This window comes from Anolis sagrei, chromosome 1 (genome assembly GCF_037176765.1).
Source record: "Anolis sagrei isolate rAnoSag1 chromosome 1, rAnoSag1.mat, whole genome shotgun sequence".
In the NCBI taxonomy this organism is placed as follows: domain Eukaryota; kingdom Metazoa; phylum Chordata; class Lepidosauria; order Squamata; family Dactyloidae; genus Anolis; species Anolis sagrei.
The window spans coordinates 326,120,548-326,264,726 of record NC_090021.1 but is presented as its reverse complement, the minus strand read 5'-3'; positions in this window follow the sequence as shown (position 1 = coordinate 326,264,726).

Below are 144,179 nucleotides of genomic sequence, written 5' to 3'. Positions count from 1 at the left end.
TTTAATAAAAAATATGGTTCAAAACTCATTTCGGATGTAGGGGGCACTGGCGATTCGATTTTGAAATGATTTCTGAAATTTTCTGGAAAAAAGATAGGAAATATCAGAAATTTCAGAATCGCTTCATTAATGGCCGGTGTCTTGGCAACCCTCCGTGCCCCCCCCCCCGTTTTTGACGTTTTTGTCCCTGACCAGGATTCAAACCGGGGAGGCTTTTGTTTCCAAGGTGGGAGCTCTGCCAGTAGGCTATTTTGCTGCCACTGACTTGCATGGGAGAATAGGAACCTTTATCTTCTCTCTATCTCCATCCCCTGCGAAGGTGTTTCTTTGTATGGTCTTTACTTTGAAAATAGTTGTTCTACTCCAGAAACTTTGTATAGCACGAACTGTGTTAATTTGGGGGAGAACAGAAATCATATACAGAGCAGACCTCATCAAGGGACATCTAGACTGACCCCCTTCTTTGGGATCAAGAACATGGTTTCTCACCAAAGGGAAGGGAATGGGTTTCAGAACCATTAAGCAAGCAACTTTGGTAAAGCCTAAACAAACGGTTTTAAAATCTTGTGGTTTCCCTTCCCTTCCAGTGGTGAGTGGCGATGCAAAGACTCTGAGATGAGGTGGGTGTGGCTAAGCACAGCTCTTCTTGAAGGCCACACCCCCAGTGGTAGAGATTGCAAAAGGTCCTGTAGATTAACAGCAGGACCTTTTGCAATCTCTACCATTGGGGACGTGGCCTTCAAGAAGAGCTGTGCTTAGCCACACCCACCTCGTCCCTCTTTGCATCACCGCCACTCGCCAGGGAAGGAAAACTGCAAGATTTTAAAACCGTTTGTTTAGGCTTTGCCAAAGTTGCTTAATGGTTCTGAAAATCAAAATAACTGTGGGAGACATCCGAAAATAATTCCGAACAATGGGTAAATGGTTCAAATTTGGAATTGCTCCTCCCACTATTCCTGCATGGTTTGAAATTGGTTCAAAAGTCCAACTTCGGTAAGTTTTTCTGAATTTTAGGTTTTTCCGAACTGAACCTAACAAGCTTAGTAAATAGGGTAGAAAATTGCAATAAAAACACACAAATGTTATTCTTAGTAAAAAATTTACTATCTTTTCTGCCCTTTGATTATATTTGGCCACACATGTTTCAATTTCCATCCGGAAATGTTGGAGGGTATCCAAATGCACTAGCACCACATGCATAACAGCTTCAAAAACAGAAAGTAAGTGCACTCGAATCTTTCATACAGTATCTTTTTACATATTTTTTAAAAATACTGTCTGATCTATTTTTCAGATAAACATATCTATCTTTTTCATGAGGTTGGGTTTGCAGATCCTTTACCAACTTGGTTATTCTCCTCTGAATGCATTATAGCTTGTAGATATCTTTCTGAAACTCAGCATGTAGTCATTCAGAAAAGGACATGGCTGTCTTGCTCAATTATTAGCAAAACTTCTTACTCTTGCTTCTCCGCCTTTTCTATTTAATAGCTAGAGAAAGAGGGAAATGAGATCACGGAATCCAAAACTAGCAAGATGTTCCAGAATTGCTAATCTGGGTACAACTTGACTGCATCATTTGAACTTGGGCGAAAGGCACCTTTAGAAAGATTTACATTCGCTTAAAGTGAGAGATGCCAGGTGCTATAAATCTGAGAGCCACCATCTCCAGTAGCTTAAACACCTCCAAAAGGTTAAGTTGAAGATATAAAAGTGTTATGATGTGTTTGTGATGGCCCTTCAAAGAAAAGTAACGAAGCAAGGAGGACAGCAAGGTTACTGAAATAGCAGCCAGGCAACAAGAATGTAGGTACAGGGAAGTAAGTAGCACAGCCTCAAAGACTAATTCCACAAACTCAGCAGAAGGAAAATTCATGAGAACATGATCCTCTATCCTGGACCAGACCAAATATGAATCTGTCCAGCATTCTGTTAATAAGCAAATTGCTTATGAGAAGCCTAAGAAAGCTTGATCCCGAGTCTCCAATTTTTGTGGGTCATCTCCAGATAGGAGATGAGGGTGCAAATTCTCCACTTTTTTTGGGGGGGGGGGTCACTTACAGAAAATAGGAAAGAGTGGTGTGCAGACCTCCAGCTCTGCTATTAGAAGGAGGGTAATTTGCAAGACTTGATTTATTGGTACAACTTACATAGACACATAAGGGTCCTACATTCCTATCACTCATGAACGTGGAAAACCTATTGTACAACACCTCTTCCTTTCCCTCCACACATACTGCATCAGACAAATACTGCATATTCAAGAATCTCTGTTGGATATCTAGTAAAGGTTTTGCCAGAGTTCCCCTGGTGGATGGGAGATCACTGGGCATGGCATTTGGGGGAACCTGTGAGCCGTCCAAAATAGTTTTTCTGCTACATATGAGAAAAGTGAGTAAATCGATTCCCTTTGCAGCTGAACCAACCTCAAGATATGTACATGTATAAAACATTAAATGGTGTCAATAGACAGCAAAATCATAAACATTGGCCAGTATTGTACATTGAAGAGATATATAACCTTGCAATCACAAAATTACATAGAATTTGCACAATGCCACATTGTTAATTAATTGTTTCATTGCACAACAAAATACACATCCAAATGCAGAATGTGCATCATTTGCAATGCATACCCATGTACAATGATACACAATGTAAGTATGCAATGGGCAACCACGGATAATGGTACTACAATGGTTCTACTTCCACAGCCTCAGTGCAGCTGTTTTAGACAAACCATTTCTGTAGGTGAATGTATACTTGTGTAAAAGTCTAGTGGCATTTTGGCCATTATATTTGAGGCCACTTCATGAATGTGATGGAGAAAGTCACCTGCTGGTAAAGTTAATTTAAGCCTAGATCATATTCAGTACATGCTAAGTCTCAAAGGGAACATCACCACTGAGAACATCTTGCCTTTTAAACGTTGTTGTTGGCTGAAAATTTAGTGGCTTGGAGGCCCTGTTCTAAACTGAATCAAAAAGTGTGTTTTTATGCTTTAATCAAATCCCCACATAAAAATTCACTCCCCTGGCAGGTTAAAGAAATATACGTTTTGCATTTTAGGGAAATACTGTTCACATTTATTTTTATGGTGATTGAGAGTCCCTCTTGGAGAACAAATTGATTTCTGAAGCATTTGCTACAATAAAAAATGAATAATGCCTCCACGAATACAAACAGAGGGCTTGAGAAAGAAGTGCTCCCATTCCACAGCAAACAGAAGGGAAACAGGCCTGGAGGTTTCCCCCTTATCCTTTACAATCACACGTTAGTCATTCTATATTTTTTCCCTGGCATGAATGCTAATTTTTGGATGTGTTTTATTTCTGCAATTGGACTTTATTCATCATCTTGCCACTTGCATTATCATTTTTTGAAAACAGGTCTGTACCTTCCACTATTTCACAGACAAAACCCACACCACTGGTGGCTAATACTAGCAGAGGTTGATCAATGTGGCAAGCACTATTAATGAGAAGGAACACACACAAGCTCAGAGAGGCTGCAGAAATTTGCTTTTATCAGAGCCTATTGGGAAGGACAAGACTTCATCCTGTCCTCCTTCACTGAATTAATTACAAATTACTTTGTACTTTGAATCTAGTTTGTAGCAACTGAAATAATCTGAGAAGGAAAGTGGGAGGAAAAAGAAACCAGGACATTTTGAAAACATCTGGAAAAGTAGATCAACAAAGGATTAATCAGGACTATTCCTGCCCAATGGAGGCAGTGGGAGGGTATGTTGGTTAGCTGATGTTTGGCCAATAAGTAGCCATATAGTTAGCTAACAAGTGTTATTTACTGCTTTTTAAGGCCTTCTGAATGGTATGAAAGGTTATATATTATTTTGAATATATATTATTAAAACAAAAGTTTTGACTTCCTCATCCATTTATCCATCCATTTATGTATTGTATTCAGATCTCTGCTCTAGTGAGCTCAAGATAGCATATCTGCTTTTCCTTCCCAACATTTTATCTCCACAGTAAGTGTATGTTATACTGAGAAGGAGCAACTGGCCTAAGGTTACCGAGTGAGTTTCATGAATCAATGCACAAGCACCATTTAGAAAAATGCATGCAAAAAACAGGTTCGTAGCCCTCAAGGTTTTACAGCCTACATTTTGACCATAGAGAAGTTAGTCATGATGAAGTGATAAGGATCTTATATGACTTTTAGGAGTAGAATTAGTGGTTTCTTCCATTTTAGTTCAGTGAACACTAAATGTGTATGTGCCTTCAAGTCCTCTGTTGAGTTATGACAAAGATTTTGTTTTGCAAGTGTTAAGAAACATTGATGAGAAAAATTCTGGACTTGTGAGCATCTTTGCAGTTTGGAGCTAATTCTGTTCAAAATTCACATATAACTAAGTTGCATAGAAAACAGCAGTTTTTGCTCAGGGAGCAGCATTTTCTTTACAGGACATGATATTTCAATATGACACCATCATTTCCTTTGCAGAAAAAGCTACTTCTCTACAAGTCCATCTGCTTTCTCCATAGAAAATTCTGAAATTGTGGAGTTTTTCTATGAAAAACTTGTACATGGATTATTTGCAAGAAAACAGTGTTCTGAACAGAGGAAAAGATTTTTTCTGCACATGAAATAATATTTCTACATAGACAGATCATTCTCTGCACAGAAAATACTGATTCTTTCAAGAAGATGGTGTTTTCAATACAAAATAGTTCTGTGTGATGTTATGTAATGGTCCCATCCCTTCAATTTTGCTCTCAATCACCATTCTACTAATTCCTAGACAAAAAAACAACAATGCATGGGCTTCTAGAATGCACATGGTAGCTCTTACATCTCCAAGGATCTTGTCCAGATATCCCCAGGATGCACAAATCAAAACATATCCAATGGACAAGAAATTGACAAATTGTTATCTTTTTATGAAGATATCCATTTGACCTGTATCAACTTCAAAAGTTAAATTAGACGTGATCTGGGAAAATTTATAATGAAAGATTAGAAGGGCTTCATAGGGTATTGTCCAACTTTTTGCTCAGTGCAGGATCTCCAGTTAAAGCATCATCAGAAGTCAGATAGCCAGTCTCTTTTTGAAGTTGTCAAGAGAAGGAGACTGTACCATCTCACTAGATGTTTGGTTCCATCGATGAACTGTCTTTACTATCAAGAAGTTCCTTCTGTGTTCAATCAAAATATACTTTCTTGTAACTTAAAACTATTAGACCTGGTCCTGACCTCTGGGATAGCAGAGAACAGGTTTTCTCCCTTCTTTCTGTGACAGACAGCCCTTGAGATAATGAAAGAGTCCAACAAATTCACCAGTCAGTCTTCTCTCCACCAAGCTGAACTTGCCCAGCTCTTAATGCAAACAGAATGCCGGCTATTGATAATCACTTACCATGATCTTGTTTCATGTCCTACAGCAAAGATTGTGGGGTGTTTGGTGAGAGGAGATGAATAGAGAGAAATGTCTAACTTAGCATCCTCTGGGAGACATCACACACCACTCTTTCCATTGTCAGAAAGTGAATGAGTAAAATCTGATTGTTCTGAAGCTGATTATGTGGACATAATCCCTGAGCAAACTGTGCTCAGTGACCAGAATCCTGGATGAATATGCAAGTGAAATGCAAATGATATTTGCTTCACAGTGACAATGAAAACAATCCTATGAAAAGTAGGAAAGATATATAATTTGCGAGTTTAGACTTTGCCTCCCATAGAGCTTTAATCCTAGCTGAGGAATTTGAGTTTAATGCTGCCTTAAGTCTGCTTCAGGAGGAGGCCTAGGAGATTTCTTTATAAAAAAAAGATAACACAAGTTTTAAGTATGAATAAGTACCTTCATTAAGTCCTTACCTGTTCCATACTTTTTCTAGGCCTTGTGCCTTATACCCTCAAAATCTCCTGATTTGATAGGGTAAGGTCCTCTTCACATGGGGAATTTTTGCCCAATTTTGCCATTTTTAATTGCGGCAAGGATGGGGCCTGCCATGCGCCATCACACTACGCATGGCAGGCCCAACCCACATACTTCCCAAAGTGGAGGAAAAATGCCAAAAGGTGCTTTCTCCTCCAGTACAGGGAGGGAAGTGCAATTTGGGTAGCTCAGATGGAGCTACCTGCACTTTCCTCCCTTTTTTGCCATGTGATGGCAGAAAGGCCAGTGGAGCAACACTTGTTGCTGCATGCTGCCACCCTTTCTGCCATCTGATGATGGCGCATGGGAGGCCCCATCCTTGCCGCAATTAAAAATGTCAAAATTGGGCAAAAATTCCCCATGGCTGTACACATCACATTCAATGGCTGTACACATCACATTCAAGCAGCCAGATATATGCCAGGCAACAAACCTGCAAAATTAATACCAAAGTTATGGGAGACCTTTGAGGGATGAAAGGAATCATAGAATCATAGAGTTAGAAGAGACCACAAGGGCCTCCAGTCCAACTGCTTGTCATGCAGGAAGACTTTAAATGTGGCTTGCTGTAATGACATTAATAGCTGGCATATCCCATATTAGCCGTTGTTCTCAAATGCTGCAAACTGACAGCGTAAGTGCAAAAGTAGTTCACACTGGATTAAACCGAGCAGGGGAAAGAGAAAAGGAGGTGGTAGAATCAGATGCTTCCCAGCAAAAGCAAACTCCCACATCCTTTCCTAGAGTGTGTGTTCCTCCTCATTAATAACTTATTCCATCTTGACTACACTTTGATGTCATTTATTCATAAGCGTTGTAGTTTTCACCTGCAAAATGTTGGAAGGTAATTTTTTTTTGTAGATGTGTGTGTATTTAGGTAGTGTGCATATATGCAAGTTGTTTCAAATGTAAGTTTTTCACTCTCTACTTAACCCTCTGGACATTTATGTTTGGCAGTATCGTGGATGCAGCATTTGTGTATCATAGGATAAAACGAGGGCATTTTAAGTAGGAATTATTAGTAGGAAAAGTATTTGCATAAATATGTGACATGCTGTACATCATCACCATAGTCTTAATGAATATGATCACATCTCAAGGATTTTGTATATTAATTTAAATAAAACCCAGGCAGCTCAGTCTTTGCTCTTCTTTGCATGTCACTACGCTGGCTGTCTTGAAATAAGGGACGTTGTGCACAGTCAGCTTATTCAATGAAATGGCTGTGATTTAATGACCAAATGCAGTTTGTTACAAGAGATGGGAAAATTCAGGCTCAGAAAACCTTGCAGTTTGGCTATGAGGGATGAAGAGTTGTGTTCTGTTCAAAGAGTCTATAAAAGCGCTGCACAGCCAGCTGCCCAATCCCTGAAGCAGAACAAGATATAAACTAAAGCTTCTAGTAGCGAATACAACTTGGGAAACATGGATGCAGAACATGACATTCTCCATTATTTGAAAGAACAGATTTGGTTCACTCCTGACATGATAAATAAAAATAATTTGGTGCATGCCACATTATCTCATAATACTCAATTGATTCCTAACTCTTGGATAGATTTGAGCTACTGATAGTCCAAAACCCCTGTCAATAACACCTGTGTCATCATCACACTAGAGAATGAATCCACTTTAAATCTGGTTTCTGCCTCCTGCAGAATTCTGGGATTTGTAGTTTAGTGAGGCCATTAGAGGCTCTTCCCTAAACTACAAACTACAAAATTCTGCAGAATGCAGCAACCGGATTTAAAGTGGATTTACTCTCTAGTGGGATTAAGTAGCTAGTAAACTGTGAAACCAAGATAAGAGAAGGGGGTACACCTGCTAACACTTGTCCAACAATTCTATTGATTTCTGCCATTGGGGTACATTTTTGTCTCAGATGATATAACATATTGGGTTAAAAAAAACCCCAGTCTTTGATGCCTTGAGGCAGAATTAATGTGCTGTAGTTTCCAATATCATTTGGGAAAAACCAAAATTTCTTCCACAGGGGAAACACTGAAACTCATTAGGGTCAGGACATATCCCTCAATATGAGAATGTATGCTTTGTCTTACTTTATTTTATCTGATTGTATTTGCCTTTTTATTCCATCTTGTCTTTTCTGGCGCTGAGGTATATGCATCGGACTTTTCAATGCGGCCAGAAAATCCCCCATACCTCAAACAATATAAATTCCTTTATCCCAGTGAAAGAAAATTAAGTTTAGCTTTGTCCAAATCTTTTTTGCGATATTGGAACCTCACTACTCATCGAAATACAATATTGTACTGTGCTAGTTTTATTAATACTTAATAAAAATCCGACCTTAGTTTGCATTCAGTGTATTTTTATAATTTCATTTTAAAGGGGTATTTTAGACTGCTTTGGGAACAGTTGTTGCATGTTTTGTATATAAAATCAAATCAAAGATGCTTCCCAGGAGAACATGAGAGACTGAAATGGAGAAATAATGCCAGCCTTCATGTGGAGAGGCATTTGATGTCTCCAAATAATAATAATAAAAAAGATATTCCTATGCCGGGGGAAAGGCTTGAAATCTACCCTGCTCTCTGATGTATCTGAAACAGAGATTTTGATATGGGGTATTTTCAGAGGGATGCCTCTCCATGGGTAACTGGGTGGTAAACCCCTTTGCAAGGAGTGTATCAGAAAAGCATGAGCAAATTACCCCTCAAGAGCCTTGTTGTACCGTCTGAAGGGCCACTTGAGTATATATTTACTGACCCTTTCACCTAACCGAGGTTGGTTCAGCATCAAAGGGACAGCCATAGAAATTCATTAAAACCAAGTTTCAGTTGGATACTGATTATTCAATTATTTATGTTACAACAGTATCCATTTGCAAGCAGAAAATGAAGGGCACTGGCTTTATAACCATCAGGGTATTTATGGGGGTGGGGAGTGTCCAATTCTCACAGATAAGGGAAAAAATAAATTTCCATTAAAAAAAATGTATCTGGGAGGCAACTACTGCGAGTAATAAGGCATGGAGATTCCAAATGGAAAGCTTGGAGTGCTGAGTTTTCCCAGTTCCCACTTCAATCAGCAAAAAGACTATCTTTGTTGTAATGACGGGATGAGTAGATGGCCGCTAAGATAGAAGCAAGATAAAAGGCCCAGGAATCCTCAGGGAAAACCCCTAGCCTTCTTGTGAACTGCTGGAAATGCAGTCAAACATCAAGTGTATTGTGTGGAGTAGGTGCCAATTATATGAAAGCCCGTCTTTCGCCGGGATCTGTTGCTGGCCTGCGCTAGACGTCTCTTGCAGCCCCGAGGATAATAGAATATGCTCTTTTTCTTCCCTGACTAGTAAAGCATCACAAACTAGAATTATTAGTCTAAATACGCATTGCCTACAAAATGTAAATCCAGCAATTAGGGGCGTCCCTGGTGCAAGCCTCTAATGAGTGTTACCATATTCCGTGTATTGCTGTAGGGAGCCCGCAATGGGAACCGGGGCATCCGGGCTCATTTGTGGTATGAATCCTCAGGATGCAAACAGTTTTCCTTGATACAAAATAAAACGAAAGAAAAAGGAATTGCTTCCCAAGCAGCATTTATTGCTGTCAGTTTTGCTTTTTGGAATATACAAGTGTATGTAGGTATTTGAGAGAGAGAGAGAGAGTATGTATATAACAAAGTTGTGAAATGAATCAAATGATAAGAAAAGATTCCAGTCCATTTAACATGAAAAAGCCAAAATATTTATTTATTTATTCACAGTATTTATATTCTGCTGTTCTCACCTTGCAGGGGACTCAGGGCTGATTACAATGCACATATACATGACAAACATTCAATGCCATTTAGACATACAACATATATAGACAGACACAGAGGCATTTAACATTCCAGCTTTTCTGACTTCATGAGGATATGATAGATTCCGACCACAGGAGGAGCTGCCACTTCACCGTCCACTTGTGACACCGAGTCCTTTGATGGAGTACTTCTTCATTCTTATGCACACTGCTAGAAGGTTTTATAGCGTCATAAATTAGTTAAATTAGCCTCCCCGCATAAAGTGGTACCAAAATTTCCTACTTGATAGAAGCAACTGTCTTTTGGGCTGCATAGGTCAACAGCAATCTAGACTATTAATGGTCAGGAGCTTACTCAGACCCGGGCTGGCTTTGAACTCATGACCTCTCGGTCAGTAGTGATTTAATGCCGCTGGCTGCTAACTAGCTGCACCACAGCCCAGTTTGGAGTCACACTATTGTTCTTATTTTCAGGCACTCCCATGAGTGCCTGATAGAAACACCTTCTTCTATATTGCTTAGAATTATTTGGTGAAGTAGAGTATCAGACCCAGCAGGAAGTGGCCAGGACAGAAGGCACCTTTTAATTTTTTTGCATCTGCCATCTCAGAGCCATGATTCATGCCCATCTCTTAATGAAACATGTCAAAATTCCAGCTATAAAGTCACAATTGAAAACCTTTCAAATCTAAATAGGACCTGTTGGGTCAGCCTTGTTCTTCCTGGCTCTGGGAGTGTCAGGTACCCTGGTGGGAGGCCCCCTCGGAGGGCCGTTTCCCCCCTCAGATTATCTGATTATTGTTTGTCATGATGGACAATTAACAACTTAAGTATTAAACCCTTCAGACTGCCATCTCCACTTCAAGGAAGAAATCTTGACAGTATTGTTACATCATATAATATGCTCTTGCACTCTCCGGGTTCTTTTCAGTGACTACATATTGAACGGAGAATGTAAAAATAGCATCATTGGTATGGAATAGTTTTCACTGTTATTAATTGCCATCAAGTTGTCTTTGAGTTATGGGACTTTCAATGAAAGAACTCCAAGATAGTCCTGCTTGAGTCCTGTAAACAGATTGAATCTATATCCACCTGTAATTCATTCTTTGTCTTTTCCGACAGCCTCACACTTTAGCAAGCTTTATTGATTTTTAATGTTGTCTCATGACATGGCACAAGTATAATGGACTCAGTTGGGCCATCTTAACTTCTAGGAAGAGTTGAGACTTGGTGTGATCTAGGGCTCATTTACTGGTCTTTTGGACAGTCTTGAGAATCCGTAGAACTCTTCACCAGCACATTTCAAATGAGTTGATTCTCTCCCTTCTAGCTTTATTCCCTGTCCAGATTTCACAACTATACACAGCAGTCAGAAACAGGATGGCCTGGACAATCCTGATTTTTGTTTTCAGCGATATATCATTGTGGCTTTTAAATATTTCAGAGCCTGGGAAAATTCAGAGAGATCAGTTTTGAGGTCAGAACCAACATTTTTGTGCACAAAAAAGTGCCAACTCTAACAATTCTTCTGAAAGACCTTGACATGGATCTGAAAACATGGTCTATTTTTTTGTTGCTATTGTGTGCTTTCAAGTAATTTGCAACTTAAAATGAACTAAAGTGACATATCATAGATTTGTTCAGAGCAGGGTTGCCATTGCCTGAAACCATTTGACTTGTCCATGGTCACCGGTGGGATTCAAACCGGGTCTCCCAGAATTTTAGTTCGAACCTCAAACCACAACAATGCATTGGCTTTCTATGGTATATTAAAATATCCCAAATCCAGATATCCTTTCTAAAAGAAAATGCTTATTTTTCCTTTCTTCCCCCCCCCCCCCCCCAAAGCTGATTCAGGTATTTCATCAACAAAGAGCACAAGCCTTTTTTTTTGCTGGCTGAAGAAAACTGGGGATGCAGATCAAACAGAGTTTTCTACGGCGATGAAAGCTGTGTGAGTTTCCTCTTGACTGTACATGAGGACAGATAGTAATATAAAACTGGGATGGCAAATGTTGCTCATGTGGGAGGAGTTGCATTTCAAAAGAGACTGGTTACTTCTCCCCCTCCACTCCATTCCACATCACTAGACAGCCAGACGGTGGGCATATGGCATCTCTGAAGTGTGCTCCTGCCCCCTGCCCGCTATTAAAAATTGCTCAGCGAGCTTGGCTTCAAAGAGCATGCAACGAGTTACTTTTTCTGAATATTCTCTCAACTTCTGGGGCCCTGAGCTGTGGAGAAATGCACAGAACAAGACACATGATGGAGAATGGAACTGTGAGGTGATCTAACATCCTTGTTGGACACCGTGCCCTACCAGTCTCCCACTTGCTTGAAAGCTTTGCTGAACGGATGCCAACGCCTTTCAGGGTGGACATTTTGAAGGCCTTCTGTGTTTGTCATTTGCTTTATGGCCTGTTATTTACTAGAAGGGCAGAGCTGGCAAAATGCATTATTTATTGTGACCCCCCTCTGGTATGTATCTCCTTAGCTGACACCATCTAAGCAAATGGAGGAAAAAGTTTTCTTAATGAAATAATCATATGCTCTCGGCCAATGTGGCGACAGGCGCGGTGGAAACCGCTTGAAAAGAAGAGGACATAAAAGCGAACGGCTGGAGCCCTGTGAGCCTTGGTGGGTTGAAAAAGCTTACTACCTCTTGTCTGAAGACCAAGAAGCAGGGGAGTCCAGGCAACGGAAAGCTTGTGATTGAAAGGGCCGAACGGAGGAACAGAAGAAAGACCCCGCAGCTGCGGAGAAGCGCTTGCGGCCTGGATGAGAGGCCTGGCAACAAAAGGCATTGATTTGTATTTTGTACGTTGAGAAAATAGTTTGCTTTCACTGGCACATTAAAAATAAAATGAAACTGAAATAAATTATTGAAGGCTTTCTTTTCAGGGGCAAACAGAAAAAAGGGAGGCAAAGGAAATAAATCATGGCTTTGGCCCTGAGGTAGCTAAAGTTACGAGAAGCAGACATGTATTTTATTAAATGATCCTCATTTTCAACATTGTGCATTGATAATATCCAGCTTCTGTATTGAGAAAGGATCATAGAATCATAGAATCAAAGAGTTGGAAGAGACCTCATGGGCCATCCAGTCCAACCCCCTGCCAAGAAGCAGGACTATTGCATTCAAAGCACCTCCGACAGATGGCCATCCAGCCTCTGCTTAAAAGCTTCCAAAGAAGGAGCCTCCACCACACTCCGGGGCAGAGAGTTCCACTGCTGAACGGCTCTCACAGTCAGGAAGTTCTTCCTAATGTTCAGATGGAATCTCCTCTCTTGTAGTTTGAAGCCATTGTTCTGCGTCCTAGTCTCCAAGGAAGCAGAAAACAAGCTTGCTCCCTCCTCCCTGTGGCTTCCTCTCACATATTTATACATGGCTATCATATCTCCTCTCAGCCTTCTCTTCTTCAGGCTAAACATGCCCAGTTCCCTAAGCCGCTCCTCGTAGGGGACAATGGAAGGCAATAATGAAAGAGGCCAGTAATACCAGATTTTCCAAAAGTTAGGGGGTACCATTGGCGATTTGAATACTCTTGTTTCTAAAACAGGATCTGCTTGCCGCTTCGTTATGAGAAAATTATTCTCCTTGAGAATTTGTGGTTTATTCTGCATTTGTAATTTGACCTTATGTGATGATTTTCAGACTTTCTTTTCCTTTTTTGCCTCTTTTAAAAGGAGGGAGATATTTTATTTTTTATTTATTTATTTATTTATTTATTTGGGGTTCTTGTACCCCGCCCTTCTCACCCCGAAGGGGACCCAGGGCGGCTTACAGCTGCAAGGCGCACTTAGAGGCCTGCTACACAAACAATCATCACAAAAATATAACAGTACAAATTCCCACAATTCAACATTATCCAATAAAATCAGTAAAATGATAAAATCAGTAAAACAATACAAACCTGGATCTTCCTCCTACCCATCAGTGTACATTAACTCAAAGATCTGTTTTTGGTTCCATTTAGACAATCCTGCCGATCTTACACATCTGATTGTCTTATTTGGTTGTCATTGTCTAATTGCCTGGTTGCCCAAAGGCCTGGTTCCACAGCCATGTCTTCACCCTCCTCCTGAAGGAGAGGAGGGTTGGTGCTGTTCTGATTTCCCCCGGGAGTGAATTACCCCACCCCCCACCCCCGAATGCTTTGGCACTTCATGTGTTCTCTAAGGCAATCGTTCCTATTTGGACTAAGGACTTTATTGTGTTAAAAGAGCACTGGTTTTGGTTTCATTGGTATTGTTCCTATCACAGGATGCCATGTGCAACCTGTTGCCAGTCTGGCATCTCCCCTATGACTAGCTCTGATTATGTCATAGTCCAGTCATTTTACTTGTGCTTGATTCTAATCTGCAATCTGAAGTGGCGTCATAGTCCCCCACTTCTATTTGCAGTAATCCATCCATTTAAACCAGTGGTTCTCAACCTGGGGTCCCCAGGTGTTTTGGCCTTCAACTCCCAGAAGTCCTAACAGCTGGTGAACTGGCTGGGATTTCTGGGAGTTGTAGGTCAACAACATCTGGGGACCCCAGGTTGAGAACCACTGATTTAAACTATATATAAGCTTTTGCTGGTATTGCAAATTTGTTTGTAATTTTTAAAATAAAAAAAAACCTGAACAGAGTAGTGGAATCAGAAAGTACCACCATGGGACACATGGAGCGGTAACTTTTCATAGTTGTGCAAGTACGGAAATGTGAAATAGCATGGGTGATCATCCCAGTAAATTGCCATTCTTCCTAATTGCACAAATGCTATGGGATAATAATAATAATAATAATAATTATTATTATTATTATTATTATATAAAACTTTATTTGTATACTGCCCTATCTCCCCAAGGGGATTCAGGGCAGTTTCCAACATATATTCAATTGCCTCAAAGGAAAACCATACAGATCAATCAAAATAGTGGTTAAAGTCATTAAATGTCTCAAAAATGATAGCCTGAGATATTGAGTAGCCCTGCCTTTTTCATTGTGAGTGGTTAGCATTTTATCATCCTTATTGAATAGCGGCCCCACTGTCTCCTTGGACATTCACCTGCCTTGAATGCATCCGAAAACCCCTTTTTGTTGCTTCTTGATTGCATAGCCAGTCTCAGCTCATTCAGAGCTTTAGCTTTCTTTACGATGTTCCTGCAAGCCTGGGCTACATATCTGTACTCTTCCTTGGTGATTCATTCTTCCTTTATTCATACCTCCCTTTCCCTTTTCCCTTCCTCCTTTGAATGTGCCATGCAACCAAATTGACTTTTTCAGATGTTTCTCATTTTTCTTCTTCCATGGGATTCTTTCTGATTGTGCTTTTTGAAACTCCTTCTTCAAGAATTTCAATCCTTCTTGGTGTCTTTTTTCTATTAGCATGTTTAGCCATCCAGTATTTCTCTGAACTTGTTAAAATCAGCTCTCCTGAAATCAGAGGTCCATATTTGACTATTCTGTTCTTTGACCTATTCCATAATTGGGAATTCTAGTATTACATGACTACTTCCCCTGGCTACTTTGATTTCAATGACCAACTATTTCTTTTAGGTTAGGACTACCAGAATTGCTGATCTCATTGTTCCCTCTTCTGTCTTTTGAAATTTGATATTATTCAGTAAGACAATGGTTCTCAACCTGTTGGTCCCCAGGTGTTTTGGCCTTCAACTCTCATAAATTCTAGATAGTTTACCAGATGTTAGGATTTCTAGGAGTTGAAGGACAAAACATCTGAGGACCCACAGGTTGAGAACCACTGCACTAAGACCTAAGTAACCTAAAGAAAGTAGATTTTACTGCTCTTGGAAGCTCAGCAGGTTCAGCTCTGATTTGGACATGGATGAGAAATCTATATAAATAAAAATGTAATGTTTGTTTGTGGGATTAACATAACTAAAAAACCACTGGACAAATTGACACCAAATTTGGACACTACACCTCTAACAGACCAATGAGTGACCATCACTCATAACCCCCTCCCCCCAAAAAAGCAGTGGAAAGGACTTAAAAACCCAAAAAAGCTAAATGACAATACAGTACATGTGTGAAAATGACTCCCCTGCCCCCTCATGAGGGAAAAGAAAACAAACAGCCACCCCAGTTCTCCTTTGCCCTGTGCTACAGTCACATCAGAAGGCAGCAGCCCTCAGTGGGCGACCTTGGCCCACAACAATTTGGCCCCCAGTCCTGAGACCCCGAAGATGGTGGCAGTTGGGAGTAGTGATGAGCAGACCTGAGGGTGACATGAGGGCACAAGGAAAGTGTGGGGGTGGGGTGTGAGGGTAGTCACTCACTTTGAACATGAGCAACCAGGAAAACTTCACAAGTGACTCAGAGCATGCCTCAAGCCTGGGCCACTGTCCACAGGCATCACTGCGGCCACTTGGTTGGCTGGCCGTCTGGCCACAGGCCCCGCACACTTGCACTTAACCCTTCACTTGCCAGACTGGGCCCACGAAACAGTCCCCCTCCCTTGTGGCAGGAAGTCTCCCACAGACACCTGGCTTACTAACCATGAAGCCTTTGATCTGCATATAGCAGGGACACACCTCTCTCAAGTGCTGCCTTCAAGCCCAACTCTTTTCCAGCCTATGTTTAGAGGGAAAGAATGAAGGAGGGAAAGGGGAAAGGAAGGAGAGAATGAGGGAGGGAAAGAGGGAAAGAAGGAGGGAGGGAGGGAGGGAAGGAAAGAAAGAGGTAGAGAAGGAAAGAAGAAGAGAACAAAAGAAGAAAGAGAAGAAAGGAAGGAAAGAGAGAGGGAAGGAAGGAGAGAAGGAGAGAAAGAGGGAGGGAAGTAAGGAAGGAAAGAGAGAATGAAGGATCGAACCAAAGAACAAAGGAAGGAAGGAAAGAAAGAGGTAGAGCTGGAAGAAAGAAGAGAAAGAAATAAGGAGAGAAAGAGGGAAGATTGGCCACAGCAACGCATGGCAGGTACAGCTAGTCACCAATGAGTATCAGGTGCTGTAGGCTCTATTTCAGAGGAAGGAACTGGCAAAACTGCCTCTGAGTATTCTTTACTCAAGATAACCCTATGGGGTCACCATAAGTTGACAGGTGATACACATGCACACATACATTTAACCACAAAGTGCTGCAAAAATTATTCACAGTAGGCTACCCCCATGTAAAAAGATGTAAATGTGCATCCAATTTGATTTTTTCAAAAACACTTTTTTATTTCTATATATAGTGTCAGTCAAATTGTGTAGCCGTGATTTCCAAAGACTGTTAAAATATGTACACAGGGGCAAAAACCTTTCTGATTTCTTTGCAGTCAATATCCCACTTGCCCTAGAAAGAAAATGGCTATCAACCACAAGTTTGAGGACAAAGAAATAAAAGGGAAATAAAAGAACAACAAAATGCAACCTGGTAGGGTGTGCATCCCAAATGACAGGCACAGTGATTCTTTTATTCAATTATTCTTTGGGGAAATGAGTTTTTTAAATTTGTTTGTTTCTTGCCTTTTTGAGATTCAAAACAAAGTAAGGAAGAAGCATTTTTTTTAAAAAAAATTATTATAAAGAACAATGTTGTATGAGGGAAATGGGGATATTTTTGCAAGAACAAGCATATGTTGAGAGACTGGAAGTGTTGTCTTCTTTCCCCTCTCATTCCCTTTGGAATGTATAGCTTTGTCTCCTGTGTTTACAATCAAAGGATAGAAATCAATAGAACAGTTTTCCCCTCCCTCTCTACAACAGTTCATAAGCCATTGTTTTAATGGTGCAAAATAATCACAAGGAAAAAAAAAGACCTTGAATGGTTTTTAAAGTGCTATGCTACAATTTTTTTTTGAGATGATGAATACTCTAAGTGAACTAGAATTAGTGTTACCAGGATCTGGAAATAGCAATAAGGGGCTGTCAAAATTCATGGCATGCAGAGCTGACAATCAGGAAGAAGCAATTATCAAGCTTGTCCTCCACCTAAATACAAATGTATTGATTTCAATTAACTCGGGCATGTTTCTCTGTATTGTCCACATTCATAAGGTGCACAATGCATAGATTCCTGCCTTAATGAAGGGTCTACATGTATGTAGAAGAAAATGCAAGCTTATTTTCTGTAGATAGAGACTAGAACCCGTCGATGGATGCAAATTACAAAAAACAAAATTCCATCTAATTAGGAAGTAGGAAGATTTTTTGACAAGATGGAACATGTCCAGAGAAGAGTAACCGAAATGATCAAAGGTCTGGAAACCAAGGCCTATGAGGAATGACTTAGGAAGCTTGGTATGTTTAGCTTGGAGAAGAGAAGGTTATGAGGGACATCCTAGCCGTGTTTAAATATTTGAAAGGACATCGTATTGAGGAGGGAGCAAGGTTGATTTCTGCTACTCTAGAGACTAGGGGCACATCTACACTGACCCTTTTTTTTCTGTGCTGATCTGGTGTACCCTATCATCAATCCACAAATGTAAATCCACAAAATGTGGTGTGTTTGTGTGTATGTCTGGAGCCCGTTTGGCTGGGCTTTAGCACAGCGGGTTAAACCACCAGCTAAGTCATAATTCATGTTTATATGTTGGGTTGTTCAATTTTGTTAGTATGTATTATTGTTGCATTGTACTGGGACTGTGGTGCAGCTGGCTGGGAGTTAGCTGCATTAAGATCACTACTGACCGAAAGGTCATGAGTTCGAAGCCAGCCCGGGTCAAAGTGAACAATTTGTGTAGCTCGCTGTCGACCTTTGCAGCCTGAAAAACAGTTGTATCTGTCAAGTGGGAAATTTAGGTACTGCGTACGCTAATTTAACTAATTTACAATGTCCAGAAATCTCCAGAAAGCATGCAAAGAATGAAGAAGTACTTAATCAGAGACACAAATGGACGGTGAAGCGACAGCTCCCCTGGGGGCCAGAATACCCTCATCAAAAAGCTGGAGTGTTAAGTAGACTCTGTGTGTCTGTCTATATATGTTGTGTGTCTATGGCATAGAATGTTTGCCATGTATATGTACATTGTAATCTGCCCTGAGTCCTCTGTGGGGTGAGAAGAGTGGAATATAAATACTGTAAATAAATACATAATAAATTCAGGCTTTGAATGTTTGCCTTTTATGTTTGGAATCCACCTTCAGTCCCTCTGGGGAGATAGAGCGGAATATAAATAAATAATAATAATAATAATAATAATAATAATTATTATTATTATTATTATTATATAACTGTAGACAATCTTACCGACAGATAGGCTGACGGTTCAAGCCCAGGTTGGCATGAGTTCCTAACCATCAGCCCAGCTTTTGCTCACCTAGCAGTTTGAAAACTGTAATATGAATAGATAAATCGGTACCGCTTTGGCGGGAAGGTAATAAAAGGTGCCCATGCAGACATGCCAGTGATTCGATTGAGAGAGCGTATAAAGATCACAAAGCTCCACATCTTGGAAGATGGAGCGACAGCACTCCCCCCCCCCCCGGTGTCTGGAGATGAGCGCAGCCTCCTGATGCTGGAGATGGAAAAAGATGGGAAGGTTTTACCTCTGTTTATGTATTGTCTTTGTTAATTGTATAACAACATTGAATGTTTGCCGTATATGTGTACTGTTATCTGCCCTGAGTCCCCTTGGGGAGATAGGGCAGAATATAAATAAAGTATATTAGTGTGTGTGTGTGTGTGTGTGTGTGTGTGTATGTATAGTATATTCTTTGAACCAAATAAAATCTACTAATTTTGACAATGTGTACGGTCTCATACTGGTAGGTAGGTGCTAAGGTAAGAATTATCCATACCAAAGCATTTACAGTTTCTATGTTAGAGTGTGAAAAGTAAACAGTGAAGAAAGCTGAGAAGATGAAAATCAGCACATTTGAAATGCAGTGCTGGAGAGAAGTTCTATGAATACCATGAACTGCCCAAAAGACCAATAAATGGATCTTATTTATTTATTTACAGCTTTTATATTCTGCCCTTCTCACCCTGCAGGGGACTCAGGGTGGATTACAGTGTACACATATATGGCAAACATTCAATGCCAATTTTGACATACAACATATACAGACATAGACAGAGGCTATTTAACTTTTTCTGGCCACCAGGGGAGCTGTCGCTTTCATCGTCCATCTGCGACACTGATGAAGTACTTCCGCATTCCCCGCATGCTTTTTGCTGGAGTGCTTGCTGGAGTCTTTTTTTATGGCCTCATAAATTAGTTAATTTAGCCTCCCCACACTTTAAGGTGGTACCTAATTTTCCTACTTGACACATGCAACTGTCTTTCGGGTTGCAAAGGTCAACAACAGGCTACACAATTGGTTGGAAACCCACTCCAACCCGGGCTGGCTTCGAACTGATGACCTTTTGGTCAGAGTGATCTTAATGCAGCTGACACTCAGCCAGCTGCGCCACAATCCCGGTGCCTTAGAGCACATCAGGCCTGAATATTCAAGAGAAGCCGAAATGAATGCATTGAAGCTGCCATATTTGGACACATCATGAAATGACATGACTCATAGAAAATATAAGAATGGTCAGCAAAATGGATGTCAGCAGGAAAAAAAAATAAGTCACAGCCTTGAGTTTGTAAGACCTGATTGGAGCTGTTGATGATCAGGGATCTTGGAAGTCTGTCATTTATAGAGTTGCCATGTGTTTAAATTGACTTGACAGTAAATAACGATGCAAAACATTCAGGAAAAAGAAGTAGCAGAGAGATTCTGGGACATATGATCCAAAAACACAGTATCTCTGGGTCTGCGGTGTTAGTTTGAGCAGTGAGAATTAAACCAGGTTAGTTAATAATGTGGACAGAGCCAAATTCCTTTTCATCTGTGAACAATTTAAATGACACATCTTGTGAGATTTGCAAAAACATTTCCCTATTTTCTTTCCACAAAACGTCAGAAGAAAGGTCTTTTTTTATATTGTCCAGTCTCCTTGTCCAAGCTTATCCCCTTCTTCTGCTCATCATACTACAAGATATGAGGTGTTCCATTTCTCTCATCTACTGCCAGAGAAGTTTTGCTTTGTGATGGATGCCTTTAGTCTCATTTTGATTTCTAGATCACCAGACTCTCATTTCTCCAGAGTTAGACTGGGGATGTGACAAATCAGCACAAGGGCTTGCGAGGAGGAATAAGGAGGAGAGCTAAATTTATTGGAAAGCATTGGGCACTCATACAAGGAGTTTTATAAATAGACTTTGCTGTACATAAATCCCCAGGCTGTAATGGCAACAGATAAGCTGGCGCCATAATATCTATGGTGACTTTACAGTGACAGATAGTAGCTTGGTTGAAACCGACAAGGGGTTCAGTTAGCAGGGTAGAAATAAAGTAGATGATTCCTAAAAAAGACATAAAATAGGGAATTGTTAAATTTTGCAGCCTGTTATACTGATGAAAGGGGAAAGAAGTCTCTGAATCACACACCATTCATCATTAGGCAAAATGGAAACACAACTAAATTATCAGGGTAAGGCTATTTCCTCCATGGTAACTTTTCTTTAAGCAGGCAAAGATTTGTTTTGTTTTGTTTTGTTTTGCTGGGTTTTTGGGAACTAACTGCTCCTAGGCAAATACTTATTATTATTATTATTATTATTATTATTATTATTATTATTAAACTTTTTTTGTACCCCGCTAGCATCTCCCGAAGGATTCGATGCGGCTTACACAGGCCGAGGCCTCAACACACAACATAACAATACAATCTAAGCAAATCAAACAATTAAAACAGAATAAAGCAGAATGAAAAACAGGCACAATACACTAAAACACAATAAAACTGGGCCGGGCCAGAGTAATGAGTACAAGAATTAAAAGTGCTGATGTGACAGGAGGTGTATATAAGGCTTCTAGGGCAAGTGCGATGTGCAATGTGCAGCAATCATTGGTTCTGGTAAAGTGCTTATGGGACTTGGTAGTGGAGATTTCCTAAGCTGGGAAGGCGCATCGGAAAAGCCAGGTCTTCAAGTTCTTTCTGAAGACAGCCAATGTAGGGGCCTGTCTAAGGTCTTTGGGGAGGGTGTTCCAGAATCGGGGGGCCACCACGGAAAAGGCCCTGTCCCGTGTCCCCACCAAGCACGCTTGCAATGTTATAGTAATGTTCTGTATTGTTGGTTTAAGAAATGTGTATTTTAAATGGTTTTAAATTCTATTTATAAATTACAGAGTTGGCCCTACAATTTCATGGCTTTTATACTCGAGGTTTTGAGCATTATTTTGAAACCGGCCACCTCCCGGTTGGTGAGCGAGTTCTGTCATTTGCACAATGCTAGAAATTGTGTAACTGCAATATGTGCCCAGGTTCAACAACCAGATGTTATCGCTACTTAGTAGAGCCAAGTCCTGAGAATCATCCTCATCAAGAAGCAACATCGTAATACATATTGAGAACTCAGGCCCCTCCTACTCTTAAATTGGGAGGTGAACCCCTCTACAAAAAATGGAAAAACTAGACAAGTTGAAAGGTACACACAAATAGAAATAGCTGATGTGAAGCACCCTTTCTCATCTTCTCAGGTTGGATCTCCATTGCTCTATATCTCAGGATCTGATCCCAGATTATCCGTTTATTTTAGATTATCTGGCAGTGTAGACTCATATAAACCAGTTTAAAGCAGATAATCTGGGATAAGATCTTGGAATATGTGGCAGTGTAGATCCAGCATCAGATACTTCTCTTCAAATTTAAAACTATCCTCCTTGGTCAAGTGGCACTGGGCTTGATCGAAAGAACATGCAAACTGTGGCATTTGAGGTACTACTAACCATAAAGGCTTTGCAACACTTGCCCCTGCTTAAATATTAGTGAAATGTGTTAGCAATATGAGTTATGTGTAATGAATATTATGTCTTTCATCTTCTCTAACCATATTGTGAAGTGATGAATGGTTTGGTTTCTGGCCATGAGAAATGTAGAAAACTGAACCCACTTGTTGCACTGTTATCCCTGCGTAATACTGTGGAAATCAAGCTGTGAATTCAGTCATTTGGTGCGGAAGACAAGGGGAAAACATTTGGAGGGCTTCAGGCAAGCAAAAGGCAAAGCTGATACCATCGAAGTGACCAGCTCATTTTGAAGGTATTTGATAATGTGAGCTCAGCGGGGTGATGCAAATTTTCCCAGCCAAAGGCCTTCTTCCATTTATCTTGACTCCATTCTGTTGCCTGACAACTAATTGCTCTAGGTTCCAGCCATTATGAACAAATCATTTGGTACTTTTGTGAGTGATTTGAATATCCTGTTAGTTTTTGTACATAACCCTGCTTCTAAAACTGACTTCCACTTATAGGATTACAATGATACTTCACTTTTGGTATCACTTATTGGCCTTTTGGCCAAGATCAAGCATGTAGATAGATACCTCACCTTTGGTGATTTTGCAGCTAAGGCTAGGGAGAGTTATTTATAACATCTGGAGGGTACAAGGTTGAGACTACTGCTATAAACTAAATGAAAGCTAAATAGTAGCAGTGTGCAACTGTTTTACCCATGTCCTGAATAATACCCCCCCCCCGAAGCCCCCAGACCCCTTAGAAAAGTAATGAAAACTTACCCGGCCTCCATTACAGGTTTCAGCCAGGTCTCTCTCCCCCCCCCCCCCCCGCTCATCATTTCTACGTGCCGGGAGAGCTGACCAAAGCCTGTAATGGAGGTTGGGTAAGTTTTCATTACTTTTCTAAGGGATCTGGGGGTTTGGGGGAAGGGGTAGGGCCTCCAGATGTTGTCTTGGGCTAGTCCCGAGAGAACGTCTGGACACCCACCCCAGAAAGCACACTTTCTGGGATGGGTGTGGACCGGCCCCCAGGACAATCTGCATGTTTAAAACATGAATTCTCCTGGGATAAAGGCCTGTCTGTATTCACGCTCTGGATTCTATTTTGACTTCTGCATTTGGATTTTGCCTTTGACCTTGGATGCTGTTTTCTTCAACCTAACCAGTTTTGTTGATTCTGAAACTCTCTTGCTGTGACCAAGGTATTTGGACTTGGAATCTGAACTCTGCATTACTTGATCTATAGAGCTTGGCACTTTAACACTAAACTCTAAACAAGCAGCCTCAAACTAAGGCCCGTGGGCCGGATACAGCCCTCGAAGGTCATTTACCCAGCCCTCACTCAGGGTCAACCTAAGTCTTAAACGACATGAAAGCACACAGCAGCAACAACAATCCTATACCATCAAGTAAAAGCCGGCCCACACTTCCCATTGAAATACTAGTAAGTTTATATTCGTTAAAATTGTTCTTCATTTAATTATTGCATTGTCTTACAGTTTTTTTTCATTACAAATAAGATATGTGCAGTGTGCGTAGGAATACATCATGTTTTTTTCAAATTACAATCTGGCCCTCCAACAGTTTTGAGGGACTGTGACCTGGCCCTCTGCTTAAAAAGTTTGAGGACCCTTACTCTAAACTTTACATGTTATATTCAAGCCTTTGTTTGAATATTGTGTTAATATTGTGTTAATAGTTTAACCGGGACTTGGTGATGCTCTGTTTTAATTTTTATGGTTAAGAGTTTTTTATTCTCTTTATAAGTCTCAGTATCTTGAGACCTTGTTATTTTTAGCCACTCCACTATTTTCAAGGTACAGAAGTATGTATCAGTTCACAACCAAGCTGAATGTTTGTAAATCAATAAACTGGGCATGTTGTGGGGAGAACTGCTCTTGCAGACAGTTGCTGATACTTGGGTGGTTGGTATCATACAAATCATTCCTGCACATTTTGATTCACTGATGAGAATGCATTGATTTAGCATATGAGATTTAACCTTGATACAAATGCACAAGGATGGTTTAAAGGGTATGAATGTTGCAGAAATTAAGGATACATGGATATGAAGGAAGGTTGTAAGATGGTAAGCCATAGAGCAGAGAATTGTGTTGTTCTTTTATTTATAAAGTACCATGTACAGTGATGGCACTAAATAAATGAATAAATGCATGGAGGAAGATGAGGATGATAATGACATCAACAATAATAACGACATAGAGAGATAACTCTCTGAGAAAATGTTCATTTGCCATGAGATTATTCACATGTTTGGTCTTTTTGTGAACGATTAATTTGGGTTAAAGATTCATTGGGATAAAAAAAAACTCCCATGCAAAAATATTTTTGTCCAGAAATGAAAATGCATATTGTATATACATAAGCCTAGAAATTTTAATCATGAAATCAACCTCCCAAATATGTGCTGACTTCCACACATGTCAATATAAATGCTGTACCTTAACTCTTTTGTTTAAAAAAGAACTATCCTTTTTTCTAAGTAGAGTGGTAAAAAATGAGAGCTTAGTTCCAGGAGAACGTAAAATAAGTGCCAACCTCTTGACTTGTCTTATCCCCAGATTAAGTAAAAATCCATAATTTTGGTCCAAAAACTTGTTCTAATCGCAATCATATATACTTGTGTATAAGTCAACATGAGGTTGACTTATACACAAGCATATATTATTGTTTTCTGTGGAAATGCTGTCTTTTTGTGCAAAAAACAGTTATCTTCATCACAACTCTCCCACATTTAGGCCTGGGTGCTTTATAACTTTTCTTTGCATATAGCCATTTAAGATCAACTGGAAGGATTACATATTTTAATAAATCAAACCAAGTCCCAAACACTCTGGATGTTTTCTCACCAGTGTTATAGAACAGAGGCTATCGTCTGCCAATCATGTAAGTTGCTCCTACAGACTTCTGGGAAATGTAGTTCAGGGCAGAGTCTTTGGAATTCTCAGCTAGAGAGGTCCTCAGCTTCCCTAGACTACATTTCCCAGAAATCTACAGGAGCAGATAAAATTATTGGCCTCCATTCTATAATGCTGGTGGGAAAACATCCTCTCTTTCATGTTGACCCCGTATGCAACAAAGGGAGCAGAACTACCTCCTATATTTCTTCTTTCTGCTTCATGGAAAACACACACAGACACATAAGCAGTTTGTGTGTGTGTGTTATACACACACACACACATACATATACACAAATATATGCACACGTATATACACACACATACACACATATATTGCCCTTTCCTGGGTGTCTCCTTTATTCCAAGGAGGAGAATCCACCAACTTTTTCTTGTTGGTTGAGAAGGTAAAATTGTAAAAGACTTGCAAATGACAGTTAAATTGTAAAAGACTTGCAAATGAAGTGCTGCCTATGGAATCCTCTTTTCTGAAATATTTCTGTCTGGGTTAAAAATGTATATTTCATGCGTAGATTTAAGAACCAGACCTCTCTGAAGAGTTAAACAGGAACACATAAAACTGCATGTTTATTGTGAACTCTCTTTTTAATGACCTCCGGAAAGATGATACAATATTTACAACTTCCCTATACTGGGGGAAATCAGACTGATGGGCTTTATGCATGTGTGTGTTTTAAGGGAATCAGAGAGGAAGAATGATATTAGTCTTTTAAAAGAGATTAAAATGTTATGGGGATAATGCAGAGCAAAATTAAAATGTGATGTCTAGGTTTTGTAGAGGATCAAGAAGGAGGAAGCCCCTTCCTTAAGAAAAGGGGGCGGGGGTCTGAATAGTTCTTTTGCCAACAGCGAGGTCCATGGGCTCATCTTACAAAGAAACAAACCGGAATTTGCAAGAACTATGCACTCAACAGGGAGCAACAACCAATTACAGTTCCCTAGAGGGTGTACCTGTAGGACACAAGTGCCGGCAACCATGTTTTTATTCCATTCATTAGCTCTGCATATAAAATATCTTGGTTGTAATGCCATAATGTGTGGAGTGTGCAATGGCACTTAATTAGACAGAGCTGGAACATTGGCAAAGGAGATAAAAATCAATGGAGTATTTTTTTTCTTAAAGTTTTTACAAACTTTTTTAAAGCCAGTTGTATGGATACAGTGGTTTCTAGGATTAATTTGTTCTGTTCTGCACTGCAGTCCTATACATACAAAAGCTTTTTGAAATTAGTGGCCTATATTTAGTTTCTGTATCCAACTAGAATAAAAGTACAGTAGACTCTTGTTTATCCAACCTTCACTCATCCAATGTTCTGTATTATCCAACACAGTCTGCCTCTCATCCGGATCCACAATTGTTTCAATACATTGCGATGTTTTGGTGCTAAATTCATAAATACAATCCTTCCTGAGAATACTAATGCTGTGCTATTCAATTGTACACAATCAATAGTCAATTTAGGATATTGTACTTTCTCAACAGAATGGCAGCCTGGATTTTGGACAATGGGATTTATTTATATACAAACAGAATGTAACTGCATTATCTTTAATAACAGAATCATAGATTTGGAGGAGATACCAAGGGCTATTCAGTTCAATCCCATTCTGCCATGCAGAAATATACCATCAAAGTGTTTCTGAGAGATGGCCACCCAGCCTCTGTTTATAAACCTCCAGAGAAGGAGACTCTGCTACATTCCAAAGCAGTATTTATCACAGTTAGGATAAACCCCTACTGTCAGGAAGTCCTTTCTAATATTTAGGTGGAATCTCTTCTGTAGTTTGAACCCTTTGCTCCATTTGCAAGGGTACATCTTACTGACCAGATATAGCAATGCTGATCTGGAGTACTAGACGAGCTGTACTGTGTAGCCCTGAACTGGCCCAGTGACTGAATGGTGGCCAGATGGCTGAGTAGTGCACAATGAACACAAAAATAGTGCTGGTCATTGCTCAGCACACAAACTGATAATACCCAGTGGTGAAGCAACATGAGAAAGGGAAGAGGGGAAAAGAGTTGTCCTCTCTTCCCCTTGCCTTTCCGGATCACCTCATCACTCTGGCTGTCACCACCCCAGGAGGCAAGTGGTGTTAAGTGGCATTTTCATGTCTGGCGAGCACCACAAATGTCATATTGATGGAGCAAGGAAGATGCTATTGCCTGTCCCCATCAAAGCAGGATAGCAATGTAAAAAGCCAAGGTTGCTTCCCAAACAGGCTGCTTACTCGGCCAAAGTTGCAGTTTACACTGGATTTTGGAGAAATCCCACAAGATCTTTAATGTGGTTTCAAGGCCATGTTAAGTGGTCACGGCCTGCGTGAATCCGAATAAGATCCATATGTTGTACAAGTACCATGAATTCAGCCCTCTTCAGGATTTTGTCGTGTCAGGATAAAGTGTCAGTGGAGATGCATCCATACTCTCTGGAGCAGCATAAAACAAGTTTGCTCCATCTCCATATGATAATAAATATGAGTTAACAATTTAAATAGAATTTAACATATGAAATGTCTCATTTATTTATTAACATTAACATTTTAATTTTCTTCCAAGTACGATAAATCAAAACCTGCATTCTTTCACTTTGCCAAGAAAAAAATGAACTGGGAAAAAGTGCTTTATTTCACACACTATAGAAATTATGCACAGATGAAGTTTGTTTTCTTGTTGTGCCTATTTATTAATACTTTTTTCTACAGAATGATGCATTTACTTTCCAGTTTGGGGTGCAACACACATTCTAATTCCTTATTTAAGATAATACACTTCTCAACACTAGCATTTAGCACATATTTTGGACTACAACTCTCATCACCCCAATGATTGACTTGACTGAGAGTGATGGGAGATGTGGCTCAACAAACCTGTGGTTCAATACATCAGAAAACAACCAAAACTTTTAAGGGATATGGGAAGGATTTGATTCTTGTGAATTTTAATAAAGTTCCATTAAATCACTTGTACTATAATGTGTATCACAACATAATAACAGATCAGACTTTTTCACATCCCTATTTATTATAATGCCATTCTTGGCACAAAGCATGTTTAAAAATGCTTTTAACAATACATAGTTCAAGAAAATACACTTTTGGGTGTATAATTTATTTATTTATTATTCTTAATAGGTCTGTCCTTCCCTGTGTCATGAAATTTCAGGATACCATACAATTAAACAGTATAAACAGCCTACAACATATCTAGCTATGTTTAGCTGAGCATTTTCATGTCGGGTTTTTTTTTTTTTAAATCATGATGAACATCAAATCACCCTGGAGAGTGTGAACCCATGTGAAAGAAATGTGGAATGGAAATGGATTTCTCCATTCCTAATTAATTTCACATCTGCTGCCCCTCTCATATTGACAATTGTATAGTTCAAAAGGTATATTTGGCGTATGACCGGAGCACCTGGGTTATCCTCTCAGGTGATCCAATGATTTCATTTTGTTGCAAACTAAAGTGCTTTATGTTCAAATGAACCAGTTAATGTATACTTTTGTTCAAAGACGGATTTACATTGTGGCTGGGTTTATATTTTTATGCCAAGTATTGGTACATAGCATCCTCCAAGCCATTCTTCTTTGCACTCCTGAGAGAGGTACAGCACTGCAGCGGAAACAATTACAGGCTGTTCCCTCTAACAGGCCTTACTTGTCAATCTGTTTCTCCCTTCACTAATGAAGATCTGATGCTTTAGATGTAGAGTATTTCCCTATAGTATACTCTCCAGGAGTGGCTGGTGCCGGATGCCCTGAAACAAAATACATAACATGAATGAGAAATGGCTCTCCCATGAAAGTCATTTTATTTGAATATTTGTACGTCCATCATAAGCCTGTTAGTTTTAACAGCCCCCCGCCATTACTGGATGAGATGTCCAAAGAGCTTGTCACCATAGGTCTTTATGCTTAAGTAATCCTGTTGAAATCAAGGTGTAGACAGATTTTAGCACATCTCTGGGTCTCCTGTTTTTACTCTCATAGTCATACATTTTTTCCAGTCCTGGAAAATTATACAGAGGAATTATACATTCCTCTCTCCCACCCAAAAGAGAAATACACCACCAAAGACTCAACAAATCTTAGAGATGGAAGGGGTAACAAGTTCAACCCCCTGCCATGCAGGAATACACAAATAAAGCATTTCTGTTGCTTATCCAATCATAGACCTCCAAAGAAAGAGTCCACCACCCTCTAAGGCACTCCTTACATTGCTGAACAGTTCATTTCATTTTCAAGTCTAGATGTAGTACCTTTGTACTAACATATATTTAGAAGCAATTGCTCTTACCTAGAAATACAGAAATACCCCATAACCATGGAACCTAAATTCATGGTTTCACTTATCCATGCCCTGGCAAAATATATCCTTTCTAGCAATTTATTTGGTCTTCCATCAATTCTATGACATAGTTCTCCGTGATATTGTCACAGAGGTACCTTGGAGGACCTAGAAAACTTCTAGAGATAATACCTCTCTAGGAATTTCTAGGTATGCTGAGACTCAAAGTAAGGTAATCAATGGCATCTGTTCTCATCCATGGATTCATGTAAACATGGTCCAACTGGAAATGCATCCCTTGTGTATATGGGAGTCCCACCATATAATAATAATACTACTATTAATAAAAAAATATTTCTTATCCGCCTCTTCCTGCAGCTTGAACATTGCAAACATGAATATTGCAAAAATAAAAATAAAATAACAAATATACATATTTCTATAATAATCCACTTTAAAACTGAATTCCTATAAAATACATATTAAAGTACACAAAACAGACATCAAACACAGGACACGAGTTTAAGATTCATAGTTAAAAACTGGGTAGGCTTAGTGGAAGAGATGTGTCTTTTAAGTAATTTGTTTTAAGATTACAATATTTTAATTATACACACACACACACACGCACAGAGTTTTATCCTATGTATGCATATGTAGCATCAAACTGTGCCCTTTTTGTGAGCTGCCCTGAGTCCTCTTTGGGGTGAGAAGGACAGGATATAAATGCAGTAAATAAATAAATAAATTTAGATTTTTTTTATTTCCAACAGCTGATCTACCTGTCGAAGCTCTATCGGCAGGTCATTCCAGAGTTCGGCTTCTGGAGGTTGAAGCAGATGCCCCGCAGAGGACCTAAGTGTGCATGGTGGATTGTATGGGAGAAGGTGATCCTGAAGTTAACTTGGACTTAAATCATGTAGGGCTTTAAAGGTCAAAACCAATGCCTTATACTTTGGCCAGAAACTAATTGGCAGCCAGTGGAGTGACATTAAGATAATGTGCTCACTCCTAGATGTTTCTGTAACCAATCTGGTTGCCATATTTTGAACCAACTGAAGTTTCTGAACTTGGTACAAACGTAGCCCAATGCAAAGTGCATATAATACATTTTACTTACTTTTTCGTTCTCAAGGTGACCTGCATGGTTTTGCACTTTTCCACTTTATTCTCACAAGAACCACGTGAAGTAAGTTATGCTAGGAGACAATGGCTGTCTTAAAGTCACTGAGTGAATTTCATAGCTGGATGAAAAGCCAGTACAACACTTTAGTCCTTCTCCATTTTACAGCAATAGGGAAGGCAGTGAGAAAAGTGTTTTGCGTGTTTGTTTAGCTATCTGGATACAAAATCTACATGGACAGCTCCAAGGCCTTTACAAGTTCTCCTTTCTCAATTTTTCAATTGAACAGGCAGTGGACAGTTTGAGAGCAGGTGAAGAACCTCAGGCCCTGAGACTGATGTAACTCACTTGAAATGTCACCTTTCCTTAGATACCCATATTCCCTTCTTCATGATAGTGTCATTTGGTGAACTCCAAGCTATTGTACTCATTCGTCTAAGAGTTATTAGCTGGCAATTATGAACTTCAAAACAAAAACTATGCTGATATTTTTTTATTTCCACTGGGGCAGTGGCAAATCTTGCCCTTCCCAGTTGGCTCAGGCAAAGCCTCCTACTGCAACCTGTCCTAGCTTTTGGGGTTCTTCCTTATTAATAACCTTTGCCACTTTGACCACACTCTATTGTTGCTTGGCCACATGTCTCCTGGCTTTCATTTCTGAAATGTGGGAGGATATGCCCTGATTGTGTACTCAGTTATGCATGCACATAGCTTTGCCTGTGGATCAGTCCTACTCTTAGCTGCTTATCGAAGACATCTGGCATTTATCCTTGATAGGAAAACATGAGCAAAAGGCACCGGGGAACTGAAGTTTTTCTGTTCCCTGCCTTTGACTACACTTGTGAAATTTTGATCAGGAGATAATCATCTTTCCTTTCTGTAGACAAGTAATTGAAGGCAGCAAAAATGCATTGCAGGGGACTGAAAATGGAATGCCAACCAATCATTTCCTTTCTCTGTCTCCTCTAACAATATAGTCAGATATCCAATGTAATGTCTCTGGCCCTTCCTTGCTAGTCTGAATTTTGAATGAAGGGAAGAGAGAACAGAACTAGATTGGGAAGCAGGGTGGCCAGAATAAGAAAGTCTAGTGCATATTATTATTTCAATCTAGCAACCTGGACCCCCTTTAAGATGTTGCTATTCCAGTCTAGCAAAATAAGGTAGCTCCCCCAACACCCCCCTTCACACAGAGCCTCACTCAGATTAGGTCAAGCCTCTTCAGACAAAGTAATTTTGTAGGTGCTTTAAAATGATGGGAAGTAATCTCCACCAAAGCCGAGTCTGGCTGCATAGGCTATTAAAGATATCTATATGCCATAGGCGGAGGGGAAGATAAGGGGGCTGTCTCATAATGAGAAACAATAACTCTGCACACTTTGTTTACAGTTTACCCCAAAGACGGCAGATTAACACAAATCTCAACGCATCTTTATTATTGCACCACATTTGGAGAGTAGAGTGGGGGGAGAGGGAGAGAGGTGTCTGCTGGCAAAGGCTGGAATTGCTAAGTAGGTTGGGACCATCTGTCCATACAGGGAGGCAAAAATGGATGAGATTGAATGACACCTGCTTGTCAAATGTGGCCTATTGGGAAATTCCCTCCTGGATCGCTGAGCTCAGAGTTGCATTACCTGCATTAGAATCAGAAAAACAGTCATGTCAGGGTTTTGCATTTTTTATTTATTAGTTGGAGCAGAAACCTTGATGGTAAACCCCTTCCCCCATTACACACCACAGGCACCTCAGTAGGTTTTGTGACTATCACTGACCTTTAAAGTCGAAAAGCCCTCCAGGCGGCTGACAACTCTGTGTGCCATCCATTTGTGTTTGTGCACTTTCTACTTTGTTGCTAATCATTTTTTAAAAATTCTTTGGGTTTATCCAGTGAGACATTCTAGGTGCTTTTGATAATACAACTGCAGACAGAAATATCATAAACAAACAAACAGCTAAACCCATAATTCACAACAGGGTGATGTCTCTGGAAACACTATTCTGAGCTTTCTAGGGTTAAAAAAACTCCTAAGGATACATCATAGAAATAGTGCAGTTTGGCACTACATTATTTGTCATGGTTCAATGCAATAGAATTCTGGGATTTGTAGTTTGGTGAAGTACCAGTTACTCTTTGGCAGAGAAGACTAAAGACCATGTAAGAATGACAATTCCTACGATTCCATAGAATTGAGCTATGACAGTTAAAGTGATCTCAAACTACATTAATTATACAGTGCAGATCAGACCTGAACAAGATTAGAAGGGGCCAAAATTAAAATAAGCCAAATATCAGGTTGCAGTACCTCCCATTTATGATTGGTGTTCAATTTGGTTAAGACAGGATGCTTTAGAATCATAGAATCATAGAGTTGGAAGAGACTCTGTGGGCCATCCAGTCCAAACCCCTGCCAAGAAGCAGGAAAATCACATTCAAAGCACCCTGACAGATGGCCATTCAGCCCCCAAAGAAGGAACCTCCACAACACTCTGGGGCAGAGAGTTCCAACGCTGAACAGCTCTCACAGTTAGGAAGTTCTTCCTAATATTCATGTTTGCAATATTTCCTGTCGTTTGAAGGCATTGTTTTGAATCCTATTCTTATTTGAAATGGTGGCAACGATTGTATTGCGTAGGAATGGCTATTCTCAGCAAACAACAATATTTTGACTCCAGTGTAAGTAAACAAGTATTTATCTGTCCACTCCAGATAAAACACTATGTGTTCCAATTCTTTTTATCGCCCATTTGATGAAGTAACCACAGAACCAAGAAATACTGACCTGAGTGTCTGACTTTGGAGGGAACACCAGAAACTCATGTAACTTGGCAGGTTGTGGCACATTGAGGGAGGGGGAATAAGCCCTCAGCACGTAGCAGGCACTAGCTGTATTGGCATGTAGTTGCAGTCACTTCCTAGCAACAATAGAAAATATAGTAAAAAGATACAGTGACTCTCACTCCTATCAGACTAGAGACAAACTAACAATGGTCAGTTGCTATGAGTCAAGTGACATACAGAAGTGTGTGGTGGCAATCCACCCTACACTGGGCACAGAAGTGACTACTTGAAATTTGGTTGATCTGGCACTAGTTATGGACTGAAAAAAAGTATTTGTTACATATTTGCTTTCTTTTACAACTTCTACATTTTCATAGGCCATTTGAAATACTTTGGCAGACCACAAACAGCTAGTGGGCTGTATGTTAGGCAGGTCTGGTATAGGTGCACCCTGAGTGATGTGGGTACAAATGGTTCTACAGTAGGGGTGTGTAAAGTATGACATTTGAGCCACATAAATCTACCAGGGCTGGTTTTGTGACCCCCATGAATTTGTCCTTTAGAAGGTCCCAAATATACTCTAAAGGGCATTTCTACCATGTTTGGAGGTCATCTGGCTCCCCACAAAGTATAAAAACCATTTTTGTGGAACGATTCAAAACTTTTGTCCCCAAGAATGCTTTATAATGTGCACTATGGGGTATTGGGTTTGGTGAAAACTTCTCCCTAACTCTCCCTAAGAGTTTGAAGGCTCAGGAAACAGCATTTTTTGCATAGGAAGCAAAACTTTTTGCACTGAAATATTTTCTGTACAGAAAATCATTATCTGCACAAACAACCAAGTGTAAATTTTACGCAGAATGAGTTCCATATTTGTTTCTTACAACAGGAAAATTGTTAACATTACTTGTGCTTCATCTATGTCTTTGTGAGATGTGTTAGACCATTAAATCCCCAATGAATAAATGTCTCTGTGTGTATATGATCAAAAGTGCATGTTAGCATTGGTTCAAATGGCAGAAGCACTTGAAATGACACAGAAGTTCTAAATAAAAGAGAACCCACTCCTTTGGATCCCCAGAAACCAAACTATATAAAAACAAGTGCCTGAAAACAATTCCCCCCCCCCTTTTCCTTTTGTTTTAGGTTTTTAGACTGTAAGTCTGATTGCAAGTCCTGTCTTACCACCAATATTTGTAAATTGTTCTGAGAAAGTGGTTTAAACGAACACATATGTAACAAAATAAATGTAATCCTTTGACTGCCACAAGCAGGGAGACAAAAATTAATGAGGCTACATTCTCCTAGTTAGTCTTTATTGATAACTCCAAGAAAGTGACTCTTTCCTCATTTTCTTGTAAAGCAGGGAGAAAAGCCACTTATTTCTGTATGGAGTAAAAAGGGCACATTAAGTAAATATCCACAGTGGGAAGCAACCAACTAGTCATTGATAAGGCTGACTAGTGCCTTCCTTTAGCTGGGTAATTGAAAACCTACCCCCTGTGAAGAGGAATGATTTGGATTGCACCTTTGCCTGACACATGTAATTGATCCCAAGTGATTTTTTTCAATAGGTTTACGTAAAGGCAATAAAAGGATCTGTTTAGCAAAAGAACATGCCAACTTCAGTTTCAGCTGTTAGAAGACTTACAAAAAATGTGAAAAGAGAGAAGATGTTGTCTTTCAGCACTACTAGCCATGCTCATCCAGATGACAACACTGGCCCTAATCCAGCAACTGCCATGATTCCCCATCTATTCTTTGCAATACCTATGCTGATCTGCTGCAAGGTAGTAAGCCAAAGATTGGTTCATACATTATGTAGTAAAATATGTGTTTTTACTGCTAGCGATTTCTAGTATTATTCACTGTTTTCTTCCAAGTGTAGAAAAAACAATGATCTCGACATAGTTCATCTTACTAAAATGCCTATTGGCCTGAATGAGGTTTAAAGTGATAATCCTAATCCTAAAAAACACATGTATTCAATTGAATACAATGGGAGGGTCATATCTTTGATTACACACAACATATTTCTATTTTCCTTTCAGTCAATTAGATAGGTTTCATTTACCTTAGCTGACTTTTTGTCCTTCCATCAAAGAATCTAGGCAGCATACAATAAAACTCCTCTACCTGCCAGATTGGTACTGGGGTTTCAGCTACCTGTATCTAACAAAATATGTTTTCTCTAGGAAATTGCTAGCCTTTCTAAATGATTCTACTGTATATTTTTGCCAGAAGTTATCAATGAGTCTTGCTGAAGGGCCTGGCAAATCCCTAGAGAAGACAGTTCTCTAAGGATTTTCCAGGTCCTCTGGCAAGATTCGATAGTAACCTCTGCTGGAAGTTGTTCATTTAATAATAATAATAATAATAATAATAATAATAATAATAACAACAACAACACTTTATTTGTACCCCACTACCATCTCCCCAAGGGACTCGGTGCGGCTTACATGAGGCCGAGCCCAAACACAACAATACAACAATTCATTTCCCGCCCCTCCCCATCTCATGACACAACATTTTTGTGCACCAGGAGAGCTCTAGAGGGGCCTGCGCTGACAACAGGACCCTCACATAAGTTTTGGAGGGGGGAATGGGGGGCTGGGAGGGGAAGGTGGGGTGTTCCAGTAGCTGTGGGGATTGACCCCAGGACTGTGGAAGCAGTCCTAGGAGTTAATTTCCTCAGGGCCCTCACCTGCTAAGACCTGGACCTTTCTATGTGTCAAATTCTGCCAGAGCAAACTAGGATATTCCAGTTTTCTCTGGATGAATTCGGTTTTACCCAAGACATCATTTGGACGTCTCAGGTAAAACTGAGACAAATCCTGCAATTTGGGCCTGTCTGGTAGGGCCCTAAGATAAGTGATTATGTATATACAAATATTCCAAAAGCTGAAATAATTTGAAATGTGGAACATTTCTGGTCCAAAGCATCTTAGATAAGGAATATTAAACTATATCAATATCTCTATTAACAACAATAGCAGCTAACCTCTTCCCAGAAATTGGCACAGAACACATTCTTTCTCAGCAGGCATCTAAGGACTGATTGTTTAGATGTGACAAGCCTTAAACAATGTGTTGGATTTTATATTTATCAGTTTTACTGCACCGTTGTGCTTTCTATGATTTTCAACTGTTTTTAGTTTATTTTGTTTACGCAATCAAATGTGGAATTCTTGCTTACAGAATTTAAAAATGAATCTTTTTCCTCTATAAGCAGCACACGTTTCCAAATACTGGTTTTGCTGTTTTGCCCTGCTTACAGGAGGTGAGGACTCTGCTGTTACAAGAGCAAGAGCTCTGAAATATCTGTTTGCATAAATTCATAAGTAAACACTTTGGTGTGAAAAGGGGAGGAGGTCTCCCCCCTGCTATTTTCTTCATTCTAAATGAGCCATTTCCCTTTTGCAGCCCAGGGCACTGACCTGTGTGTGTGTGTGTTGGGGGGAAACACTTTGCTCTTATGAGGAAACCATGATGGTAATCATGTTCTTGTTTGACAAGTGCGGATATCTATTCTGTGGAGAACAGAGGAAATTTACAGTTTTGAAAAAAGGAAGATGCAATGAAATTAATAATTCAGGCCCTTTGTAGCTTCGCACGTCAATTTAGAATGTATAAAAAGGGAGACTTGTGGCTGTCCTGATTAAAGCCCTTAAACTTTCCTGAAACATCACATGACATAGATCCATCTTGACAGTTGCCCTCAGGCATCCAGAGGAGGGCCAGTTTCAAGCTTTGGTGGCCCCTTTTGGGAAATTCCCAACAGATGACCTTCCTTAGTAGACCTACCTGTTCATCACCATTATTATTACTGCTCATCTAGCTGTTTTTCTTCCTTGTTCTGGTGCTGATTCAAGACATTTTGTTGCTTGAGTTTATGAAGAGCCCACCATGAATGCAACAGCATACTTCCAATCATGATCCTAACAATTGTTGCTCCAGTGGTTTCTTGTGAGTGGCATTGACATCAGTAGTTTTGGTAGCACGGGTTTTTTATTGTTTGTTTCCCATGCTTTGGAGATTTAGGAAGCTGTGTTCTTCTCTCAGTCCCACCACATTCTCAGGCATGTTTATTGGGTACAAGGATAAAGGTCTGCTTCCAGACGTTTTAATTCTCCTGCAAAGAAGACACCAATAGTATCAGTCCAATTCCACAGATTATTTAATGGTCTTTAATATAATAGATGGACAGCTAGTTAAATAAGTATATATTTTAATATGTTTTAATATGTTTATTTATTTATTTATTTATTTATTACTGTGCTTGTATACCGCCATTTCTCAGCCTAAACTGGCGACTCAACGCGGTTTACAACAGTACAACAAACAACAATATTCAGTTTAAAACCATAATGTTGTGGTTTTAATAGTCTATAAACCACCCGAAGTTCCCTGTTTTGGGAAAGGGGTAGGCTATAAATTATTCCTCATTTCCACTTCCTCCTCCTCTTCCTCCTCCTTTGTCCATCATGAGCCTCGTGGCTTTTTGGCATCTTCTGCACGTCTCCAGTTCACAACCTTCTGGAGCAGTAGTGATGGTGGAAATAGCAGCTATCAAATTTGAAGATATGAGGAAAACTTTGAGAACTTTTTCAAAATTTGCTTCTTATTTTGGAGAACTAAGAAAAATATGCTTGATGTTTCTTTTTTGGGGGGTGGGGGTGGGGAAGCCTCAAGGAAACTTTTAGTCCAGTTCTACAAAACCTTAATGGATTGATGGAGGTGAAGATGCACAATGAATGACCAATGACATATTTTTAGTGTTCTGGGGATTTAAGTAAAATTGCCAGTTCCACATTTGAATTTAGTATGGGAGATCCTGACTATTTCTACTATATTTGCATCACATAAAGGCCAATTGAGGACATCAAAGTCTTATCATACTATGTTTTAGTGACATGCATGTCAGCACTTCAAAGCCTGGAAAAATTACTTTGTGGATGCTAAATCCTAGAATTTCTGGCTATGCTGATTGAATATTCTGGAATGTGGCATAGCCAGGAGTGAGCATATCACACCTATACTAAAATCATCCCACTGGATGCTTATTAATTTCCAGGCAAAGTACAAAGTTGATTATTATAGTTGAAGAAATTCTCCAAGTAACCTGGAGAATTTCTTTCTCCTGTACAATATCCACTTTGTACACTCAGATTCTCTGGGGGACATATACTTCCACCAGTCCAAACTTGACTGGTGATTGTCATCCAGAGAACCTTGTCAATGATCTGCTGGAAGAGATTCAAAAAGCTAAACATACTGTCTGAATTAAAAAAGAATTAAAGACCTGTCTTTTCTGGCAGGTCTTCCCAACCAAATTTAACCTATGAATGTAAACATACATTTGATTGGTACAAATTATTTTACTGAATTGTAATCTTATGTCTGTGTCCATCAATATATATGTTTTAATGACTTACATTTTTATCTATGCATTTTAATTGTGTGGTACCCTGCCACAAGCCTTTTAGGAGAGGCGAGTAATCAAGAAAAGTAGTAGTAGTTGTTATCATTATTATTATTGCCAGTAGAAGTAGTAGTACTTTTAATCATGTTGGGGAAAGAAGTACCGTCAGCCCTCCACATTCACTGGGGTTAGGACCCCCGTGAAAGTGAAATACCCAAGTTAACAGCTCTCTAGGAATTTCTAGGTCTTCCAGGATGACTCTGTGGTTGACTTCCACTGGAAGCTGGACCACATTGGAGGCTCTAGAGCAATGGTTCTCAACCTGTGGGTCCCCATATGTTTTGGCCTTCAACTCCCAGAAATCCTAACAGCTGGTAAACTGACTAGGATTTCTGGGAGTTGTAGGCCAAAACACCTGGGGACTCATAGGTTGAGAACCACTGCCCTAGAAGTTCATAGAGAGGCATTCGTTCAAGAAATCTCTGGGTATTCTATCATGACTGGAGGAAGCTGGCCAGAGAGCCACTCTGGAGGACCTAGATATTTATTGAGATAACTTTTTAATCAAATCTGTGAATAATCAAATCCGTACAAGTCAAAATCATGAATGTGGAGGGACAACTGCATATGACACCTCCCTATGCAACAATGCCTTTACTGTTCCATGTAATAGCAATGTGTGTGTGTGTGTTTTGTGGAGGGTGAGGGGTGGAGGTCTTGAACACAACTTTATCCTCCCAGTCACTTATCAGCTGTGGGGTTCACACTGTCCGTATACTCCGCTGAAGCCAATCAACTGCTAGGGAGTAGAGGTGCATGCAATATATTCAACCATTCTTGCGTATCCAGGGGGGAAGTTTGGACTATGGAAATGTTTCCATCACACCTCCACCAGTGTAAGTACACCCACAAGAGCTTATTCTCTGCCAGAATGCCTGCTGAATTTTGTCAAACGAAAGGCAAAAAACAGATCTGAAATCTACCCAAAACAAGGCAATGTACAAAATGCAGAAATAATTTGGAATGAGATCAAATTGCACTCTGAAAATGCATGGAAGTGATTAAGAATGCTTGATCCCTGTGTTATGGCTAAAGCACAAGAGTCTTAAATTTCACTGTAGCTTGAAATAATAGTTGCCAATTGAACCATTGGGTTTTCCTTCTAGCCGCGTTCCTCCTGGACTGGGTAGCATTCTCTAGCCACAGAGAGGATTTGCTTAATCCAGAGCACATTGCACTGGCTGCTTTCACTCACATCATCAAGGATTCGATTTTGAATTAAAACCTGGTTTCAGCTGAGGCTCAGAGAGACGACAGCACTGTAGATAAACAAGACAAGAGACTGAATTACAATTTCAAATCGGTGGGCCACCCATGGCTGGGGCAAAGGTTGCTTTACCTCTCCCCTTCATACAGCATCTCCCAATTCCAGGCACAAGCCCCAGAACAATTCCAGGAGAAAACGCCATTATAATGATGTTAATTTCAACCATGAAGGGGAAAGAGCAAGACAAGGCAGTGAAAGGCTGTCACACGTCAATCACATTAACAGAAGGAAGCACATACAGAACTGTTAATATGACAGGAAGAGCTGATCTTAGGGTGCTAAGTGTGTACCAAGCAACTTAATACTTCTGAGGTTATCCCCATTAATCAAATATTCTATTTTCATAGTGAATGTGGGCAGGGGTTGGTTTTTGTAAAAAACATAAAACAAGAGCAGAAATGATAGGAATTCATATTTAAACATCTTTCTGGTCATCATGGAGGAAAGGCAAACAGGATATTTGGACTAGAGTGAGAAGAGATGGAGAATTTGTAGCACTCCCAGAAGGTTCTTTAGCCAGATTGTAAGCCTGGACAAGCTACTTGGCATCACAGAAATAAAGGTTGAGTCTCTTTTACGCAAAATATTTAGGACAATATTTTTTCCAATTGTAGATGTTTCAAATTTTGAAAAAAAAAATTGAATAAGATATTGGAAAAAACATCCAATGCCTGTTGGGTTTTTCCAAAACATTGGCTAGAGCAGTGGTTCTCAACCTTCCTAATGCCATGATCCCTTAATACAGTTCCTCATGTTGTGGTGACCCCCAACCATAATATTATTTTCCTTGCTACTTCTTAACTGTAATTTTGCTGCTGTTATGAATTGTAATGCAAATATTTGATATGCAGGATATATTTTCATTCAGTGGACCAAATTTGGCACAAATACCCGCTACGCCAAAATTTGAACACTGGTGAGGTGGGGAAGGGATTGATTTATTCATTTGGGAGTTGTAGTTGCTGGGATTTATAGTTCACCTACAATTAAAAAGCATACTGATCACCACCAACAATGGAATTGAATCAAACTTGACACACAGAACTCTCATGATCAACAGAAAACACTGGGTTTGGTGGGCATTGATCTTGAGTTTTGGAGTTGTAGTTCACTTACATCCAGAGAGCACTGTGGTCTCAAACAATGATAGATCTGGACCAAACGTGGCATGAATACTCAATATGCCCAAATGTGAACACTGGTGGAGCTTGGGGAAAATAGAACTTGACATTTGGGAATCGTAGTTGCTGGGATTTATAGTTCACCTACAATCAAAGAGCATTCTGAACCCCACAAACAATAGAATTGGGCCAAACTTCCCACACAGAGATCCCCATGACAACAGAAAATTCTGGGGTGATTTGGGATGAATTGACAGTGATTTAGAGGAGATGTAGTTCACCTACATCCAGAGAACACTGGGAACCCAAATGACTATGACAAAGGGATTCCTAAGACCACCAGAAATATGTGTATACTGATGGTCTTTGGTGACACCTCTAAAACCGCCTTGCGACCCCTCCAGGGATCCCAACCCCCAGGTTGAGAAACACTGGTATACTGCCTCAGTTTTTCTCATCTGATTGGACATCACTAGGGCTCGTTCCATTAATTTTTTAAGCAGCACAGTACATGTATTTAATTTATATATTCACTCTCAAAAGACAAACGCTTCAGTAGCAATTGCAAAGCTATCCAGGACATGGACAGATGTGTTGGTGATGACATTGCTGCTAGTCAGTAGGCACCCTTAATTCTGATGTTCTCCCACTTTATCTAAAATATTCTGGAAGATAGAAGATCAGGTTTTGCAAGTTGTCCCTCAGAAGAGAGAAAAACACACCTTTGTTATAAAAGGGGAAGTGAGTCACACTTTCACTGGCACTGAATATGCTGTGTCTGTCTTTCACCTTTGTCAAATCTGGATTGTCACCTGAAACAAATGTTTCTAACCCCCATGAAATAGAATGCTTGTTTGCAACTATGAATAATAAAGGTACATTGATCTCTTTTCTCTTCAAACTAGGGGTAAAGATTGAAATTCCAAGTGAACCAAAAGACCCTCATTAACTGGAGTGATCAACAATGCTTTATAATGAATAAGAAAATAGAAAGGTGATGGGGGAAGCAGGATGATTTTTTTTAAAGAGTATAGCATCATCTCTCAAAACAGGCTCACTCTCTCATTATCTCCACTCTGCCTAGGAGAAAATCAATAAACAATTTGCATTTTTTATCAATATTTAATGTCAGGCAGTAGGATTCTTTTGAGAAGCCTGGGACCTTTTGAGATCCAACTCCCACCTCCCCACTCATGCTCTATTTTTATTATTACTTTTAAAAGCATGACAGGGACTGTAGGTGCAGCAGGTGCTCAGGTGCTAGGGTCAGTTCTGGTTAAAAACATTCGAGATGGCTATGGCCGAAAAAATTTAAATAAATAGTAATAATCATCCACAGCTGCCTGTCCAAGGGCAAAAACAGCAGGGCTCGGGGAGCATGGTGTGGAATTTTAATGATAGTGGAAGACAAATGAGACCAGGCTGCCATGCAATTAGCAGGCAGTTGAAAAGACGTGTTGGGTCCTAAATGAGGGATATGATCTCCTCTTGACTCTCCATGTGTACAAAGCGCCATCCCTCTGAATGCTATAATGAGGAAGGTAGAGGAGATCCCAAGCAGAACAATTACACCGAGATAGGTGGGCCAGGAGGTAACACCTTCTTCTGTAGCATATTATTTCCAAACCCAAAATCTTATTCATCACATGGAGAAGCCTATCAGGAACTAATTCCATGAGGTTTTCTTTAATGAACAAATTAAGAACCATTCTGTTTGATACTGATTTTTCTGCTATGCTGAAGTGAAGATATTAGATCAGGGCTCTTCAATCTTTTTAAGTAGGGGGCCGGTTCACAGTTCCTCAGACTGTTGTGGGGGCCAAACTATAGTTTGGGGGGGGGGGATGAACTGATTCCTATACACACTGCACATATCTTACCTGTAATGGAAAAAAAATCAATGAAAGTCTAAACAATATTTAAAATGAAGAACAATTTTTGCCAACATGAACTTACCCATCTTTCAATGGGAAGTGTGGGCCTACTTTTGGATGATGAAATAGTCAAGTTAATTAGGATTGTTGTTGCGTGCCTTCAAGTAATTTCAGACTTAAGGCAAACCTATGTCTAAAGTTTGGGCCAGGGGCCAGGTATATGACCTTGGAGAGCTGCATATGGCCCATGGGTCTTAGTTTGGGGACCCCTGTATTAGATAATATTGTGGACATGCCTGTAATCTCACAAATGTAGCATACAGGAGGCCCTTGGCATCCACTGTGCTTACATGACGTTCTGTAGACACTGAAACCTGTAGATGGTCAAATTCCATTATATAAAATGGTGTAATGAATGGTTTTCCCAATCTAAGAGCACATTGAAGGCACTGCCTTTGTGCCGATGGCCAAGAGTAGACCAAGAGGGGTGCAAAGAGTAGCTTTGCAGATCCTTGCTGATGGCAACACCTCTAATGGTGTCACAATAAAGTGCCCAGCCAGGTGATCAGTAGAAGCAAAGTTGCCAGCAAGACTCTGTGAGGGAGCTGCTTCTAGCTGATAACACAGCAGTGGGTCTGTTGGATATGTGGACACTGGATCTAGTCTAATCTAGCTGCCCACACCTCAAAAACACCAGGATCATGACAGAGTTTCCTGGAACCGCCAAAGTAAATTTGATTTCATATTGATCTCGATTAATGTTTGGAAGCAGTGCTTCTGTTTCCCATTCAGACGTACACCATGCAAACTCCCCAAAGCAATTGCAAAATGAATCTGTTTTATTTTGCCTGTGTAGCCACGTGTCTTTAGTTGTACATACTGTGTGTCCATTGAAATAAACTGGGTGTTTAATTAATTGTTGTCTAACATTTAAAAGTACAGTATAACAATATTTATATGTTTGCTTATGTATAAGTCTAACAATTTTAGTCAAAACACTAACTTACCATAGATCAATGTAAGTACTGCATCTTAACTGTTATCAAAAAAAGGAACCACCCCTTTCTGTGAGTAGAATGGGGAAAGGTGAGAGCCCAGTCCATTCCAGGACAACTTAAAAGAAGAATCAACCCTACTACTTCCAACATGGAGCCATGTCTGGCCTTTTTAGGTAGTTGGGAAGCTGACAGCATCAGCAGGTCTTCAGCACTTCCCTTCAAAGAAGTACAGAGGAAGTAGAAGAAATGAGTGCTGGCGCTCAACATTTCCATGGGCCATGTCAAAGTCCAGAATTTCTGCCTCTAAACTTGCCCACAATTCATAAAAAGTCAACTTATTAACACACACACACACACACACACAGAAGTCCAGATCCTTTGAACTGCAGAAAGGTTTCATGCCTGAGTTTTTGGTTTACAGCTAAACCAGGGAGGAGGGAACAAGCTTCTTTTCTGCTGCCCTGAGACTAGGACCTGGAACAATGGCTTCAAACTACAGGAAAGGAGATTCCACTTGAACATTAGGAAGAACTTTCTGACTGTGAGAGCTGTTCAGCGGTGGAACTCTCTGCCCTAAAGTGTGGTGGATGCTCCTTCTATGGAGGCTTTTAAACAGAGGCTGGATACCCATCTGTTGGGGGTGATTTGAACGTGATTGTTCTGCTTCTTGGCAGGGGGTTGGACTGAATGGCCCAAGAGGTCTCTTCCAACTCTATGATTCTATGGTTGTGTTTTCCTTCAGGAATTTTCCATTTATGTTAGTGGCCATCATTGCCTCTTGTTTCTGTGAATTCTGTAAGTTAACTATGTGTGCTGTGTACAGTTATCTACATGGTCTGTGGAAATCCATACATTAGTTGTGTAACACATTTCTCGGCTCAGGAGGCCAGCCTTAACTGAGCAGACCATTTGCTCTTATTTAGAGTGACAAATAGGTACTGCAAAATGTAAAATTAATGCGTCAGGTTAATTTCATGCCCCCCTTGCCTCAGACCGATTAGTGCAAATTAAATTTCATGCTCATCACCCGGAGTCATCGTGAATGTTCTGCGGAAACCTGCAGATTTGTGATGATCACAGTAGCAAAGCGTTGGGTGCTGTTTGCACAAAGCGTGATTGTCATTTTGGACCACAATAATGAGGGAACCATGCCGTTGTTGTTCAATAAATAATGAGCTGTATGTCTCTGTGTGTGTGCAAGTGTGCATACACAAATGAAGAACATTAATTGGTCCTGGACATTACAGAAGCAGGATGATGGTCATTACATGGATGAATAGTCTGATTTTGTTTTTGTAATAGTGGTCATATACACCTTGGCTTCTCGGAGTAAAATATTGTGTGCTTTGGCACCTGGTCCACAAGTAACCTGAATCCAGTTTAAGTGTAAGAGCGGGGCTTGCTACTTCTTTTGTCTATAGCAGCAGGGAGAAAAGGTTTGCTCTCCAGCTGAGAAAAATCATTGAAATATTTGAATAGCAGTTGAGGCAAGAAAGGACCTGCATGTTGCCGATGACACTGAATAAGTGTGTGTTTGTGTTTGTATCCACCTTCCTTCCTTCCTTCCTTCCTTCCTTCCTTCCTTCCTTCCTTCCTATCTATCAGCTATCTAACATCTCAACTTTCTACCATACACACACACACACACACACACATACACGCATATATATGCTTTGCTTTCTGTAATGTTTTCATTTCACCAAATACAAATCAACTCACCTTAACTGGGTGCTATGTGTATATGCTTTGTACTTTATGCTTAAAACCATTTTTATTCAGTGCTTTATTTCATTTTATAGTTATTTTTGTAAGCTGTTCTTCAGTATTATAGGTTATTGGATTTTAGCTGTATTTTGTTTTAATTAATGTTGTAACCCATCTTGGGTCCAGCTTGGGTCCAGTTGAGATGTTAGATAGCTGATAGATAAGGAAGAAAGGAAGGAAGGTGGATATAGATGGATAGACAGATAGATCAGTTTCTGCATCAACCGAGGACAAAGCAGGCCCACCTGAGTGGATACCTGATGGATAGCTCCGTCCTCCAGTTCAGCCTGAGGTTCAGCCAAGTTCTCCCATTCATAGCCATGGCCGGGCCTCTCACAGCCTACAGGTTCTTCCCTCTGAGGATCTTGACAATTTGAGGGAATCAGGGTGTGGAGTTTAGGCAGAGGCATAAAAGCACTCCAGGTTGCCATAGATTGAGAGATGCGTCAGCAACCCTCCAGCCAGCCATCGCTTTTCAGACCTTTGAGATTCCAGGGTCCTCTACCTTGGTCAGTTTACCCAGGATGTGATCTTCAATGGCTTCCTGCTCCATTAGAGGTGCCTCATTTCAGTGAATAAAAATTCCTACTCTCTGCCTTTTAGGACAGTCAGTTCAGACAATGCCTTCATACCAGATCATATTAAAAATGTGCTTCTCACAGCTATGAATGCAAACCTTTTGATGTAGGACACCTGCTGCAATAAGTCTTTAAAAATGATATGTGCTAGTTTCTTTGTACCAAATAAATTCATGGGAAATCCTGAAATTACAGGCCTCTGATCATGATTGTAATGCAGAATGGCCCTGTTCTTGCACAGCAATTCTTAGCAGCCCTAGCTAATGTAGCACTGGGGGCGAATTCTGGGAGTTGCAGTACAGGAACAACTGGTGGATCACAAGCTTCCCACTCCTACTGTAATTCTTAGCCATGTAAGGAGATCACCTTATGAAAACATCTGCCCTTGTGCTTTACTACTCTGCTGTTGAGTATGCTTGCCCAGTGTGGAACACATCTCACCATGCTAAAACAGGGGATGTGGCTCTTAATGAGACATGCCACATTATCACAGGGTGTCCATGCCTTACACCACTGGAGAAATATACTGTTTAGTCGGTATTGCACCACCTGACATCTGCCAGGATAATAATGAAAGGACAAAGGCAGTGACATCTTCGGTCTATTCCCTGTTAGGATATCAGCCAGCACTTCAATGTCTTAAATCAAGAAATAGTTTTCCAAGATCTACAGAGATAATTTACAGGGATACCTCAGCAAGTGAGGGTCCAAAAGTGGCAGGCTAAAACCCAGAACCTCAATCAGTGGCTGACACCGAATGAGAGACTCCCCCTGGTCACACAGAAGATGGGGCAACTTGGAAGGTGCTGAATAGACTATGCTCTGGCACCACGAGATGCAGAGCCAACTTTAAAAAATGGGACCACAAAGTGGAGTCCACAAAATGTGAGAGTGGAGAAGAGCAAACTACAGATCACATATTACAATGCAGTCTGATCCCTGCCACATGCACAATGGAGGATCTTCTTATAGCAACGCCAGAGTCTCTCCAAGTGGTCCGCTACTGGTCAAAGGCCATTTAGTGTAATGTCATTTTTTTAAAAAAATACATTACAGCTTTTTAAAAAAATATACATTACATGTTTTTTTAAATACATTACAGTTGTACTCTTGGTTCACTTCTGATATAACTAAATAAATATCTTCCTATGTCACTTTATTACTGGGTTCAGTTGAAACATAGACAGTTGAAAAAATATCTTCATTGCTGAATTTATATACATTTGTTAAATAAATTATATTATTTCTTTTAAGGAAACCAGACGTCTTTAACAGTAATGACATGTAGTTAGCAGATTAAAGACTCCCGTTTTTCCCTAGCGAATGTATTGTGACCAGATTCTTCCAGTCTCTAATGAAAATTATAATTTCACAGCTATTGTGTTTAACAAAGCTTAGGAGACATCAGTTGTCTTATTAACATTTACATTTCATTTTTAATGGTTAATATCATCTCTGAGAAATTAAGTAAAGATTATTAGTATTTGAAACGATGGAAAAAGGACATTTTTTTGGTCTCGTTCAACTTTAATGAATTCTGGTATGAAGATTCATATCCTTAACGCAGCAATGTGCCTCATCTTTCATGTCTGAAACATGAAGAAAGCCTTGCTTAATGCACTATTATAATTATGTTTATTATTGGAAATGGGGGAATGGAAGAAAGATCATCAAAGATGATCATATTAATCTAAACTAAATAAACAATAGCAAATTGTGAAGACAATTTGAGTTTTCTCTAGAGGTAGCTGATGCCTTCTGTTTCAGTGCATTAGTTCCATATTTTAGTCTGATTTTTTAAAAGACACTTGTGTTGGATAGGATTTCGAACTCTGAAAGCTAAATGGAAAGTTCGAACTAAACCTGGAGGGATTCCACCACCCCACCAAAGTGAAAACTACCAGCCAAAACTGGAGTCTTGACACTTTGAATTTGTTTTATATTTCTCTTGATCAAATCTGTCAGAGGTACTTTGATTGTGGGTTTCCTGCATGGCAGGGGGTTGGACTAGATGTGGTTTCTTCCAACTCTATTATTCTATGATTCTATGAAACAGATGACCTGAAATTGCATCTGTTCATTGTTTTAGTCATGTAGTTAACCATGCCTTCTTTCAGGACACTAGAGTCCATGATTTCAGTTTTCCATTTTACAGAGATTTTATATTTTGTGACCACTGAACCTACTTAGGTCCCATTGGCATTTTAAAAAGATTTACCTGAGCATGCTGATATTGCCAGCAGGGGACAGTGGGGGAAACTGTGGGGCAGCATAATGCTGTGTTCTCTTACTGTCATGGGTCATGGGATCCCTTCCCACAATGTTTCCCTGCTGTGTCCTGCTTCTTCCCTCTTCTTCCACAGCTTCTTCTATGAGGAGTCATGTGTACACCGACTCCTCTGGTTTCTCTGCACTGCTAGCATGCTGCCAGAACAGAGCCCAATGGAGCCCCACCAAAAGTAGCCCTGCATCATCTGATGGGCTCCCCGGACTCTGTGCCATTGTAAGGTGGATTTGTCTTGTGGCATTCAAACGTTGCATGAGGCTAATCCAGAGTAAAGTGAGCGTAAGGTCACCTTGTGCCACATTACCTCAATGTTGCGGAAATTCTGGATTCTGGTACATAATTAGAATTGTCCCTCAACTTTGGGTCTGGTTCCAAAATGGAAATAATAATAATAATAATAATAATAATAATAATAATAATAATGTTTCAGATACATGTTAGACAGGGTGCTTTGTGAAGGGAGGAAGGAAAGGAGGATTCCTTTTCTGTGCCTCTCTCAGCACTGTGTCACACTGGCTGAAATCAATGCACACAATGACCAACAGGTTGTGTGGCCCACACCTGGGGCAGATTCAGCATAGGATATGCCAGATTGGCCCTGCAGTATCAGCCAATGTAGATCCAGGCAATGGCAGATAGAAGTCCTGCTATCCCGAGAGGCTGCTTCCTATTGTTGGAGCATTTGGAGAGGAACAGCTTAGGATGTTCATTTTCCTAATGTTTTCTCATTCTGTGTCATCTCTTTAAGGATTCTATGACCTCACATAACACTTTCATAACATCCAGATTCCTCTTAATTCCAGTGGATAAAGTGCCTCAAAGTTTGTATGATGTCTGTGGCAGAGTATAGATATATGGCAAAAGGACACGTGACTTTGTTTATGGCAGCTTCCTATCTTTCGATCTACTGCTCTCCTGACTTCTTTCAGCCACCAGAAGTTTTCTGCTCCTTGGGTCAGAGACCTGAAACACAATTATTCTGAATTGTTCAGATTTGTTTGGTAGCAGTTCTGAAATGGTAAGTAAATTTAAGCAATGTTGTTCTAGGTCCTAACCAAGGTCATGACACTACAAATATTAGCATAGCTACCTTCATTATTTTACTGTATTGGAAATTTAGAATTCTTGCATGTATATTTCCTGAATCATGCAGAAGACAGATGAAGTTTTCTTTCCTTGTGTGTGTACACCAAAACTAATCTTTGAGCTTTCAAAAAGCTGTGCTTACTTGATGATGGATTGGCTTAAATGTAAGTCTCTCCCCATTTATCTCAGAGTCATTTCCTTATCCGATCCAGTTGAGAAAATCTCTTAAAAGATAGGGAGAGAAACCTTTCTCATCTGTGAGAGAGAAATATGAAGGGAAAGAATCCCATAATCCTCTATTAGTATCCCTTAGTAAAGACCTTTGGGTAGAAAGCCCAAATCTACATATAAATGGAACCATTCTGAACATATGTTCCGCATGGGCATACACTGATCAGTTTTCTCTGCAAAAATAATGGGGCAAGTGAAGTTGTATCGTGAAGAATGATGGATATAGAGTAAATTAGACATCTGAAAAGAGATGGAGCATTTGGAGAGGAACAGCTTAGGATGTTCATTTTCCTAATGTTTTCTCATTCTGTGTCATTTCTTTAAGGATTCTATGACCTCACATCACACTTTCATAACATCCAGATTCCTCTTAATTCCAGTGGATAAAGTGCCTCAAAGTTTGTATGATATCTGTGGCAGAGTATGAGTTTTCATCTGATTCTCCTGCCTTTATTGAACACGGGATCACATACCATTACAAATGTTAACAGGTGTCAGGAAGACATTTCATGATAAACCTCACAAAAATACTATCTGTATCTTGATGATGGATATGTGTCCAGAGGTTTGGGGATTTGCTCATTCATAGGGAGGACATGATATATTGTTTTCATGCATCTTATCATGCATCCAGTGTCTTTGGGACATGACATTATGAGATAGCTTAGTAGAATGGCATTCCAGAGAAGTCAATTCAGAGTGAAGGCAATGCTTGCCTTGATTTGTCATCATAGCATCACCACATGGCCAGATAATGTTATGGTACCACTGTACCTTTATGTTTCTGGATTGGTTGAAGTCACCTCAGGAAGAAATCTAGGTTGTCAAATTAATATCGCATTAGAAACTGTGGACTAGGAAAAGACAGCTCTGTGAACAGCCACAAAACACTGCATTGAATTAGTATATGGCAAGAGATTTTTTTATGAAACTTCCCATACACCAAAGCCAAAAATACCACTTATTTTTGCAATGTTTGTATGCATATATGACAGAGTCTAAAGACACTGTATTGTCAAAGGCTTTCATGGGCAGAATCACTGGGTTTTTGTGAGTTTTCTGGGCTGTATGGCCATGTTCCAGAAGCATTATCTCCTGATGTTTCGCCTGCATCTATGGCAGGCATCCTCAGAGGTTGTGAGGTCTGTCTTGAAACAGTTTCTCCCAGTAGAGACGTTTAAGATATCATTGAAGGCTTTCATGGCTGGAATCACTGGATTGTTGTGAGTTTTCCAGGCTGTCTGGCCATGTTTCAGAAGCATTCTCTCCTGACGTTTCACCTACATCTATGGCAGGCATAGATGTAGGTTGTGAGGTCTGAACATACTATTTTTCATGGAATTCCCCAGGTTTCATTGGTCAGTACCTATGTTGGCTGTGCAAGTTTGGGAGCTGTATTCTAAAAAAATAATCTTTCCAAGCACTGCATGTATGTATACATGCACATATACACAGTAGTGAGCTGGAAGTTATCTGTATGGGGTGCTAAAGAGAATATTTCATGCTAAGAATGGCATTGCAGGAAAAGTACAATATTTCTGTCAGCTGTAGAGTAGCATCTTCAATTAGCAAATCAATTGCAAATGTAAACAGAAAGTGCAAATTATCTGAACCATCTGGTTCTTATGCATTTCTACTGTAGCCACCCAAGAACAGTCGGGGGACTAACATATTAGCAGCTGCACATTAGTTGCCAAACAGGATTGAGTAAAGTTGAGCATCTCATTTTTGATCTTCTGTATATATGACCACAGGGTCAGAAGGACACCTACAACTAATGAGTCAGATACATGGTCTGAACACAATGAAGAAACATTAATGAAACGACTGTTGAAATATGTTAAGATAGCTACCTATTTTGAAACAGCAAATCTAGGCTGCCATTCTATTTATATCTTACACATGTGTAAATTCCCCTATGGAAGTGGCTATGTTTGCTTGATGCAGAACATCTATATTCAGAGCAGGTTTGTGGAAATGGAGTTCTGCATGTGCTGCCATTGAGCATGGGTGTGCATAGTGCAAGGATGCTCATGTGCAATGTACACAATTTCACATGGGTGTGCATTATGACTGTGTATTGTTGTATACAGAGCACCGCACACAAGTAACATACTATAAACCTATGTTGCAGTTCACTAATGTGGCAGCATTGTATGCTATGAGCATAAATGTCATGACAATAATGGTACATGCCACCTTTTTTTTGAAAGATCTTGGCTATCATGCCTTGCACAAGAGATTGACGTAAGAAACAGGAAATGCCCTGACCTATGGAACCTCCTAAAGTCTAAATATCTCTTGTACCATTCCAGAGATACCTATTTATTATATGATGTATTTATTTATTTTATTTATTTACTGCATTTGTATACCGCCTTTCTCAGCCAAAGGCGACTCAAGGCGGTTCACAATCGGCAGCGATTTGATGCCATAACAAATATCAGGGTACAGGTAGAAACAATTATAAAAACAATTTGACAATTAAAAATGTAATGTAAAAGAAACAATAATATCTATAAGAAGAAAATCCTCAGCATCTCCTTACTGGTAAGAACACTTCCCAATCAAATTCTGTCTTCTTCAAACAAACGAAGCCAGTTCATATTTTGATCCTGCTTTACACTGCTGCCTTCTTTGCTGCAGTGTATTCTATACTGTCAAATTGCACCAGAAACAGTTAAGATTGCACTTTGTGCACAAACCCTGCCTCTGTTTTAATGGATAGTCTGTAAGACAATAGCCTTGCAAGGAGAAAAATCCTAGAAGATAAAAGGCATTTGGGCGTCATAAAAATCCTAAAATGAAAGATGCCCATTGAGAAGCAAGAGGAATAGAACATCACTTAGGTTTGGTCTTGTTTCCCCTAGGAGTTGTAGTCCACAATGTAACATTTCCAAGTTCTGTGGAAAGGGGTCGACATTGGGGAGCTTGATCAAATTGAAAGGATGGGGAAGACATCCTTTTCCCTGAGGGGCTGGCAGGTTGTATGTGACATAGAGACAATAGGGAGGCTGTAGACAGTACAGCTGGGGTTTCGGCAGCTGTGAGGCCAGCACTGTCCTCTCAACTCACAGTGCTTGGTCAACTCCTCATTACCAGAGCAGTGTGGGCTGGAATGACAGTCAAAGCGCTCCTCCTTCTCTTGCTCGACATTGGAATCAGCTCTATAGCTCTATGCAAGACAGAAAGTGGGGCAGGCAGTTGCCAGATTAAGAGGGGCGCATTCCGATCCACATTCTTCCCTTCAATTAGTAAAATCCAACAAGTTTTTAAATCCAAAGAAAAAAATGCATGTACATGTATGAGAGAATATTTCAAAATGTTTTTAAAATGTTGGGAATTGTTGGGAAAACCTGAGAATACTGGACAGATTAGAATCAATGCAGGTTGGGAACAAGCCACTCTTAATTGTACCATAAATACTTCTTTTGTTCAGAAAGTCACATCTTGTATAAACAGCATTTTTAAATCAGAATATAATACACAGAAATGTTGTTTTCTTTGCAAAAAATATCCTGTTTTCTCCACATGCAAAAGAAATCTACCTTAAAATTATGCACAAAATCCCCAACATTGTTTTGTGTGCATAAAAAGATGCTTCCTGCACCAAGAATACCATGCAGAATTTTTGCACATACAGTATCCATGAGACTGGTACCTGAAATTTCATCTCCTTGTACCTGACAAAATATGTCATCTATAGGAATTTTCTAGGTCCTCTGAGTGGTTCTATGGTATACTTCCACTGCAAGTTACCATAGAGTCACACTTGATAATCTAGCAAATTCCTAAAGATGATACCTCTCTATTAATTTTGTAGGTTCTCCAACATAACTCTATGGTAACTTATGGTGGAGGTTGCTTATTTCAGTAGTGTGTTCACTGTTGTTTATTCGTTCAGTCGCTTCTGACTCTTTGTGACCTCGTGGACTAGCCCATGCCCTGTTGGCCGTTGCCATCCCCAGCTCCTTCAAAGTCAAGCCAGTCACTTCAAGGATACCATCCATCCATCTTGACCTTGGTTAGCCCCTCTTCCTTTTTCCTTCCATTTTTTCCAGCATTATTATGTGGCCAAAGTACTTCATTTTTGTCTCTAATATCCTTCCCTCCAGTGAGCAGCCAGGCCTTATTTCCTGGAGTATAGACTGATTGGATCTTCTCGTGGTCCAAGGCACTCTCAGATTTTTCCTCCAGCACCATAGTTCAAAAGCATCTATCTTCCTTCGCTCAGTCTTTCCTATGGTCCAGCTCTCACATCCATAGGTTACTACAGGGAATACCATTGCTTTAACTATTTGGATCTTCATTGCCAGTGTGATGGTTCTACTCTTCACTATTTTATCGAGATTGGTCATTGCTCTTCTCCCAAGAAGTAAATGTCTTCTGATTTCCTGGCTGTAGTCTGCATCTGCAGTAATCTTTCTTCTAAAAATACAAAGTGTGTTACTGCCTCCATGTTTTCTCCCTCTATTTGCTAGTTATCAATCAGTCAGGTTGCCACAATCATGTTTTTTTTTAATGTTTAACTGCAAACTGGCTTTTGCACTTTCTTCTTTCACCTTGGTTAGAAGGCTCCTCAGCTCCTCCTTGCTTTTGGCCATCAAAGTGGGATCATCTGCATATCTAAGGTTGTTAATATTTCTTCCAGCAATTTTAACTCCAGCTCTGAGAGAAGGCAAGGATTTTTTGCTGGAGAGTGTGTTCACTATTTCTATGGAAACTTTGTGGATATGGGAGTTGTACTGTAGTCCGCAAATCAAGCACTGTTTTCAAATAGTTTTGCACAGTAGGAAGAAAATGGTTAAACTTACTTATTGCTTCTTTTGAGAATGAAACCATCAAAGAATTACATTGTGTCTGTATGTCTGTTGGACTGTGTGCAGGGGATTTTCTCTTGACAACTCTCATTTACTTTGTGAGGTATTTGTTCCCTAAGCAGAGAAAGAGAGACAACTGATCTTCAGCTTCGGCTTTTGCTTCTTGTCTCTTGATAAATTTGGCCCGTGCCTACAATTGAAAAGAAATCCTGTTTTTATTATTGGAGACAAATCTAGCAAGCGGGAAGCATATGTTGGGCTTTGGACCGCATGCTGGGGAGCCTAAGCTCCAGGCTCTCACACCAATCAGTTCCTTTCAAACAACCCTCCCTTCCTAGTCACAGGGGATGGTAAGGCAATGCCATTCAAGTCAGCTCATGGAAGTCTCTACCGCTGCTTGGAAACCCCCATGAGCAGCCCAAAAGCCATCTAACAAAATGTCACCAGGACTCAATGCAATAATAACAATAATAGAAGAAATGGGTGTATGGGGGGAATGGGTGGAGGAACCTGCAGAGGGAGCGAAGTAATCAATAGGCATGATATCAATTTGCATTTCACTCAATGCAAAAACGTATCGACAAAGCAAGGAAGGGGGGAGCTAGCCACAGGGTGTCTTAAAGGTTTACGGTGAAATCTTTAATGCTACTTTGCTAATGTGATCTCTGCAATAATTGCACCGCTTGGAAAACTGGGTGTTTATTTATCTCTCTTGCAAACTCTCTCTGCAAAGGGCAGTGTGTGGAGTATTGATCTGTATTAGAAATGATAATGAGGTTATTTTGTGCCTCGGCAGAATGCCTTAACTGTTTCCATGCTTCTAATAAATCAACAGTAAAGAACAGGAAAGCCAAAGCATGCTGACTTTAGCTTGGAATTGCCTACTCATTTTTCAAAATGTAGACTGAGAGGCTGTTCATCAGTTGTTTGGTATGAAACTGGGCAGCGGAGTGATGCCGGAGTTACACTGGATCACATTATTGCGCCCCAAACTTAGAAGGTTTTACAGGACTGTGGATAGTTGCAGACAACTTGTCTGCTCTCTAAGCTGCTCAAACACAACATCTTAAACAATGAAATAGCTTGTGAAATTGTTAAGACAATATAGTATATAACTTCCATGAGGATACTCTTGTGCTATCTTAAGGCACATCCAGACAGTACCTTTATCTCAGGAGCTTCCACAGGAAACAGGAGGGTGGCTAGATGCCGTTCCCTGAAACATGGAAGCAATCGCTATAAAAGGTAAAAAACAAGAGATCGCCAGGTGTGGGAATATCAAGGTTTTGAGCCGAATATGTGGATCTTTGCATGTCTGTATACCCTGCAATCAGAAATCATGGGACTTTTTTATCTGGGTTTGTTCCCGAGTTTTAGATATTTGTTCCTGATTGGTCAGACCTTAGAAAGAAGGTGACACTTGCGTAGAAAGAAAAACTTTGTTTGTGTGCCAGAAACTTCATGAAACTTCTGGAGGATACAGTTTCTCTGGCCAGGACAAAATTGTGCCCCCCTAGTCAATGTTGTACATCTTTTCACAAGAAGAGCAATCAGGAACAGCCATGTATAACCCAGCAACAGCACCTTGTTGTTTCATGTTACAAGTACACAACCAAATCTGTCTGGACAGATGGCAAGGCAGCTGGGCTCTAAAAATAATGGCAAAGTTCTGTTCCTGGCTTGAAAGTATGTGTTCCTGTTTGATTGTGCAGTGCTGTCTTGGACAGAAGTGGTCCTATCCCATAAAATGTGTGTGGCAGATAGTTAATGAAACATCTGGAGGGCACAGTTTCTCTGACCAGGACAAAGAATGGAACTTTTGGAGTGATTGACTACAATGATTCTACACATATCCACATATCTGCATCTAAAAAAATGCCAAAGTTTCTGGTGGAATTCCCACAGTGGCCATCTTGGGAGCCTCTAAATCTCACAACAAAGCATCAAATCTGAACAACGGAGGCAGAAATCCCAGGATCAACAGGTCTTTATGTGGACCTTTTCTGAAATCCTAGGATTTTTGCCCCTGTTTAAAACTTGCAATTTAGTACTGCCTGGAAGCACCCTTAGTTGAGCTCACCCAATTCAGCTGTCCACAAAGCAAAAGCACCCAGGGTCATTCAGGAGTTTGTGGAAATACTGGCTTTCCCCAAATTTGCTTAGCTCAGAGCAAAATCGTTTTAAGGCAAAAAAACCCAAACCAAAACAAAAAAAGATGATTTTTTCCAGGATGAACCTTCATCTTAGGATCACCATAGGATAGAAATGACATGAAGGCACCTAGGACCTGACACTACTACAATAATAGCTAAATGACATGGGTGAATAATTGATAGCAACAAAAGATTATTATTGAATGTGTGGCAAACTTCTATAATTATGCTCTAAGGTTACAAAAGGAACAGTGCTTTATAAATAAAATTTTGCCTGAGAGGCTCAAAAAAGACGTGTCAGTCTTTTTTTCAGAACCTGCCAGCATTTGTCTTTCTTTTCCTCTAAGCCACACATACATATACACCAACGCATACTTTCAAAAATGAATGTTGTTGTTTTTCAAAAAAAGTAGCAGTGAAAAATGAATCTATTGTTTTATCAATGCTACTTAAGCCTCATAGGTAGCTAGAATACAGCCCTGTTATCTGGCTGCCTGAAACTAATATGATCATTATTCCATTTCTCTTCCAAAATTGAGGAAAATGAAAGGCAAGCAGGTATCCTAGACAATTTAATGTAATTTCAAGTTAGAACAATTTCCTCTTTCATCCAAACTTGTATTTATCAAAAGGCTAGCACTGTAACCAGTTGGAATAATTGCAGTGAAGCGAGGAAATGCACAGGCTGCAATATATTCAGGGTGTAATAATGCTTTTCCTCTGAGGAGCTCTGGGTGGCACACATTTGCTTCTACCGATATTTTCCTTTGGGGGTCATTGTGATGAACATGAACTGAATTGGCTAACATGGAATGCTTTTGCTAAACAAGGGTAGACTGTTTAGCAGCAGGATCTGCTGCTCTGGGGATACTTATGATTTTACAGCCACTCATCTTGCAACTGCTTTGAATTGTACAGGAGGTACCATATAACTTAGAGCAGCTGCAGGAGAAATGGATTCACTACCACTGAACCAATGGATCTACCATCCATCCATCATGCTAAAGCCTTATCAGCTAAGGTCACTAACTGAGCATCTTGGGTGAACTAAGATTTCCAGGGAACACTGTTCCTTGCACATTTTGCTGTAATTTTGGAATGTGCATAACATATATATCAGGGTAAACACATGACAAATTTCCTTCCATGAGTGCAATGGATCACAAGATAGATGGATGGCATCCCATTAGTGACTTGCATGTGGGTCAGTTTCCCAGAGCAGCAATAGAGCATTTTTGTCCAGTGAAGAAGTTCATAATCTGTTGAAAAATTATGTTGTACATTGCACATGTGCATTGTGTTTTGTCATTGTGCTTTCCATGTTTGCTTAAACTTTCAGTTCCCCAGTACTACAATTCTCTCATGAACTATCATCACATAACTTTGTGAGTGTAAAGTTACATTCTGTGTCCTTAAAGCAGAATTATCACCAATCATCTTGTGTGTGTGTGTATGTGTGCCTATGTATGTATATGTATGTGTGTGTGTGTGTGTGTATATATATATATATATACATATATATATATGCATATGTGTATATATCTGGTCTGGCTGATCCAGCTGGTCCAGTGGGCCATCATGGCATAGATTCCACCACCATTTTTTCTGGCTGCAACAGATCATGTGACTGCCAAAAATGATTGCATTCTATTTCCTTCGGCTACATGTGGAGTGTGGGGAGGCAGATGTGCACCCGCATGCAGTTTTCCAGTGAGCCCTGCCTGTTGAGCCCATCAGAACAGAAGAAAGCCATGACATGTTTTTTGCCAAGCTAGGCTTCCATTTTTCTGTTGTGAGCAGGCTTCTGAGAGCAGGCTTTCTTCATTGAAAGGGCATTGAGGGCAAACAATAATAGAAAGGGGGTTTCTTAAAACGTATGCCTTTAATCCAGGTCTTATTGAAGGATATAAGGAAAAAGGATCCCAGAAAGGGGGGTTTCTTCAAACTGGTGCCCTAAAAAGGACGGAAAGGGGAGCATCGTATGTTCAACATTGCTGCCAATGGGCCAGATCTTCCTGGATCTTTGGATTACTGGATCGAAAAATTGAGTTCAGTCCTCCCAAATTCGGGAAGCTCCCAAAAAATGGAAATGGAGGACCACTGAATCCAAGACAACAAAAACTGACTGGTGTTTAGCCCAATTGCACACTCCTAATGGAAAGTGTGCCTTTAGGTGCTGGGGTTTCAAGCCACTTAGATCTTTCAGTGTAATTTTCTGTATGTTAAATTTAGAATGGAAGCATCTTGGCAGCCAGGGCAATTTCTTCAAAACTGTTGCTGTTTTTTGTATGATCTGGCCACCAGCATAGCATTAGCTATAGTTTCCAATTGTCTTCAAGGGCAATATCATGTAGGTTGCATTGTATTAGACCAATTGTTATCAAATGTACGGATTATTGTGGCAACCCTTTTCCCTGCCCAGGAAAAGCCAAGCTTTCATCAAATACTCCAAGACATTGAGTCCATTTGAATCTCCAGTGACAAAGATGAATATGAGAATGCTCCAAAACCCATTTATAACCTTGATTCATGTTTACAGTGGAAAATGCTGGAGACTAGATGAAATCCTGTGACATCCCACAGCTTAATGGCAGTGGAGCTCAACAGGAGTTTCTGGAACCACTGTAAAATAGTTTGTTTTGTTCCCATCTGATGGACCTGATCCAGTAAGATAGCATGATCCATGTATCAGTACTAGCTGAGAGATCAAAAAAGGTCTCTCTTTAACCACAATTAGAATATTAGTCAGAGTGATGAAAGTAATTTTCTTGGCTGACTCAAATCAGTATTTCTTCCAAGACTGCCTGAAGTTGCCAAACCATCACATGCTCAAGCATCATACCCAAAAGAAAATAAATAAGACAGTAATGGGGCCTCAGTCTGACTGGATCCCAACCTACAGGTGCCTCAAAGGTTAGTCTATTGCATTTCTGTACTGGACTGGTCCTGATTTAACTGCTCAGTGTGGATGAAATCTGAGCTGGATTCCAATAAATCCTTCACCACCCAAAACAGCTCTGCCAAATGGTATGTTGAGTATGTAATAATTGGGGCAGACTAAAATTTCTTAACTGATTGTGTTGCCATGTCTAATCCCGAAAAGGGAAAAAGGTTTGTAAACAATTCCAGAAGTGCCCGACAGCCATAAATCCACCAGCTGCCCTCAGATGCACAATTGTAAGAACCATATTACCTCTGGATGGCTCTTTTCTGCAGCATGCATGCTGTAAAACCAAAGCCAATCGTTTTCTTGTGCCATCAGTGCTCAAGAAGCTGTTTCCCCATTTGTTGTCATTTGGCAGATTCAAATAAGGAAGAAGTTTACAACAGAACTAAGTAGGTATGTTACTGTGGTTGCTGTTGTAATCTTATAGAATCTTTCTTAAAACTAATTAGCCCTCTACTGAGAAACAGTCATTCCAAATGCTGGATGAAGGGTGCCCCCATTCCATCATTAAATCCTTGGCACTTTCAAACAGGCCATTAATTATCACCCCTTATATCGTATGATTCTTTCACCAGATTTTTGGGGCATTATGACCGCTTATTTATTTTCCTTAATAAGGACCTTGTCAAAAGTATTTTGAAAGCTCAAGCAAGTTGCACATCCACCAGTTCCTTTTCACCAGGGGTGTAATGATTTTGTATAACACACCTTTAAAAAATTGTTTGAACAGGTTGGAGCAACAAGTGATTGCTTCTTTACTGTGCTTCCTTGCTGTGCAGGTTTGACCTATCGGTGGTTAATTCTTCTACTATGCAGCTCTTGTCTTCATTGCTTATCTGATCTTCAGTCTCTAAAATTTTAGAATATGGACTGGTAGAAGATTATGGTGTTATGGTTTGAGCATTGGGTAATGGAAGTTATCACACAAGGCATCTAATGCACTCCCTAGACATGGATTAAAATACTCATGATCACACAATATCATTCTACACCAACTTCAAACTAGTTTTTAAGTCATTATAAGCCTGTCTTTTTCAATAAATGGGCAACTCCCATTCTTAGGCAGCTGATTGCACTTCCAAAATCTTGCAGCAAGTTTAGGACCTACATGCATTTTGTAGGTGTGTTGTGGATTTCACTTTCAACTGCTTCAATTCCCAATCCCCAGGCTGCTGGCCATTCCATGTCTGGTGAGCAGTTAGTGAGGACCTCTGGCTGCAAAACCATAACTTCCTAATTTCACTCCAATTGCTTCCTTTAAAAAATGTAAGTAAGAGTGTAGTTTCACTGGTAATACCAGGCACTGTTAGGGATTGCAAGACTTCTTATGTCCATTTTGCAAACGCTTCAACTCATTGCAGCCCCATACAAGGCTTGGCAATGATAAGTGTAACACTCACCCCCTTACAGAATGCTTAAATAGGAAAAGGCTTGGAACGGCAAAAAGCATATTTCTTTTTAGATTAATATTTTAAATGTTTATAGGGACAGTTCTTGAAAATGCAGATGTAATTGCATAACTACAAACCTGTACAGAGATGAAACTAGAGTATCGTGAGATTGAGATCTCTCAACATTACACAGTTCTTCTGGGGGAAAAGTGGGAGGCATGAACAAAGAGAGGCAATGTGTGGATTGGGAGGAATTGTGTCTGAATTGCTGCAGTAAGCTGAAAGTGCTTTCATTTTATTGAAAACAGTTACTGCAAATACTGATGTGATAAGAATAGTGCCTATACTGGCATGTTCCAGCTCTTGGCAAAGTAGGTTTTCAATGTCAGAACTCATTTTTATGAGCTTGTAAAGTCCTATGACTATGGAGAACGATTCCCTGCTTGGACATGGAAACCTACTGGGTAACCTTGGGTAAGTCACACATTTTCAGTCTCAGAAGCCCCATGATAAAGTGGCTTTAGAGTCACTATAAGTCAAGAATGCCTTGAAGGTGCACAATGACAGTGGTTCTCAAATTGTTTTTGGACCATAACTCCATTCGTTTTACTCTGTGGGCTAGGCCTGATGGCAATTGGAGGATCACACATTGTCCACATTAGAATGGGTTGGGAACATATTGAGAGCTGGAGGTCCATTTTTTCCATATCAATCTTGAATGGGTCAAATAGCTGCTGTTCTTCTCCTGCTAGAGATGTCCTCCACCCCACTCCCTGCTACTTTCACCTTCCGTTCCATCCACAAGACAAAGGGAGGCAAGCTGGCAAAGTAAAATAAGTCCACACTTCTGTCATTGACACTTATTTCTTTATAGAGTCAGCTGCTTCCTGTCTCTGGATCTTCAGAGTCCAAGTCAAGGTGATTTTCCCAGCCAGCTCTGCCACAATTCTGAAGAGCCAAAGACAGGAAACAGCTGGCTCTGCAGATAGACAGGTACTAATAACACATCAAGGGCACGTTTTTCTTTCTCTTGTTTGCTTCCTACATCTTCAGAGGAAAGGAGGAAGGAGAAACAGAGGGCAAGAATACCAGAGAAGAGATAGTGAATGACAGGATGATGGTAGAAGAAGAGTTGTAGGGACTGTGGAGAATAAGGTGATGGAGGGAAACAGTGGAGATAGAGGGCAACGGTATGGGGAAAGGAGACCAACTTTTTTCAGAGCTTCTGTGAAGGAAGCTTACTGGGAGTATGCCAGGCAATGTTTGCTTGAAGTAGAGAGTTTTTTTGAACACCGGGTCTAGATCTACACTGCAATGTAATGCAGACTGAAACTGAATTATATGGCAGTGTAGATCCAGCCTGGGAGACACGGAAGCAAGCTGTACTGTTCACACTCTCATACACAGCACCCACCGGTTCATACCACTGTTTTTTTCTTTTTCAGAATACAGTGTACAAGCATAGCTATCCTGCTGTACTGGGTAGTGCCATTGTTCAATCAGCTTTGCACTGAGAGGTATGCCATGCACATTCAGTGTACCAACACATAGCTAAGGATGGTACTAATAGAACCCCATGAGCTGTGCTGTTAAATATTTGCAACCATTTGCATTGACCTGGATGGCACTCTTGTACATCGTCCAAGGAAGTCCAAGTGCACATATAACTATCTTTACATTAGTGTTAAACATTTAGACCACTGTACTAAAACATTTTGCATTTTCTAAAACAAAACATCAGGATGTTTTGTATGAATTTCCATTTCGTTGAGAACAGGAATCAGTTCTGTGCACCTATTTTGTATGGCAACAGCTCAAAGAAAGTGCATCCAAATCACTGGAATAGTTATTTGTTCTAGAGGTCTACTTTTATTTATTTATTTATTTATTTATTTACCCTATTCATATCCCGCCTTTCTCTACCCTGAAGGGGACTCAAAGCGGCTTTACATATAGGCAGCTATTTAAAGCCTTTGGACAACATACAGTTAAAATACATTTAGTTAAAATTTAAAATTAAAATGAATGCATATTAAAGCATATAAAAACATTGCATTCACTATTAAAATCACATCATCTACAATCGTAATCTGGGGCCGTTCCAACAATCACACATATTTTGTAGCTTTTATTGCACTACAGTTAATCTCCAAAGGCTTGATCCCAAAGCCAGGTTTTTACTTTTCTTCTGAAGGCCAGGAGGGAGAGGGTTACTCTAATATCATGGGGGAGGGAGTTGCACAGCCGAGGGGGCACCACAGAGAAGGCCCTGTCTCTCGTCCCCACCAGTTGTACCTGCAAAGGGGGCTGGACCAAGAGCAAGGCCCCTCCAGATGATCTTAACCTCCAAGCTGGTTCATAGAGGGAGATACATTTGGACAGGTAAGTTGGGCTAGAACTGTTTAGGTTCTTTGAATTGTGTTTGGTAGCAAACTGGCAACCAGTGGAGCTGACGTAGCAGGGGGGGTTGTATGTTTCCTGTACGCCACTCTGGTGAGCATCCTGGCTGCTGTCTGTTGGACCACTGAAGCTTCTGAACACTCTTCAAAGACAATCCCATGTAGTGCACGTTGTAGTTGTCTATTTGGGATGTTTCCAGATTGTGGACTTCTGTAGCCAAGTCTGACTTCCCAAGGTATGGGTACAGCTGGTGCACAAGTTTTAATTGTGCAAAAGCACCCCTGGCCTACTTACAATACATCTACATTATAAAACTAATGTAGTATAACACCACTTAAACTGCCATGGTTCAGTGCTGTGGAATTATGAGATTTGTAGTTATGCAAGCTCTTCAGCCTTCTCAGCCAAAGTGAACTTGCAACTCACCAATCTACATATCCCAGGTTTCCATAACATTGACCCATGGCTGTTAAAGTAGTGTCAAACTGCAGTAATTCTACAGTCTGGAGCCAGAACATCAGGCTCATACATTTTACAATGTGTCAATTCTTCTTTACTGAATTTCTGTCCTCTGGTCATGGCCTTCGTTCATATTATTCAGAGCGTTTCAATAGACGTATTGTAATGGCTGCAGTTGGCCACACCATGTGTGAAGCTTTACTGTGATTAATGGACATTTTAATAAATGATGAATCAATTACTATAGATTGTCAACAGTCTGCCTGTTTCCATGGTTTAAAATTAGTTATAGCATCTACAACTGATCTGTTTAACCATGTATGACAAATACCACTCATTGTTTGACGTGCGTTAACGCGTCTAGGACTAATTGCATTTGAACTGATTTTTTATCTCAAAGTTCATATCTGTTAGTATCAATGGGCTTGAAGGCTTTGGGATAGATGCTCTGTGACTTTGTATGCTTTGTGACTAAAGTCTTTTTGCTAAACTAAAACGATCAGCCAACTGAATCAAAGTACAGAATGGCCAAGCACCATTCTCTTAATGAAAAGGAGCAGGCTTAACACATGACTGATTTTATTTCTTCTTTCTTTTAATAAAAAAATACCAGCTTGGCTGACAGGATCATACGATCAGATTGTGGAATGACACCACACAACACAGTTCACCAGTTCTCAGGAGTATACAGGGTATACACACTGTTTTGTGCCACCTGTAGTAGAAAGAATAGTGAAGCTTTTGTCATGATGAAAAACTATACCTTAGAGCAGGGGTTCTCAAACCTTTTCAGCTGTGGAGCCATTTATGAAGCAAAAGTTTCTTGTGGAACCCCAAGAAATGATTAGTGTGTGTGTGTGTATCACAGGCAGAGGCGGCCCTGGGTAATTTTCAATAGTAAGCAAACAGTATTTTGCCCCCCCCCCCCAAACCAATCACTGATATATATTTTCTGCTCATCGTGGGAGTTCTGTGTGCCATATTTGGTTCAATTCCGTCATTGATGGAGTTCAGAATACTCTTTGATTGTAGGTGAACTACACATCCCAGTAACTACAACTCGCATATGTCAAGGTCTATTTCCCCCCAAGAGTGCCTCAAGACTGCCCCTGGGCAAAATCAACTATACTGCAAATGCTTACTTTGCGTAATGGCTTGAGGCGCCCCTGATCACAGGCATGCACAAACTTTTGGACACAGGGGGCACATTGTGTTTTCAGATTAGTGTGTGTGTGTATCACAGGCATGCACAAACTTTTGGACACAGGGGCCACATTGCGTTTTCAAATTTGACAGACTGGCCAGTGGTGGATGTATGTGTGAACTAATTTACAAAAAAGAAATGAACAAATTATTATGCACAGTGCACATATCTTATTTATAGTGCAAAAAATGAAAAGAAAGAACAATACAACATTTAATATGAAGAACAATTTTAACCAACATAAACTTAACAGTATTTCAGCAGAATAATAATAATAATATAATAACTTTATTTTTATACCCTGCCTCCATCTCCCTGAAGGGACTCAGGGTGGCTTACACATAGAACAAAATGTGTAACTAAACAATATATTAAAACAAAAACAAAAAAAAATGATAAAAAAATAAAACATAGCGAAGCATAACAATCAAATAAAACATAGGGTTGTTGTAGGTTTTTTCAAGGTATGTGGCCATGTTCTAGAGGCATTCTCTTCTAGGAGAGAATGCCTCTAGAACATGACCACATAGCCCGAAAAACCTACAACAACCCAGTGATTCCGGCCATGAAAGCTTTCAACAATAAATAAAACATAATTAAATAAAACCGAATCATTAAAATACATTCAAACAATACACAATAAAAACCAATAATACAAAAATACCCCCAAAAGATGACCATCCAGCCTTTGTAACAATAACAGTAACAACAACAACAACAGCAGCAGCAGATACTCTAGGGGCCATCCAGTTAAGCTCCCTTCCGCTATGTAAGAAAAGCACAGTTAACCCCCCCCCCCCCGAGTGGTGGGATGGAAATAGGGTTTTGGAAGCAAAGAAGGTGGGCAAGAAGGAAGGGTCTGGGTGAAAAGGAGTCTGAACAGAGAGGGAGGTGGGGAAAGAAAGGTTCTGTGCCCAAGGACGACATTGTTGCTGCTGTTGTTTTGGAAGCTCCAAACTTTAATTTCTCTACATTTCTCTGGAGGATGAGGCAGAAAGTGGCATGGTACCACAGGGCTCCATGGAGAACAGTTTGAGAACCCCTGCCTTAGAATACCCATACTGGATGGAGGTGAAAGTCTATTAAGCAGGGGCAAAGTTTGTTTTCCCAAATGTTTTTGGATAGCAACTCCCTCACAATTGGTTATGCCTTTTAGGGAAGAGGGGAGTTGGAAGGCTGCACTTAGTGGGGCTGTTGAATTCTCCTCCCTAAACTACAAACCTCAGAGTTCTGCAGGAGGCAGAAACTAGATTTTAAGTGGATTTTTTTCTCTAGTGTGATGGAGTCACCGGGAGTTGGCAAAGTGCAGCCCAGGGGATCCCAATAGGAGGACCTTGAAACTCTCCTGAAATTCCTTAAAACCCCAGTCTTCCCCATTTTTGAAATTAACACTTGGTGCCAAAGTTTCAGTTTTTCACCCCCAAATTTCAACAAGGGTGGAAAATGTAGGGATTACCTCCCCTACATGAATGAATGAATGAATGAATGAATGAATGAATGAAGGAAAGAAGGAAGGAAGGAAATCAATTCAATTAGCACCTGGAAGAGATTAAACTTATTTTTATTCGCAAGGCTTTTAAGACAGAAAGTTTGGAAAATGGGCCAGAGGGTGCTCTTTGGTGCTAATGAATTTTAACAGCTTTAAAATTATTTATTTTAATGATATTTTAAGTGAACTGTTTGATTAGTCATATTTAATTATAGTTGCCCTTCCACACTTGTGGTTTTGACTTTTTCTCACAGTCAGAACTTCCTGACTGTGAGAGCTGTTCAGCAGTGGAACTCTCTGCCCCAGAATGTGAGGGAGGCTCCTTCTCTGGAGGGTTTTAAGCAGAAGCTGGATGGCCATCTGTCAGGGATACTTTGAATGTGATTTCCCTGCTTCTTAGCAGGGGGCTGGACTGGATGGCCCATGAGGTCTCTTCCAACTCTATGTTACTATGATTCTATGATTTGCAGATTTGATTGTTCATAGATTTGATAAAGAAATCTCTCTAGGAATCTCTAGGTCTGCTGCTGTGATTGTCAATACTGGAGGACCTAGAGATTTCTGCGGAGAGCACCTCTCTAGGAATCTCTAGGTCCTGCAATACAATTTTGTGCTCCGCTCCCAGTGGAATTGATCACAGAGTCATGTTGAAGACCCAGAAATCCTCAGGGGGAAAAAAGATAGCAATTGACTTATTCACAGTTTTTCACTTTCATGGCTGTTCTATGCTCCTGACCCCAGTGAATGTGGATGGCTAACAGTACATTAGTATTTATCTTGTGAATATTTTTTAATTATACAGTTTTAAAAGTTCTGTGCTGTTTTCAGTCTCAGTCCTGAACAAACAACGGAGCAGAATAACAACAACAATGTTTGTCTCCTGATGTTCCAGAATGTGATGCTGTGGTCCACTGGAGAGGCAGGGGGGGGGGGGTGTAGCCTTTATACCCTTCACAGCTGCCCAGTTGTATAAGAACAGCAGCATTAAAAAACATGGGGAATGCTGTAAACACTAACAAATGTGTCAACTTACAAAAACAATAGGAGGGGCATTGTGGCCATCCTCCATTATTTTTGCACAACTCAATGAAACAAACGTTGGTAACATGGCCCAAGAGCTATCTGGAGTGTGCTTTTTAAACCTTAGCTCCTTCTGTTACTAGGCATGTGTCTGTGTGTATATATGTGTGTGTAGCTACTAAGTAAACATTCACTTTTCTCCTCAGGAGCTGACCTCTCATATTAAGCAGAGGTCATCCAAAGAGCACCATGCATATTTGAATGGTTATACAGGACTTATTTTACGTGGAGTTTCCCCAGGGTAATTATTTCGTATCAGAGCCGGGGAAGTTTAATATCTGTATGCAATATGTATTTACACTTCATGCCAATGCATTAAATAAAATTCTATCACATTCTGTCTTTGTCTTTGTATTTTCCCCCCAGTTTCAAAGGCATATGGTGCATGACCAGCTTGCAAATTCCTAAAAGAGTTGAAAAGGCTTCTAGTGTTGTGAACATGGGGGAAAATAAGATAATAGTCAAGAGCTAAGGAAAAGGGATAATATACATGCAGAAAACTGACACACAAAGAAGGCAAGTGGGGAAGCAGTTATTTTAAACTGTCCAAACCAGTTTTACATTGTCTTGAGAGTATTGCAGGAATATGTTTTAAAATGGTTATTGTTTTAAAGGTTCAAAAACTGAGCTTATTGTATGCTACCCTGTGATACTTGGAAATAGCATAGGATATGAATCTGAGATATATATATATATATATATATATATATATATATATCATACAACATATACAACAGTCATTGTATTATGCAAGGATCCATTCCAACCTTTTAAGTAATATGATTTCCACATTTGTAGAATTTGTAGTTTGGCAAGGCATCAGCACTTTTTGGCATGGAAGGCTAAAGTGTTTGTACAACTACAAACCCTATGATTCCATAGCATTGATCCATGGCAAATTGCATTAATTCTACAGTGTAGATCAGGGAAGGCTGAGCAAAGGAAGATAGGTGCTTTTGAGCTGTGATGTTGGAGGAAAGTTCTGAGAGTGCCTTGGACTGCGAGAAGATCCAACCAGTCCATCCTCCAGGAAATAAAGCCCGACTGCTCATTGGAGGGAAGGATACTAGAGACAAAGTTGAAGTACTTTGGCCACATGATGAGGAGACAGCAAAGCCTGGAGAAGACAATTATGCTGGGGAAAGTGGAAGGCAAAAGGAAGAGGGGCCAACCAAGGGCAAGATGGATGGATGGCATCCTTGAAGTGACTGGACTGACCTTGAAGGAGCTGGGGGTGGTGACGGCCGACAGGGAGCTCTGGCGTGGGCTGGTCCATGAGGTCATGAAGAGTCGGAGACGACTGAATGAATGAACAACAACAAAGGTCAGGTATGGGCAAACTTCAGCCCTCCAGGTGTTTTGGAGTTGATGTCCAAAGCACCTGGAGGGTCGAAGTTTGCCCATACCTGGTGTAGATGCATCCTAGGTCTATGGTCAATGTATGTTAGAATCATGGAAGTTGTCCATAGAATTGCACTGGAGAATACTTTTCTAGGCATCATTCATTCCAGTGACTTGGCTTATCTGAACAATTTAGAACTGAATGAGTTTGATTCCATAACTCTCTCACCACTTACATTATCCTCCAGCCCCAAACACATTCTATAAACCGAGAGGTCACTCTCCTAAGAGCAACAAAGAAGGGCTCTCCTCGGCTAGCAGACCATAAGGGGAGAAGCACTATGTTCCAACTGCAGGTGTACATACTTAGAAATGGCACTGCTGCCTGGGTTTGTATTTATCTTCTCCTTCTACCTCAGGGCCCTTCCACACAGCCATATAACCCAGAATATCAAGGCAGAAAATCCCACAATATCTGCTTTGAACTGGGTTATCTCAGTCCACTCTGCCATATATTCCAGTTCAAAGCAGATAATGTGGGATTTTATTCAGCTATGTGGAAGGGGCCTCAGTGTCAGGTATACCGCTGGGTCTTAGAATGAAACACACACTCACAAGAACAGATCCTGGAATTGCGGTTTATTCAATCCACACAGTACAACAGCAAAGAGAGAACTGAGGTTTCCCGCCAGGATTCTTCCAATCCCCCCCTCCTGGCCTCGCTCCCCCCCTTCCCCCTTGGCTTATCACAGTTTAGACTACAATTCCTTTCCCACAGCTTCAAAGTGAAAGCTTGGCCCCAGATGGCCCTACTATAAACTAATCTATCATGGCTACTCCCCCTACTGACAGGACCGTGTCAGGAAGAAGACTTCGTGGAATCTCTTGGAAGCATGAAGGCACATCCTGACACTCTGTTGCTGGTTTGCCACTCTGAATATAACAGTGCGTGTGTGGCTTCAAGTTACCTATCAACTTATGGTGGTCCCACAAATTTCATAGGATTTTCTTAGGTAAAGAATATTCAGATGTGGTTTTATCAGTTCCTCCCTCTGAAATGTAGCACCTGGTATTCTTTGGCAATCCCCTACTGAAGTCCTAACCAGGGCTGAACCTGCTTAGGAACCTGGTTAGGACATCAGAAACCTGTAGCTAACCTGGTTAGCTGCAAGGTTCTGACTCTTTTAGGGCAGTCTCTATGTGTTTAATGTTTATAAGTGTCTTTACGTTGCCTATCGACTTAAGGTGATCCCATGAATTTCATAGGGTGTTTGTAAACAAGTATTACTCAGTGATATTTTCCTTCTACCAGGTGAAATGAAGCACCTGGTAGATGTTGGCAATCTTCCACACAAGTCCTAACCAGGCTGGTCCTGTTCAGCTGCCAAGATCAGACTGAATGGGTTATTTCAGGCATTTAGGCTCTACGCATCCCTTCTTTGCTACAGAGAAAACAGGACAACATTTTTGGCTTTGCAAGCAAGGAAAAGGGAACTAGAAATGTCAATACTCCAATTTACTTTGTAAATCAACCCTTTTTGGCTCAACTCAACATATTTGGCAGACTCGGTACCAAGGAGACACTGTTTTGTAATTGCACAGGTGCCGGAGGTCAGGATTAAGGTGCATTTGTGGCAGACAAGTTTGCTTTGTTCCAATCGATGTTGTTCGCTACTGAAGCCAGCCTCATTAATCACCCCTTTTCACAGAAATAAAATTCATGCACCAATTTACAATGACTAACAGTAAGGAAGACTGCAATCATTCCCAAAGGGAAGGGGGGGAGCTACTTTGTAGCAACAGTGATAACCAAGTATGTTTTAAGACCGTGATGTTTTGCTAACTGAATGCTTTACACCAGACATAACATCTGCTAAGTCTATTACATATTCATGTTTAAAATGGGATTAGTCACTAGGCCTGTACAAATGAGAAAAAAACAAAAGAGAAAAGCAAAGCAAAATTAACACATTAATGGGCCCCCTTTGCTTTATTTCCCCCTCACAGTGAACTGTGACCTATGCGCAAATGGGTTTCTTCCAAGTGTTGAGAAATGAGTTCATGCCAAAATGTTGGTGGGGTTCCGTTTTTAAAGAGAAGGTTGCCCATATGTCAAACATACATCTTTCTCCAACTGGTGTCCATGTATTTGGGACTGTGAAAAACAATTGCTGTGCATGGGTGTGTGTGTTTGTTTTGCAGTGAGTGACACTTGAATCAAATGTGGCCTCTTTTGAGTTTTATTTGTCAGTTGCTCAAAGTGAATTCGTACAGAGAAGAACACATGGGACTCCCTTCTATACGCTTTCAATTCTTGGTCTGCAGAGGAAACTCCTTGGGACACAATTGAGATTGGATGAGGTACAACATTTAATTATTTATTTAGAGTATTTATAGTTAGATTTTCATGGAGCTGGAAGCGGCTCTAGGGCAGTGTTTCTCAACCTTCCTAATGCCGTGACCCCTTATGTTGTGGTGACTCCCAACCATAACATTATTTTCATTGCTACTTCATAACTGTAATTTTGCTACTGTTATGAATCATAATGTAAATATCTGATATGCAGGATGTATTCTCTTTCACTGGACCACATTTGGCACAAATACCCGATACACCCAAATTGGAATACTGGAGGGGATGGGGGGGGGGTGGTGGTGGTGTTGATTTTGTAATTTGGGAGTTGTAGTTGCTGGGATTTATAGTTCACCTGCAATCAAAGAGCATTCTGAACTCCACCAACAATGGAATTGAACCAAACTTGGCACACAGAACTTTCATGACCAACAGAAAATACTGGAAGGGTTTGCATTGACCATGAGTTTGGGAGTTGTAGTTCACTTACATCGAGAGAGCACTGTGGACTCAAACAATGATGGATCTGGACCAAACTTGGCACAAATACTCAATATGCCCAAATGTGAATACTAGTTAAATTTGAGGAAAATAGACCTTGACATTTGGGAGTTGTAGTTGCTGGGATTTATAGTTCACCTACAATTAAAGAGCATTCTGAACCCCCCCCCATGATAGAATTGGGCCAAACTTCCCACACAGAACCCCCACGACCAACAGAAAACACTGTGTTTTCTGATGGTCTTTGGCGACCCCTCTGACACCCCCTCGCGACCCCCCCAGGGGTCCCGACCCCCAGGTCGGGAAAACTGCTCTAGGGTCATCCAGTCCAATTCCCTTACTGTAGTTTGAATCAACTGCTCTGTGACCTATAACTCATCTATACTGGCTGCTTAATCCAGTATAGATGAGTTCTATACTGTGCTGTGCACTGACCATGGAGATGGCTACTCACTCCACTCCCAACTAATGGCAATGTCATGGGATGGAGTCCAGATGGTCTTGCTGGGCCATTGCCATACAGTTCCTGTTGCTCATGCTAGTGCCAGACAATCTTTGGCCATATCAGGCATTATGGATTGACATCAGCAGAGGTGTCCACACAACCAGAAATGGGAAAGAGGGAGATCCCACCTCCTTTCCCCACATCTTATGGGCACCTCTGTTGATGTCAGTATGGAGCATCCACAGATTTGCATGTGCCATTTTGTTTCAGTAATGTGGAGCAATGGGTGTTTCTATGAGTAGTCTGTTCCCAAGTGCTGATTTGCCAATTCTTTCCCCATAATCTTATTTATTTATTGTAATAAACAAATTGTGCAATTGAAAAATATCACCACTTTGATACAGCTGTACTTTCTTCCCCCATTAATACTCTTTGGTTTTGAAATAATGATATTCTAGCGCTTATTTATTTATTTATTTATTTTGGGGCCAACTGTGCTAACTTTTGAGTGCTTATGAAGTGCTTAGAGATATTATTTTAATATTGTAGTTTTATAAGGTCTTTATTTCTTCTTTGTCGAAGGGGGCTGATGCCTCACCAAACTACAAATTTCATAGTTCTACAGCTTTGAGCAGTTTATGTATTGTCAAACTACATTACTTTTAAAATGTAGATGCACCCAAAGAAAATGAAGCCTCTTTTCTCTCTTGTTGCAGATAATCAATGATTAAAATCTGTGATTTTGAAGTTTCTCCCAGGAAAAAAGAAAATAATACCAAGGGGGCAGGGACAGCGCATGCTCGTGTGATGATTCAGAACATGGGACAGAATGGGAGAAAGCCTGCAAAACATACATTATCTAATGGGACTTGAAAATGGTATGAGCAATTTTAAAACGAAATGGGATGATACGCTGAACTAAGAAATCCCCCCCCCCCCATTTTCCACAACATGAGATGAGGTCCTAAGTCCCTGAAGTTTTTAAACAAAGGTTGGATGGCTACCTGGATGGAGTGTTTTGATTGTATATTCCTCTATGGCAGAATGGTGTTGGACTGGATGGCTGTTGTGCTCTCTCTGAACTCCCTGATTCTATGATTCCAAAACTCAGACCCCATCTACACCGACCATTTCATGCTGTTTGAAGCTAGCTTCAAACTATGGCAGCCAGACATCAAATTCCCACAAAAGCAGATAAAAGAAAGCTCTTAATGTTTACCAGAACCCTGTGGTTTGTTTAATCACCAACGGAACCTCAACCTGTTACAATATTTCCTATGTAGTGTTGTATGGTTTCTGGGTTGTATGGCTGTGTTCTGCTTGAACACGGCCGGAAACCACGCAACACTCCAATGATTCTGGCCATGAGAGCCTTCAACAGTACATTTCCTATGTAATCAGTATAGATAAGGAGACCCCAGTGGTGCAATGGGTTAAACCCTTGTGCTGGCAGGACTGAAGACTAATAGGTTGGAGGTTCGAATCTGGGAGAACACAGATGAGCTCCCTCTGTCAGCTCCAGCTTCCCATGCAGAGACATGAGAGAAGCCTCCCACAAGGATGGTAAAATATCAAAACATCTGGGCGTCCCCTGGGCAACATCCTTGCAGACGGTTAATTCTCTCACACCAGAAGCGATGCTCCTGACACGAAACAAAAAAGTATAGATAAGACCTTTATACAACTGGGTGGCTTTAAAGGTGGGGTTCTGGGGTCAAAACGGGAGATGATATTGTAGCAATGTCTCTGATGCAGGATCCCAATCATAGATTCTTAATAAAAAACCTTAAGGGCCTAATTTATTTTATCAAAATTTGCATGTGCTGTTTTACTGAGTTTAATTGTCTTACTTTAAATGTCAAATTATCAATATGCTTTCAGTCTGCTTTCATTATTGTTTACTTGTTTGTATTATTTAAATCAGTTAAGCTGAATTTATTGTATACTAACTTTATATTGAATGACATATGCTATCATATAAATATTTCAATCAATCAATCCACAGGGCCTTAGTACTGTCTGCTAATCAGAGGCAAACATTTGCTGTTGCATCTTATTGCATTTCTCACTAGTAATGCTTTATTTTCATTTTTATTTATTTATTGGCTAGCTTTATAATGGTGCTGTAGGCTATACATCAGTGGAAGGAACTTGCAAAACCAGCTCTGAGTATTTCTTGCCTAAGAAAATTCTGTGAAATTCATGGGTTAGATTGATTTACTCTACATAAACAACATGAATAATAATCAATGAGGAGTTAGCTAACATGTATGAGATATAAAAAGGAACAAAATAACACCATTGTTGTATATTTCAGCATTTGAGGTCTTGAACAGAGATTTCAGGCAAGATGAAAAGATTACAGGCATGAAGATAAAAAAGGAATGATATGAAGTACAGGCATTTGCTGATGATTCAGTGATTATTTTGACAAATCCACAGAAAGATTGATGGTAATATTAAAAGAATTTGTGGGTTTGGCAGGTTGCAAAATCAATAAAAAAATAAGACACTGATGTTGACTAAAAATATGAAGACAAAAGACCTAACAGAAGTGATGGAAAAATTTGTTATAGAATAAAAATGAGGAAATATCTATCGTGTTTTCTGGCATACACGACTGGGGGTATAAGACAACCCCCAACTTTTCAAGACAAAATACAGAGTTAGGGATATACTCACTTTTAAAGACTACTCTGCATTCCATGGAGACCAGCTGGGGGTGTCCCCATTGCCCCTGCCACTCTCTCCACTCTACTTTCAAGGCCCTCCTCCACCCCCACCACTCATCTCCTCCAAAGGCCACTGGGCTCACCTAGACCCAAGGAAGCGCCTCCAGGTGATGACTCCCAGCAGCCCCAATCGAGTGCATGGGATGTGCTCACTGAGGCATTCCGGGAGCAGTAGGACTCATGGAACTACAGCTCCCAGAATGCCGCCGTGAGCACATCCAAGCTTCCTTGGGTCTAGGTGAGCCCGGTGGCCTTCGGAAGAGATGAGCGTCGGGGGCAGAGGAGGGCCTTGAAAGTAGAGCAGGGAGAGCAGCAGGGGCCGCAGGGACAGTCCAGCGGGCCATCACCCCCAGCCAATCTCCATGGCAATATGGCCTGCTGCTGCTGCTCCTCCCCTTGCCCTTCCTCCCTCCCTCTGCCCTCCTCCTCCTCCTCCCTCCCTCCTCAGATTGCGCCACTAAGGGAGTTGGATTTTATTCTTTTCTTTTAATTTTTATAATTATTTTAATTTTATACCCAGCATACTAGACAACCAGGGACTTTTCATAAGATTTTCCAGGGTTAAAAAGTCATCTAATATACCTGAAAATATGGTTAGAGTATTTAAATATGAGAAAACTTTGTACATGTAAAATTATTATAAGCTTTGCAGAAGTGCTAGGGAAAAGCAGCAACAGGCCTGCAAACTTGTTGTAGTTGTACTTCAGCAAAATGAAATATCTCAAATAATAACAGAGTTACCATACTGGAGGATTTTAAAAGAAAGATCAATAGTTTTAAAACAGACGCTGTCAGAAAGTTGTAAGTCCCAAATTATGCAAAAGAGTGTTGGAAGAATGATGACAGACATGTTGCAATGTCCTTTTTCATATGCATCCATTGTTCCAGCTCTTACAAAGGGCATAGCCCAAGGGTATTTGAATTTCATTCCAGCTTTGGGAAATTGGAGCATCAATAAGATATAAGTGTTGGTAAGGGAAGGGGGGTATTTTGGCCCAGCTCAAATGTGTTCAGTCATAAATTCTATCCAAGAACTTTTTGATGAATTTGAGAATGCAAATATGGAAACAGTGCTTGCCCAAATGTGAAACATAATCAGAATGTGAATTTTTCCCCAAGTGCTGAATCAGAATTAAACTAAACCTTTAGGTCTGTGTAGCCCAATTGCTGTCTCTCCCCATAGTTGTTCACTATTAGTATCTCTGTGGCAAGCAAGTACATTTCTCCCTATACTGTTCTTGTGTGCCTGCATGTTTCTGACGTGTGATGATCCTAAAGTGAATCTATCATGGAGTCTTCCTGGCAAGATTTGAAGGGACGTGTCTTTGCCTTCCTCTGAGGGTGAAGAAAGTATGATTTGCTCATCCAATGGCTCTCTATGCCCAAACTGGAATTTGAACCATGCTCTATAGTCCTAGTCCAAAGATCAAATCACTACATTAGGCTGACTGTCTAAGCTGGGGGATTACTGTAATTATTAGGGGTTTGCAGGAATACACTTGGTGATTTGGGACTCAGGAAAATTTGGCAATCTGTCTGCCGGAACCCTCTCTTGTGGTTCTATTTTTTTTTTTTAAAAAATGTTATATAAAAACTTTTAAAATTTTCCCAAACATCAGTGGATTGGTGAAACATTCTGAAACTTGGCAGGCTTGCGGTCATAATTCTGGCCTACAAGTGAGGCAAGTTTCATTCTGATAGGCCTAAAATGACAGAGAAACAAGACTCTAAACTTTCCCAATTAGTGCCAATGGATCAAATCTTAGCAGATTTAAAATGACATCTTTCTCCTGATTTCAGGAACTTCCCATGAAATGCGGGGGGAATGGGGGGATCTGAACAGTACCAAAAATGGCACTTGTTTTTGTCAAGTTGCACACCCTTAGTAATTTTTAAATTTGTCCACTGTAAATTGCTGAGAGGTTTGTTTAGAATGTATTTTTTCAAAAAGCTTACTCAAAATTAACATTTTTTTCCAGAAAATGGAATGTAGGAACATGTTGTTGCTGTTGTGTGCCTTAAAGTTGTTTCCAACTTATGGCAACCTTAAGGTGAATACATCACATGGTTTGTTGGCAAGATTTGTTGTGGGGATTGCAAATATTAGGATTCAGGTGAAGTTGTGAAAGTTTAAAGTAGAATTATACCATTACAACTGAATACTGATAGGGCTCTAGGTATTGCTTTCCAGTCAACAAGAATGTCTAAGGAATGTATCACTTCCATCTTGTCTCTACACAAGATATGGTTATTTGACTCTTCCAGAGAGTTATTTCCTTCCAATTTATTTTTTCCATCTGGAAAATAAGGGATTGCCACCCTTATGTGCAATGAGTAACAATGATTTGAATCTATAAAGAAGAAGCTCCAAGAAAACTGAGCATAAAGCTTCTCTGATACTGGAGTTGGAAAAGAACAAGAGTTTGACCAAGGCTATGCTGATTTGTCGAAGCTACTGCTTGTAGAATCTGAACAGTATGTGATATGTTTAGATTGCAGGGAATTAACAGGCAGAGTTGTTCATTATTGGAGGCAGGTGCTAAAGATGTGCCTTTGCAGAATTATTCTTTAGTGTGTTGACTGACCACATGATCCATCACAATAGAAAGAGCAAAATGAAATTGATCATATTCTTTAAAAAAAGAACAACTATACACAAATTAATGGCAATTGGAGAGAATCAATTTTGAGGCACGAAAGTTCAGATCAAGGCAGAGATGTATTTGAAGTCTGTCATATTCAACAAAGACTGCAGGTAGAAAAAAAATCAAAAATCAGTATTTTACATTCTAATTTGAGGTTAGTTTTGAAATTCATGTAGGATTTCTGAAGCAGAATATCTGCAATGTCAAGCAATTTTTTTATAGAAGACAATAATCACTGACTTTATCATGCAACACGAGGTCCTCAGGACCAGTTCCAGGTTCTCTGGGTCACATCCTGGGATTGCTATATTTTTTATCCTTACTATTGAGAAAACCCAGTTATGATTTTCTTTTTGCTTCTCAGTGCAAAACAATGGGCAGCCCAAAATTTTGGATTGCTGAATTTCTGTTCTGATAGGGTTACAAATTGACTGGGATCTCAATAGAACTTAAAGAACCAAAAAAAGTGACCACAAACTGTGAGCCCCTTGTATCCTAATGAAAACAGATAAATGTTTCTGTATACATGATAACAAAAAAATTTGTATACATTATGACAAAAAGTGATAGCCATGTATAAATATGTGAGGGGAAGTCATAGGGAGGAAGGAGCAGGCTTGTTTTCTGCTGCCCTAGAGACTAGGACGCAGAACAATGGCTTCAAACTACAGGAGATTCCACCTGAACATTAGAAAGAACTTCCTGACTGTTAGAGCTGCTCAACAGTGGAACTCTCTGCCCTGGAGTGTGGTGGAAGCTCTTTTTTTGGAAGGTTTTAAACAGAGACTGGATGACCATCAGTTGGGGGTGCTTTGAATGCAATTTTCCTGCTTTTTGGCAGGAGGTTGGACTGGATGGCCCACGAGGTCTCTTCCAACTTTATGATTCTATAATTCTATGAAAGTGTGGGTGTTTTGGCAGTGAGAGCTATACCGTAAAACCTAAAAGGTGAGAAATGAGAATAACTATGGTATATTGTGATATATATGTGTGATAAGTATGAATTAGATTGGGTTAATAAATAAAATGAAATAAGGCAGTGGGTTGAATGAAATCTTCAGTTCAGATGGGCTGTTTAGTGTAGCTAAACAAGACAGAGCCTTGTCTGATTCTAAGTAATGTTGACTCAATGATAACGTGTTTGGAAACATAGAGATTTCAATTTCTCATTCTCTTTGCAACTAGAAATCATAGTTGGAAAGTATGTTTGGAAGCACCCTTCATCTGGTAGGTCAACCACACATACTAGAAACATGTAGGTATAATGGGACAAGAATGGTTGATACAGCTGACTACTAAAATAGTTATCTTTCTAAGCCTCCCCCCCCCTCCCATAGTCATTAGCTGCTTTTATCGTTACTTTATAATTCAACCATTTAAAGCAGAATAGTTATATTAGAGTCACATTGTACTAAACATCAGAATGCTTCAAGGTTTGTCCTAAGCAATGAGGGTGCATACAAACTAGTAATTAAAACACCTGCAGTCACATCATGAAATGAGCTAAAAGTATCTCTTACTGGGGTTAAAGGGACAACATTGTCCTCCATCTGTCCTTGAGGACTGCACATCCCCAACCAAACCAACTACTCTTGAAGTTTTTTTTAAATCATGCAAATTTTAAAAAATCATGCAAATCCCAAGAAGCCAAAAATCATCCCATTTTTGGCTTCTTGGGATTATTTAAGGTACAGGAGAGTTCATTTTGTCAAATAAGAAGGGAACCAGAAATTGGAAAAATGGGGAGTTGGAAGTTTCTTTAGGTTGTAAACATAGTTTTAGAGATTACACATGGTCTGTGTTCCATATGGTCCTCTGTTACAATCAATGTAATAAAATTATGTTATTGTGACTGTGAAACAAATTAATTTCAAAAAATCCAAGATCTGGGTTTCACCTTACACAATTTCTTCATTTTATGAGATTAAAAACTGTTAATAAAAGACTGAATAAAGGAAAGGGGATGTGAAGGAGATGATGAAGGAGGAGGAAAAGGGATGGAGAAAGAGGACAAAAATGAAGAATTTGACATTCATGTGTGTCATTCAAAATAATGCTCTATCTTCTCTTTACCTCTACCAAAAGAAGGCTAGCAGGACTTGACAAACTAATGGCTACATGTGGCCCCAGGCCCACACTTTTGTGTCCTGTACCAGTCTTCTCAAAAACCACTTCCAAAAAAAGAGAGACCTCACTACCTCTGAGGATGCTTGCCATAGATACAGGTGAAACGTCAGCAGAGAATGCCTCTAGAACATGGCCATATAGCCCGAAAAGACCTACAACAACCCAACATGCTTTTTACCATGGAACCATGAAAAAAACCTAAAACTTATCCTTTCCTGCCCAACCTCACAGAGAAAGTACCTCTCTAGACTCCTCAAACACCTCTGTTGTAGCCTTTCTCAAAAAGGTGCTGGTTAGTGATGTGACATACTTTCTGGTCAACAAGAAGGACTCTAATGAAGATGGAGGAATTTGAGAACTTTCTTAGTGAGAGCAAACCAGCATCTGGCTGACACAAAGGGTCCTTTCCACACCGCCCTATATCCCTGAATATCAAAGCAGAAAATCCCACAATATCTGTTTTGAACTGGGTTATCTGAATCTGCACTCAGATAATGTGGGATTTTCTGCCTTGATATTCTGGGATATAGGGCTGCGTGGAAAGGCCCACAGTTTCCCAGGATGTACTAGAGGAGGGAATACTGTAATAAAACTAGGTCTAATTTATGCTTCATTTCTTGTTGTTGTTAAAGAGCAGTTTCAGATATTCCCAACCCAAAAAGAGAGATATTCAGTGTCTGTCTTCAACATATCACAGACTCATTGATCCAAGCTGGAAATTACCTTTTCCTCTATTAGTGGGAGGGGCAGCAAAGCAGTAGGGTTGGATTAGGAGACTTGTCTTGAAAAAGGAGCAATAAAGACATGGGTTGACACAATGACAGGCCGACATAAGATCCTTTTAATTGCTCGTTTTCTACCTGCCAGTGAGAACAACAGGAGGAACAAAAGGAAAGCAATGGAATTGTTGTCAGAATGATCACAAGGTGCTGATTCTCTCCACAGCTCATCCTGCAAGATTTTGTGCCATGTTGACATGTTAGTGTATAGCTTCATCTTGTCTGCTGAGGTGTCAGCTAAAGATGAGGGGGACGTTAAAGATACACAATTACCTTCACAGCATGAAAAAAGATCTTTGATCCTGTCAACATTTAGGCACCAATTTACTTGCCAGTAGAGATCCACTCAAATCAACCAGGTGCCTCAACAGAAGCCTTGTAGTGGGTTGAGTGTTTGCCAAATGGGGAAGTGTTCCATGGACTGCAATTGTGATATTAATGCAGAGACACATAATTGATTCTCATTCAAACACAGAAAGAGCTATGAGGTAGGAAGTCACTTCAGGTAAGAAGTCATTCATGAGCATTTCATCCTCGGCATCTCATTTGTCTTATAGGGATCATTGTTAACTGAATCTAAAGGGTAGTTTTTGAGTGTTGGACTAGGGACCTGCCTAGATGGACAAAAAAGTCATACTCACCTCATAGTAGCCATTTTTCTGATACACAACATTTGTGTATCCGAAACAGTTCTTTGGCCCAATCTTTTTGCTTGTATATAGAGTAGTGTATGAGGTGACCAATTGGGAAAGAAATCCTTTTTCAAGAGTAGTTGAAACTAATATTCTTTGAGATGTTTGAACACCCAAAGAATTAACATAAATGATGGTTAAATATTCTCTTAAGCAATGTTGAATATAACTCATGTGTGTGCAGTGCTGATTGGAGGTGTGCAATTTGGCCAAAAGGCATGCCATTTCAGGGTCCATTGTTGGCTGACACCTCATTCTGTTTATTGGGAAGTTAATAAAATGGGCAGGGGTGTTGCCATTTTCATTGAACAACAATTTAACCTATTTACTACAATGGGAAACTTTAAAGGCTCAAACTTCAGTCATTTTAATGCCTGTCTGCCTGAAATCTTCCTCGGGTTTAGATCCCATTTACAACTGCAGGCCTGCCAAGTTTCAAAACAATTCATCATTCTACTGATTTTTTTAAAGAATTATTTTAAGTTTTTACCATAATATTTTTAAAATAAGGCAAACCGCAAGAGAGGGTTCTGAGAATTGTAGTCATCGGTTCTGTCTTTTCTCAGCCAATCAGAGCATGAACACAACCAGGCTTTTTATTGGCTGAGAAACACACAGCGAGAAAGACTTCAACTTCCATCATGCTCCTAGAGGAACTCAGATACTTTCCAATTCCTGCCCCCTGCAAGTGCTGCTGGGAAAGTGAGTTCCCAGCAGGGCGCTCCCTGGAGGACAAGCCTAGAAATGACAGACTCTGCTGCTGCTGGACGAGGGAGAAAAAGACTCTGCAATCATCCCATCTTCTCCAGGAGCCCTGTGGTAGCCCCTGCCTCTGGTATATTGTAGACTTAACTCTATCCTCTCCAGCAGCTGATAAAATCGGACTCTCTTCACCTGTTTTGCCAGGTTTTTCAGGCCCCTCCTCCCTGTTCTGTTTTCAGACATTGTATGAAATGGACCATCGAATATTACAAATCATTTTTGTTCAAACTGATTTGGGCCTAAGCCCAGTGCTGATTTGGGCACACTGCTTTTATTATTACAGTATAAGCTGAGAGAGAGAGAGAGAGAGCGAATGTGTATGTACACACACACACACACATATGATTTAATTCATCTATGGTAATATGTTCTGTTAGCATTTTTCTTTCGATTCTACTGTATATATCGGGTATTTTGTTTCAGAGAGCTTTAATTACATTTTTTCCCTGTTAATTTCACACCACATTAATTTATCTCACTTGAATAACTCAAAGCTTCTGCCAACACAACAAAAACTTGCCATTGTCCACCTCCTGTTTAGTCAAAAGTAGCTTTGCCTCACCTACGTGCCTATCTATGGCTCTGACCATTGGCCTGTCATTTTGATGAGCAACTCAATTTTTGTGCCCAAAAGCTAAATTCTATTTCATTTTAACACAGTGCTAGGGTGACAGCTGACAATGATAAATAATTTCTGTGCCAAAAGGAATAATAAGTCTCTCTGCTCTACATCTCTAGCTTCTGGACCTTTGAAGACTCATGTTTCTGTGTATTCCCAGGCTCATTTATTTCAGTACAAAGAAGTCACCTGGAGAAAAAAGAAATCCTGTGCATCCTTGCCTTTCCTCCATAGCTTCCTTGCTATTATGAGCTCATATCAGCTATCTTATCTAACATTCCATATATTTTTACCCTTTCCATAGCTTTAATGAGTGACGTGGGAAGGGACAAGGTGGCATATCCTCTTCTTTTCTCTCCCACTCAACCTGTCCAATTCAAATTGTACATTCTTCCTACCTTACCTGTGCCCTTTTATCCATGAAAAGTTGGACTCCTCCATGAATGGTATTACCTTCCTTCAATTTCCCATTGCTGTGCACAACTTTCAGATGGTTGTGCTCTGTATCTGTCTATTTTATTTTCTGCTACTTTAGTTTTTGAATTCAACTTTCCTCCCCATTTTAGTACATGTTTCTCATTCTTTTCCCATCTGGGGCTTGATATCACCCAAGACTGTAATAAGAAATGAAGAGAAGGGAGGTAGAGAGAAAAAGGAATTTCAGTTCAATTGAAAATGAGTCAGCAAACCCAATTTCTTCAAAACTTCCATTTTCTACTAACCCTATGTTCATTCTGCCTCTGTAAACTATTGGCAGTGAGAACTGGAAAAAGCCTTTAAACTCCTTTTATGTGTCTCCATTGAGTTTGAAAGGTCTTTAATCATTGCTCTATGCGCAGCTTAGCTTATGTTGTTACCCCTTTATGTCTTGCAGATTCTTTAATCCCTTGGCAAAGCCTCTGAGTTACATTTCCGTGACAATGCAAAGCAAAACAAGGACAATTTTAATTTGATTTTGTTTTTTTGGAGGAGGGAGGTAATCAATCTGGAAACATTCTTCTTGCTGAATGCTGGAATGTTTTACCCACATCTCATCCACATGGGCATAATAACTTGTACTTACCACAAGTTCGATCCTGGCTGTCTTCATTATATTCTTCCACTTCGGATAGGTATTGTGTGGCAAACTGTGTTAATCTGATTTAGCCTCTTGTTAAAAAAAGTTAGGGGGTGCTCTTGAGTTTGCCTCAAACTCTACAGCAATCCTGCAGCTTCAGCACAGAGTGGACAGAAGAATCAGGTCCAATTCAAAGTGGCAGGCCTGTAGCAAGGGGGGGGGGGGTGTTAGGGGTTCAACCCCCCCCCCCCGAAATGTTTCAGATTTTTTAAAAAACCTGGTTTACTCATGAATTTTAACTGGTTAACCAAATCCCCATGCTAAGTCACGTTTGTATGTTTTTATGTTGAATGTTTTTATATTGTGTAAATGCTATTTTAAATTGTAAGTCGCTCGGAGCACCTTGGTGGAGAGCGACTAATTAAGAAATAAAGTGAAGTGAAGTAAAGTGAAGATGCAAAAAATTAAGAGTCCCTCCAGAACTGCAAACACTATCTCAAGCAAATATCGACAATTTATTCACACTGTCATTACTTGCAGCAATAGCCGATGTAGCGAAGCAACCAAGTTGGGTTGGGTGTGTATGTGTTGAATGCTCTCATTAAGGAGGCCAGACTTGGTGGAGGTGGTTGACAGGGGTGGAGCTGCAGGCTATGGAAGGCTGCTCTGCCCCCTGCAGGTGTGCTCTTTGCTTCAGCATGAGCTAGGAGGCAGGTTTCAACCCCCCCCCTCAAAATTTTCAACCCTCCCTCCCCCCCCCCCCCGCCAAAACTTTCAACCACTCCCAAAAATCTTTTCTGGCTACAGCCCTGCAGAGTGGTCTGCTGTCTACATAGGAAACTGTCTTTTCCATAATCTTATCAGTGCAGGGAAAAGGTAGCAGACTTTTGTCTGAAAAGAGGACCCTCACCTCTAAAGGGCTGAGATCCAGGAATGAGTTTGAGTTACCCTGCTCAGCCTGGAAAACCAGGAGAACAACCCTCAACTGACCTCACTGACAACTCCTCACTTCTTCTCCAACAGTTAATAGATATTGAGAAGGGTACAGCTAATCTTCTTAGCCAAATATGTGCTGGGAGCATCACAATTCCATCTCTCCACACAATAGACTTCTCCCTTGGAATCCTAATCCATTTGTAACTGTCACTCATTGTTCTACCATAGGAATCTTTTCCTTTGCCAGCCAATGCAAATGTGATAATGTGCCCCCCAGGGGCAGAAAGGGTTGGTACGGACACAGAAGATGGACTCAAGAATTTTTCCAATGCACACTTGGTTAGGTTTCCTGTTATACTGTGCACCAATCATAACTTGTAAATGAATGTACCTTTAAACCAGTAAGATTGTGAATTGTAGTTTGCACCAATCAATCACTGCAAGTGTCTGTCAAATGTGCATGACATGTCCATGCTTGGAATATTCTATATTCAATTCCTATATTAGATTCCTCTGACATCCTTCCTTGGCAATAAAACTATCTCTAGACCTGCCCTTGGGTCTCTGCATATTGGGGCTGATTGGAGTTGGCATGCTGGGAAAAGTGAACCTCGAGATTTCGGACATCAAGATCATGCCTGTGTTGCTGTGATAGATTTCTCCCCTTCTTCCTGGTCACATGAGTGTCTCTGCTGGCATCACTACAAGACACACATGATGGCCAGGAGCTAACAGTTGACATGGGCCATAAGGTGACTATCAAGCACGGCTGAAATGGTCTTGGTCCAGTTGGACCATCTGGGCTCCAACCCACTGCCAGTTTTGAAAGGTGCATGTCACTACCTCTGGGGCAGTTCTACTGCAATCTGGCAACAGATTAACCAGCTAGTGTAGTCAAGCATTCTCTTCCTCAGTACTTGAAAAACATAACAAGAAGTCTGTTGGATGTGGTGGAGATTGCTTTCCAGCTGACATCTTAGGATGGATTTACACTGCTATATAATCCAAATAATATCAAAGCAGATAATCCACATTATCAAATTTGAACTGGATTGTATGAGTCCACACTGCCATATAATCCAGTTCAAAGCAGATAATCTGGATTTTATATGGCAGTGTATAAGGGGTCATAGTGGAGAACAGCAGTAAATCCTCTCTGTATTTTGGCCTGAATTTTAAAGGAGTTACCCAATGTCAAAACATCACAGGATCACAGCAGTCAGGTGTCATGGGACAAACAGCTAGAACTGGATCTCCATCAGCAATATATGACTAGCCATTTGAAAGAACTCAGTCTCCTTGATATTGCAGCACATAGTGAAGGGGAGAAGAGAAGGTTCATGAGATGAGACCTAAATCACAGCAATTTAGCTTCTAATTCATCGGAGCTAAAAAGTCTCCTTTAAAAAACGAAACAAAAAAAAAATAGATCAGATTCTAATGAAGAAAACTGACAGGAAGAGACATTTGAAACAAGGCGCTGGAGAATTCTATGGATATTGTGAACTTCTCAAAGGAATAGATATTACAGCAAACCAGGTTGGAACTGTTCCTAGATTTTCTAATGTGCCAGGAGAGAAGCTTCATGTGCATAATTTTAAAATAATTTCTAAAATGTTATTGTGAAGGTTTTTAAATTGACTTTTTTTGGGAGCCACCTTATGTTTCACTATGGAAAAAATATGGCCCACAAAGGAACAACAAACACACACAAACAATAAAGATGACTAACCAGAGCTGGCTGCCATAATATGGACCATATGTATTTTGAGAGGATAATGTCTCATTAGCACTGTATTTCCCCCTTTCTATATATGGTTGTGAAAGCCTGACCATGAAAAAAAGCTGAAAAGAAAATCAACCCATTTGAAATGTTATACCAGAGGAGGAAGTCATAGGGAGGAGGAAGTGAACTTGTTTTCTGCTTCCTTGGAGACTAGGATGCGGAACAATGGCTTCAAACTACAAGAAAGGAGATTCCATCTGAACATGAGGAAGAACTTCCTGACTGTGAGAGCTGTTCAGCAGTGGAACTCTCTGCCCCAGAGTGTGGTGGAGGCTCCTTCTTTGGAAGGTTTTAAACAGAGGCTAAATGACCATCTTTTGGGGGTGCTTTGAATGCAATTTTCCTGCTTCTTGGCAGGGGGTTGGACTGGATGGCCCATGAAATCTCTTCCAACTCTATGATTCTATGAGAGCTAAGACAAATAAATGGATAATACAAAAATAAGCCTGCCTATAAAGCAACATGACTGAACTGAGCCTATCATAGTTTAGCCATATCGTGAGACAATAACGCTTCAAAAGCTGAAGGGCAAGAGGAAATAAACATGTCATTCCAGATAGATGGACTCAATCAAGGAAGTCAAGACACTGAGCCTACAAACCCTGAGCAGGGCTGTTAAGGATAGACGACTTGGAGGTCTCTCATTCATGGGGTTGTTGTAATGTTAACTGAATGGCAATTAACAATAACAACAAAGTCGAATGCAGTACAAAATGAGGAAGACCACAACACACTTAGATAGACTCAATGCTCGATGAAAAAAGTCATAAGACTGAGTTTGCAGCACATGAGCAGAGGGTCTTGGAAGTCTCTCATTCATAAGGTTGCCATAAGTTGATGTCAGCTTGACATCAATAAGCAAGAACAGGAAAATACCACTACTTAGTTGTGTTGTTGGCTGTTCAATCCTTTCCTTGAAAATAAAAAAATATTCATGGTAATATTACTCACATAGACAAAGAGACAGACACACCTCGATTATAACAAGAGGTTCATTCAGCATTTCCTGATATCACACGGATCACTTGGGAGCCTGGGCTGTGTGAGGAATGAAGGATGAGGTCTTAGTCAGCCACTTCACTCTTTTTCCCCTTGTGTGCTCATTTCGTGTTTGGACTTAATAGAAGCTGGAGCATCCACAGAATATTCAGAGCACTAGAGATGTTCCACGGCTTGCTAACACTAGGTCACGAGAGCCTTCTTTCCTTCCCTCCTCCCTCCCCAGTTTCTTTAAGCCTCCCCTGTCTGGAATAGCTGCCCTCTTGGGAAATTGCTTGGCTCTGTACAGAGATGAGCTTCAAGCTAATTACGAATTCAGCCTTGGATTTTGCAGGAGAGATGTGTAAGGAATCATTGGGGGGCATATTTGCCATATCCTACATGCTATCAAGGAAGGTTCATCTCCCAGAACTAATAATGCACAAACAGCGTTTACTCTGGAAGTCAAAGCGGGAAGGAAATCACTTCGTGTTATTTATGCCCTGGCAGTTTCACCTTTTGGAAGCTCCGTTTGGACTGATAAAACCAAACGCTACACTGGAGACCCCTTAAATATGTAGCCATATATTTATCCTACTGATAAAAGAAGTTATCCATCTTTAACATGTGCTGCTTTGGGGTGTACTTGATAAGGGCATAAACAGGGCTCACAGATGCGCCAACCGTCTTGGTAATCATCGTATTGTGCCATTAAGTACACAAGGGTTTCATTCTTTCGAGATATATATATTTCCATGTAATTGGAAACCTGTCATGATGTGTTTGCTGGTGGAGAGAGTATTTATGTACCAGATTCATTAACATGGGGTTGGTATGTAAGAAAAGAAAAAAGTCCCCCTCTCCCAACCAGGTGAATACATAATGTGAAAAAGCCAATATAAAAACAACACATCTTTCCAACAGTGACTTTTCCTATGTATCTAGCATTTTCTCTTTGTAACAACTGCCTTTGAATAATAAGCAGCAAGTATTATCGCTACTTGGAAACTGTCCCCTTTGGACCATAGAATCTCAATCCTTCTTGCCATGAGCAACAAACAATGAGTGTTAAGTCCCACCGAAGGGAGCTAAAGTCAATACATTTCTCTCATTTGGCTCCACAATGCCTATCCATTTTTGTCAATTTCTGGGATTTTAATTAAAAGGCAGAGGTTGGTTCCCAACCAAACCAAACCCAAAGCCTAATTACCACAAGTGTTAATTGCAAATCTTGCTGTTTCACCGAATGACTAATGGAACAGGATGGCAAAACGCCTCTCCGACAGCAAACAGATTTCCTGACAAATGAAGCAGGATGTAAATTGAGGGCATCTCCTAGCCTTTGAAACCCTGTCGCACTGCTGCTGTGAATAATAATTGTGGTTGGGTTGTTGCTGGTTTGGGAGAATGTTGATCACGAGATTACAATTAGAAGAGTGAAAATGAGACAAGGTGGGAAACCAAACAGCCATTAAAAGGCTCAGATGTTTCCCGCTGTCCATTAAAAACAGAGTGGATGCTTTTCCCGAGACAAAGAAGGACTTAGTCACAGCCAGTAATGGTAACTCTGAGTTGCGGGGAGGTATTAATAGAATCTCTAGGAAACTACCTAAGCTTCTAGACAAGCATCAAAGGCCCCAGTGGGCATTTAGGATTAGGTAGGAGAACCAATGTGGTGAAGTGGTTTGAACATTGGGCTATAACTCTGGAATCCCCACTCAGCCATGGAAACCCACTGGGTGACCCTGGGCAAGTCACACACTCTCAGCCTATGATAGACCCATCTTATGGTTACTTATGGAACTTACTCCAAGGGGATGTGCAATTGGTTTCCTTAGTTGCAGTATTTCAAAAGACTTTGAAATCCTTTTGAATCATTTTTGATTGATTTTCTTTTGTTCAGGTCACTGATTATTGATTTTCATAGCTCTTGATGTAGAACTATTGCTTTTATATATATACTATCTGTGGTATATATAAAAATCAATGTTATTGACTCCCAATGGCCCATGTTGGACTAACAAGAGGAGTTTTTATTCACTTCCTTTATTAAAAAAAACCCCTCTTTTGGGTGGCCCAAAAGTATATCCTTCAAATGTTCCAATTTGGCAGGGTCTGTTCTGATTAATCTTTTCTCTTTCCACTTTTACAGGTGCTTTAAAAATGTCCCAGCTTCTCTCTCATCCTCCCACTTCTCCCAGTATATCAGCTGTGATATACTCAGTTCAAAGTGCAAAAAGTAGTTTAGCTCAACTCAGAGGTGTGTGTGTTGGGGGAAAGTGGGGAGTACGGAAGGGAAGGAAGGATGATGCCCTTCCAAGTAGGCAAAAGCAAACTGCTTCATCCTCTCCTACCTTATGAATTCTACCTTAATAATAACTTTGACTCTACTCTGAGGCTGTATGTCCACCTGTGCTTTGGTTTTCAACTGTAAAATGCTGGAAGATATACAGGAGCCCCCCAAACATGGCAAATTGGCTCCATATCTTCTACATTTGGAAAAAGATGTCCTTTGAAATGATTACCCTGTGACTGGGAACATGCAATTTTGTTGAAGGAGAAGCCACTTATGGTACTACTCCCAGAGCTAATGAATATTTATTATTATTTTTGTTAAACTCCAGTAAGGCCCCTGTAACTGTAGAACTCATACGTGCAGTTTCATCTATCCATAGTTATGGAAAGATGTTCTCTTTAGGAATTTGCCAGTTTCTCCAGGCAAATTTATGGTTTATTTATTTGTTTATTTATTTACAGTATTTATATTCCTCCCTTCTCACCCTGCAGGGGACTCAGGGCGGATTACAATGTACATATACATGGCAAACATTCAATGCCATAGACACACGACATATATAGACAGACATAGAGGCAATTTAACATTATACCTTCTGGCCACCAGGGGAGCTATCTCTTCATTGTCCATTTGTGACACTGATGAAGTACTTTCCTCATTCTTTGCATACTTCCTGGAGACTTTTTTTTCATAAATTAGTTAAATTTGCCTCCCCACATAAGTGGTACCTAAATTTCCTACTTGACAGATGCAACTGTCTTTCAGGCTGCAAAGGTCGACAACAAGCTACACAATTTTGGTCGGGAGCTCACTCTGACCCGGGCTGGCTTCGAACTCATGACCTTTCGGTCAGAAGTGATCTTAATGCAGCTGACTCCCAGCTTACCCCAGAAATTAACAGAGAATTGCATTGGATGACCTCTCAATACATTTCTCTATAAATCCCCATGTCTTTCAATGCAACTGTAAGTATGCTGGAAGCAAAAATAAGATAATTTAAGGGTGTTTGGACATATCTACAGTTTCACATAATTATGGTCTAGCTGGGAAGGGATATGAAGGTCTTTTGAATTTTTATCTCTTACTCTGTCATAAAATCTTAGGGCAGCATACAATTAAATCAGTTTAAACCTGGTATAGGCAAACTTTGGCACTTCAGGTGCTTTGGACTTCAACTCCTACAATTCCTAGCAGCCTACCAGCTGTTAAGAATTGTGGGAGTTGAAGTCCAAAACACTTGGAGGGCCGAAGTTTGCCCATGCCCGATTTAAATACTTTAAAATAATTCCATGTAAAAATAAAAGAATAATTTGAACCAGACCAAACTATATTAAATAAATCACCAGGTTAAAACAGCAGAAAAGACTTAAAACATTTAAAAACACGAAGAGATATGTTTAAGAAGTAATAGGATTAGGTCCAACAAACTTTAATAGAAAGCTATGTTTAAACTTGACTGCTAAAGAAAAACAATAAAGGTGCCAGATTGGTCTTCTAGAGGAAATGTTTTCATTAAATGTGGTGCCACTGCAGAGAAGACCTTGCTCCATGTGTATCCAATGGGACATGAAGCAAGGCTCCACCTGCAAAGGCTAGGTCAATATTCAGCTTGCCACTAGATCTTTGGTGTTTTTGGCACTGTTTGTCAGACTGATGAATGCTAACCGAGCCAGAAATTAGCCCTTTCCCTTTAAGTGGCAACTGTTGCAAAGTATAAATCCTCTTGCAAAGATGGCAACCAAGATCCAGCTGTTCATGCCTAAACAAGCAATTTCAAGTCTTAATCCAACAGACGCTGTGGGGAATTGAACCATCCTTCTCTTCAGTGGGACAAGTATGGATGCAAAGCCCATTCCCCTCCCCTGTGTACGGACATTGCATCAGCTACTTAGCAGCCGTCGTTTTGTACCGTTTGTATTCAGATGTGATTAAGTCTCTACTACGATTTTATACTGGCCTTCTCTAAATTAGATTAGTGCAAATCAATTCCATTTCCCCCTCTCCGTCTCTCTTTGACAGAAGTAATTTGTTGCAGATATCTTGTTGGATCCAGGGTCAAAACAGAATTGGTTCATAAAGCATGCAACAGGATTTCTTTGCTGAGATCCTGATCAAAATGTGACAATAATTTCAAGAAATATTATATTCTTTGCGTGTGTGTGTCTTTTTTTACAATATGACTTTTTTTTTTACAAAGATTGTTTCTCCTCTTCTCTGCTCCCTCTCTTTGCCCTGAATTATTATTATTTACTCATGGCGGATAGTAATTTTGCAAAACACTGCGTTGGAACTCACGCTAGCATCTGCTCCACAGCGAGATTAAAATAATGTAAATGTTTAGAAAATGCAAATGATGCCTGCGATAATTAGCGATCATGCTTTTCTATTTTTATTAATAAGGCTGCGCTGCTGGCAATTGCATTTACATTTCAGATGAAGGTTCAAAGCCCTCCAACAATTTCCCTGCTATCTGGAAGAATGGCATTCAAAAGTCAACCTGCATAGAGTTATCTGTAACACAGCCAGTCTCCTTGGATGGGGGTTCGCAAGTCTTCATTTCCTTTTCTTGTTGCCAGTGAATGGCTTCCTTTCTCATCAGGACCATTTTGCAAAAGAATGCTGAACTTTCAACAGTTGTGTCTGGGTCTCTCTGTCTATATCTTTTCAATAATCATTTTGAAATAAATTGTCAAGCTCCCAGGTATACGATTACAATTGGAGAGATGTGTTGGCAGATTAAAGCAACATCTGCTCAGAGATGGGAGGGGTTAAAAAATGAGAAAGATGATCAACACAATAAGCAATGTTTTAACTGAAATAGGCATTTCCCTTCCCAAAGGATTACCTGGTCTGGTCTGACATTCTATAAATGTGTGTTGGTGGTGCTGGCAGAGCCCCAAATCCTGGCAACAAAACAGAGGAGAGAAAAGGCTGCATGTTAACAAAGGCATCATTAATATTGATGGGTAATTCGCATGGCAGTGAAAAGCATTATTAGCTGCCATTGTTATGGTCCTGGCATTAATATTCAATGAGGAGGCATGGGTACTGAAATTCCCGGACTCTTGGCATAGCCCGGTGTCATAATAAAGGTGAAAAAAGACATTAGGAAACTTTGTATCTGTGCTTATGCATGGAAGTTATGCTGCCTATTAAACAAATGCACTAATCCAAGTCTACCACTATGTAAATGTAGCTTCTGTCAATGTATCTGGCAACAAGAACACTTCATTGAGAAGTGTTTTGTATCCACCATTAGGAATAGGCATAGGTCAGCGTTTCTCAAGCTGAGGGTTGGGACCCCTGGGGGGGGGGAGTCGTGAGGAGGTGTCAGAGGGGTCTCCAAAGACCTTCACAAAACACAGTATTTTCTGTTGGTCATGGGGGTTCTGTGTGGGAAGTTTGGCCCAAGTGTATTGTTGGTGGGGTTCAGAATGCTCTTTGATTGTAGGTGAACTATAAACTCTAGCAACTATAACTCCCAAATGTCAAGGTTTATTTTCCCCAAATTCCACCAGTGTTCACATTTAGGTATATTGAGTATTCATGCCAAGTTTGGTCCAGATCCATCATTGTTGGAGTTCAGAATTCTCCTTGATTGTACGTTAACTATAAATCCCAGCAACTATAACTCCCATATGACAAAATCAATCCCGTCCAACCCCACCAGTATTCAAATTTGGATGTATTGGGTATTTGTGCCAAATTTGGTCCAGTGAATGAAAACACATCCTGCATATCATATATTTACATTACAATTCATAACAGTAGCAAAATTACAGTTCTGAGGGGGACTCAGGGCGGCTTACAAAAGGCAATCATTAGATGCCAGCAATATAAAAGTAAAATATCACAATTAAAACACTTATGTAGATTTAATTTAAGACAGGCCACCAGTTCAAACTCATGGTCCAGGTCAGTCCATAGTCAGTCACTTTAAACGATCTCTTCCTAGTTGGTACATCTACTGCTGAAATGCTTGATCCCACAGCCAGGTTTTGAGGGTTTTTTTTTTACAAAGGGCCAGGAGGGAGGGGGCAGATCTAATTTCATTGGGGAGGGCATTCCAAAGCTGAGGGGCCACTACAGGGAAGGACCTGTCTCTTGTCCCCACCAGTCACACCTGCGAAGAAGGTGGGACTGAGAGCAGGACCTCCCTGGATGATCTCAATGTCCTTGGTGGTTCGCAGAGAGAGAAATGTTTGGACAGGTAAACTGGGCCAGAACTGTTTAGGGCTTTATAAGCTAAAGCCAGCACTTTGAACTGCGCTCGGTAGCACACAGGCAGCCAGTGGAGCTGGCTTAATAGGAGGGTTGTACGCTCCCTGAACCCTGCTCCAGTAAGCTACCTGGCTGCCGTCCATTGGACTAACTGAAGCTCCCGAGGAGTCTTCAAAAGCAACCCACTTAGAATGCATTGCAGTAATCTATTCAGGATGTAGCAAGAGCATGGACCACCGTGGCCAAGTCAGGCTTCCCACAAATATTTATTTGTGGTATAGAAACCTTGTTCTTGTAAATAGTGTAACCATATTATTTTACTACAAAGAAAAGCCTCCTATGGAAGAGATAATATTGGTCTGTATGTTTTTGCTCTTTTTTTTTTATCCCGTTGGGCTACTAGTGCTGGGTCACGTTGCTGGTGATAAATTACTCTGCTGTACATTTATGGAGAGGGCCTTTTGTTAATAAGCCCACTCGCCCAACAGCAACTACACCATTGGCCAGTGTTGTGCCCAGATTAATGCCCAGTAGAGCACCAGAGGCCACTGGATGAATAAAGATGATATTGGCTCTTTCTTTTGGCACTTCACATCTGTCATTCCTATCTGTCAGTGCCTTCTGATTTGATACCACACTGCATTATTTTATGTAAAACTTGTCATTTATCTACAGCTGGGACTTAAAACAGCTTACAAGATAAAAAGAAACACAAGTGAAAATACGTGCCATGAAAAATGCACCAAAACTATGTTTTCAAGGGCATTAAACTGTCTACAGGAATACAAGCATTCAAAATATCCCCATTTAAAAGAGCAGGATAGAAATGATTTACCATCCACAAAGAAGTGTTCATCACAAGTTTTAAAAAATGTTGAAAATGGTGGTGTAAAAAATCCTTTGGGACTTTAAGATTCAAACTTTCATACAAATAAAAAATTGTACAGCACACTAAGAAGAATCCCTTTCTTATAAAGTAATCCAATTCAGGGAAGGCCAGAATGTCTTTTTTTATCCAGACAGGCTTTTAAAACCGATTTTTTAAAAAATGAACAAGGTAGGGGTTACTGTTTTAACTGAACAGTTTTTTTAAAAAACTTCTAAGTTTAAAATTAATCATTTCAATATTGCAACTAGTTTAATTCTATTTTAAGATTTACTTTTTTTGTTTCAATAATATATATATTTTAATTGTGGGCCACTTTTGCTCCCAATTGGTTGAAATGTGGGAAACAACAACAACAACACAGTAATACCCTAGTCCTCTCTAGTTTGGATTACTGCAATGCGCTCTATGTAGGGTTGCCCTTGAAGACAGCCCGGAAACTACAGTTGATCCAGAGATCAGCAGTCAGACTACTCACAGGACCTGGTTACAGAGAGTGGTCAACTCTCCTGTTTAAATAGCTCCACTGGCTTCCAATCAGTTTCTGGTCCCAATTCAAGGTGCAGGTCATCACCTATAAAGTCCTAAACGATTCGGGACTTGCTTATCTTCATGATCGCATCTTCCCCTATGAACCAGTCAGTGCATACCTTGAGATCTTCTGGGGAGGCACTGCTCTCTCTCTCCCTGCCGTCGCATCCATGGTTGGTGGGGACGAAGGAGGAGAGCCTTCTCGGTGGTGGCCCCCCCGGCTCTGGAATTCCCTCCCTAGGGAGATCAGACAGGCTCTCACCTTATCCTCCTTTCGGAGCCAACTAAAAACCTGAATGTTCCGGTGCGCTTTTGACTAAGCAGCTCACCAGTAACTTTCTTGTCTCTACTTGAAGTTCCGCACTTTACACCGGCCCGCACTTTACACTAGCATATGTTCTACCTCAACATGTGTTATGACTGTATTTCCTGCCCAGTTTACCGTATTGTTGCTCTTTCCTGCGCTCCTGTAAAAATGTATTGCACTCATTGAATCTGTACCTCTGCTATGTTTCTTTAAGCTGTGTTGTTTTTATATTGCTTTAAATTGTGTTGCTATTTGTTTTATCTGATGTTTTAATTGGTTAAAGTGTTTTACATGTGTGTTTTAATTGTAATCTTGGGCGTGCCCCTTGTAAGCCACCCTGAGTCCCCTAGGGGAGATGGTTGGCAGGCTATAAAAATAAAGTTGTTATCATCATCATCATCATCATCACTATACTTCCACATTCGCTGGGATTAGGCATACAGGTTACATGTGAAAGTAAGAAAAAGTGCAATTTTTAAAAAAGTTTTTTTTAACCTGAGAAAGCACCTCTCCAGATAGAAGACAGGGAGAGATCCAACTTAGCCTCCTCAGGAAGTGAGATCGAGACTCTGGGAACAGCCACCAAGAAGGCCCTCTCTTATATTCTCACCAAATGTGCTGCTAAACAAACATATTCTTATGAGCTTAATGGGCTACAAAGTGGTGGCATGGGGAAAGGATGGGTGGCAGAACTTAACCTGATGTGAAGAAGAGATGTGTCAGATGAAATAAATACAGTAGCTTCCAACTCAATTTTCAGGGTGTGGAATCCAGAGTAGTGGTGGTGATGCTCATGGTGGTGGGTCTAGAGAACACAGTAGTCAGGGTCTCACAGTTAGTAGCCTTAAGAATCAGTAATTTGGCACCTATTAGTTAGGCAGTAAAAGCTCAATACATGTGGTGCTCGATGGCTAGGCTGTATGTAAACAAACAATGCTTTGGTAATAACCAAACTGGCCACAATTTTTATTGATTATAGCAACACCAGGACTGTCTTGTATGGAATTGGATCCTGTCATCAGGTGACCCACCTGGCATCTGAGGAACCCCACAACTCTAGTCCAAATTCTGGGTATACGGCTCTATGTGAGGGTAGTTAACCTGCCCTTACTTGAGCTTGGCATAACCTATATTGCTTTCACCTGCAAAATCCCATAAGGGGACCCCTGTTGGGTATTGTTTGGGGCATGCCTGCTCATAAACCCCATTTGATCCTATACCCAAACACCAACATTGTGACAATATATGGGGAAATTAGAGGGATTGCTAACCTGAGTTTCTGCTGGTGGGTTGCCTGGCTATACAAGCTCAAAGTGGACCTGATTAAAAGCTTAGACTTTCAGGTAGAAGGATGACCCTTAGGAAACCAAGCCAGTATGTGATCGAACAAGTTCCAAGCAGACAAAACCATTTAAAGTGCCTTGAAAAGGAGAAGCACTCATCCTCCAACAATGGTACCATGTCTCTACTTCACAAAATGGTAAGTCTGGAGATACCTATTGATTCTGAAAATATCGCTTCAGTGATAACAATATTAGTGATTGAGGGGGAAAATATTGCCTATACACCATTCCTAGAACAACCATCCTGTTGGACTCGTACATTTCACTGTGCCTCCTTCACATTATGTGATGATCCATTATCATTCATTAAAAAGCCTTTTCAAAAGATAGACAATACTTCTTTTCTTCATCCTGCCTAATAACAGGCATACTCCTTCCCCAATTTTCCAATACCAACCTGTTCTATTCAGGAACATGATCCCAAATAAGATTGAAACCGGAGTCACAGAAAAAGATGATAGATTAAATGGTTCCTAGGTCTTGTGCAGGGTGAAGTTTATCTTCCCTGATTAGCCACTTTCAATTATCACAGTTTGGCTCACTGCCTAATGAAATTAAATGTGGATTTATGTATTCCATCAATCCTGAGATGAGGTGACTTCCTGGAAAGTTGCCAACATGGAAGAGGAACAAAACAACCCCGACTTTCCATTAACAGTCTGAAAAGGAGGGCCTTTTTTTCTCCAGAACTCCCCCCTATCCCCCGCTACACACACCTGATCATGTATAATTTACATGATGTTCATAAATGTGGTTTTTCTGCCTCCTGGTGATTGGCAAGAACATAGAAGGTAGAAGAAATAAAGACCGGATTGTGAAAAGCAACTAATTTCACATTTCACTAAAATACCCTTTGGGGTGCAATTTCATTTCTTAGACCCCCCCTTTTTTCTGCTATTCACCCCCCCCCCCAGGACAAATGATAAAGCAAACAAAATGCAAACTGTTAATAATCAACACTAGTGACACATACAGACATTCAACAACAATGCAGGTCCTATCAACAGTGCACATTTATTCCTGCATTTTTATAGCAATCACAAACCCTTGGGGTTTCCCCAGAATGCTGATATCACCACCTTCTGGTTTTCGAGAGGCTTTTTTTTTTGGATGGGAGAGTAACAACTCAACATTTCATTTTGCTCTTAGGATGTATGTAACTACATGGGAGTTCAGGGCAAAGTACTATGTAATATTTGTAAATATGTGGCTGGCATTTTGTAATAAAGAATGAGATTTCACCTAAACACGGAGTTCTTCCTCATGTTCAGATGGAATCCCCTTTCTTGTAGTTTGAAGCCATTGTTCCTTGTCCTAATCTCCATGGAAGCACTAAACAAGCTTGTTCCCTCCTCCCTGTGGCTTCCTCTCACATATTTATACATGGCTATCATATCTCCTCTCAGCCTTCTCTTCTTCAGGCTAAACATGCCCAGCTCCTTAAGCTGCTCCTCATAGAGCTTGTTCTCCAGACCCTTGATCATTTTAGTCATCCTCCTCTGGACACATTCCAACTTGTCAATATCTCTCTTCAATTGTGGTGCCCAGAATGGGACACAATATTCCAGGTGTGGTCTAACCAAAGCGGAATAGAGAGGTAGCATTACTTCCCTAGATCTAGACACTATGCTCCTATTGATGCAGGCCAAAATCCCATTGGGTTTTTTTGCCACCACATCACATTGTTGGCTCATGTTTAACTTGTTGTCCACGAGGACTCCAAGATCTTTTTCACACGTACTGCTCTCGAGCCAGGCCTCATCGTCCCCCATTCTGTATCTTTGCATTTTGTTTTTTCTGCCTAAGTGGAGTATCTTGCATTTGTCCCTGTTCAACTTCATTTTGTTAGTTTTGGCCCATTTCTCTAATCTGTCAAGATCGTTTTGAATTCTGCTCCTGTCCTCTGGAGTATTGGCTATCCCTCCCAATTTGGTGTCGTATGCAAACTTGATGATCATGGTCGATGATACAGGTTGGGCAGCTGTATATTCCTGAGTTGGACTAGATAAAAGAATCACAGTTGGAAAAGACAAAAAGGACCATGCAGATCCAACCCCATTCTTCAATGCATAAATCAAAGGATAATGGTGATCCAGCTTCTCAAAACTTTCCCCAAAAAGGACTGTATTACACTCCGAGGCAGCATACTTCCCCACTGAACAGCTCTTACTGTCAAGAAGTTCAAAACTGTCTGTTGGGTATACAATATGCAATTTCTTAACAGGCAAAGTATAGCCCTGAGGCTACTTGTCACCCATAAGGCTGATTTGGCAACCCTTGACCCCTCCAGGCCCCCAGGCTCTCCTTTCTGTGGTGAAAAGTTGAGTAAATTGTCCCTCTCCAAAGTCTCTAGGTAAAACAATTCATCTTTTAAAAAGGTTGCAGGGCCCCTATGTATTCCCATTATAAAATATCCACTGGAAAACACCAAGGACTTCATTGCATGAACCTGCTATCCTACTACACCCACACTATCATTGATAGCAGGTACGTACTGAGTTGAGCACCTTCAATATTGCACTTCTATTTAGTTGTGCAATTGTGTCTATTTGTCAATTTATGGTCCTGTGATCATACTTCCACATACTGTCATAACCCTGCCTTCCCATTCTACTACTATTGCATTTTTTTAAAAAAAATTAAAAAAAATTATTGAAAAGAGTTTAAAAATTACAATAAAATATAGAAATCATATAAAGATTGGAAGGTGGAGGAAAAAGAGGGAGGGAAAAAGAGAGAGAAATAAGAGAGAGAAATGAGGGGGAGGAAGGGGGAACAAAGAAAAAGGGAAGTAATGAGTAAGGGGGGACATTTTATTTGACTTCTGTTCTTCTTCTTTTTGTTCAGTTTTATTAATTTTCAATTTGTAACAAGCCTGTTCTTTCCCTTATTTCACCTAATCCAAATTTCCCCTTCTTTTTTTTAGTTAGTGTTTCATCTTAATGTATTCCTCAAAAGTTGACCAGTCCATCATTTTCAAGCCTCTGCTTTTCTTTAGCAAAAATGTAAGTCTGTCTATATCTTTTATCTCCATTATCTTGTCCACCCAATTTTCCTTAGCCAGTATAGTTTCTAATTTCCAAGTCTTTGCATAAACTATTCTTGCCGCAGTTATAAAATAAGTAAATAGCTTATCTTTGTTAATGTCTGCAAATAGTTCAGAGTAATTTTTAGAGCCATTTTGCAATTTCAGCTTTGAAGAACAAACAACAAGCAAATAAACAAAAGTCAAATATAACTTTAAAATAGAAAATAAAGGAAAACCAGATTGCTTGGGAATAACGAGGAAGCGGAGGGGAATCCTGACACTTCATACCACTTTACAGTGGAATGTTTGCACAGAAGCAGAAGGGACCCATTGCACCAAGGTAGGTGATGGGAATATTGAGAGATTGGATGCTATTGATTAGGTTTTTAAATTTTTAATTAATAGATAGGGACAGAGAATTTAATTTTTATTCAATAGTTAGGGACAGGAGAATCACAAAGAGGAGGCAGAGGGGCATTGGGATGCATACAATGTAGTAGGGTAGGATGACTGCAATTCTGCAATGCTGACTTGCCTGCCTTGTGCAATAGTCATAAGAGTGAATATTTTCCCATTTCATGGCCACCTATCAGTGGTACTTTAATTGTGATTGAATGGCCCTGGTGGTCTCTTCCAACTCTATAATTTTATGATTCATTTGGGGGAAGGGGAAAATTTGGCAATCTATGAAACTCCATGAGGGCTCCACAACCAGAAATATACCTTCCTCCAGATCTTCTGCATTTTCCCACACCTGGTTGTTGTTGTTCATTCATTCAGTCGTCTCCGACTCTTCATGACCTCATGGACCAGTCCACGCCAGAGCTCCCTGTCGGCCGTCACCACCCCCAGCTCCTTCATGGTCAGTCCAGTCACTTCAAGTCACCTGGTAGTATTTATAAAATGTTAGTTATTGGTGTCTGCTCCTTCTTTTTGTTCAGAGCAATATCGGAATTCAAGCTGCAGTTTAAGAGTTTGGCCATGTTGGTTGGGGGATTCTGGGAGGTGTAGGGGGAGAAAAACTTTTCTAAATACTTTCCGTGTTCCTGTTTGAATTGTTAAAACAGAATTAAATTTGAAATAACCTACCTCGACCAGGCCTCTTGCCTCATTGCTGTTTACACCTTGGCAAATTAAAGCAAATTAAAACAGTTAAAAACCATGCATGTGTACAAATTGGATAAAATCACTAGACCTTTAATAAAAAGCTATGTTTTACTTGGCACCAAGATGATTCACTCATGAGCATCCGTATGTGAAAGATACGTTTGCGCAGTCACTGTGTAGCTAAATCCATGCTACTGCTTTCTAAAAGCGAACCAGGAAAATGATGCCTGAGATACCACTTGATGTATTATTTCACAGATAAAACAAAGTACTAAATTGTCTAGATGACAAAAATTACTGGTAAGAAAGAACAAGTCAGGCCGGTACTAGTCAGGGAAGAAGTCCGTGCCATCCCGGGTTTAAAAAACCCAGTTCAGGGTGGCCTTTTGCCCCCACACCACAGAATCATTGAATCATAGAGTTGGAAGAGACCTCATGGGCCATCCGGTCTAACCCCCTGCAAGACCAGGCTGTAAAGTCTGTGCTTTCAGTGGTGGGTATCTAGATGCCCTCCCAGAACCTTCTGGGAGAACACCCAGACACCCATACTCCTTCTCCAAAATCCCCTTAAAAACGCTTTAAAAATAAAATAATTTACCTGGCTGCTGTTACCATGCTGCTGCAGCACTTCTGTCACATAGAAATGAAACACCAGGAGAAGGGGGCAGGGGGCAGTGTGTAGCGATTTTCCTCCTTAACCCTTCCTTCTCCTGGTGTGTAATTTCTACACACCAGGAGGACTCTGGCATCACGTTAATGGAAACCAGGTAAATTATGTTATTTTTTAAGGGTTTTAAAGGGGTTTTTTGGGGGGAGGGGGTTACAACCTTCTGGGTTTTCTAGGCTGCTTCAGCGCAGAAAACCTGAGAGGGCTGTGCAGACCCTCTGTAGTCCCATACTGGATGAGACCCAGGTCTTTCAGGAAAACATGGGTCTAATCCAGGACTTAATTAATTTGGGACAAAGCAGGATTTTCAATTTGGTTTTACCAGAGCTCCCCTGTATTATAGGCTCTGTCTAGAAGGGCCCTCAAAAAAGGATGCAGCAGTTTCCTAAGTGTATTGGAAAGGGCAAGATTCTGCTTGGTTCTTCATTCCCTCCTGCTAAATTAATTGAGTATGTAATCAGCCCTCCATATTCGCTGAGCATAGGTGTGTAGGACTCCCAAAAAAAGTGAGAAAACCACAAATAAATATCACTTTCTATTATATCTGGGAGAACCTAAGAAATCTTCCATTGCAACTATGTAGTTAACTTCTTTTGGAAGCTGACCATAGAATCATTCTGGAAGACATACGAATGCTAGAGGAATGTACAATCTAGGAATCTCATGGTCTTCCAGCATAATCTTATGGAAGAATTTAACCTCAGAGACATGCTCTAGGACCTAGAGATTCCTAGAGAGAACATATTAATCAAACCCAAAAATAATCAAATCTGCAAAAGTGAATCCTGCAAATGTGAAGGGATTTTGCACTTTGAACACAGGGAACTTATCACATTGAGGTCCCTAATATGGGTGACACCAGGAGAATTTGCCAGGCAGCATGGTGAATCCATGTACTAGAGGGGAAAACTGTTGTACCACTCCCAGCATTACCCACATTGCTACCTTCCCAATCAAATGGAGGAAAGCATCTCCGCCTGGCTGCTGCTTGCACTGGCCCCATTGTATGGTATGAGAACATGGGTAGCTACCAGTGTTCTCAGGGCTCCATGCTAGGATGCCACCAGGATGGAGCCAGGACAGAGCCCTGTCGAAAATAGCCCTGTGTTGTGTGGAGGGCTCTCTCAGGCTCTGTCCTGACTCTGTCCTGAAGTTCATGTGATGAGGTCCTTAAGGTAAGCAGAAGACAAAGGGAGGGGGCATAGGCAGGGCCGTAGCCAGAAAAAAAATTCGGGGAGGGTTGACAATTTCGGGGGGGGGAGGGGGTTGAAAATTTGGGGGGGGGGGTTGAAAATTTTGGGGAGGGTTGAAAATTGGGGGGGGGGGGGGTTGAAACCTGCCTCCTAGCTCATGCTGAAGCAAAGAACACAGCAGGGGGCAGAACAACCTTCAATAGCCTGCAGCTCCACCCCTGTCAACCACCTCCACCAAGTCTGGCCTCCTTAATGAGAGCATTCAACACCCCCCCCCCCAACTTGGTTGCTTCACTACATCAGCTATTGCTGCAAGTAAAGACAGTGTGAATAAATTGTCAATATTTGCTTGAAATAGTGCTTACAGTTCTGGAGGGACTCTTAATTTTTTGCATCTCATAGACTTAGCATGGGGATTTGGTTAACCAGTTAAAATTCATGATTAAACCAGGTTTTTTTAAAAAAATCTGAAGCATTTGGGGGGGGAGGTTGAACCCCTAAAACCACCCCCTCGCTACAGGCCTGGGCGTAGGAGAGGGGGAACTAAGACATTTTAAAAGCAGCTGGAAAAGTGGGATGATAAAAATTACTGTCCCTGTCAAATCTGAACAATTGGAGGATATGTCGGTAGTGTCCAGGTCTTGAGTATGAAGGTTCCCTTTTTAGATTCTCTTTTAAAAGTCTATTGTAAACACAGACACAATAATTTTGTGAGCTGAACAGAGACCAAGTGTAGCTAGCTACAGTACCAACTAATATTTTTGCATCAATGTTCCAGTTTTTGAAATGGTGATTTACAATAAATAAGGCTGGCAATACTTCTGCATTTCACCTCCTTGGGGAAAAGTTGAAACAAACCAGGAGGAGTTGGGTATGTTGCAATCTCCACCCAGCGCTTTCATGATGAGCTAAATTCAGGAAAAGTGGGAAATGATTAAATTAGCTTTGAACGCTTACCCTCAAATGATTATTTTTAGGAGCGATCAGGATGGGCAGACTCTAGGCTTTCGGGATCTACTATAATTTTGTTTTCGTATTGTTTAAAATTAGGATGGCAAGATTGAAATCTGGTGTGAAATAATCTTAGATTAAAAGAATTGTGAACTCAGGAATTGTTTCCAAATGAATAGAGTTTGCAGACTTGCTACATAGAACAAATCCAGTAGAATTCAACATATTTTTTTTCCATTTCAGTATAATGATTTTTAGCTGCTTTTGACTGCATCTACACAAGGTGAAATACTTGGGAGTAATCTGTTCCACAGCTGCCCCAGTTACACCATGGCGAGTCCACTTTCTGGAAACGTACTGAAGCCCTTTGCAGTCCATATGACCAGTCCAGCAGTCAGCATATTGGCACCGATGCCCAGTCTCTTGGGGGCTACCACTGTTGTTTCACTGCCAAGAAACAGTTCCCTGGCAGAGCCTTGCAGGCAATGTTGCTTCTGATGAGCTCCCAAAATGTTCAGTCATGGAATCAGCAAAATAGCAGTGGGTTTTTCTGAGCCATTACAGACAGGTCCCACAATGTGGGACCTGTTGAGCTTTTACTGGAGTTGTTCAAATGACGTTTCTGGTAAAAGCAAAGTAATTTAGGACAAAACAGGTAAACCCTGCTTTGACCCAAATTACTTTGATACCCCATTAAGATAAAGGCCTTCTTGAAAGGCCTGAGCCTAATGAAATATAGGGCTAGTAGGAACTGATCCATGGGACTGCTTCCACAGTCCTGGGGTCAGTTCTCACAACCCACCTTGGTTCTTTGGGCTTCCAAAAGCCTGGAGATCTGAGGAGAACACACACAAAGCCTTAAAATAAAATAAAAAACTTACTGGATCACCATTAGGCTTCTCCAGAGGCCTCATGGCATGTAAAAACGACATGCCATTTCTGCCTGCCAGGAGTTATCCAGAGAAGCTTAAAGGCAGCCTGGTAATTTTTTATTTTATTTTAAGGCTTGTGAAGGGGGTTTGAGGTGGTCCATTCCAGCGTGATAGTTACCATGCTAGAATGGAGACAACCCCTGGGAGTGCCTGGGTCTTTTGGGTACCCATGTGGACTTAAACCCACTCCAAAATGGGTTTAAGTCCTGTGTGGAAGTACCGTTTGACATGTGGACACTTCCAATGGACATCACTTGTGCATACTGATACCATCATGCACAAAATTGAACACTAGGCTTTTTGTAGTTTGGAGAAGGACTAGAGTGCTTTAGCACAGAATCATAAATACCTCACCATATTACAAATCCCAGGATTCCAAGGGATGCAGCCATGGCAGTCAAAGTGACATGAATATGCTACAGTTATGTAGTAGAAAACAGATCGTGGAACGAGTTGCGGAAACTGTGTTCTCTCTACCTCTTGGAGAATTTGTGCAAAAGAAAAACCATTTTGCATCTCTCAAAAATGGGCCTGAAGAAGCAATTCTCAGATTACATCTACACTGTAGAAACAATGCAGCTTTGACAGAGAAGGCTTGCACAATTACAACTCCTGGGATTCCATAGCATTGACCCAGAGCAGCTAAAGTGGATTCAAACTGCATTAATTCTATAGTTTAGATGCACCCTCAGTAATAAGATATACTGTGTCTACCTAAGCATTGTCACCCTGTCACTTGCACCTTTTCGATGCTGGTCATTGACCATAATAAATGTTTATTATACCTAAGCATTATTTTCCTTTGCCTTTTGACTTCTATCATCCTGCTGCTGTCCTTGAGACTGTTTGTCTCCAGCTCCTTTATCCACAGCGATGCTTCCTGCTGTTTACCCAAAGTAGATGTACTTGGCTTTTAATTCAAATGCAAAAAGCCTTTTGACATTTTCTATAGCAAAAATGTCATACAATAGCAGAATCTTTCATACAGTGTTCCATTCTGATATCACTACCAAATATTGCCTTTCTGCTCAAAGCACAGAACATATTTATTCTGCCTTCAGTAGAATAGATTCTCTCTTTTACTCAGGATTTAAATGTATCTTGCCTATGCAATCATGCAGCGTGGGGTTAGGGAAACAAGATGCTCCTTGTTTGATACTTATTGGTGTCTAACAAGTAACAATGGTATTCAGTCACCTGAAACATGAACCTAATGGCAAATCCTCTCAGAAATTGTAATGTGCAATTGGCTGTCATGTGCAGACAAATTTGTAATCATGTAAGTATTCTTCTATGACTATAGGCAGGGATTGACTCCAGCAAGTTAGTAGTGCCCAGCATTCTAAGTCTGGCATCAGCCCAAATGTTAGCCATATGGTCCATTCTTACCAAAAATCATGAAATTAAACATACTTCATATGGCAAAGTTGTAGCAAAGTTGAGCCAAAATTAGAAGAGTTATATGGCTGTTATTTTGGACAGTGTTGAAATAAATTCCTCTTCTCTATATGTGTTTCTCCTTGTACGTCTTCTAAAAACATTGGTCTGTTGATAAATGCTTTCTTTCTCAGAACTCACTTCCAATGGATGTCACTTATTCATGCCGATATCATGACACATGCAAATTTGACACTGGGCTTTGACACATGCAAGAATGGAAACCAGTGTAAATGGACTATACTTAAGAGGGCTAAAAGATGGAGACATCTCATGCTGCTTTAAAAATAATTTCATACTGGAAGATCTAGAAAATGAAAAGATAGGACATAAGACCTCATCCCATGAGTGGCAGGAAAACAGAAGGAACTCTTCAATGTCATTGAGGTCTGACTACTGGAATGGCCAGGCACCCCACATCATTCCCTGTTTCCCCCCCAATTTTGCCATTTGGAGTCGAGTAATACCCAACTCTTGCAAATACATTCTGGGCTCTATTTCCATGCATTGTGAAAATAGAGTCCCACTGGCAGTGGTCCCCATCGGACAGTGTTTCTGAAACTGCATATGATGTGGTCCTTAGTCTATCAAATGAGAATAAACAAAACCGTGGATATGGGAATCATACTCTTTTTGGGCAGAAAAAAGTTTTTAAGGTCAAGCCAGGTGATGCGCTGGTTTTTTGTAGTTTACAGTTTTTAAATGGTTTTTTAAAATATAATTTTTATTAGAAATTTTCATATAATAAAAAGGAACAAAAAAAAAAGAAAAAATAAAAGGAGAAAAAAAAAGAAAAATAAGAGAAATAAATTTAGTTTCAGTACTTCCAGTCTTCTCCTTTGCATGCTGTTTAATCTTATTTCTAAGTCTGAAAAAAGGGGATTACTATCTTCTTTCTCCTTTCTCGATTCGTAATTATGTCTTTCGACATGTGGTCAACCTTATTCCTAAATTAGATTATTATAATGTTCTTCTCCTTTTTCATTTACATTTTAAAAGGTTCCCTATCAGTCTTCTTCTTTGGAGTTCCTTGGTGTCTTGATAGGAGTTGGGACAATTCGTCCATATTCATTACATCTAATACTTTAAGTTGCTATTGCTCTTTTATGGGAATTTCTTCCAATCACCATTTTTTTTCATTTACTAGACTTGTGGCCACGTGTAAGTAGTTTAGAAGTTGTTCTTTGTTTGTGTCCATTTCCTATCTGTTATTCCTAATAGAAAGAGTTCAGATTTCTTTGTTATTTCAATGTCCATTATTTCCTGAATTTCTTCATATATTGTTTTCCAATATTTTGTTGTCTTCTCGTATGTCCACCATAGATGGTAAAAGGTACCTTCTATTTTCTTACATTTCCAGCCTGTATTTTATAGATTTTTGTACATCTTCCCTAATTTATACAGAGTGATGTACCATCTGTACATCATTTTTAGTAGATTTTCTTTCAGATCATAGGTTTTATTGATTTTAACTGTGTATGTTTAATAAGTGCTTAATTATATTTTAATGTTTGTATGCTTTGGGTTTTAATTTACATATTGTATGATTTTATATCAGTCACTTTGAGAGAAACATATGTAGTTCAGACACCACTCAGCTGTGTTTGAACGCCACAACCATCTTCTCTATGATCTCGAAAATCCATTCAGCCTGATAGATGAAAGGTGCTACCTAGTTATTTAATATATTTAATACATTGTATAAAGGGGGAAAAATCGCAGCAGAAGTTGTACAACAATAAACCGGATGTTTAAAATCTATCAGCCTGTGGTGTACCTTTCATGAAGATCATTTGGATATTTAAAATATATCAAGCTGTTGGACCTATTTCACTTTTAAATATAGCTCTGCAACAAAGTATACTTTAATCTCAGTATATGATTGTTCTTTACTGCCCAAACTTCAAAGGCAGATGATTACATATTAGCAGCTGGCATTGACTGAAACCTTTTTCTATTGTCAACCAACCTGCATATTAATTCTAGTTATGCTCCCTACTGGTCTAATTCCCTAACAACAGCAAAATGTACAAGTGAAGCCTTTGGTCTGTGAAATAAAACCACCACAAAACATCTCACCCAGCATATGCCTAAAATGTAATTAAGAAAATGGTTGCTATTTCTACTTGACAAATTTCATTTTCATTTAGATCAGGAAATCAGGCTCTGTCAGGCTGCAAAAGCCAAACAAAATAGACTGGCAGATTCAAGAAAAAACAGAATGTAAGGGATTTGTTACAGACTCACTTGCAAGTGGAATCTTTTTCACCATTCTTTTCTGCTACCACAAACTTACAATCATAGAATAGTTGGAGGAGACCACAAGGGGCATATAGTCCAACCCCATTTGATCAACAGATGGTCATTCGGTATGTGTCTAAAAACTTCCAGAGAAGCAAACTTCACAACAATCCCAGCATCTTCCACTGTTAAACAGCTCTTACTATCAGAGTGTTCTTCCCAATAGTCAGGTGGAAGCAATAGGCAAACATCTCCACAAAGGAAAAGGAATTATGTGACACTCACAGAGTCATGTTATGGAAATTCTCCTGTAACTCGCTGAGTTACATGTAGGGTTGCCAATTTTTAGGTCATCCCAGACTCCTAGGTTTTTATGCTAAAGTCTGAGACATAGGACTTTGTCCCACAAGGGGAGGAAGAGTGGGGAATCTAATCTACGGACTTCATTACATACAATTGAATCAGCATTTTTACATGTTTTAAAATTGGCAGTCCATGGAGGCCATCGCATGACACAAGCTTCAGCTGTGGATTCCAGGTATTTCAGTGTTTCTAAAGTGTTGGTTTTGTGCACAATTCCTAAGTCCATTGGTAAGTGACTTATTCTTCAGTTCCCTGTGTAGAGATGTGTAAAAATGCCCTCTGCTTGTTTGTAAATAAAATGGCGTCAGCATGGAGGGAGTAGTTGAGATGGGCAGTCTTGTTTCCTTTCTTCCACCATTACCTCTTTTGGAACAAGAAGGAAAGAAGGATATGGATCGGCTCCATTTTTACTCCTTTCAGCAATAATAAAAGGAATTGGAATACTTTGTTAGGAGACTGATGCCTCAAGAGTTAAAACAGGCATGCTCGCAAATAGAAGAAATCTTGTTAATGGAATCTCGCGTTAAGAAGTATTTCCACAAGACAAAACACATAGGATTTTTTTTCTATCCAACGAAAATGAAGGAGGAAACATATGTCTCCTGTGTGATGGCAAATCAAATGGATAAATATTAAAGAAGGCGGAGGGAAGAATAGGTGGGATGGCAGTAGGAAAATCTTCCATTTAATTTCAAAATGGAGTGTGGTGAAGCTTTAGGGAAAACTTACAATCTCAAACATTTAAATTATCCCGTGGGATGAAGTCTTAATTGTGGTCTTCTGTGGCCTTCCATTTCCAAAGGAAATGAAGAATTTAACAATATCCCGCATTAAAATAAAACGGTTCCCTTCCCACCATAAATACCCAGTTTCAACTATTCCTATGCGCAGAAGGAGCATTAGAGTTGATTCCTCCTCTGCTTCACAAGTCTCCATTTCTATATACAGGGATACCTTGATTTAAGAGTTTAATTCATTCCATGACCAAGTTCTTAACTCAAATGCTCTTATATAAAATTGAATGTTCTCATTGAAATGTTATTAATCCACTCTGGCCTCCTGTCCCCACGCCTCTTTTTGTTACATGTTTTAAAATAAGAACATGTATTTTATAAATAATAAATAATGAACAAATAAATATTCACATGGGAAAAAATAAGAAAGATCAGCTTGAAAAATGGTAGAAGCACAAAGCTGTGGCAAGGAAGCAGGAAGTACAAAGTGAAGAGGCAGAAGCATCATTTTCTTCATACTGTACTCATTATAGTCTGCCTCCGTCTCTTGCTCTCTCTCTCCTTCTCTCTTCATGAAGCCAAACATACCAGGAATAAAACCCACATAAAATCAACTAACCTAAATTTCCTCTAAGTGGACAATAGAAAACAGACAGCAATCTCTTAAAGCGGGAAAAAGCAAGAGGCATGCTTCCTTGAATCCCAGCACTCTGTACTCTCATGCTAGTGCTCCCTCTGGTGTTAGTGCTCCCTCTGGTGCTAGCTCTTAACTCAAAAGGCTGCTTGGTCAGACCAAACCTGGAATACTGTGTCCAATTCTGGGTACTGCATTTGAAGGGAGATGTTAACAAGCTGGAACGTGTCCAGAGGAGGGCAGCTAAAATGATCAAGGGTCTGGAGAACAAGTCCTATGAGGTGCAGCTCAAAGATCTGGGCATGCTTATCCTGCAGAAGCGAATGCTGAGAGGAGACATGATGGCCATGCATAAATATGTGAGGGATAGTCATAGGGAGGAGGGAGCAAGCCTATTTTCTGCTGCCCTGGACACTGGAACAATGGCTTCAAACTACATGAAAGGGGACTCCACCTGAACATTATATTATGCAATATAATATATTATATTTTACAATATAATACTAATAATATAATGCATATTATAATTATACATTTTATATTACATGTAATATTACTAATAATATTACAGTATAACGGTATAGTACCATATAGTAATATATAATACTTATATGGTGCTATCAGTATTACCCTTTGGGGTGAGAAGGGCGGCATATAAATGTCGTAAATAAATAAATTAGAAAGAACTTCCTAACTGTGACAGCTGTTCAGCAGTGGAACTCTCTGCCCTGGATTGTGGTGGAGGCTCCTTCTTTGAAGGCTTTTAAACGGAGTCTGGATGGCCATCTGTCAGGAGTGTTTTGAATGCAATTTTCCTGCTTCTTGGCAGAGGGTTGGACTGGATGGCCCATGAGGTCTCTTTCAACTCAACGATTCCATGATTCTATGATGCTACAGCAAGGGTGCTCATGGTGATATGTTGCCATTACTGGTGAGTGCACAACTGCCATGGGATAGAAACTTAATATAATTGTAATCTGTTTCTTCACTTACCATTAAGATTCATTAAATTAATAGGTCTTTTCAATGAGGGTGCCACATCTTTGGCACCTCTTCCACTTGGGAACGCATTATTTCCCTTCCATCGCTGATTTTAAAGAGGATTTTAAAAGTTAGTGTTCAGTGATTTTATGCCAGCTTTCACGCTTGCACTGCCGATTTTAAGCTCTTAATATATTAGCTGTTAATTTATCGACCTGTTTTAAATGTTTCCTTGCTTGACAAATGTATTTTCTTCACCATAGTGTAGGAACAGGTGTTATCAGTGTTGGGAACATAAAGTGAAATGGGGGGTGGGGGGGGGGGATAACTTACTTTACAACTAAAGTTACAAAAGTTAAGGTTTGGCAGCTGTCGTGTTAGAAACAATATAAAGCGCCAGAGGCAAAAAAAGTGCTGTTTCTCTTTAAAAATTATTATTACAGTGAATAGATTTTATGAGAAAGAAGACGGGGCTCTGTTTAACTATGCTTACGATTAATTAATTTTTAATGCTGCTCATTAAATCTCTGTATTGATTAAGCACAGGCTTATAAAATCATGGTGCTATAAGTTTAGAAATCAATGAATATAAAGTGGTTTGATTTCAGACCTTGTTTTCTAGAAATACAAGTAATAGAAGTAGGTCATATTATTATCCTTATGCATTTCAGTCAACCCATTTTATCTTCACGATACTCCTGTCAGGTAATAACTTTGTCAAAATAATTTTGGCAGTTGAGTGAGGGCTTGTTTTGCAGATGTTTTCAGTCTACAGTCATGTTTACATTTACACAGTTAACCCAGGTAAACCACTCTGAAGTTGCCTTGATGTAGCCTGAGAGCATCCTCGAAGCTCTTTGGGCATCCAGGTAGCCAGGCCCATAGCCAGGATTTCGTTTCGGGGGGGGGGGGGGGGGGGCTGAGTTTCGGGGGGGGGGCTGAGTCTGAGTGAAAGAGGGTCTAGTTTAGCAAACCTTTTGTATCATTACCCCAATACCCCCATGCATATGGGATATATTGAGTATGGTGATCAGATCATGATATGAATAAACATAACAGTTTAAGTAATGCACCAGTAAGGCCTTTTCGCGAACCACCATGAGAATTTCGGGGGGGGGGGGGGGGGGCTGAAGGTAGCTGAGTGGACTTGCTAGCCCTGTCACTTTTCCTGGTCTCATGGCTGGGCATCCTGATGTGGCCTCCTCAGAAGCAATATTGCCAGCAAGATTCTGCAAGCAAACTGCTTGTGGTCAGCGATGCAGGAATGGGTCTGCTGGATATGTGGGCAGTACATCAGGCTGATTCCAGCTTGATCTAGCTGACAACATTTCTAACACTCTGGGTGTCACACCCAGGGCTTCCAGTTTCCTCTGGAATTGAATTGATGGCTAGATTCAGTGCTTCTTTTGCTAATCCAGCTGTATGCTGTGTGGACCCCACATAGATAATTTGTATTGTCGAAGGCTTTCATGGCTGGAATCACTGGGTTATTGTAGGGTTTTTTGGGCTGTATGGCCATGGTCTAGAGGCATTCTCTCCTGACGTTTCGCCTGCATCTATGGCAAGCATCCTCACTACCTCTGAGGATGCTTGCCATAGATGTAGGTGAAACATCAGGAGAGAATGCCTCTAGACCAGTGGTTCTCAACCTGTGGGTCCCCAAGTGTTTTGGCCTACAACTCCCAGAAATCCCAGCCAGTTTACCAGCTGTTAGGATTTCTGGGAGTTGAAGGCGAAACACATCTGGGGACCCCAGGTTGAGAACTACTGCTCTAGACCATGGCCATACAGCCCAAAAAAACCTACAACAACCCATAGATAATTTGCTTTGAGTCTACACTGATATATAATCCAGTTCAAATCATATAATCTGGACTGAGAAACTGGATTATCTGGTAATGTAGATGGGGCCTGGGAGGTGAATCCACATTATTTGGCCTATGTATGTATGTATATATGTATGTATGTTTATATGTCTGTCTTATACAAAGGTCCATCTCAAACCAAATGCTTTAAAATAGGCCTGTGAATGGTATAGCCCACAGGCCCAAACACCTTTCTACCAATACCTGCAGTGTTCCCCAGAAACAGTTTCAATAAAAACATATTTTATGCAAAAATTGCCACAACAGTTTGCTACTGACAGAAATGACCTACTAACTATGACACAAGTCTAGTATGCCCCAGAAGTACTGGAATTTAACATGAGGTTATTACATTTAGTAAAGCAAAAAAGAGGGTTTGTCTACACATTATGAATAGCATACATTTACCACGAAGTTGCTTTTGCCTGTCATCGTAATACACAGGCAGTCCCAAACTTATGAACAAGATAGGTTCTGTAGGTATGTTTCTTGGACAGGTCATTGGCTTGTAGGCATGTTCTTAAGTTGAATTTGTATGTAAGTCACAACAGGTATATTTTTAAGTGTAATTTAACTGGACATCACATCCAGTTCTGAAGTGGACCGGCCACTGTCTACATGGGCCAGTGCTGCCCCACCCTTTCCTCTATGCTCATCAGAGCAGAGAAAAGGGAGAAAACTGAGGCTGTGTTGCTGCCATCACTCACTCCTCCTTGGTCACATGGATGTCTTTGCTGATCTGAGCTTGGGACACTCACAAATCTCTCATGGAGCTCTATAGCCATCTGGCAATATTGATGGTGATGGTGGCAAGGATAGTAAAGTGAGGGGAGACAAAAGTGATCTCAGCCAGACTGTATTGGATGGACACCTACGTCTACCACCATGGCTTGGGGTTGGAGTATGTGGTTGCCTTCTGGACTGGCCACAGACTAAACAAGATGAGTAGATAAGCCATGAATGACTACCATATTTTTTTGTTGTTTATTCGTTCAGTTGCTTCCAACTCTTCATGACCTCATGGACCAGCCCACTTCAGAGTTCCCTGTTGGCCATTGCCACCCCCAGCTCTTTCGAGGTCAAGACAGTCACTTCAATGATAGCATCCATTCATCTTGTCCCTCTTCCTTTTCCCCTCCATTTCCCCCTGTATCATTATCTTCTCCAAGCTTTCCTGTCTTCTCTTTATGTGGCCTAAATACTTCATCTTTGCCTCTATTATCCTTCCCTCCAGTGAGCAGTTGGGCATTATTTCCTGGAGTATGGACTGGTTGGATCTTCTTGTGGTCCAAAGCACTCTCAGAATTTGCCTCCAGCACCACAGTTCCAAAGCGTCTGTCTTCCTTTGCTCAGCCTTCCTTATGGTCCAGCTCTCACATCCATAGGAAACTATGGGGAATACTATTGATTTAACTACCATATATACTCATGTATAAGTTGAACTTTTTGTATGTGGAGGGCAGGATTGAGATCAAAATTATGATTTTTATATGACATGTGGATAAGTAGAGAGTCATTTTGAGGAGACAGGAGAAGTACTAATGCCGACTCATAGGGACATCCCCTCTGTCTTCTGCCTCCCTTTCCCAATCCAGGAATTCAAAAATGCTAGAAGTGATGCCACAGCTGATAAAATAGAAGGGACTGGTGCTTCTTCTAGGTTCCCCTGGGATGGACTAAGCTCTTGCCTTTAGCTACTCTACTTAGCAAATAGAATGCTTCCTTTCTTGAAATGAGTTTAGGTACAGTGCTCCCACTGACCTGTGGTTAAATAGATTCAGTTTTTGGGATTTATTTTTTTATTAAAAATTCTAAATGGATACATGTGTATATAGGGTACTTCAAACCACTAATCACTAAAATGACTCTCACTTCAAATACCACACAGCATCTAGCTTCTTTCACTGCCTATACATTATGATTTGCCTTATAATTTTGCAATTGGTCAAAGATCTAAGGCACCGCAATTGAGTCATTAAATTTCCAAGCCTTGCCAACCAACAATCAGCTTTGGCAGACAATGTGGGCATTTCAGCTGAAGTGGGAAGAATAAAGAAGATACCTTCAACAATACAATGAAGAAGATGGTTTTAACTCAAAGAAATAAATGGGAAGCTTAATACAGGTGAAATACAAAAGAAGAGCTCCCAAACCTAATTGCTTTTCTGTACAAATGATTAGGGATGGAGAGCAAGGAGAGAGACTTTAGAAATGATATATGCTTTAATGAGTTCCTTCTCCAAGTAGTTGCTGGCATTTTCTCAATTGTGTCCTTTTTTTTCCAGAGTGTGACTGATTGCTTGCATGATCTCCATTATTAATTGCATGTGTCACGTGGCCTACTTGGAACTCTTGCCCTGGTTAGGTGGAAGAGAAAGCAAAGTAGAATAGTTGTTCTCAACTAACAGGAAAAAAGCCCCCAGATGTTAGATTCTCTCAGAATCCCCACTCACCAAAGTAATTGGTCTTGATGAAAAGTCTCCAAGAACCTTATCACAAAGGCCCGTGGATTTGCCACACATCATGGTGAATTAATGAGCTCCTGGCTGGGGCCCCATATCACATGACTTGCCTTTTCCCCCATACCATGTAGGAAGTGATGCTGCCCAGCTTTCCCCCATTGCTGATAAGGCAATACACCACTTGCTCTCCCTTTTCTGGATGGAGCCTGACCAAAAGTACATGTGCATCATGTAATGTGCTCTGTCCTGAAAGGGGAGAACAAGTTGTATAGGATGAACCAAGTGGCCCATCTGATGAGGTCATAAATTTGGTCCTTCTCAGGGTATAGGTGTACCTTTGGTTTAGCATTATTTTTATTTATTGTGTTTTTAAAAACTGTTTTAAATATTTTTATTGCTTGATTTATACCCTGAAATCTTTGAAAATTGGTTAGGATAGAAATATTTCAGTAAATTTCGCACACACGTGTTATGTTACCTGACAGGCACAATAAATCAACATGGTGTGGAACCATAAACACTACAATATAAATAAAAATATAGTTTAAGCCAAAGATAATGTAACTTATGTTATGCCCAGAAATAGCATTTTCTTAAACGTGTGTTCTCTCTAATATATACAGTTCTAAATTCTCATCTCCCCTAAAATATATATTGTGTGCTAATTTTAGTGTTTTTTAAACCACAAATGGCATCAAAGCATTCTGAGGCATCAGATTCCATTTGACACATTAACATGTGTCAATTATATCAAAATCTGACAAAAACAAATGTCATGAATAATCTCTAGAAATTGCACCTACAGCAGTCCTTATAGAGATATCCTAAATAATCAGACTGCATGCTTTTCAATATTTTACCAATGAAAACCAGAACAAATGTGGCTGAGCAACATCAGAGTGTGGTCAAGATGGAAAAAGTTATTAATAAGAAAGAACCCACCAGCTAGAAGAAGATGTATCAGTTTGCTTTTGCCTGAGCCAACTGGGAAGAACATGCTTTTGTCCTCTTCTCTTCCCATGTTGATTTATTTGAATGGAAACATGTGAACTCAGTTTGCAGCAACTGAGGGCACTTCCAGACAGCTCTAAAATGTGGGATTAATATGTGCAATAAACAAACCTGGGACCTCAGAGTGTTGTCAAGCAATTTAGAATGGCTGTGGAGTAGGCCCAAGCCCTAGTGAGAAAAGAGAAGCCAATATTGCAAAATAAATCTCACCAAGTTGAAGCAGAAACCACCAAGATGTTTATTCATTCCAGCTGGAAAGGATGACAATCGTGGTAATTCTGCAAAACAAATTGACATGTCTGCTAGGCAGGTAAATACAGAATATATAGATTTCAGATTCAAAAGTTTCCATGCTCACTCTCTGAGCCAGCTTCGTTGTGATTGGCTGTGACATAGGCAAGCCAGCAGGATAGCCTGAGCTCTGCTTTGGCCTCTCAGCCAATGGAGTGGAAAGGAGGCAGGCAACAGGAAACACAGACCTGCCCATCACAGGCTTCCCCCCCCCCTGCTGTCCTTACATCCCTTTTGCATCTTGAGATAAAATGGATGGCAGACAAGGGACATCCGCCAGAATTTTTTTTAAAAAAAAATCACTCAATTATGTGCTGATGCTCATATGCGCACATGCGAATATCTTAATACATATCTTAATACGAATATCTTAATACAAATATGGACAGATTCCTATGTGTGCATATACACATCAGCGCATAATGGTGGGATCTTTTTAAAATGCAGGAGGATTTCCCTCTTTCTTCATTTCAGAGACCTCTAATGGCTCTCCACTTCTACTCTCTTGAAACCGGTTGGAAATCAGCAGTGTCTCTGTGGGAGCCTGAACAGCTGATGAGCAGTTTCGGGCTTTTAAAAACCAGCATGGGTGGGAAGCAGTCTTCACAGGGGGTAAAGAGGAAAAGCCCAAATTTTACATGACTACAGGGCCACACAGTCATGGAAAAAATCACTTTTTTTCACCCAGAACTGGGATAAAGGAGGACCTTTTTGAATTGGGTCTTTCCTCTGTTGAGGGCATGTTTAACACTGACGTCATCTGGCTGCCCTCTTTTTAACCCTTTATCTCCCAAATTAAAGGTACTGTGTGGAAGCACCCTTTAGCATGCTGAAGACAAGGGGGTCAGTGGTAGTAGAAGAGATAAACTAGGCTATTTTAAAATGAGGCAAAAGATGGGGTGATTAACTGGGGAGGTCCTTGATATTTTAGGATACTTGCAAGACTTGACACTGAGTCATTTGTAAACCTCAGCAAGACAGTAAGGAAGCATTTTCAAGTGATATTAGATTCATGTCATCTTTGGAAATATGATTGACACTTGTGGCAATCCCCCAAAGCTGGTAGAGTCATCCTATCCCAGGGCCATATTTCCAATGTTTTGATATTATTAACTATTAACACTGCTTTTTCCTATGGATATGTCACAGGGAGATTTAATTTTCCTTCCCCTGTTACATCCTCCACAGTGGAGCTTTGCATTCTGCTTATCATTCAGGTTGGAATACAACATAAATAACTGTTCAGGGAAATGCTAATATGCAAAGTCCCTTGCACATCAAATTCCCAGCATTGCATTCAAATCAGACGTTTAGCTACTCAGTTGTTATGGTTTGAATGGCATCTCATTATCGCATAGTGAAATCAGCCTGGGGCACAGAAGAACTGCAAGGAACCTTTGTTACCTGTGGTATAAAAATCTATTATCCGGCAGGTTAAGCCAAAACACAACAACTTAAGTACTAATAACTCTTAACTAGCAGCTAATTACATACATGCTTGACCTTTTAGGTGGTATGCCTTCAACTTTTCTTGAGAAGTGAACAATCCACCTATCCATTCTGTAGACATCTGGATTCAAACAAAACTGATTTTCAGTTCTTGAATTTTGCGAAGTCTGTTTTGGCATTGGAACAATTAGAGTCTCAGGTCCTTTCTGAAAGGCTTACAAAGAAATAGAAATGCTTCATTTAGGAAAGGTGGGAAGGGGGTCACAATGTTAAACTGCTACCCTGAGGGTAAGGAAAATTGCAAAGAATAAGTGGTAATGACTCAAGTGAACGCCCTGCAAGCAGCACTCGGTATTCATTGTAGCTCTATTAATTCTGAATCTCTGTAAAATCAAGCAAAAATTGTTTGGTTTTTTAAATAAAAAATGCTATTGTGATATTTAAAAACCCTAATAAGCCATATATTGGGCAAGCACAAACACACACATCTTGGAGTAGAAAGTGGTAAGATGTATGTTTTTTTTTCCCCTGCTTAATTTTAAGCTCTGTTTATCTTAGTGTTAGCAACTTTGCATGTCTGTTGCTAGTTTCCTAACCCTAACCCTAACCCTAACCCTAACAGAGACAACTTAGCGATCCTAGAATTGTTGCTACTATACTGACAGGACTTTATTGCATGAGATAGGCAAAATGGCAATGAAGTTGGACCATCCTACTGCTGGTCTGCCTTCTCCCTGAGAATAGCTCCAGACTCTACCTTGGCCATTACTTAGGACCCTGCTCTGCACTTTACCCACTCCCCCGGCCTTATGTTACTTCATTGCACTAGCCCTGGCCCAGCCTACTCATAGTGTCTAGATCCATTCTGAAATTCTGGCCATTGGTCGTCTAAATTTTGCCCAAGTGAATAGTATTGGAGCTAGCTTTTAAATGTATATGACTGTGTTAATAGTATTATGTTTATGTTTTATAATGATTATTCTGTATGTTTTTTGTTGGCAATTGTGTGTTTTGCCTGTTGGAAACCGCCCTGAGTCCCCTCGGGGAGATAGAGCGGTATACAAATAAAGCATTACTACTACTACTACTACTACTACTACTACTATTATCCCATCCCAAGGATATGCAGAAGTACGACTGCAAGACCATGAATTGCCAAATCAGTGCACGTCTGCAAAGAAAGAGAAGTGACCAGCTGGTATGTATCCATTATTAGTGATAGCACAGCTGCAGTGGAATAGTGGCTTCATGTGGTAGTCCATATTCTCCTACTTAATCATTCTAACTCACAACAACAAGAATTTTCTTCCTCTTCCACCTCCTCTATTACATTAGAACAGTGGTTCTCAAACTGGGGTCCCCAGATGTTGTTGGCCTTCAACTCCCGGAAATCCTAACAGCTGGTAAATTGGCTGGGATTTCTGGGAGTTGTAGGCAAAAAACATCTGGGGACCCCAGGTTGAGAACCACTGCATTAGAACAAATGTGTGAACTATTTCATTTTATGTGGCCCATAAATCTTTCAATGCCATGCAACATAGTTACATTTATACAGTTCTACAATTACAAATGATCATTTGAAGGCAGTCATAAAGAGGATGCAGCCCTTGGTGAAGATGAGTTTGACACCCTTGAGATCAAAAATGTATTTACAAGAATTCAAAACTTAATTATTTTTCTGCTAGACCCTGTGTGTGTGTGTGTTCTTTGTGTTTATGTCATAATGTGCAAGTGTGGGACTGGTTGTTGTTCACTTAATGCCTTGTCAATTTCATTGCTCATTTTGAGAGATCATATTATATTCCCCAATAATTTCATTTCTCACATTTCTTAACACAATATTTTTATATCTAGACTTCCCAAGAATTGCTTCTGTGGAGCATTTCTTAAGTACAGACTTGTTATGGAGATCTATTGGGTTGCCTATTGGGACCTGCAGAATATTAAATGCTGATTTCTTAATCCTAGAACCACATGCAGAACTGAGAGATTCTAAAGAGCCAATTCATTTTATTGTGTTTATCTTACTATTTGTAGGAATTTGTTTTTCGATTGGGAATAAAAAATCATCTGAACATTAAAGATAAACTTGGTTTAATCGGTGTAATTTTCATCCTGGAAAAAATATATTATTACTTGTAAATATTATTGTTGAAAATCATTATATGTAATATAGATATGGACATATATCTCTATATCAGCTTGTGATTTGCCCTTTAGCAAATATCTCAGGGCTGTGTTTTAATGTTTGAAGGGCTGTCATGTAGAAGATGGAGTGATGAACCAGTGAAGTCAAATTACTAGGAAGGAGATTCCAATTAAACTGTCTCAGAAGATGGTTGATTCTTTTGCATAGGAGGTTTTAAAGCAGAGGTTAGCTGCCTACTTCTCAGGTATGCTTTAATAGTGGATTCTTGTACTGATAGGGATAGGTCTAGATAACTTTTGAATCCCTTCCAATTCAGTAATCTTATGGTTCTTTTCAGTTCTGAGCACAATTCAAGGTGCTGGTTTTGACCTACAAAACCCTTTACGGTTCCGGTCCAACATACCTGTCCGAACGTATCTCCCTCTACGTCCCACCCCGGAATTTGAGATCATCTGGGGAGGCCCTGCTCTCGACCCCACTGCTATCACAAGTGAGGCTGGTGGGGACGAGGAGCAGGGCCTTCTCAGTGGTGGCCCCCCACCTGTGGAACTCACTCCTGGGGGAAATCAGGGCATCAACAACCCTCTTTGGCTTCAGGAGGAAGGTAAAGATGTGGCTATGGGACCAGGCCTTTGGGCATCCTGACAATTAGATATGGAAACCAGATGGATAGGACCGACAATGTGTGGAAAGTAGAACCTAAACTATGAGTCTGTTAAACGCTGGCCAGCAATGAGGTTTGTATTACTTTTATTGTTTTAATTGCCTTTACGGGTTTTATGGTTGTTTTGCCAATAATAATTATTGCTTATGTTAATTGTCATCATTATAATTGCTGTCGTTAACTGATGTTGTGCTTTTGCTGTCATGTAATGCGGGCATCAAATTGTGCCTTGCTTGTGTAAGCCGCCCTGAGTTCCCTCCGGGGTGAGAAGGGTGGGGTATAAGCAACCATAATAAATAAATAAATAAATTCTTTGTGAATGTATGTAGAATACATCCAACTGCAATTTTAAAACAACCCAATAATCACAATTAAAATAAAACACACTAGGAAATACTCTGATTGAGAATTGTAATTCCTCTCACATACCTGAAACAATTGAGTTACTGTTCAGTCAGTTTTTTAAAAATATTTTCACTGAAAACATCTTAAGACATAACATCAAGAAGCTTGTGGATTGGCAGGAAGATGTTACAAATGTATTTGCAAAGCCCAACAGGTCAGGAATATCTTTATAAAGTTTCTACTATAAAGTCTATTATACTTTTTCAGTGAATTTTCCCAAAATGTCTGGTGAGGTAATCAAATTGTCCAAAACACATCCTTGATGTTAAAATAATCAATAAACTGAAGCCACTCTTGAACAATGTTGTTTTCGCTGGGTTCTCCTTTGACGTACTTTTATCATAGACTGACTACTGATTTGATTAAACTCTGTGGGTTAGATTGAAGTCCAGTAGCAGATATAGAGATCTGATGTAGTTCTGTCTCTGAAATCATTTGTCCAAGACAACTTGTTTCTATAGACACAGAACACTGATTCAGAATAGAATGCTGTACAACAAGCATAGCTATCCCACCATTGGGCAAATGATACATCTGCTCCATTAAAACTGAACCAGCCATTGCTCTCCAGCTGCAGTGCTCATTCTTCAGCCATAGACAGAAATCTCATCACATCACCAGACCCTTGTGTTACATGATTCTCTTGATTTGCACCTAGATGTTGGTTGGAGGTGAGGTTGCACCTGTATAGCTGGCCAAGGACAGGTGACATTTGCTGGACATACATTTGAAAACCAGAAATAGCTGAAGAGAGTTTAAAAAAAGAGGTTAGGCTGGACAAAATAAAAGGCTCTGGTGGACATTATTACTAGAGATATCCATATCCAAGATATTCCATATCCAGGTCATGAGAGTCAGAACGATGTATTAGTTTGAGCATTGGGCTGTGACTTTGGAAACCAAGGTCGGAATCCCCACGTAGCTCCACAGAACCAACCTAGGCGACCCTGGGCAAGTGACACTCTCATCCTCAGAGAAAGCAAAACTCTTCTGAACAAAGTGTGTTGAGAATGCACTTCAATAGGGTCATGTTAGGCTCACCATAGGGTCAGAAATGACTCGAAGGTACACAGCAGCAGCAACAACAAACAGTGGACTTTGTTGCCTGGAACTGTGGTGGAGCTTACTTCTCTAGAAATTTTTAAACAGAGGCTGGATAGCCATCTGTCAGGATTGCTTTGATTGCGTATTCTTGCATAGCATAATGGAGTTGGACTGGATGGCCCTTGGGGTCTCTTCCCACTCTATAATTCTAAGCAAAGTTTGCTCTGCCAGAGGTTTTCTCTTTCCCCAAACACATGTGCATGTGCACACCAGAGCTAGTTTTGCAAATATTGTCACAGCTATGCTATTCAACTTTGCAAAATCACCTTCCTGCTTGTGACAGGTTTGCCTTAGGGCCGCCATAAGCTGAAAATGACTAGAAGGCACACAACAAGCCACAACATGCTCCAAATGTGAAAGCAATGCATTTGGGGAGAGACAGATGTTTCCTAGGCACCTTCCCATTACTCACCTTTCTGCCCCGAGCTTCAGAAGCCCCACTGGGTCATCGTACTTTGCAGGATGATAATTAGACATGTTCAAAGCCTCACACCAAGGTTTCCTGATCAATGCATTGCCTTCGATGCTGTCAATCAAGGGGCTACTCTTGGACTCTTTGCTTGCCACTGAAAAACAATACGCAGCTGCTTCTCCTGCCTCTGCCGCTGCTGTACCACCTCCCCGAGGCCTCTGCCATTAAGATCCCCAAGAGAGGCTCCTCTGTGTTCTGATCTGGCATCTCTATTCATCTGCAAAGCAGAAGTCTGATTGAAAAAGCAGTTGCCATATCTGTTCATTTGCATCTCTTCTTGAATATTCATTTCATTCACCCCTCCCCTTTAAAAATATCCTTTGTTTCCATTTTAAATTAGATAACGAAAGATATCGGGGTAGAACATTGGGGCTGTTATTTTCTTGTGGAGTTGTTTTCAAAATTATTACTCCTGTGCAAAATATGTCACTGTCATGCCAATCTAAGCAGAGGGATACATCTGTTCAGAAAATGAAGAAAATTTCAATTTCTGCAAAGCTGAGGAGAGATTTTTATCTTCCTTCTCCCTTGGAATTGTGAGTTAGGTTTCTTATGTTTAGCCATAAGAAAAAGAAATTTGGTGTACCACCCCTGAAACAGCTCCCCTGGGTTTTAGTCTGTCTGAAGGCATAGTTCAAAATACTTTTGGCTAACAACAACAACAACAACAACTTTTATATATTATCCACCTCTCCTGATATCTCAAGGCAGGGTACATAAAATGAAAATAAAATATATACAATAAATTACATAGATATAAACACAAAAATATAAAAATCTTGCACCAAACACAGATGCAGAATTGACAGAACATGCGTGGTGTAAATCAAAACTCATGACTGAAAGTTGACTAGGTAGGCCTGCTGGAAGAGATGGGTCTTTGATTGCATTTTAAATTCTGACACCTCGTTTGCTGTCGGAGCTCATCCACCAGGTCATTCCATAGTTTTGGGCCAGCCAACAAAAAGGTCCTCTGGGTGATGGTCACCACTCATGTTCTGACAAGTTGGAGTAAGCATCCTTCAGATGACCAAAGTGTCCAAATGGCAGGTTGTGGAGGAGAAGGCAATCCTGTAGATCACTTGGACCTATATGGGTCGGATGCAGGTCATAGATCTGTTTATCTGTCAATGTTTAATGTGTTATGTCAGTGCTTACGGTGTTATTATTTGTTTTATGGTACTTTATCTGTTTGTTGTTTACATTTTACGGCATTGAATGTTTACAGCTACATGTTGTTAACTGCCCTGAGTCCCCATTGGGGAGATAGGGTGGGATAGAAATAAAGTTTGATGATGATGATGATGGCGATGATGATATGAGTCTATTTGCGCCTTGAGATCTGCTGGGGAGTCCCGTCTCTCCATTCCCTCACCTTCACAGTTCCATCTGGTGGGATCACAGGAGAGGTCATTCTCGGCTGCTGTGCTCAACACTGTAAGTCATCATCCTTGCTATCCTTTCATAGGCAGGTTAAGACCTTTTTGTTCCAGCATGACTTTAAGGCTGTTGTAGTTGCTATAGGAGAGGCTGGAAGATCTCCAGCAAGCTCTCCTGCTCCTGGCTTTGGGGCTCCTCATGAGGAAGACTGCAACCCCAAGCCATTTCCAGCTGGGAGTGACTAACCAACTCCAGGAGGGTGCAGCTACAAAAACTGAGGCAAGGTTAGAGGAATCTGCTGCTGTGGCTGCAAAAGGCCAAAACATCCCCAGCAAGCTCTTCTGACTGGGTTCTATTCATTGTATCTTTGCTCTTTTGATCTCTAACAGAATTTGGTTGTTGATTGTTAAGTCCCAGTACACTAAAGATCTAAATATTGACACCCCTTCACTCTATGGGTAACTGCTTTAAAAATCTTGGCACCTTGTACCTTTAACCTTATATCCCCCCACGATAGCACTTTAGATCACCTTACCTCATGATAACAACCCATAAGACCATATTTTATCAGGAATTTAGGTTGTGCCAAGGAGGGAGTGTGGGAATCTTGTGTCAAGGACAGCACAAAGACAGCACAAAGGACGTTATCACATGGAAGTGGCACAGAAGCAAGACTGTCACTTATGGTGGCATTTCCTATCACATGATACTGTGTACAACCCACTACTATTTTGTCACCTCCTTGCAAAAAGACTCCTTGGAAAACTTGTCCATCACTTCAGATCATGCCACTGTCCCAGCTCTTACCTTGCACAATGATCCAGAATCCACTTCTGTTCCGGCATACTGACAACAAAATGATACCTGTGGGTGGGATTCTTCTGTTCTCCCATTCTCCTCCACCCTCATACTAACCCCTAATGTAAAGTTGTTTTTTTTTAAAAAATAACTTTGCTGGCATTGTGGAGTTGTTTGAAAAACATACATTAAAAAAAAACTATTCTGAAGTAGCAGAACTGCAGTGAGGAGTCTGAGCTATAGTGCTAACCAGAAGTGTGGCCATAGAACCATGGATTGTCTAAGTGTTGCCGTTGTGTGATGCTTCAAAATATGATAGTGATGATTACCATACTGATAAGTTGCTGCTACTCCTGATCATGTGAACGGCACAGGATAGCAGCATCATGCAATAAAATCCAAAGTTAATTTATTATGCATGAACACAACTCAAGATCCTCCTAGTAGAGGACTTTATCCATGGAAAGTGGCTGTTCCACCTCTGAGCTCTAACCTTCTATTACTGGCTTCATTCGAGATGTGAAGTTGGTAAACAATAAAGCAGATCTCTTTAGGGTTTGCTTTGCAATGCAAGAAAAAAAAGAGGTTTTCCTCTCCTTTGATTTAAAAGAATGCTTTAGGCTGATGGGCACTTATAACAAATGTAAATTAAAAAGTCTGACTCTTCAAGCAGAATGTGCCCTGAATGAAAAAAAGAACATTTTCCCAATCCTTTCACCATCGCAATAACCCCCTTTCATGATTTAAAAGCCTTGTAAACATGTCAAAATGGTTGGTTTGTTCTACCATCTTTGTACCATCCATTGCGCTGGATATGTAAAGGGAAATGCAATTTATTTTGTGCTTTGGGAGCTCAACATTTCTCTCACTGATGTGTGACAACTATTATCATATTTATTGTCAGTATTACACGCAAGGCATGTACGCAATGCATTGTGAGTATTTCATACTGATAAAGCCATCAATAACTTGCTGCTGGACTTTCTTCCTCTCCCCCGTGTTCCATCCTTGTTATGAATCCGCAAAGCTGGCAAATGAGACCCTGGGAGCAAACAAATAAAATGTTAACAAAATAAGTGGCCTTATAATTGCCACTGAAATGTAACTGCTAGAAGAATGAATGCAGAATTCTCATCCTTAAGCAAAACTGTCTAGATAAATTTGGTATTTTTCAGGAGATTTCCAAAGTCCTATTATTGGTAATATCAAGGACAGTGTGGTGAGAGTTTGAGAGATGGGCTCAAATTTCTGCTGACCCGTGAAACCCACTGGGTGGCTTTGGGCAAGTCACACTCTTTCAGCCTGAAAGGAATCCTCGGTGGGGCAATGGGTAAAACCCTTGTGCCAGCAGGACTGAAGACTGACTGGTTGGAGGTTTGAATTCAGACAGTGTAGATGAGTTCCCTCTGTCAGCTCCAGCTTCCCATGCAGGACATGAGAGAAGCCTCCCGCAAGGATGGTAAAACATCTGGGCATCCCGTGGGTAACGTCCTTGTAGATGGCCAATTCTCTCACACCAGAAGCAACTTGCAGTTTCTCAAGTCGCTCCTGATATGAAAAAAAAAAAATCCGCAAAGGATGGCAATGGTAAAAACCTCTTGCCAAGAAAATCCTGTGATAAATTCACCTTATGGTGTCCATATTGCAGAAATGCCTTGAAAAGCACATACCAACTGCAGTGTCAAGATATTGCGCTCCCTTGTTGTTCATTAAAATAGCTTAGGACTAGACAATGCTTCAACTTAAGAGCCTGGGGGTTCCACCTGGACCTTTGGCCATCTCCAAGAGACTGCATCCCTCTCTTCTTGACACTCTTGGTTTGAGGAACTTCCACATTTTGGTTTTTTTTTTTCATTCTGTAAAATTGAACCTTCTTTCCAAGGATTAGCTTGGCAATAAAACATCCTCACCTTGGGTTCATTGTGAGCAATCCAGTTCACGTATGGCCAGTTTTAACCATTAATCCATCACAAGAACAACTGCAAGATTATTCTAGAGCTTCTTGGAAACTCCAGAGAAACCCCAATGTGTTTGATGTGTGGGTTAGGCCAGAACTGGGGTGATCCAGTGTCCACAGATCAAAAAGACTCACTGCTGCTTCAGCAGCCAGTAGCAGCTCGCCAAAAGTGCCTTGCTGGTGGCATTGCTTCTGATGATCACATGGCTCTGCAAGGGAATTGCTTCTGGCCAATGAAACAGTGGCAATTGGGGTAGCCACCAAGGGAACAGGACACTGGTGCCCAGCCATGTGGACACTCCACGGTTTATTCAGGGCAATTCTGGAGCAGACTACTCTAGATTATTTCCTCTGTTGTAGGTGCAATAACAACTTCATAGTAAAATATTCTCAAAAATTTGGCTTTGCCCTGTTGCTTTTGGATCTCCCTACCACTAAAATGTGCTTCTTGAGATCATCCCTAAAATTAAATTGAGATCTTTTATTGAAATAATGCAGTCAGTGAAAAGAATGGCGGTCTCAGACTCAGAAAAAGGCAATGGAAAATCCTCCCAAGCAAGGCTTGCCAAGAAAACCCCAAGACAGGTATATTTTAGGGTTGGTATAATTTGGGAATGACTTGAAGATAAGCAACAACAAAAGTCTTCATTTTATCGTCAACATGGTTATCCCTATAACTATACTTGGGATTGTTTGACATGCTTGGTTAGTCCTCTTTGTAGATTCTGGCTATTCTGAGAATGTGTGTATGTTATGGCCCCCCTCAATGGATTGCCACCTTGTCATGGTGAGGGGCTTGTGTGTTCCAATGAACTTGTGGGTGTAACTACCAAAGTCATGCACTCCCAGGAGGGGCCGCAGGGGAGGTTCCAGACACAGGGGAGGTTCTGAAGACCTCAATGGTGGATCAGGCAGAAGATACATGATACAATGGCTGTGAAGGTGGAAGAATGATGCAACAGATTGAGAAGCCACCGTCGTCATGTTAACCATGCTGCTGGTTGGGACCCTCACTCTGTGAAGACTGTGTTGATCGGCTGTGCACTAAACTACACACATTAAAAAAGCTCACACACAGGCATCTTCTAACAACTTGGAGGACCATCATACTTGGACAACAAGGCATCACTTAAGTAAGTAAGTATGCTATGGGTAAGCACTAGCCACTGATCTTACTTTCAGTGTCAATTTGCAGCAATGAAAAGCTCAAGTAGGAAGATGGTTTTGCAAAGTTAAATAGCATGGCTATGACAGCATTCTCAAAGCCAGCTCTGGTGTGTACATGTACATGTGTTAGGGGAAACTAGAAAGAATCTGTCACAAAAGCAAACTTTGCTGAGGAGTAAAAAGAAAAATGGAAAATACACTATTTCCTCTTGGTTTCCTAAGTCACATCACTATGAAATCCCAAGGAAGCATGGCTCCTTTGCGGGCTGTCAGTTTTATGTTGGATGTTTGTACAGATCTTTGATCTCTTATTTACACATATAACTCCAGGACAAGTAAGCCAGCAGACATAGAAATTCTATTCATATAAATCTTGTTGTGCCCCCAGAGGTCAAAACCCACAACATTTCAAACAAAGCAGAAGGAATTTATCTGTGTTTTCTAGAGTTCCAGAGGATAATGATGTGCTATGGGTTAGGAATGGAGCCCAAATTAATGGCCAGATGCATTCCATGTTGTATTTTGATAGTACTGAACAACTGTTTAAATCCCGGGTGCATTTCATTGGCTGGTTACCTGTATTTACAAACCACAATGTGAGATACATTTACACATTCCAATTACTCTTTGCCTAATTACCTAATTACCAATTGCCTGAGCATTTGCCTCCCGGCACAGACGTGTCTCCGAAGTTGTGTATCAGAATGGATGCAGCATTTCCTATGCAGGGATAGCTTTTCAGGGTTCAGTGAGAACAGGCTTTGGGTCAAAAGGATTATTTAAGAGGGCAGAGGAAATGATGCACACGACAGCTGAATGACTAAGATATCCTGAACATGGATTTTAAAAACACCAGTTCTGTAACTTGGGAACATCTATTATGAAAATACTTTGTCACTCCTTCTACAAAGCAAAATAAAGCCATGAGTGACAACAGAAATGAAACCAAATCTTGAGCACTGAGAAACTTAAGGACATTATTGCCATACCTAAGATTTGCAGAATTAGTTCATTGTGGATAGGGAATGAAAGAGCCAGAAATGTCATAGACTTTGAGTATTGGAAGAGTTCATCTTCATTTCAGAATTAATACAGCTTGATACCATTTAAACTGATGGTTCAATGCTATGGTGTCATGGGAATGGTAGTTTTGCAATATCTTTAGACTTCTCTGCCAAAAAGTGCTGGTGCCTCATCAAACTTCAATTCAATAGAGCCATGACAGTTAAAATGCTGTCAAACTGCATTGATTTTACAGTGTAGATGCACCCTAAGACACTGGGAAACCAGGATTTGAATCCATCCTCATCCATGGAACCCATCATTGCCCCAATCCTCATCCTCTACAGCCACAGAGGAAGGCAAGAGCAAACCCCATCTGAAATAATTCTGACATGAAATTCCCTTGATAGGTTCGCCCTAGGGCTGCTATAGTCAGAAATGATATGGAGGCACACAACAACAAAAAGTGCAGAAGGAAACATCCTTCAAAAAATGCTCCCATCAGGAAAAAAAAATGTACTTATGGAATCTTGCATGCCAACTAGGGAAGGAAAATTGAAAACGGAGGCCCTTCTACACTGCCATATAATCCAGAATATCAAATGAGATAATCCACATTATCTACTTTGAACTGGATTATATGAGTCTATGCTGCCATATAATCCAATTCAAAGCAGATAATCTGGTTTTTATATGGCAGTGTAGAAGGCGCCTTAGAAGGACTGACAGGAACCAGAACAAAAGCAATCCTTACAATGGTGGGCCTGAAGAAATACTGCAACCCTTTACTGGATATTCTATTTGGATGAAACCATAGCCAAAATATAGGCACATCTAAGGAATATTCATATATGGTTTGAAATGTTCAAAGTACTGCATCTCACATACATTCATGGGAACGCTATGAGCCAGTGGTGACCACCACCTGATGATTTAGAGCAGTGGTTTTCAACCTGTGGGTCCCCGGATGTCTTGGCCTTCAACTCCCAGAAATCCTAACAGCTGGTAAACTGGCTGGGATTTCTGGGAGATGTAAACCAAAATACCTGGGGACCCACAGGTTGAGAGCCACTGATTATGAGTTTTACGCTGGCATTGACCTGCTAAATGAAAGTTTTCAGATTTTTTTTCTTTTATCATTGCCTTCCAATGGAAAGCACTGCCTTGTGGTGGCGTCCTGTTTTGCCCCAGAAACAGCCTTACAACAAGGGTTGAAGCAACAAAAAATGCTTTACTCCAACAAAATGATAACAATGTAACAAACAGCAGCAAAGGTATAGAAGGTAAATCCCAAAAGCAAAGCAAAAGTCTTACATCAGACTTGAAACAAGAGTTTTTGGCACAAAGTCTTTGCAAGGCATTTTGCAGACATTCGAGATGCAAGTAAGAAGACTGGAGCAAAGAAACACTAAGTAAAACAGTTGCTGCCAACATTGAGCACTTGCTTTACTGCTGATTTATAGCCCTCAACGTGGTCTGATTTCTCAGTGTCCTTGCAGCTAGTCTGGCTGACATTCTCAGTTCTTCTTTTGCCCTAAGGCATTCCTGAAATGTAGGAACCAGCAGTATGTTTTCCTTGCCCTCTTCTTCCTCCTCAACAATTGGCCCCAAATTCCCAACTCCTACATCTCCAGCTTCCTGTTCTACCTCTTCCTCAGAAGAAGAGGAGTACACAACAGGTGTGGTGGACTCTTCTTCTTTCGAATTTTTTGAAAAGAGGCTGAGTGGGCATCTGCCAGGACTGCTTTGATTATGTGTTTCTGTATGGCAAAATGAGATTAGACTGGAGGGATCTTGGGGTATCTTCCAACACTCTGATTCTATGCTGCTGCCAGCAATCCTAATTCAATTCTCGGACCAACAATGAGGATGTAGTGATCCGTGTCTCCACAGCTTGCTACGGAGTAGGTGATGAGATGCCCTCTGGATATTATTGACTACAATCTATATAGAATCCAGCCAGTTTAGGAGAGATTCAGAGAGTTGCAAACTAAAACATGCAAGATACAAGTTCTGAGTTATTCTTGGCTAGACAGGTCCACTAAATCAATGGAACCTATGTAAGTAAGGAAATAGCCCAACAATTGATTTAATAAGTAGACAGTCATTGGGACTATCAGTGGGTATAAATAAGCCTCTAATATCCATCTCAGAAAGAATAGCACCAAATTTATGGTTAAAAGTAGAAATGCTCAGTTCAGGTGTTACATTAAATGCATATAGGATGAGCATATGATGTGAATATTTCTTTACTTGCATATATAGTAGGCCATTGTCTGTATCCCTTTATGAAATTACTTTTTTTCCCTTCTGGCTTCCAGTCTACCAAATTATGCATTCTGATTTGAACAAGTTCCTTGATTCCAGCTGGTGTTAAGGCAAGAATGAGAAAAGAAATAGGCATAGGGAAGACTTTATAAAATGCTAATTATACATATGTTGGGGAGACAACAGCCGTGCTCGACATCATTATCCCTATGGTTTGGAAAATAAATGTGTACACGGATATTCAGTTAGCATGGCGGTGGTTGGTAAAGTTGCTTGATCTGTGAAGCTACCAACTGCCAGTGTATGTGGATACAAGGGAGATACCTGCCTTCATCTTTTAGCACCAGTAAGCTGCAGTACAAACATTAGCAGTTGAGAATCCACATCTCAAATCTTTTCTCAAAGTCTCAGGGTCTAACCTTTCTCTCCATTTCTTAGGCTGAATGGGAGGAATACTAGGATGAAAGTCATCTGCTAGGACTCAAAAGAAATCTTTCTGTAGAAGCAGATGAACCTATTAAATTGAGGTCCTAGGATTACACTGTTCATTAACAGGTTAGATCCAGGCTGTATGTCAGATGTTGGACTATATTGCACTAGTATGCAACTTTTAGAGACCCAGCATGGTGTAGTGTTTTGAGCATTGGACTACCACTCTAAAGACCAGGATTTGAATCTCTGTTGGCCATGGAAACCATTGGAAGACCTTGGGCAAGTTGTGCCCTCTCAGCTTCAGAGGAATACAATGGTAAATGTCTTATAAACAATTCTTGCCCACAAAACCCAAAAGTTAGAAACCACTAGAAGACACATAACTATAAACAACAACCATAACTATGTAGCATCATGCTTAATGATATTAGTTTTGATTTTAGGCTTTAACTTTAAAATCACAGAGTTGGCAGAGGTACTAGCTTCTAGCAATCCTACATGGTTCCTGAGCTTATAATTCCCAGTAGGTCTTCTTTTTGCTTATATTGGCTTTCTTATTGCCACTGTCTCCAAAAGGTGACATCTAGGAATAGATAGAATAAATATTGTCAAAAGCTTTCATGGATGGAATCATTGGGTTGTTGTGAATTTTCCGGGTTATGTGGCCATGTTCCAGAAGCATTATCTCCTGATGTTTTGCCTGCATCTATGGCAGGCATCCTCAGAAGTTGTGAGGTTTGTTGGAAACTAGAAAAATTGGATTTATATATCTATGGAATGCCCAGGGTGAGAGAAAGAACTCTTGTCTGTATGTGGACAATTTCAACAGAAAGAAAGAAACCATGAAAATGAAGAAAATCTGGCTACCAGTATTAAAAAGACTCTAAAATTATAACAGTAAATAAAGAACAACACTCAAAAACAGGAATTCCAGACAAGAAACAACCAGGGCCAGCTAATTACCTCCCAACAAAGGATTCCCCCAGGCAGTAAGAAGCCAGACCTTGAAACTGCTAAGCAATTAAATGCTAATCAAGGTGGCCAATTGCAACATTCACACCTACCTCAAACAGACAAAAGTTCTTTCTCCCATCCTGGACATTCCACAGATATATAAACCCCATTTTCCTAGTTTCCAGCAGACCTCACAAGTTCTGAGAATGCTTGCCATAGATGCAGGCAAAACATTAGGAGATAATGTTTCGGGAACATGGCCATACAGCCCAGAAAACTCACAACAACCAAAATAGAATAACTGAAAATAATTTTAAAATGTCACACATGCACACACACACAAACACATGCACAGAGGTGTTTTTTAGTATTGGAAACTCCCGACAAGGAGAATTTTGGACTGACAAGAACTGTCACAGTTCAGGGCTTATTCTGTGCAAAATGGACTCACTATACTATATACATAAAACAGTGTTTTCACCACAGCAAAGAGCATCTTCCATGCAGAAAATATTGTTTCTTCTGGAAAAAAAGGTTGCACAGAAAAGGCTGTGCCTTTTCTTTGTCAAAAACCATGTCAAAATTTTGTACAGAATAAGCCACCTCCTGAAACAACTTCTGCAAAAACAGTATTTTCTGCACACTAAATGTTGTCCTTACCCATCTGGAACAGTATGGTATTCAGTTGGCCTCTGTGAGGAGCAAACTTCTGGGTGACATTAATGATTGGTTTGATCAAGTTTCAGGGAAGCGTGTATCCTCTAATACGGTCATCTCTAGAGAGTTATATAATGCATTTCTAACTTTTGGAGTAAAGATAGTAAAGCACCCAGCCCATTGTGTAAAATCACAGCACTAACACTCACCCACATTTAATGTTATTTTCCTTTGCTCTTTCAAAATAATTCACTCTGGACCTGAGGCAACCTACACACATTAGAGAAAAACAATACAGAGCACAAGCTTTTAAGTGTATATTGTCCTCAAGGTTTCTTGGGTGCATAGCAAATGGAGAATGATTAGCAATACTTGCAGAGAAAACCCATCTATCAATAACCAGATTGGCTGACAATCCCTGAATTCTATCAGGAGATGCTCTCTGATTTCAAGCAGATGATGACCTCATGCTTTTTGTTATTCTACAAATATACCAGGAAGGGCATCTTTCTGCCATTTGGGAGAAATCAAAGAGGTTAATCATTTATGATTTTTATGCTTCAAAGCATATGCGAGTTACATGCTGGGAAGATAGATCTAAACCATTACTCTAATGCCCAATGTAGCGTAGACATTCCCTGCTGCTCGGAAGTCCGTCTCATCAAACTGAGGTCTACCTAAGAGATATTATAAATATACCTATTGTAAGAGGAATGGCACAGACTGATTATGCAAAATGCACATAAGGACAATGTATTTCAATGTAAATGCACTTTGAACAATGCATTTCCAGAGATTGGCTATCATTGCAATTATAGATTTGAGGTGTTGTTCAGTGCACTCTGGAATATTTTATACATGGCCAAGTTGAGGTGGGACCTTTCTAGTTGTAGTATGTCTTGCACTGAGTTGTACGAGGGTTGAATGAAAAGTAATGCCTCCACCTTTGTTACTTGGGTTTGGATGGGAATATTTTAATAAATCAAACACAGAAATAATCCTTAGAATGCGTTCTTTAACTACCACTATTCATGTTTCCACATAATCACAATTGGATACATTTCTGCCAACAATGAACAAGTTTTTTGAAGCCGTCACCAGTGTCTCACAGTTCTCTGAACATCTTCATCAGAAGCACAATGATGTCCCCGCAGATCTTCTTTCATTATCGAGAACAGGTGCATTCTTTGATGAATCTCCTTTGGGGTGACACCTTCTGCTGTCAAGAATTCAATGTCTGCATGTTGCTTAAGTCACATTGACTGACTGTCTGTGCAGGGTTCCATACTTTGTACTTTAATGACACAACGTTTCAATTCTAAAGCTTCTCACCAAAATGGAACTGTAGAGGAGAGTCGACTGAACAAGCCAGTACCTGCCACATGCCAGTTCTGCCATCTGTTGAGGAGTTACTAAGGTGGATGCATTACTTTTCATTCAACCCTCGTACATAGTTGCACATAGTTGTAGTACGAGTATGTCTAGCACTGAGGAATCCTGATGTACTCTTATCACCACAGATTCCTCTGGGGTTTTCAAGAAGCTACAGTAGAATATCAGCTAATAGGATTTTTCACATGTGAATGAGGTAATCTTAGTTGGGAAATAAGAGGAATGCTTCATTTAGTACTGGTGGCTGAGATTCTGGACTTGGTATCAATGTTGAATCAGGCTGCCTGTTTTCTGGGACCATAATTTATTTACTGAACTTGGTAACTTCAAATGCAGTTGTCCTTCTTTTTCCTCTCATCATTGGGGGCATCTGGACTGCAAAACATGTAGTTCTACTTTATCTGTTCCATAAATAACAATGTACCTAAAGATTTTAATTTTCTCATAGTCGTTTGCATGTTTATGAAGTTCCATAAATTACCTGTGTTTATGCCCCAATGCTTGGCACTTTTGCAGTGGCTGATAATAGCAGAGTAAACGTGAGATGGGTTGAATTCCTCCACTGATTTCAAATAAACCTTATGAGTTGGAGCAATAAAGAATGTTAAATAGCGTGCACAAAATAACATGCTGTTAGGTACCGTATACCCTGCTTCAGTAAGCATTAAAACATTTTTAATCTCAGTTCCTGCATAGTAAACGGCAAGTTAATAAGCTAAGGAACAATACTATTTAATATTCTCTCCAGTCCCTGAGCAAAATGTTACCCTCCTTCGTGTAACTGTTAGGGGTCTTCTCTTATCTCTTTATCACTGCACAGTCCAAAACCCCATAGCAGCAGTAGATATGTTTCCATGGAAGTCTTCAGCCAATGGATTGTCTCAGCTACAGCAGATGTGAAATGGGATTTAGGAGTCTCAAGCTGAACATGAGTTAACAGTGGAATGCAGCAGCTAAAAGACCAATGTGATTTTAGGGTGCTTCAATAAGTGTATAGTGTGTAGATTAAAAAAGTACACTGTGTACAGATATGGGCAGCACAATTCAAGAAGAATATTAACAAGCTGGAACATGTCCAGATAAGAATGGACAAAATGGTCAATGGTTCAAAAGCTGAGCCTTATGAGGAGCAACATAGGGAGCTGGGTATGCTGCTTAGCCAGGAGGTAAGATGGTTCAGATGTAACATGATAGTCATGTTTAAATATCTGAAAGGATATCATGTGGAAGATGGAACAGGCTACTTTTTCTGCTGCTTCAGAGACATGGAACAAAGGTGGTGGAGCCTCCTTCTCTGAAGGTTTTTATACAAGATCTAAATGGTCATCTGTCAGGAGTGCTTTGATTGTGTATTTCTGCATGGTAGGAGGTTAAGCTTGATAATCCTTGGAACATCTTCCAACTCAATAGGCCCCTCCACACAGCCATATAACCAAAGAAGTCCCCCATGACCTTCTAGCAAACAAACTAGTCACATGTGGGCTAGGCAAAACTACGGTTAGATGGATCTCTAAACTGGTTAAGCAGACAAAATCAAAGGGTGCTCACCAATGCTTCCTCTTCATCCTGGAAAGAAGTGACAAGTGGAGTGCCGCAGGGTTCTGTCCTGGGCCCGGTCCTGTTCAACATCTTTATTAATGATTTAGATGAAGGCAGGATCATCAAGTTTGCAGACGACACCAAATTGGGAGGGATAGCCAATACTCCAGAGGACAGGAGCAGAATTCAAAACGATCTTAACAGGTTAGAGGGATGGGCCAAAACTAACAAAATGAAATTCAACAGTGACAAATGCAAACTACTCCACTTAGACAGATAAAGTTAAATACAAAGATAAAGAATGGGGGACGTGTGGCTTGAGAGCAGTACGTGTGAAAAAGATCTTGGAGTCCTCGTGGACAACAAGTTAAACATGAGCCAACAATGTGACGTTGCAGCTAAAAAAGCCAAAGGGATTTTGGCCTGCATCAATAGGAGTATAGTGTCTAGATCCAGGGAAGTAATGCTACCCCTCTATTCTGCTTTGGTTAGACCACACCTGGAATACTGTGTCCAGTTCTGGACACCACAATTCAAGAGAGATATTGACAAGCTGGAATGTGTCCAGAGGAGGGCGACTAAAATGATCAAGGGTCTGGAGAACAAGCCCTATGAGGAGCGGCTTAAGGAGCTGGGCATGTTTAGCCTGAAGAAGAGAAGGCTGAGAGGAGATATGATAGCCATGTATAAATATGTGAGAGGAAGCCACAGGGAGGAGGGAGCAAGCTTGTTTTCTGCTTCTCTGGAGACTAGGACACGACACAATGGCTTCAAACTACAAGAAAAGAGATTCCATCTGAACATGATGAAGAACTTCCTGACTGTGAGAGCCGTTCAGCAGTGGAACTCTCTGCCCTGGAGTGTGGTGGAGGCTCTTTCTTTGGAAGCTTTTAAACAGAGGCTGGATGGCCATCTGTCGGGGGTGATTTGAATGCAATTTTCCTGCTTCTTGGCAGGGGGTTGGACTGGGTGGCCCACAAGGTCTCTTCCAACTCTAGGATTCTATGATTCTATAAGAATATCAAGGCAGATAATCCACAATAGCTGCTTTGAACTGGAATATCTGAGTTCACACAGCTTTAAAATTCAGTTTAATGTGGATTTTATACAGCTGTGTAGAAGGGGCTTAAGATTCTATGAACTTATTATTAAAAGTGCTTATTGTGTTTCATAGAATCATAGAATCATAGAATCATTTAAACTATTTTATTGTATCTTTTCTGGAATTTTTAAAAAGTGTATCTTGTTTTATCTGTATGCTGCCTTGAAATCCCACAACACAGGACGAGTTATAAATATTTTAACAAATTAGTGCATTCATTAATAAATGAAAACTCTTGCTGTGACTTTTGTCTACTTCTTTTTAAAATTCAACATAGCTATTTTGGATTACTACTCCCCCACTGTTTTCACCAGTTAATATTATGCTTCTTAATACATGCTTCTGAAAATACACAGTGAGGTGAACAGACTTAGATTCATGTAAATAAAAGGCCAAGATGTTCAGAAAGCCTTTATCTATACTGGGTTATGGAACTGAAACAAAATTAAACATTATATATATGTGTGTGTATGTGTGTGTTAGGAGCAACTTGAGAAACTGCAAGTTGCTTCTGGTGTGAGAGAATTGGCTGTCTGCAAGGACATTGCCCAGGGGACGCCCAGATGTTCTGATGTTTTATCATTCTTGTGGGAGGCTTCTCTTATAAGATATATTGATATATTGATAAGATATATTGATAAAATATAGACACACACAAATTTATGACAGAACCTTTGCTGTGTTTGCATAATTGAAAGGAATATCTAAATAAACGAACTCATCTTTGGTCCTTAAACTCTTAGACATCTAAATTTATGATACACAAATTAAAAAGTCACAGGCGAATCAAACCAACACTTGAAAGGTATGTACATGAATCTCTGTATTATTCACAAGCAATGAATGCTCCATTTTGAAAAGCTCCATTTGTTCCTGATCTGAAACACATCAGCTGAGAAATGTTATTGGTGGTCATCAGCCCTGTTACAAAGAGCACATTGAACTATTGGACTCAGTAACCATTGATAACACTTGAGTAGGCATTTAGTAAAAAAATCTATTAACTCTTTACAAGCGACTAACTGATACCTTTATTTGAAAACTTGATTTCTACCTCCTCCAGATTCAAGGATACTTGCTCCACAAAGCAGATTTTGGGCCAGACGGGAGGGCCGGGTTGGGAGGAAGGGGGGCCGGGCACATGCTGGGTGGAGAGAGCCCGGGCCCAGGAGAGGGTGGGCCCAGGTCATCCTCAGCTTGTCCCCCCACCATAAGGATCGGGCATATCCTTATGCTGGGAGGAAGGTGGTGACTGAGAGGGCTCTGGAGGGCTCTCAGCTGTCCTGTGCCTTCCTCAAGCTGTCCTCCTGGCATAAGGATAGGGCTGCTCACATTATGCCAGGAGGAGGGCGAGACACGTGGCTGAGAGCACTCCAGAAGACTCTCAGCTATTATTATTATTATTATTATTATTATTATTCTTATTCTATATTTATACCCTATCCTTCTCACCCCTAGGCGGACTCAGGGCAGCTTACAGACCATGGCAAGTTCAAAGCCACATTACATATACAACAAGAAATACAACATATCAATTTAAACGTAAAAATATAAGTACAATGAAACAGTTGTAAGGCAGCAGGGCCGAAGAAGTGTTGCTATGGCTCTGCACAGGTGTTGCTATGGCTGGCAGCAGGCAGCTAGGCTGTTGAAGTACTCTTGCCATGGGGATGTGGGGGCCATGGAGGCACCCCATCCAGGAGTTGTAAGGTAGCAGGGCCAAAGAGGTGTTGCTATGACCCTGTGCAGGTATTGCTATGTGTCTTCCTCCCCCATCTTTTTGGTATAAGTATACGGCAGGCCACCATGTCCTTCTGCAAGAGAACAAGGAAAATGAGGAGGGTCTGAGGAAAGCACCCAGGGGGCCGCATCTGGCCCCTGGACCTTAGTTTGCCTATACCTGGTGTAAGGTAAAGGTAAAGGTTGTCCCCTGACATTAAGTCCAGTCATGTCTGACTCTGGGGTGTGGCGCTCATCTCCATTTCTAAGCCGAAGAGCTGCCGTTGTCCGTAGACACCTCCAAGGTCATGTGGCCGGCATGACTGCATGGAGCGCTGTTACCTTCCCGTCGGAGCGGTACCTATTGATCTACTCACATTTGCATGTTTTCGAACTGCTAGGTTGGCAGAAGCTAGGGCTGACAGCGGAAGCTCACGCCGCTCCCCGGAATCGAATCTGCGACCTTTCGATCAACAAGCTCAGCAGCTCAGTGCTTTAACCCACTGCGCCACCGGGGGCTCCTGGTGTAGACTCATATAATGTGGTTTAATTGTATTGTACTGGATTATATGAGTCTACACACACTTCAATCTTCATTATAAAGGCAGTGTAGATGGTACCTAAATTAAGCTTCATTTTATTGTGCATTCACTTTCACTTTTGGATATACATTCAATAGTATAACACTGCCATTCAACACAAGGGCTGCAAAGCACAATCACTGTGCAGCTTCACATAACCCCACTGTGGGATCTCAGATATTTGCAAATTCTCATGCTGACTAGCATCCGCTTCTCTTCCTTGGTGACTTTGCAGCTCTTTTGAGTTTACATGCACAAAGTCTATGCCCCCAAAGCATTTGAGCTGTCTCTGAAGCTTCTGATAAAGAACCTTTGCAGGAATCCTGAGCTGGTTGTATTTGTCAACCTATTGTAGCTTCAGAGTTCCGCTTGCTTTCTTGAACAGCCCTCTAGAGAATTTTGCATTGGTGCTTTTGTGCTGTAAAGAAATGTTTGAAAGGCATGTTGACCTGGTACTGTGTGAATCAAAACCTTCATCGGCTTGAGATTTTACCACGCTGTTTGTTTCCTGGTTTGAACTGAGGCATGCAGTGACCCTGCTTTCAATCAAATGGTGAATGGTTGCCCCCTAAAGGGAACAAAAAATACAATTCAGCCACCTTCATGAACTGTTTACAACTTCTGCCACTGTTCTATGAGTGAAGATGTTCTTTGGAGTCTCAAAGCAGACTCTCTAATAAATATCATTCCTCTATAGTGTGGTTTATAGAAAAGACAGCCATGTCAAATATTGGGGAGAAAAATGATTTCAGAGCATGGGTACATCTTTATCCTTATCTATAATAAATAAAGCATGATTTTATTTATTTAAAGGTACTTGTGAAAATCTTATCTTTAAGCTGTTTGAAATAGGGGTAAAACCAGCCCATAATATATGTTACAAAGTAGAAAATGTGATTGTTCAAAAATTCACAATTCCCAATGTTGTCATAAACTGGAGACCTGAGCAAGGCTCTACCCACAGTGTTCTGAGAAAACAATTTAGAAATACAGTAGAGCTTCGGTTATTTGACCTCCGCTTATCCAACACTCCATATTTTCCAATGCCCCTAACCCCCCCTCCCCCAAAAGCATGCACAAACTGCCCCTGCTGCTCCTGGTGGAGAGGCACGTGGCACAAAAATAGAGCACAGCGGGTCCACTGGGTGTGTGCGTCCAGCCTGTGCCGGCCATGTCCTGCCCCTCTGAATGGATGCTGCTGGCGCTGCCACCTTTGCTTCCAAGACCTGACCTGGTGAATGAGCAAGGGAGGGCAGAAAAGGCAGCAAAGGAGGCAGCGGCAGCAGAACCAGGAGCCTTGCCTCCCCTTTCTGCCTCCTCCAGGTCCTGGCTCCCTACCCTGCTGGTCCCAGACCCACCCTCCCTTTTACCTTTGCCACTGGCACGAGGAGCCAGGGCCCAGAGTGCTCTGATTTGCCCTTCAAGAACAGCCTTAATACAACATGGAAAGTAAAAGAAAAATGCTTTACTTCAGCAAACACAAAAGAACAGCAAATGCAGTTGAAAAATGCAAAAGAAAGCAAGGAAGTATTAATGCAGAAACAAAACTCAAGTCTCTCATAAAGTCCAAAAGAAACAACAGTCTTACATCAGACAACAGGAAATGATCACTAAATCCTTAGAAGCAGACTCAAAGCAGGTACAATTGGAGCAAAGACATCAGCATCAGAATTGTTTGTTACCAGTGAAAGTTAATGGCTCCTGCTTCTGATTTATAGCCTTCAATTCCCCATGCAGGAGGTGCTAGAGTGGCTCCCAATTACCTCGGCATTTCTAGCAGCAATTCTAGCCAAATGTTGCCTGTGCTCTCTTTCCTTTCGTCTTTCCAGGAATGTGGGCACTTGCAAGACCTCATTGTCTGATTCCCATTCCCCTTCCGATTCCTTTTCCTGCTCCCCTTCCTCTTCTGAAGATGAGGAATCCCTAACATGGAGGAGACAGGAAGGGGAGGCCAGGCTCCTGGATCTGCTGCCACTGCTGCCACCTTTGATGCCCTTACTTGTTCACTCACTGGGCCGGGCCCTGACAGCAAAGGTTGTGGTGGCTGCAGCAGCAGCAGCATCAGATCCAGTAGCCTGGCCTCCCCTTCCTGCCTCCTCTGGGCTCTGGCTCTTTGTCCCAGTGGCAAAGGCAAAGGGAAGGTGAGTGAGTGAGCGAGTTTCTTACAAAACAAATACTGAAAGGTGGTTTGCCACTGGCTTCTTTTGAATATAGCTTACTGGAACTGGTGTACTTTGGAGGTGCACCTTCCAGGTAGTAAGTAGTCCTGCTCCTGCTTAGCTTTTGAGGTTAGATAGGATTTGATAACACCTCTCCATAAACCATCTTTGATGATGGCTCAAGGAAGGATTGCATGTCAAAGAAGTTCTGAGAACATGTAGACGTGCAATTGTTTCAGCCCTGAAAATGTCATGGCAGACCCAAAACATGTTCAAGTACTAGAGGCAATGCACCAGATGGTACATTATTCCATGTACAGAAGCTGATTCAACTGGAAGATCAACAGCATGGGATGTGATTCTCTCTACTACATCCAAGGGCACTAGGTTAGTTTTGTGAGTGCGAGCCTTTCAAAGAAAAGTGAATTGCCATGTTCCTCAGTCTTCCAAATGATAGAGCCAATCCTATTATTGAGTATCCTAAATAATCAATAATCAATAATAATAATAATAATCATCATCATCATCATCATCATCATCATCATCATCTATTCCAAATTGAGTACCCCTTATCTGAAATGCTTGGGCCAGAACTGTTTTGAATTTCAGATTTCTTTTGGGGGGGGGGGGGGATTTGGGAAATAAGTGTATTTCAATATATCTACATCATGAGATAACTTGGCAGTAGGCCCCAAATTTTGGAGGTAGGTCCCAAATAAATTCCTGTTTCATATATACCTTATGCACATAGCCTGAAGGTAATTTTATATAATATTTTATTCAACATTTTTAATGATGTGCATGAAATAAAGTTTGCATACATCGAAAAGGAAATATGTCACTATCTCAGTCTCCTGTGTGGTAAATTTTGGATTTTTGAGTGTTTGGGATTTGGGATTTTTGGATAAGGGATGTGTGACACGTATTTCAATATTTCAATTATTCTTATTTCGATTACTCAATTTTTTTTTGATTTCTTATAAATATTTTTTTCATTTTATCCAATGGCTTGGGTGTGTGTGCCTTCAAGTTGCCTGTTGATTTATGTGTGTGCATGTACCTTCAGGTTATCTGTCGACTTATGGTGAATTTCAAACGGTTTCTTAGGCAAGGAATACTCAGAGGGATTTTTGCCAGTTCCTTCCACTGATTTATGGCAGCCCCATAAATTTCATAGGGTTTTCCAAGGCAAGGAAGACTCAAAGGTATTTCACCATTGCTCTACTCTGAAATATAGCCTACAGCACACAGCATACCATGGCAGTTACCTATTCCAAAGTACTAACAAGATCTGATCTAGCTTAGCTTTCACAGAAAAGACCTGAATTTATTGTCTAATAAATCATGTAACCATGGAAGTACCCCATGTTCGAGGTATGTGTGTGTCATATGACCTCATTGGATTGAGAAGACTCACACCATTTTTATGTGAGCCCTTCTCTTCT